Genomic DNA, 144,179 nt, shown 5'->3' on the forward strand with positions numbered 1-144,179 from the left:
GTGCATTAGATTTCCAGAACTTACTTCTCTTCTAGTTGCAAATCTGTATCCTTTAACAACATCTCCCCATTTCCCCCACCTCACAGCCCCTGGTAATTGCCACTCTGTTTCTATGTGTTTGTCTTTTTTAGATTCCGTGTGTGAGTTGTATCATAGAATATTTGTTTTCCTCTGTCTGATTTATCTCACTTAGTATAATGCCCTCAAGGTCCATCCATGTCATAAATGGCAGGATATCTTTCTCTCTCGTGGCTGAATAATATTCCATTGTATATATACACCACATCTTCTTTATTCATCAGTGGACACTTAGGTTGTTTCCATGTCTTGACTATCGTGAATAATGCTGCATCCATATATATGTTTTAATAACAGGAAATCAGTTTCTCCTTGTTCCTCTTCCCTCCGAGTAAATTTTTAGCAAATATTTAAAGACTATGGATTTGAATTCTAATTGGAAAAGGTACATGCACCCCAGTGTTCATAGCAGCACTGTTTACTATAGACAAGACGTGGAAGCAACCTAAGTGTCCATAAGTGGGTAGATAAAGAAGATGTGGTATATATACACAATGGAATATTACTCAGCCATAAGAAAGCAGGAAATATTGCCATTTGCAGCAATATGGATGGACCTAGAAAATATCTTACTAAGTGAAGTAAATCAGAGAAAGACAAATATGGTATCACTTATATGTGGAATCTAAAAAACAATACAAATGAATCTATTTACAAAACAGAAATAGACTCACAGACATAGAAAACAAACTTATGGTTACCAAAGGGGAAAAGAGGGGGAGGGATAAATTAGGAGTATGGGATGAACAAACCACTATATATTAAATAGACAAGCAACAAGGATTTACTCTATAACATAAGGAATAATATTCAATATCTTGTACTAACCTGTAATGGAAAATAAAAAGAAAATATAACTTGAATCACTTTGCTGTATACTTGAAACTAACACAATGCTGTAAATCAACTATACTTCAAAAAAAAAAAAAACAAGACTATGAGTTTGAAATGACACCAGAGTGTTAGCCTGCCAGGGTACTGCCTGTCTCAGTTTGGTCCTGAGCATAGTTTCTACACTATAATGTGAGCTAAATAAATGTAAGCTATTATTACTCAACAGCAAAAAAAACCCAAATAACCAGAATAAAAAATACGGAAAGGACTTGAATAGACATTTCTCCAGTGATGATATACAAAAGGCCAACGAGCATATGAAAAGATGCTCAACATCACTAAACATTAGGGAAATGCAAGTCAAAACCACAATGAAATATCACCTCATAACCATAAGGATGGCTGCTAATCAAAAAAAACCGGAGAATAGCAAGTGTTGGTGAGGATGTAAAGCAGCGGTCCCCAACCTTTTTGGCACCAGGGACCGGTTTTGTGGGAGACAGTTTTTCCATGGATGGGGGAGGGGGGTGGTTTCGGGATGATTCAAGCGCATTGCATTTACTGTGTACTTTATTTCTATTATTATTACATTATAATATATAATGAAATTATTATACAACTCACCATAATGCAGAATCAGTAGGAGCCCTGAGCTTGTTTTCCTGCAACTGGATGGTCCCATCTAGGGGCGATGGGAGACAGTGACACCCGACGTGTGTTGCTTAGGTCCAGTCTACTCCGTGATCTCGTTTTGGTCGCTGTCACTGCAGAAAACCCTGCTTCACAAAGACAGGATGTTGGAAATGGAAGCAGGCTTTTCAGTGCTTCTGTGGCCATCTCAGGATATTCCACCTTGACTTTAATCCAGAACATAAGAAGATTTGAAGTTGTCTCAAACATACTTTTAAGACCCACCGTCATTTGAGATCTCAAGCAGTTGATCGTCTTCTAGCACGGACAAAGTTGATTCACCTGGCTGATTCACCTGGCTTATTCACAAATGGGTCACGGATCCATTCCTCCCCAATTTGGGAGTCTTTTGTGGTTGGGAAGTGATGCTCAAGCTCTTTTGAAAGCTGAGATAGGTGATCGTGCACCAGCTGGGAGAAAGAAGGCCCTGGCTCAGTCTCTTTCAAAATCTCTGCTAATGTTTGAAACATGTCAAAAATCCCAATGTTCACTCATCGCCCCCATAATTCCAGTTTGGTTTTGAAGGCACCACATTATCTGCCGACTTGAACACAGTTGTTGTTCTCCCCTGAAGTGACAGATTGAATTCACTGAGCAGGTTGAATATGTCACACAAGTAAGCAAGTTTTGCGACCCATTCTGTGTCACTGAAATGTGCTGCCAGTGGTGACTATTTTTCTAAAAGAAATCTCTGGATGGGACTCCCTGGTGGTCCAGTGGGTAAGACTCCACTCTTCCAGTACAGGGGGTCTGTGTTCGATCCCTGGTTGGGGAACTAGATCCCGCATGCATGCCGCAACTAAGAAGCCCACATGCCACAACTAAGACCTGGCACAGTCTAAATATATAAGATCTTTAAAAAAAATAAAAGAAATCTCTGGAGTGGCTCTCATAACTCAAACTCTGGCCAGTGATCTCCCTTTAGAAAGCCATCTCACTTCTGTGTATAAGAGAAGACGTGTGTGCTCTGCACCCATCTCCTCACAGAGCTACGTGAACAGATGTGAGTTAAGGGCATGTACTTTAATGTGGTTGATGATTTTAATCACATCCTGTAAAACGTTGTTAAGTTCAGGTGACATTTTTCGGCTAGCCGGCATTTCTCTATAGATCACACAGTGCGTAGACTCCCAACTAGAAGCGACCTCTTTGACTGGAGTGGTGAAACCAGAAAGCCATCCAGTCATGGCAGCCGCTCCGTCCGTGCATATACCGACACAAAATGACCAGTTCAGTTTTCCTGATATGTAGTCATTCAAAGACTTGAATAAATCTGCAGCTGTGGTGTTGGTTGGCAACAAAAGTACACATAACATATCCTCATGCACGTCCTCCTGAAAAATATATCACACGGAAACAAGCATTGTTGCCTTGTTGTCAACATTGGTAGACTCGTCAACCTGAATCACGTGCCACAGTGACTCATTAATCCTCTCTAACAATTGTGCCTCAATATCCTCTGCTATTTCATCAATTCGTCTAGTTACGGTGCTAGAGAAAGAGGAACACGTGCCACCTTTCGGACTGCAGCCTTTCCTAAAAGTTCATGACAAATGTCCTTAGCAGCAGGTGGGTTCAGCTCTTCACCGATAGTAAAGGGCTTCTTAGCTTTAGCAATGCAGTTAGCCACTTAGAATCATGCTCTCAGTGCAGACACATTTGACGAAGTGGTGGCCTTCAATAATTGCTTCTGTTCTTTGTGTTCATGTTTTTTTTCTTTTGAAAAACTCCAAAGGCTTGTCTTTTAATTCAGGGTGCTTAGTCTCCATGTGGCAAAGCAGTTTTGAAGGTTTCATGGCTTCGTTGGATAGCCGGTCACCACATATTATACAAAGCAGGCTTGGAGAATGTGATTCACCTGTTGCAATGAACCCATAATTTAAGTAGGACTCTTGGTATTTTCTTTTAAATGAAGCTTTCTTTTTGTTGGCAGTCTTAGAGTCTTCTGCTGTCTCATACATTGGGTCTTTCCCCCTTTTCAAAGCGACATTTGTTTTTTACTCATTTTGGCTAGGGTTAGCTTGTGGACTTACCAAAACTGTGACTGAGACAAGTGTGCAGTGCGGGAAAAAGGCGCGGACAGAAGTGGTAAATAAAATAATGGGTGGGCCACACGCAGACTAAAATAAGTGTTGGATTCTGACTTAAAGCCTGCCACCAGATGCAGCTTAACTGTCCCTTGCCACTCCCTGATAGGGTTTTGATATGAGTCTGCAAGCAGTTGATTTATTATGGTCTCTGTGCAGTCAAACCTCTCTGCTAATGATAGTCTGTATTTGCAGCCGCTCCCCAGCGCTAGCATCACCGCCTCAGCTCCACCTCAGATCATCAGCCATTAGATTCTCATAAGGAGCGCGCAACCTGGATCCCTCGCATGCGCAGTTCACAGTAGGGTTCGCGCTCCTATGAGAATCTAATGCCACCGCTGATCTGACAGGAGGCGGAGCTCAGGTAGTAACGCGAGTGATGGGGAGCGGCTGTAAACACAGATGAAGCTTCACTCGCTCGCCCGCCACTCACCTCCTACTCTGCGGTCTGGTTCCTAACAGGCCACGGACCAGTAGCAGTCCGTGGCCTGAGAGTTGCAGACCCCTGATATAGAGAAATTGGAACGCTTGTTCACTGTTGGTGGGAATGTAAAATTGTCCAGCCTCCATGGAAAACACTGCGGTGGTTCTTCAAAAATTAGAATCATCCTATGATCCAGCAACCTCACTTCTGGGTCTATGTCCAAAGGAACTGAAAGAAGGATCTCAAAGAGATATTTGTACCCTTGTGTTCACAGCAGCATTACTCACAATAGCCAAAAGGTGGAAGCAACCCAAGTGTCCATCAGTGGTTGAATGGATAAACAAAATATGGTATATACATACAAAGGAATATTATTCAGCCTTAAAAAGGAAGGAAATTCTGACATAATTCTACAACATGGATGAACCTTGAGGACATTTTTCTAAGTGAAATAAACCAATCACAAAGAGACAAATACTGCATGATCCTACTTATATGAGGGAATCTACAGTAGTCAATTTTATAGAAATAGAAAGTAGGATGGTGGTTGCCAGGGGATGGGGAGGAGGGGAGAATGGGGAATTGGGTTGGTGGGTATAGAGTTGCAGTTTTGCACAATGAAGACGTTCTGGAGATTGGTTGCACAACAGTGGAAAAATGCTTAACACTGTTGAACTATACATTTAAAAATGATTAAGATGATAAGTTTTATGGGTTTTTTAAACCACAATTAAAATGTGAAAAGTTAAATAAATATTAGCTGTTTTACATGTGAGGAAACTGAAGTCTCAAGAGGGAAGAGGTGACTTGACCAAAATCACTTCCTTTCAACACAGAGCTGGACCTGATCCCACGCTCTTGCCACTTGGCCTCGGGGCTCCTCAGATTTCGAAGCCCTGACGAGGACCTTCTGGGGGAGCATCATTTTGGAGTCGGGATGGTGAAATCGCAGCACAGAGGTGTGTAGCACTGTCCACAGGAAATCTGGTCCCGGCCATCATATAGCCAACTTGGGTCGTCCCACAAAACTTGGTTCTTGAGGCCCAGATTCACAGCCTGAATGTGGCACTTGGTTTATTTGCTGTATGTTTGATAACAACTGAAGAGTGCATGCTTCACTGTAAAGTCTTATTACCATCTGCCCCTGTTAATAAGCCACAGCTGGGCTCAGAGGAAGCTTAGACACCCTTCCAGAAACTGCTGAGGAGAGAGGGGAGAGGGATTCAACAGCCCCCTCCAACAGAGCAGCGCTGTCTGCAGCGAGGCCAGGTCAGCAGCAAGGGGGTGGGTCTCCCCTCAATATTGGGAACTGACGCCCCTCTAAGAGGGGTAGTTCTTTGTTCTCCCCTTTTATGTTGTTTTTTAAAATTTTTTATTTTATATTGGAATGTAGTTGATTAACAGTGTTGTATTAGTTTCAGGTGTACAGCAAAGTGATTCAGTTATACATGTACATGTGTCTATTCTTTTCCAAATTCTTTTCCCATTTAGGTTATTACAGAATATTGAGCAGAGTTCCTTGTGCTATACAGTAGGTCCTTATTAGTTATGTATTTTAAATATAGCAGTGTGTACATCTCAATCCCAAACTCCCAGTCTATCCATCTCCCTGACCCTTCACCCTGGTAACCGTAAGTTCATTCTCTAAGTCTGTGACTCTGTTTCTGCTTTGTAAATAAGTTCATTTATATCACCTTTTTATATTCTGCATATAAGTGTATCATATGATATTTGTCTTTCTCTGTCTGACTTATTTCACTTAGTATGATAATCTCCAGGTCCACCCATGTTGCTGCAAATGGCATTATTTCATTCTTTTTAATGGCTGAGTAGTATTCCATTGTGTATGTGTACCACATCTTCTTTATCCATTCCTCTGTCAATGGACATTTAGGTTGCTTCTATGTCTTGACTATTGTAAACAGCGTTGCAATGAACATTGGAGTGCATGTATCCTTTTGAACCATGTTTTTCTCTGGATATATGCTCAGGAGTGGGATTGCTGGATCATATGGTAGCTCTATTTTTAGTTTCTTAAGGAACCTCCATACTGTTGTCCATAGTGGCTGTACCAATTTACATTCATAAGGGCAGGGGGTAGTTCTAATTAAGCATCAAACTTGTTTCTTTGAAACTCAATACTTTCTAGTAGCTTTGCAGTAAACGAGGTTAGGCATGGTGTATCCGTCCAGTTGCTTTGTTAACTAAAGGGAACTTCTGGGGATTTTGTAGCTGCAGTCTAGTGGGTGAATCACTGAAAAACAGCCCCCCGACTCCCCAGACTTCTGCCTGGAGCTACTTTAAAGAGGGAGGTACTGCTCCAAGGAGGAAATTAAGATTCTGCCACCAGGAGAAACTTACCTAGACTGGGCCCAGGGCAGGGTCTGCATCAGGGCAGGAACCTACATCAGTTGCTGTTGCAGAAGGGCCATGTGTATGTAGTGGGTCTGGACGTTGGCTGTGGAGTGGGCCCTGGCTGGGACACTGTACGAGCAGGACACTGAGGAGGCAGAGTTAGGTTTCCTGCTCTGTTCTCCAGGTTTTGTAGGTCTGAATAGCAAGCGACAGATGCTCTGCCGTGGTCCAACCATCTCCTTGCTTCCTTTCCTACTTGTCTGTGAGCTGCTCGAGCACAAGGGCCCTGTCCTTCTCTCAGGATCCCCTGCATATAGAACAGTGGTACCCAGATGGGCCATAAATGTTTGGGGGCTTGCTGGTTGCTGACTAGGAGGGTGGTCCTAGAAGTACTTCTAAGGAAAACATTCCACTTCACATTTCTTTTTTAAAATTTTTTTTTTTTTTTTGGCTGTGTTGGGTCGTCGTTGCTGCGTGCGGGCTTTCTCTAGTTGTGGCGAGCAGGGGCTACTCTTCGTTGTGGTGCGTGGGCTTCTCATTATAGTGGCTTCTCTTGTTTTGGAGCATAGGCTCTAGGCATGTGGGCTTCAATAGTAGCAGCACATGGGCTCAGTAGCTGCGGCATGCAGGCCCTAGAGTGCACGGGCTTCAGTAGTTGTGGCATGTGGGTTCAGTAGTTGCGGCATGCGGGCTCTAGGGTATGCGGGCTTCAGTAGTTGTGGTGCACGGGCTCAGTAGTTATGGCGCATGGGCTTAGTTGCTCCACGGCACACGGGATCTTGCTGGACCAGGGATCAAACCCGTGTCCCCTGCATTGGCAGGAGGATTCTTAACCACTGTGCCACCAGGGAAGTCCCACATTTCTTTTATTGTGTTAGAATACTCGTAAAATTTACCATCTTACCCATTTTAACATGTAAAGTTTAATGGTCTTAAATACATTCACATTGCTGTGCAGCCATCACTACCATCCATCCCCATAAATCTTTTCGTCTTGCGGATCTGAAACTTTATGCCCATTAACCAACATCTGCCCATTCTCTTCTCGTCCCAACCCCTGGTAACCACCATACAATTTGTATCTTTATGATTTTGACTACTCTAGATATGTCACATAAGTGGAATCAAACAGTATTTGTCTTTTTGTGACCGGCTTAGTTCATTTAGCATAATGTCCTCAAGGTTCAACCACGCAGTCATATGTGTCAGAATTTCTTTCCTTTTTAAGGCTGAATAATATTCTATTATATGGGGAATTCTCTGGTGGTCCAGTGGTTAGGACTCTGCACTTGCACTGCTGGGGGCCCGGGTTCAATCCCTAGTTTGGGAACTAAGATCCCGCCAGCTGTGCAGCACAGCCAAAAAAAAAAAATTCCTTTATATGCATATACTGCGTTTTGCCTGTCCTTTCATTTAGTGATGGACACTTGGGTGACTTCCATGTTTTAGCTATTGTGAGTAATGCTGCTGTGAACATGGGTGTAAAAATATCTCCTAAAAACCTGCTTTCAGTTCTTTTGGGTATATATGCAGTAGTGGGATTGCTAGATCATATGGTAATCCTACTTTTAATTTTTTGAGGCACTGCCACAGGGTTTTCCACAGTGGCTGTAGCTTTTACATTCCCACCAGTAGTGCACAAGGTTTCCAATTTCTCCATGTCCTTTCTGACACTTGTTTTCTGTTTATTTGATAGTAGCCATCACAGTGGATATAAGGTGATATCTCATTGTAGTTTTGATTTACATTTAATTCTGATTAGCGATGTTGAGCATATTTTCATGTGTTTCTTGGCCATTTGTGTATCATCTATGTAGAAATGTTTATTCAAGTCCTTTGTCCATTTTTGAATCAATTATATTCTTGCTGTTGAGTTTAGGAGTTCTCCATATTGTGGATATTAATTCCTTATCAGATATATGATTTACAAATACTTTCTCCCATTCTGTGGGTTGCCTTTTTACTCCATGGATAGTGTCTTTTTCTCAATTTTTCTTGAAATTTTATTTCAAGAAATAAAATTACTTATTTCTTTTATTGAAATAAATACTTTTTATTGAAAATATAATTGACAGTTTTATTGAAATGTAATCGACATACAGTTTTACTGAAATATAATCGACATAGAGCACTATGTAAGTTTAAAGTGTACAGCACTGACTGTCACATCTTGTGAAATGATTACCATAATAAGTTTAATGTCCATCATCCATACAGATTTAAAGAAAAGGAAAAAATGGTTTTTCCTTGTGATGATCTACTCTTTTAAAAATTTCCACACATACTATAAAGCAGTGTTAACTGTAGTCATCAAGTTGTACATTACATCCCCAGTACTGATTTATCTTATAACTGGGAGTTTGTACCTTTTGACCACTTTCATCCAATTCCCCCATACCCAACCTCTGGTAACCACAAATCTGATCTTTTCTCTATGAAGTTTTTTTTTTTTTAAAGATTCCACATATAAGTGAGATTATACAGTATTTGTCTTTCTCTGACTGACTTATTTCACTTAGCATAATGCCCCCTCAAGGTCCATCCATGTTGTTGCAGATCTCAAGATTTGCTTCCTTTTTTTTTTTTTTTTTTTTTGCAGTACGCGGGCCTCTCACTGTTGTGGCCTCTCCCTTTGCGAAGCACAGGCTCCGGACGCGCAGGCTCAGCGGCCATGGCTCATGGGCCCAGCCGCTCCACGGCATGTGGGATCTTCCCGGACCGGGGCACGAACCCGTGTCCCCTGCATCGGCAGGCGGACTCCCAACCACTGCGCCACCAGGGAAGCCCTGGTTTATGTATTTTTTGATGATAGCTTTTTAAAAAAATTTATTTATATATGTATTTATTTATATATTTATTTTTGTCTGCGTTGGGTCTTTGTTGCTGCATGCAGGCTTTTCTCTATTTGCGGCGAGTGGGGGCTACTCTTCGTTGCGGTGCGCAGACTTCTCATTGCAGTGGCTTCTCTTGTTGCAGAGCATGGGCTCTAGGTGCGCGGGCTTCAGTAGTTGCAGCATGCAGGCTCAGTAGTTGTGGCTCATGGGCTCTAGAGTGCAGGTTCAGTAGTTGTGTTGCATGGGCCTAGTTTCTCCGTGGCATGTGGGATCTTCCCTTACCAGGGCTAATACCTGTGTCCCCTGCATTGGCAGGCAGATTCTTAACCACTGTACCACCAGGGAAGTCCTGATGATAGCCATTTTGACTGGTGTGAGGTGATATCTCATTGTAGTTTTGATTTGCATTTCTCTAATAATTAGTGATGTTGAACATCTTTTCACGTGTCTCTTGGCCATCTGTATGTCTTCTTTGAAGAAATGTCTATATAGGTCTTCTGTTCATTTTTTGATTGGGTTGTTTGTTTTGATGATAGTAAGCCACATGTGCTCTTTGTAAATTTTGGAGACTAATCCCTTGTTGGTCACATCATTTGCAAATATTTTCTCCCATTCTCTTGGTTGTCTTTTCATTTTGTTTGTGGTTTCCTTTGCTGTGCAAAAACTTTTAAGTTTAACTAGGTCCTATTTGTTTATTTTTGTTTTTATTTCCATTACCCTGGGAGACAGATCGAAAAAGATATTGTTGCAATTTATGTCAGAGAGTGTTCTGTCTATGGTTTTCTCTAAGAGTTTTATAGTATCCAGTTGCACATTTAGGTTTTTAATCCACTTTGAGCTTATTTTTGTGTATGGTGTTAAAGAATGTTCTAATTTCATTTTTTTTTTTTACATGTAGCTGTCCAGTTTTCCCAGCACCATTTATTGAAGAGACTGTCTTTCCACCATTGTATAGTATTGACTTCTTTGTTGTAGATTAATTGATCATAGGTGCATGGAGTTATTTCTGGGCTTTCTATCCTGTTCTGTTGATCTATATTTCTGTTTTTGTGTCAGTACCATACTGTTTTGATGACTATAGCTTTGTAGTGTTGTCTGAAGCTAGGGAGCCTGATTCCTCCAGCTTTATTTTTCGTTCTCAAGATTGCTTTGACTCTTCAGGGTCTTTTGTGTCTCCATACAAATTTTAAGATGTTTTTGTTCTAATTCTGTGAAAAATGCCATTGGTAATTTGATAGGGATTGCATTGAATCTGTAGATTGCCATGGGGTAGTATAGTCATTTCCACAATATTGATTCTTCCAATCCAAGATCATGGTATATCTTTCCATCTGTTTGTGTTGTCTTCAATTTCTTTCATCAGCATCTTATACTTTTCAGAGTATAGGTCTTTTGTCTCCTTAGGTAGGTTTATTCCTTGGTATTTTATTATTTGTAATGCTATGGTAAATGGGATTGTTTCTTGAATTTCTCTTTCTGATCTTTTGTTGTTAGTGTATAGAAATGCAACAGATTTCTGCATATTAATTTTGTAACCTGCAACTTTACCAAATTCATTGATGAGCTCTAGTAGTTTTCTGGTAGTGTCTTTAGGATTTCCTATGTGTAGTATCATGTCATCTGCAAACAGTCAGTTTAACTTCTTCTTTTCCAATTTGAATTCCTTTTATTTCTTTTTCTTCTCTGATTGCCATAGCTAGGACTTCCAAAACTATGTTAAATAAAAGTGGCGAGAGTGGACATCCTTGTCTTGTTCCTGATCTTAGGAGAAATGCTTTCAGCTTTTCACCATTGAGTATGATGTTAGCTGTCGGTTTGTCGTATATGGACTTTATTATGTTGAGGTGGGTTCCCTCTTTGCCCACTTTCTGGAGAATTTTTATCATAAATGAGTATTGAATTTTGTCAAAAGCTTTTTCTGCATCTATTGAGATGATCATATGGTTTTTATTCTTCAATTTGTTGATGTGGTGTATCACACTGATTGACTTGCGGATATTGGAAAATCCTTGCATCCCTGGGATAAATCCCATTTGATCATGGTGTATGATCCTTTAAATGTATTGTTGAATTTGGCTTGCTTATATATATGTATTTTTATAAATTTTATTTATTTATTTATTTTGGCTGCGTTGGGTCTTTGTTGCTGCGTGTGGGCTTTCTCTAGTTGTGGTGAGCGGGAGCTACTGTTCATTGCAGTGTGCGGGCTTCTCATTGCAGTGGCTTCTCTTGTTGCAGAGCATGGGCTCTAGGCACATGGGCTTCAGTAGCTGTGGCACGTGGGCTCAGTAGTTGTGGCACACGGGCCCTAGAGCACAGGCTTAGTAGTTGTGGCACATGGGCTTAGTTGCTCCGCGGCATGTGGGATCTTCCTGGACCTGCACTCGAACCCACGTCCCCTGCATTGGCAGGCGGATTCTTAACCACTGTGCCACCAGGGAAGCCCTGGTTTGCTAATATTTTATCGAGGATTATTGCATTTATGTTCATCAGGGATATTGGTCTGTAATTTTCTTTCCTTGTGGTGTTTTATCTGGTTTTGGCATCAGGGAAATGTTGGCCTCATAGAATGAGTTCAGAAGCATTCCTTTCTCTGCCACTTTTGCAATAGCTTAAGAAAGATAGGTATTTGTATGCTAACACATGTATATGGAATCTAAAAAGAAAATGTTCTTCAGAACTTAGGGCAGGACAGGAATAAAGACGCAGGCATAGACAATGGACTTGAGGACATGGGGAGGGGGAAGGGTAAGCTGGGATGAAGTGGGAGAGTGGAATGGACATATATACACTACCAAATGTAAAATAGATAGCTAGTGGGAAGCAGCCACATAGCACAGGGAGATCAGCTCCGTGCTTTGTGTCCACCTAGAGGGGTGGGATAGGGAGTGTGGGAGGGAGATGCAAGAGAGAGGAGATATGGTGATGTATGTATATGTATAGCTGATTCACTTTGTTATCAAGCAGAAACTAACACAACATTGTAAAGCAATTATACTCCAATAATGATGTTAAAATATATATGTATAAATGAAACAAATAAATAAATAAAGGAAAGAAAGATAGGTATCAATTCTTCTTCAGATGTTTGATAGACTTGACCTCTGAAGTTGTCTGGTCCTGGACTTTTGTTCGTTGGGAATTTTTTATTACTGATGCAGTTTTTTACTGGTAATTGATCTGTTCATACTTTGTATTTCTTTGTCATTCAGTCTTGGGAGATTGTACGTTTCTAGGAATTTATCCACTTCTATGTTGTCCATCTTACTGGTGTATATTGTTAGTAGTAATTGCTTATGATCCTTTGTATTTCTGTGGTGTCAGTTTTAACTTCTTTTTCATTGCTGATTTTATTTCTTTGGGCCTTCTTTCTTTTTTTCTTCATGAGTCTGGCTAAAAGTTTATCAATTTTGTTTATCTTTTCGAACAACCAGCTCTAAGTTTCATTGATCTTTTCTTTCTCTCTCTCTTTCTTTTCCTTTCTTTCTTTCTTTTTGTTTCTATTTCATTCATTTCTGCTCTGATCTTTATGGTTACTTTCCTTCTACTAACATTGGGAATTTTTTTGTTTTTCTTTTTCTAGTTCCTTTAGGTGTAAAAAAGTTAGGTTGTTTATTTGAGATTTTTCTTGTTTCCTGAACTGGGCTTGTATTGTTATAAACTTCCCTCTTAGCACTGCTTTTGCTGTATCCCATAGATTTTGGATCATTGTGTTTCCATCTTATGTTTTTTTTTTTTTTTTTTTTTTTTTTGCGGTACGTGGGCCTCTCACTGTTGTGGCCTCTCCCATTGCGGAGCACAGGCTCCAGGCCCACAGGCTCTGGATGCACAGGCTCAGCAGCCATGGCTCATGGGCCCAGCCGCTCCGCGGCATGTGGGATCCTCCTGGACCAGGGCACGAACCCGTGTCCCCTGAATCGGCAGGCGGACTCTCAACCACTGCGCCACCAGGGAAGCCCCTCCATCTTATGCTTGTGTTCAGATATATTTTGATTTTCTCTTTGATTATTCCAATGACCAATTGGTTGTTTAGTGGCATATTGTTTAGCCTCCACATGTTTGTGTTTTTTTGCAGTTTTTTCTTGTAGTTGACTCCTAGTCTCTGCATTGTGGTCAGAAAAGATGGTTGATATGATTCTAGTCTTTGTAAATGTATTGAGACTTGTTTTATTGGCCTAGCATGTGATCTATCCTAGACAGTATTCCATGTGCACTTGAAAAGAATGTGTATTCTGCGGCTTTTGGATGGAATGTTTTATATATATATATACATATATATATATATATACACACTCACACACACACACACACACATATATATATACTTTACATATATGTAAATTTCATCTGATCTAATGTGTTAAGGCCAGTGTTTTCTTTTTTTTGTTTTATCATCTTTATTGGAGTATGATTGCTTTACAGTGGTGTGTTAGTTTCTGCTTTATAACAAAGTGAATCAGTTATACATATACATATGTTCCCATATCTCTTCCCTCTTTTGTCTCCCTCCCTCCCACCCTTCCTATCCCACCCCTCCAGGTGGTCACAAAGCACCGAGCTGATCTCCCTGTGCTATGCGGCTGCTTCCCACTAGCTATCTACCTTACGTTTGGTAGTGTATATATGTCCATGCCACTCTCTCACTTTGTCACAGCTTACCCTTCCCCCTCCCCATATCCTCAAGTCCATTCTCTAGTAGGTCTGTGTCTTTATTCCCATCTTGCCCCTAGGTTCTTCATGACCATTTTTTTTTCTTAGATTCCATATATATGTGTTAGCATACGGTATTTGTTTTTCTCTTTCTGACTTACTTCACTCTGTATGACAGACTCTAGGTCCATCCACCTCACTGCAAATAACTCAATTTCTTTTCTTTTTATGGCTGAGTAATATTCCATTGTATATATGAAGGCCAGTGTTTTCTATTGATTTTCTGTCTGGATGATCTGTCCTTTGATGTAAGTGGAGTGTTAGAGTCCCGTACTATTATTGTGTTACTGTCAATTTCTCTCTGTACATTTGTTGATATTTATGTATGTAGGTGCTCCTATGCTGGGTGCATATATATTTACAATTGTTATATCTTCTTGTTGGATTGATCTTTTTATCGTTATGTAATGTCCTTCTCTGTCTCCTGTTACAATCTTTGTTTTAAAGTCTATCTTGTCTTATAAGTATTGTTATTCCAGCTCTGTTTTCATTTCCATTTGCATGGAATACCTTTTTCCATCCTCTAACATTCAGTCTGTGTGTGTCTTTAGACCTGAAGTAAGTCTCTTGTAGGCATCATATATATGGGTCTTGTTTTTTTTTTTTAATCTATTCACCCATTCTATATCTTTTGATTGGAGCATTTAGTCCATTTACGTAAAGTAATTATTGATAGGCATGTATTTATTGCCATTTTATTAATTGTATTTGGGTTGTTTTTGTAGTTCCTTTTTGTTCTTTTCTTCTTCTTTTGCTCTCTTCCCTTGTAATTTGATGACTGTCTTTAGTGTTCTGCTTAGATTCCTCTTTTTTGGGGGGTTTGTGTATCTATTATAGGTCAAACACATTCTAACAACCCTGCATTTTTACTGTTCCCCCCACCTTAATGTTTTTTTTTTTTTTTTGTGGTACACGGGCCTCTCACCGTTGTGGCCCCTCCTGCTGCAGAGCACAGGCTCCAGAAGCGCAGGCTCAGCGGCCATGGCTCACGGGCCCAGCCGCTCCGCGGCACACGGGATCCTCCCAGACCGGGGCATGAACCCGCGTCCCCTGCATCGGCAGGCGGACTCTCAACCACTGCGCCACCAGGGAAGCCCCCCACCTTAATGTTTTTGACAGCATATTTTACATCTTTTAATTTTGTGTATCCCTTAACTACTTATTGTGGATATAGATTTTACTACTTTTGTCTTTTAAGTTTCCTACTAGCTTTATAACTGTTTGATCTACTACCTTTACTATACATTTTCTTTTACCAATGAGATTTTTTTCCCTCTTATAATTTTCATTTTTCTAGTTGTGGTCTTTTCTTTTCCATTTAGAAAAGTCCCTTTAACATTTCTTGTAAAGCCAGATTTGTGGTGCTGAACTCTTTTAGCTTTCATTTGTCTGTAAAACTCTTTATCTCTCCTTCAAATCTGAATGATAGCCTTGCTGGGTAGAGTATTCTTGGTTGTAGGTTTTTTTTTCTTTCATCACTTTGAATGTATTATGCCACTCCTGGCCTGCAAAGTTTCTGCTGAAAAGTCAGCTGACAGTTTTATGGGAGTTCCATTGTATGTAACTATTTGCTTTTCCCTTGCTTCTTTTAACATTCTCTCTTTATCTTTAATTTTTGCCATTTTAATTACAATATGTCTTGGTATGAACTTCTTGGGTTGATCTCATTTGGGACTCTCTCTGCTTCCTAAATGTGAATGTCTGTTTCTGTCCCCAAGTTAGGGAATTTTTTTCAGCTATTATTGCTTCGAATAAGTTTTCTGCCCCTTTCTCTTTTCTCCTTCTGGGACCCTTGTAATGCAAATGTTAGTATGCTTGATATTGTCCCAGAGGTCTCTTAAACTGTACTCATTTTTTAAATATTTATTTTCCTTATTTTTTGGCTGCATTGGGTCTTAGTTGCGGCACACAGGATCTTTGTTGAGGCATGTGGAGTCTTTCGTTATGGCATGTGGTCTCTTTGTTGTGGTGCTCGGGCTTCTCTCTAGTTGCAGCTCATGGGCTTCTCTCTAGTTGTGGTGTGTGGGTTTTCTCTCTCTAGTTGTGGTGCGTGGGCTCCAGGGCACATGGGCTCTGTAGTTGTGGCACGCAGGCTCTCTCATTGAGGCACACAAGCTCAATAGTTGTGGCATGTGGGCTTAGTTGCCCCGCAGCATGTGGGATCTTAGTTCCCCGACCAGGGATCGAACCCGCATTGCCTGCATTGTAAGGAGGACCACCAGGGAAGTCCCTAAACTGTACTCATATTTTAAAACTTCTTTTTTCTTTTCAGCTTAGATTTCCACTACTGTTTTCCTGTTCACTGATCCATTCCTCTGTATCATGCAATCTACTCTTGATTCCTTCTAGTGTATTTTTTGTTATTCTATTCTTCAACTCTTTGGTTTTTCTTTATATTTTCTAACTCCTCGTTGAACTTCTCACTCTGTTCATCCTTTCTTCTCCTAGGTTCACCGAGCATCTTTATGATCATTACTTTGAACTCTTTATTGGGTAGATTGCTTATCTCCACTTTACTTACTTGTGCTTCTGGGGTTTTGTCTTGTTTCTTCATTTGAAATATATTCCTTTGTTGTCTCATTTTGCCTAATTCTCTGTGGTCATTTGTATGTATTAGGTAGGTTGGTTACAGTTCCCAATCTTGGAGAAGTGGCCATTTGTAGGAGATGTCCTTACAGGGGTCTGGTAGTACACTACCCTCTGGATGCAAACCTGTATGATCTAGGGCTGTCCTTTATATGTGCTCCATTGGCCCTTCTGTTGTGGTGAGGCTGACTACTGTGGCTGGGCTGGTAGGTGGGGCTGGTGGTCCCTGGCCTGGTTGGCTGCCAGGCCCTGCCTTGTGCGAAGGCTGCTGGTGGGTGAGGCCAGGTCCTGGCCTGGCTGGCTGTGGGCCCCAGGGCTGGAGCCTGTGCACTGGTGGGCCTCCAAATTATCTGATGATGATCTTGTTGACACTCTCTTGTATGTGACGACTTGCTTCCCTCTTGCTGCTTTCAAGATTCAATCTTTGTCTTTTTTTTTTTTTATTTTTGGCTGTGTTGGGTCTTTTGTTGCTGCACACGGGCTTTCTCTAGTTTCAGCGAGCGGGGGCTACTCTTTGTTGCCTGCACAGGCTTCTCATTGTGGTGGCTTCTCTTGTTGCAGACCACAGCTCTAGGTGCATGGGCTTCAGTAGTTGTGGCACACGGGCTCAGTAGTTGTGGCATGCGGACTCTAGAGCGCAGGCTCAGTAGTTGTGGCACACAGGCTTAGTTGCTCCATGGCATGTGGGATCTTCCTGGACCAGGGCTTGAACTCGTGTCCCCTGCATTGGCAGGTGGATTCTTAACCACTGAACCACCAGGGAATCCCCATCTTTGTCTTTTTGAAAGTATGATTATAATGTGTCTTGGTTTGGGTCTCTTTGAATTAATCTTACTTGAAATTTGTTGAGCTTCTTGGATGTTTACATTTGTGTGTTTCACTAAACTTAGGAACTTTTCAGCCATTATGTCTTCTAATATTTTCTCTGCCCCTTTCTCTCCTTCTTCTGGAGTCTCATGATGTCCACTTGATGGTGTCCCACAGGTCCATTAGGCTCTGTTCACTTTTTTCAATCATTTTCTTTTCTGTTCTTCAGTCTCAATAATTTCACTGTCATATCCTAATGTTCATTAGTTTTTTCTTTTGCCTGCTCATATCTGCCTTTGAATATGCCTAGTGAATTTTTCATTGCAGTTATTGTGCTTTTCAGCTCCAGAGTTTTTTTGGTTTCTCTTTAGGTTTTTTAAATCTCTCATAGTTCCAGTTTGTTTACACATTGTTTATTTGACTTTCTTCATATCTACCTTTAGTTCTTTGAGTATCTTTAAGACAGTCGTTTAAAAATTTTGGTAGTATATCTGTCATGGGGTCTTTTTCAGGGAAAGATTCTATTGAATTATTTTTTCCTTTGAGTGGGCCATACTTTCCTGTTTCTTTGTATGTCTTGTGATATTTTTGTTGAACACTGGCATGTGAATCTAATAATGTGGTATTAACTCTGGAAATCAGATTCTCCCTCATCCCCAGGGTTTTCTGGGTTTTTAAAATTTGTTATTTTTGTTTTTTGATTGTTGCAGGCTGTCTCTGTGCTGAATATTGGTCTGAGGTGTAAAGTTAACATCTTCTCAGGTCTTTTCTGAGCCTTTCCCTGAACATATATTGTCACTTTCTAATTTTCCCCATATAGGCAGTTGTTTTTGAATGTCCTAGTCTTTAATGTCTGGCTCCTGAGAGAGGAAAATGCAAAAAGTGAAGGTGGGGGGAGGGCAAAAGGCCACTGGTCTTTTAAATTCCCCTGGAAGTCACTTGAGCCAGAGATGGAGGGGCTTAAAATGATGGGGGTGCGGGGGAGATGAGACAGTGGCTTCCTGCCTCTTTGCACTTCAGTAATCAAGCAGCAATCCTACTCAGCGGACAGATGCTTAATGTTCAGGGGACAGAGTCCTTTTTGCCCACCCTAGCTCCCACGAGCTGTGCCAGAAAACTTGCAGAGCTGCCTGCCACGTGGCTGGTGGTGGTGGATGGGTAGCTGCTATTGTACTAGCCGAAATTGACTAAAATTGCCTACAATATACCATCCGTGCCTGGAAGTTGCAAGGTTTCAACACACTCCAGAATTCCAAAATAGTTACATCGGACAGATTCTGCCAGTGTAATTGTTGTCTAGGTGGGAGAGAGATTCCTGGTGCTTCCTATTCTTCCATCTCCCCAGAGTCCTCCTCCACTTCACATATGATCTGTTGGGCTGATGAACTCTGAGTTAATAGTGGAAATAGATTTAAGATCAGTGTGGCCTGAAGACCACAGATCCATTTTGCAGTTATGTCCCCTGCCCCAAGTCAAGTTGTTGCTGGTTCCCAATACATCAAGGACCAAAATCAGGTTGCCGGCATTGCTAGAAAAACCATGTGGTTCTGGCCTCCACATCTCAAGGCAAGTAACAGGAATGAAGGGCCACTGAAATAGAGATGTGAGGCTGCCTTATGAGAAAGGGAGGAAGCCAATTTATTGAGCATCTACTAAGTACTAGTTTGGGCATAGTGTACGAAATGCTGAGATGGTGATGAGTAAAGGAATGCATGAGTTCCTTGATCCCTCAGTGGGGGGGGTCATATGAGTTTATTGTTTCGGCTGGTGTCAACTTTAGGAAGACTTTGGTATCTGTAAAGGGCAAGGGTATATATGTGGGTTCACGTTTTTACACTGAAAAGATCAGAAGTTCTGTGTGGAAATGTGGTTGTAAGCAGACATCAAATCAGTTACAGTAACTAGAATTAGCCATTGCCTCCCCCAATACTAGTCATTAGCTACTTATTCTGCCCACCTTATCTCCTCAGTCAGAAGCTTTTAAGGAGATAATTTCTTGCTGTAGGCAGTATGATTTGGCTTTAAAGTTATTTTATGAAAGCGTATTATCCAAAGTAGACCCAGGCCAGGAATATATTTAATGCCTCAAGAGAGGCTGAGACACTTGGGGGTATTTATAATGTGTCAACTAAGCCAGGTTTGAAATACATCTCCCAGAATTCCTTCCTTGCATAGTTTTAGGTTGGTAAGGACCACATGATCTTTTGTGAGATCCCAAAGGTAGAAACAGTGTAGAAGCCACATTCTTCTTCTATCTGGAAATTCAGTGTAAAGAGGGTTTAAGTGTCTGGCACATAGTAAGAATTCAAATAGTAATGACCAGTAAGCCTGTGGCTGCAGGACAGCTTTTTCTATGCACTGTTCTTAGCAACTGGTACCTACCCTACCCTTGTCAATGCCCGGCAGATTACTGAAGATTTCACTACTTGCCCTTGATTATGTTGAAAAGGTCTGCTCCCTCCAAACGTGGGTACTGAAGTGTTTGCTGAAAACGAGCAGGCTGCAGAGGAAAACCTTTTGCCTTTTCTTGCTCCAACCAGATTCCACGGTGGTGGGTGGTGAGGATCCAATATCTGGTTTGTTTTTTCTTTCCTCTAAACATTGAAATTCTTTAACTCAACCCACAGCATGCTTTAAAAAGCAAAACATCCCTACCCTTTACATACTGGTTAATTCCCTGCACTTACTCCAAAGTAGACCATGAGGCCTATGGCTCTGTTGCCATTTCAGTTCCACCAAATGCTTGGGGATTTTAAGGATCTATCAACATCTTATGCCATATGCCAAAAGAATCATGCTTTAGACTAGAAAAAGACCTATTTTGAAATCATAGAAGGGCATCAGGTGACCTGGATAACCACTTCACCCTTCTGGGTCCTCCTCATATCCTTCATTCTCCAGGGTCCTCAAGGAATTCCTGCTATATGGACTATGTTCCAGTCATCCCATCTGTAGGTAGCAGTTAGCTCCAACAGGTGCTGTCAGAGGTCTTCTTGGGAGCTACATTCAGTGATGTCCCCTTTCTTGCAATGTATCATTAAGGTCACACATGTAGATGATGTATGTTGAGATGAATTATATAAATAGCAGGGTCAAAATTATTGTGCCTTGTCTGTATAGTTTCCCTATCTCCCAAAGAAATGTCAGACAAGTAGGAGAGAAAAATCTGAAAGGAAGCACTGAGAGTTCCTTTTATGTACACTTCTGTCAGTCGTTGCTATTCAAACACGTAAGTAGCCAGTTGATGGAAATATACAGCTAGTTTGGGGAACTGTTTTTGGATTTTGATGAATCAGCTCAAATTAATGCTCTTTGTCACTAATGTTGGTGACAGTCCCTTGGAATACATTCTGATGCACCATGCTAAAAGAGGAGTCGAAGTGATGCCTTAAAGGCCAAATAACTATGGAGAAAACTCTTCACTGATATTCCTCATGCTCTGGAGCAGGTGCAGGCTGCCTCGAATTACCCAGACCACAAATTTATAGTTAGGAAACTCTCTTCTTATCTTCAAGATCCCTAGCTAATCATTATTTGTTTAGAAAAAACGTGCAAATAAAGGGAATTATTCCATTACCTGTAGCAGCAAAGGGGGAAGAGTATAATTCAAATCCCAAGATGAAGCAAGGAATTCAAAGGGAATAAAAGGTGGCTGGAGCCTGTGTTAAGCTGCCTGTAGGCCTTGGTGGTGCTATTGGGGTCGTAGTGCCCCCAGCCCCACAGCCCCCGTCTTTTGCACTGTGAATCAGAATTAACAAGCTACTTAAGAGGAAATACATGCTTAACGCAGAACACTGCCTGATGTATGCTTACTTATATTTTACATATTTATTAAAGGGCACAATTAAACCTCTTCATTTCCCCAAATGAACCTACCTTACACTCAGTTAAAATGGCAGAATATCCACTGGTTAATGAAAAAAACAGTCTTCTTGTTTTTACAAAGATGCATAATTCCACTGCCTTTAGCCCAATGTTGATCTCAAGCTGTGCATTAGAGCAAGGGGCAGGAGAATACTGTCTCTTGCCAAGTTTCTGAGGTCTCATTTCTTCAACTCGTCCCCCACCACAGTTTTTCAACCAAAACAACCTTTCTTGAAGACTATTTGAGCAAAACCAAGAATAATGAGAAATCACATCTGTTTTTCTTAATTTATTTAAGGAACACCATAAAAGTGCATCTGAATACATTTTTTAAAAAACCAATTTGTTTTTAATTCACCGGATGCTGCCTCACCACTCCAAATGCAGTCTAAGAGACGGTTCAGAGACATCTGCTGACTTCTAGACAAATTGTTTAAAATGATTGAATTTGACACAAGAATATGTGAAGTTTCTTTCTCTTGAGTGGTGATGGGCACCTCATAATCATTTGCTCCAAACCGCTTGCCCAGCCTTCCCCTCTCTCTCCTCGCCTGTTCACATGACTCATAACAGACGAGACGGTGGGCTAAGATAATAATCTAATTTTTGGAACAGTTTTTTGCTTGTTACCTGCAAAAATCTAACTGGACTTTTTAGGATCTAATTTTAACCTTAGCCTCACTGGAGTCATGCTCTAGTCAACAGAGCTACAAATACTAAGCAGTTAAGTGGATAAGCAAAATCAACTTTTGCTTTTATATTCCCTAGGTGAGATTTCTTTAAAAAAAAGAAATAACTCATGAAAAAAGACTAATGTGTAAATGAGAAATTAAAAGGATTTTAGTTATCATTAAGGGAGAAACAATTCCATTTGTTCCATGGAGACAAAAACTGATATAAAAGGGAATGACTTTATTTTTAGGTTTTAACATGGGACCTTACCTAACAATAAGTGTTTTGTTAAAACCACTATAAAAATAAAAATTAATCTAAAATACAATTGCCAGTGTTCTTTAGGATTTAAAAAAGTGAGATGTTCCAGGTTGAAGCGAATGTTTTCTTGGGTTGCCAAATGCATTCCCATGAGTGTTTCTTATTTCTTAGGCTGTGGGACCAGAAAGCCATGCTTAATCTCGCTTACCCGTAAGGACTAAAATTCAACTACATGTACATATTTAAGACTTGCCCTAATTCAATGCCCAAGTACTGGAGATTTTAGGCTAGATGTACCTGCATGGGAAGCTGTTTTCAACTCTTTTTCACAACTCACACCAGAACAAAGCAGCTATCAGTGCAGGAAAAGAAAGCTACTGTATGTCAAGCCTGAAAGGAAAATGCTTAACGTAGAAGAGCGATGACTTTTTTCAACCCCACAGATTTTGTTTTTAAAAATTAAGCTACTTAGTAGTAAAAAGTCAAAAAAATTTTTTTAACATGATAGAGGAGAGTAAATAAACTTCCATAAATCAGTATACATGTGTTTATGAGACAGCAATTTTAAAAAGACAACAAAAAAGGCTGCATGGATCCTAGACAGATATGTAAATAAACTCACTCACTCCAGATATTATAAGAACAAGCCTGAAATTCTTGATAGCAAGGGTTAGAATGGAAATAAGAAACTGAATGGTAGCAATGCGAGCAGGCAGTACTGGAGTCAACATTCTTTCCTAAAAGGGTAGAGGAGGGAAGAAAAAGCACAATTCTGATAGTTCTATTCACATTTCAGCATCTCAGAACTTCATCCAAAACAGGGAAAGCTAATCCAGAAATTCCCTCTGCTCATTAGCGTTGAGTATTTCAGGAATGACAGGGTTCCTCCTCTGGGGGGACAGGCTGGCGGGGCAGAAGCCTGCTCTCACAAGGAGGCTGCTTTACTAAGGAGGGGGTCTGGGAGGCAGCCAAGTCAGCAAGCGAGAGGCCTCTGAGATTCTGGCTTCCAGGTCGGTGATGCTGCTGGGGAATCTGAGGGGGGACCCGGCCCCTCTCCTTTGGGTTCTGTTGGTTAAAAATGCAACAGCATGCATTCACAGCACTTCAGTCATTTGAAAAACAAAACCTCCCCCAACTCTCCCCTGCCCGACTGTAGGAAAGAAGAAACTCATTAAGCATTTATTTCTAGGTTTCTGCAGTGCTATTAAAGTTCAGTCAAATGGAAAACCTAACAGCCAGCCCCCAATTGTTAGGATGATCTCAAGAGACCCTGAACTGGATACTGCAAGTTGACATAAACTGAAATGAGCTGGACTTAAGCTGTTGGCTCAATCTCTCCACACCAACAGTCACTGCTTTGTTCCACCTGGAGTGGTCCCATGCCACCCCCTCGATGAGAGCTCCGGGCAGCAGCAGGGTGGTGGTTTTTTGGGAAGCTACTGGTTTTGCCATTTGCTTCCAGAATCACATAGACTATAACAAACTTTACATTAAACACTGTTTAGTCCTGAGTTGGGTGAAAGCCCGTGGAGGAGGGGCCGAGTTCCTTAGGACTCTTCCCTCCTTGGCGTGGTGTCATACATGGCCTTCGGCTTTCTCCTCTTCCATCGACTGACTTGCTGTTTCTTTTTCATTGGTGACCCCTTCTAAAGTCTTCTTGCCCATTGCTTTACTGGCCTCTTCCTGAGGAAGAAGTAAATCAAGAGGATTAGAGGGAAAAAGAAATGTCCAATTACTTCCTGGCTCCTCCAGACTGTCAGGTCGAACACAAGAGGGCATTACCGTGACTTTATTTAGATTGTGCAGCTGTGTGTCATGGCTCTGCTGCCATAGTTAGAGTGAGGGCTTTCACTTTTCTTTCGTTAAAGTGACCAGCCTGCCACAGGGACAGCTGTTTAACAGTCAAGTCCACATGACAAGGGGGTTTGAGCGGACGGTCAGCGCAGGACCAGAACACAACTTTGCTGCAGGGGAGGCTGAGTGCTCCTATCCCATTCGCTAGGTTGGCTCCTGAGCCTTAAAGTAAAGGGCATGACGGCGGGGCTTCCCCATCAGAGCCCATTTCCCAGGAAAATCGAAGTCTCAACAAGCAAGTGTTTTTTTTAAAAAAATAATCAAAGCCTTAGTACATTTCTAGGGAATTAATTTCCCTCTTCTCTTGCATGCACATGCCAGGGCCTCACAACTATGTGCCTTTGGGGAACAGAACAGTGGAACAGCTCTACTCTATTTCTGGACGCAAACCAGCCTCAATCAGCTCTGAAATCATTTTCCCTATTCTTGTGCCTCTTAGGTTGTCTTCCTGTGCTCGTGTCCTATGCTGAACCTTCTTAGAACAAAAGTCAAAGGGGCAAGGTCAGTCAGTTCATGATCTACCTGAAGGCAAGTGGGTTCTGCACATACCTTTGCATCCTGCTCTGCAAACTTCTTGAACATGTTGGCGTATATCCTGCGGTCCCGCTCATTGTGCTCCTTAGCCTTTTTCTGGCACATGGAGATCTGCAGTCTCGCGGCCTTATTCTGGGGGTTTACTTCCAGCACTTTCTCAAAGTCGCCCTTGGCTGACTCAAACTCATTCATGAGCAGCTGGGCTTCACCCCTCCTGTACAAGCCCTTCTCATTGGCACTGTCCAGTCCAAGGGCCTAGGGACAGATGGTCTATGTTTTAGAAAGGATGCATGTACCTTGTGGGATTTGGAGAGAAAGGTCTCTGGACAAGGGAACTGGAAAAGGCATATTGAAAAGATCAGGCTCAAGGTAGTTATATACTACTGATCAAAATATCCAAATTAATTTCTATATTTAATGCAATTTCTATAAAGGTTCCCAGGGGACTTGGGAGGAGGACTTTTGAAAAGTTCATATAAAGTCCAGTGGAAGAAGTAAATGACTAAGAATGGCAGAGAAAATTCTGGAAAAACAAAAATAATGAGGGGACTTGACCCACCAGAGAAGAAGATATACTATTCAACTATTGAAACTATTAAAACTACTATTAAAAAAAAAAAAAAAAAAAAAAAAAAAAAAAAACTACTATTAAAAGAGTGGTAAGTACTCCACAGACAAAGAGGTCAGTGGAAGAGAACAAGGCATTCAGAAACAGACTCATGTGTATGTATACAAAAAGATTTAATAATCACGAAGATGGTAATGTAAATCGCGTAGGGAAAGGATTAACTTTGCAATAAATGGGACCAAGACAGTGACTATCCATGTAGAAAATAAGTTAGATTCTTACCTCGTATCATAAACACACAAATAAATTCTAGACCAACTAGATGCAAAAGACCCCCCCCATAAAATATAATAGGGTTATTTATTATTATTTTTTTAAGTAAAACTAATTGGAGTAGGTTTTTTTTTTTTTTTTTTGGTGATACGCGGGCCTCTCACTGTTGTGGCCTCTCCCGTTGCGGAGCACAGGCTCCAGACGCGCAGGCTCAGTGGCCATGGCTCACGGGCCCAGCCGCTCCGTGGCATGTGGGCTCTTCCCGGACCGGGGCACGAACCCGTGTCCCCTGCATCGGCAGGCGGACTCTCAAACACTGCACCACCAGGGAAGCCCTGGAGTACGTTTTTAAAGTACTGAACCGGGTTATTTTTATTATTGTAGGATGGGGAAGACTTTTCTAAAAAGACAGATTTTACTATGAAATATTAAAACTTTCTTTTCAGAAGAAGATACCATCATCAAAGACAAACAAGTGAGAACAAGGTCCCTACTGTCAGACAAAGGGTTAACAGTGATAATGTGAGGCTACCTCAATCAATAAAAAACAAATAATCTGGTGGAAAGATGTGAACAAGTAATTCACAGAAGAAACACAAATGGCTAACAAGTCATGAAAAGATGTGCAACTTCACTGGTATCCAAGAAATAAAACTAAGAATTTTTTGTTGCCAATACTACTGAGAAAAGAAACCACTGATAATATTCAATAATATATGAAGTATTAAAATTTAAATATATTAAAATAACATCTTTTGACCCAGTATTTCCACTCCTAGGAATTTTATCCTAGAGAAATAATTCCACACATATGCAGAGAAACACTACATAATTTATAATATCAAAAACCTGGAAATCTACCCAAACGGATTGGTTAAATAAATTATGATAGATGCATACAATTGATACTACATAGACTTTAAAAAGAATGAAGAAGAGTTATATGATGAACTGATAGATGCAGAAAGATATCCTTGTTTTATACATCTATACATTCTCATTAAAAAATATACATGTTACTATGTATGGAAAAACAAAAGGAAGGTGTGTGGGAAATGAATGATTGTGGTCTTGGGAGCGGGTCAATGGGAATTTTATGAATGGACTCAGTTTCTTGTATGTTTCTGTAATGTCTGAATTTTGAATGACTTTATACTACTTCTATAATAAACACAAAGTTTAAAAATGTAATTAATAATAACATTCTTTTCTCAGGCAAAAATTTAGTATAACATGATAGGGAACACACCCACAAAACTCAAACTCTTAAATCTCAAAAATAATCTTACAAAGAAGGTATGAAATAGTTGCGTGTTATTCCTCTTTCCTTTGTCTATCTTTAAGATATATCCAGTTACTAGCTTTTTCCCATAGTATAATACACACTGCTCACTCTGAGACCAAATACCTAACACAATAGTAACAGCTAGCGTAGAAAAGAACAGAATCGTACACGTGATAGTGTTACTGGTCTTTTAGTACTTAGGTGCTGCTTATTAACATGTTAACGATAGCGATGTAATAAGGGATGCTGATGCTTTGTGGGTCTTGCAAATTATTTATGTATATTCCTAGTCAGTGAATAAATATGATTATAATAAAAAGTGACTTGTATATATCCCTGCATGAGCAGCCACAGTCTGTTCTTAAAATCCTAAAAGGCTTCATTTAAATGTTCTTATTAAATTGTGTAATCTGGTACCAAATACCATTGACTTAAGGTCATGGATAAAAATTGCTTAATTTTATCAAAACGTTTACTCATAATGTATTATTATAAATAGTCTAGGCATTAGGAAAGTATGACTGTAGTAAAAAAAAAAAAAAATCTTTCTGAATTTCCCAATTCTTACTGAGAAACAAATAATCCCAAACAAAACAAAGCAAAATGAAAAATCCAAAGCTTGTCTGAGAGGAAGCAGAAGACGACTGAGTACGAGGATGGAGAAAAAAGATCCGGACTATCTAACATTCACCCCACACGAAGACACTTTACCTTGTCACAGCATTCCACGGCTTTGGTGTATTCTCTAAGCTTCAGGTAGCACATGGCCAGGTTCAGGAAGGCAGCGAGCAGAAATGATTCAGAAGCTTTCGACTCCTTTTCTGATAAGCCATATTCCATCTCTAACCAGGACACTATCTTCCCATACTGAATCACCGCCTGCATGTACTTGCCTCCCTAACAGAGAAAAGCCAGCAATTACTTGCTGTACAGGCTCTGGAGCGGGTACAAAGGATGTGTAAGCTCAGCCCTCCCTGAGAAAAGCAAATCCGCAAAAGGAGACAACCACCTCGTACCAACCAAGGTATCTGATCATTTCCTTCTGTTCTCAGGAGGTGGCTCTCCAGGCAGCTTTCCCCCTTCCTTCTCAAGTTCCAGTGACCTCTGAGCTGGTGCAGGGCCCGGCACCGTAATGCTCTTGTCCAGCATTTACCATCTCACCCTTTTCAGAGGGGGCAGTTCTTTCAGCAGGTGGGCATCAAGGCTTTTGGGTTACATTCTTTGGTGCTAAAATTTACCAGACTTTCAAAGGGCTGGTGAGTAGCTGTAGACTATCTCACTAGTTTACTTGAAGGGAAGTTACTTTTCCCTTTTCTCCTCCTGACGATCAGCACTGCACAGCACACACTATATTTTGGCAAGTGCTAGTCCCAAACCCAGCAAATCTTAGTTAAACCAGGGGTTGGCAAACGTTTCCTGTAAAGGGGCAGATAATATTTTAGGCTTTGCAGACCAAACAGTCTCTGTTGCAACTCTGTCCTTGGTAGTACAAAAGCAGCTACAGACAATATATAAATAAAGGGGCGTGGCTGCATCCCAGTAGACCCTTACCTACAAAAACAGGCTGTGGTCTGCTAACCTCTGATCTATAGACAATGGGAATATACATAGTGGAAGAGCAGCCATCCAACATAAATAACTATAAAACATAAATCACACAGGTGTTAGTCACCTAACTACATGAGAAAGCTCTTTCTCTTAACCATATTTTTGCTCTCTTACCCGATTAGAATTCTAAAAATTGTGAATAAAAATTGTGTAATTAATTCACATGAATTATATCTGCTCTATACAAGAAATAATGGGCTGAAACAACGTGTTTACTGCCATTTTAGGATGAATGAGAGGAGTGATAGCTGGTAAGTACACAAATAAGATGGGGGTACAGGTGAGGGGTCTCCTCCTGCAGGAGGTGACCATAAGCTCGAAAACATGACACATCCCGCCAGATGGCAGAATTGTAGCCATATCTCTTAGGACATTCAATTCAATGTCTGACCAATGAACAGTGTTGAGATCATGTCATTAGAATTTATCACAGTCAAAGCAGGGCATACACATCAGTGTAGAGTTATGTCTCCCCATGCACTCCAAACGTCACCCAATGACTAAGAGAAAAATCACAGACCAAGTCTACAAGAATGTTCCCGTTATAAAGGAATTCAGGTGGTTGTCATAAAAATGAGCTGCATCTCTAGAAAGGAAGCCCCGATGTCGATTTTTGGTGATAAGGATGGGGTAGACCAGTTCCAAGGAGAGGGCCTGGGTCTGAAAGTACAGATCTTCCTCAGCTTACAATGGGGTTACCTCCCAACACACCCCGGGTGAGCTGAAATGCATTTACTACCCCTCACCTACTAAACAGTGTAACTTAGCCTGGCCTACCTTAAGTGTGATCAGAACACTGGCATTAGCCTACAGTCGGGCAAAATCATCTAACACAAAGCCTGTTTTATAATAAAGTGTTGAATATCTCATGTAATTTACTGAATACTGTCCTGAAAGTGAGAAACAGAATGGCTGTGTGGGTCCAGAATGGCTCTATCGGTTATTTGCCTCCGTGATTGCAGGGCCGGGAACTGTGCTCACTGCTGCTGATTATATCGCCAGTGCAGGAAAAGTCAAACCCCAAATTCAAAGTGTGGTTTCTACTGAATGTGTATTGCTTTCACACCACTGTAAGTCGGGGGTTGTCTGTACTTATAGTTTGTCTTGGCCTTAGGCCCACTACTCAAGACTAAAGTCCACCAGTTTCAGGGTTGGGCATTTTCTGTCATTGTCTTTTCTCTTGCTGGACTGTGAGCTCTTTGGGACAGGAAGCATGTCCTATCCCTTTTGGAATATCCAGGGTTTAACATAAGGAGGCCCTTAATGAAGGTGTGCTAAGTAAGCATTAAGGTCAAAGGAATATAACTATGGAATCAAAAGTTTTTCAATCATTGGGAGCAAAATGGAGGCGTAGGTGAAAATAAAAGGTGTCACTTCATTTAGATTAGGTAAGGACAGGCATTTTCCCTGTTACGCCTAGTTTCTTCTTCCTCTCTCTCCTCCTCCATCTTTAGTGTTCCAATTACCTTTCTGACTAATATATTGTCACAGAGAAAGAAGAGTCAGGGAGGACAAAGATCCAGACCCTATCACTTCAGTAGGTTCTATCAGAATGGTAGAGGCTATGGTTTCTAAAAAAAAAAACCCCAAAAGTATTAGACTTCATAATACATAAATGTTCCTTACCTTTATAGAGCACTCTAATTTTTTGATAGCCTTTTCTTATATAGTATATATAATTTTACTTATATCTCAACTTCTAATGAACAAAGACCTCTGTGTTATTTCTGCTTCTGATGTACTAAAACAGGAGTTCTCAACTAGGGTGATTTTGCCCCCAGGGGACATCTGGCAATGTTTAGAGACGTTTTTTGTTGTCACAACTGGAGAATATATGTGTACTACCGGCATCTAGTGGGTAGGGGCCAGGGATGCTGCTAAACGCACAGAACAGCCTCCTGCCAAACAGAATTTATACAGCCCCAAATGTCGACTGTGCTGAGGTTGAGAAATCCTGCTCTAAAAGAGTGAAGGAACAAGAAAGAGGGGCAGGTTTTTAGTTTTTTAAACCTAAAATCCTAGAGTCATAGACGACTTGTTTCTAAATCATAGCACTGGTTTCCTGGTTCAGTAATGGTGGTCAAAACATAGCAAAGCCTGGTTTGTCTGCAAAGGGTTCCATGGTTGAAGGACGATCCTTAACTAGCTTGCTTTAGAAATGCTTTTTTCCCCAAGGAGCACAAGGGGGCGCAAGAACCTCTTGGTTAGAAAGTGTCCTCAGCCTTACCACTCTGCCTCCAAGTCAGAAAAGAGAAACACGTGTGATAGTTAATGCTCTTGTCCCGCAGAATGCTGTCAGCTGTGAGGGCAAAAATCATGTCTGTTTAACTGACTTGCACAATGCCTGGCGTAACGTCACATTGTTAAACGTGCTTAATAATTATTTTCAGAGCCAAATGAAGAGAGTCCTCTCCTACCTTTCTTCTCTTTAGCGTTCAGAGGTTGATAGGAGTTTACACTCTGAACGCCAAAATCACTCCCATTTAAAGGCTTATCACAATTCTGCCCTACTACGGGGAGAGACCTACCCGCTTACGTGTAAACCAAACCGAGAGGTCAATGAAAATGGAGCTCCAATGTGCGGGTGGCATGCAATGTACCCCACCTCTGCTCTGGCCCACACACCCGGGCTCTGCGCTATGCACAAGGCGCCAAGTCAAACACCCTGGAAACTCTACGGGCCGGGAAGGCAGCACGGCAGATTGAAACCTGCCCTGACATTCGAAAAGGGAATGTGTGTAGGAACCCACCTACCAACCATTTCTGAAGTCTTACAGGTAAAACTAGGATCACTGCTGGGATCTTTTACCTATAATCATGAAGGTGCCTCCAAGGAAGTTCTGAGTAGTACAAAATGTTCAGAGACATTCTGGGGGAAAGGTCTTACGTCAGTGGTTTTGAACCTTTCATTAATTTCCCCCCAATAAACTAATGTTTTGAAAGATTTTGTCTATCAAATTGCATGTTAAAAGTAATATGTTCCATATGTGTGACTGCTGATCCAGATTTTATCCAAAGATCAGTAATTTTAAGAGGGTTCATAGTATTATGAAATACACAAATCACGGTTGCAGTTATGATGCTAAGCAGCAGTGAAGTTTAGTAACTGTACAGACAATTTAACACTGCTTTCTGTTGCTGATCGTAAATTCTGGCCATCTCTCTGTATATATTCAAGACACAGCTATATGACACGTGGCTTCACAACATTATTTAAGTCATCAGCAACCAGTTAGAGCTTCTGAACAGCCAAGCTGTTTTATTACATCGAGTTAATTCTAGTCAAATGCCAAAAGTTGCAACCCCTCTACCAAATGTTAATATTCTTTTCAGAGGTTTTGGGAAATATAAAAAATACACTTAAAGACTTTTATGGACTCCAAGTAGATAGGAAAACATAGTTCAGGACCTATGGTCTTAAGTAATTTTACAGAAAATTTTCTTTTTGTTCTAGTGTATTAGGTGTTTGGGTCTACAAATAACTCATCTGGAATCTACCTATTCATAGTTACAGAGGTATCCAATACCTCAATTAGAATTTAAAAAAATCAAAGTTGTTCTTGAGAGTTCAGAAACGCACCGAATTTTAGGGCTGGAAGGAAACTTAGGAGTCTTCTAATTTAACTCCCTCACTTTTCACATGAAAAATTAATCTCTTTGGACCTTAAATGACTTTAAATCATTTGGAGCCATAAAGCCCAGTTTTCCCAATTCAGAGGTCATTCTGCCATATCCTAATGCTTTCTGGTGATCCATACATTATTTTAATATATGTAATAGTTATAAATAAATAGAAATAATTATATATTATCTACACCCACAGTAAGAAATGTTTTACATTATGACCTAGTACCCACTCACACACAACTGAACAAAGTTTTGTGAAACAAAGTGTATCCTTACTACATAAGGCACTTCCACTAAACTGATTTCATGACTCAATAATGGGGCTCCTCTCAAAGTTTAGAAAATAATAACCATACCTGTTGCCCTCTGGCTGCGTGATTCTATGTTGGTTATACAGTCTTACATAATTCTCTAGTTGTTTCATGTGGGTTAATATTGCCTCCCCTCCCTCCAGACAAGGCTGTCAACGCAAGGACACGTCTTACAGCAGGTTCTCCATGAAGACTTGTTGAAGTACACTGATGTATCATTGCTTTATAGACTGTTGAAAACATCATCTAATTGTTTTTTTTTTTTTTGCTCCTGGATCACAGCAGCAAGGAAAAAAAAGAAACCTTGACAAAACTCCCATTCTTTCTCTCATTCTCTTCTGCGCTAAGCCCTTTCTGCTTGATGTGGAGAAGGTATAATATTTGGCAATGGGGAAGCAATGGATATAGTACATTCTGATTAGAACTGAACAAAGGCGCTGTTTCTTTTTTTTCTTTTACTGTATCTGGGGTTTAAAATCTAAGTGAGGAAACAACACATTCCTAGATTATAAGAAAGTGTTTTCAAGAATCAATAAATGACAAATATCATTCAGGAATTTCTGCTTTTTTCTCACAAAAGCAAGTGTGGCAGGGATCATCTTGGCCATTAGAAGAAATTTATACTCTCCTCCTGCCAGTTCCTTTTGAAATCTGTGCATAATCTTTCCTTTTATCATGTTCCTAAGTGACTTCCCCAAGACAGTGGAAAGGAAAATGATATGAAACTTAGCCCTTTGAATTCTACTACTTGCTAACAATTATTCTATTCATTCTTTGTTTCGTCCCACAAACACTTGTTGAGTGACCACTATGTACCAAGCAAGATACTTTAGGTCTTGAGTGATACACAGTGGGTGGGCAAGCCGGACCTGGTCTGACTTTGCGGAGGCTTACAATCTAGAGTAGAATGTGTACAAGAGGCTTTTGTATTCTTTTTGTCACATAATTCATTCTGTCTCACCACTTCTTGTACTGAAAATGACAGACTTGTAAAATTTCAGGCTTATTCCTATCCAGAAGGGTATAGAATTCAGAATAGGGAATATCAGCACAATTAATTGATACTTGAATAAATTCTTTGAGATGAAAAGGATTGTACAAAGACTCACATACCTTGAAGTACACAGTTCCCTTCTCTTTGACAATGGCAGCCTGCTCCAATTTTTCTTTGGTATCCATCTCCCAGGATTCTTTGGCCTGTTGTGTAAATGTGTGACAATGGTTAGATGAACAGAGAAGGAAAAAGCATCAGCTGATGTCCGTAAGAAGAAACAATAGCTACTCCTAGAGGATACCCACACCCCAAAACACACTGGCTTTTAAAACTGCGTGCCCTTGCCAATGCACTGCTAGGCTAGAACTCACTTTCCATGAGGACAAAGCTGTAGCTTGATCCATGCTGCTCAAGAGGGAGGTGCAGGCAATAATACCGTAAGGAAGATGAACTGTTGAGCATCGTTAAAGAATGCGCCTTTAGAATTACGAGGTGAGGCCACACGATGGAAGCTGGGGCCCCTATCTCCCTCCTGCAAACTCTGCCGCTAAACTGCTATTATAATTTAGGCAAGTTTCTCTCAAGCCTCAGTTTTTCAACTCTAAAATGGTAACACTATTGTAGTCAAGTCACAGTTGTATATTCATACACACTTTAAAAATTCCAGGTCATGTAGTTGTCTCTCCACTCTGCGACAACCAGACATACTAAAGCCTCCAAACTGTAGCAACTTGCAGATGCGTACTTGGGGAATTTCAAGGAAAACATAAGTGGGAGGGTAGAGGTGATGCCAAGATGTAAACAAACGCTTTCACGATCACCTGCTAATTTATACTGTGTGTATCATTACTCCTCCCCCATTATAGATACGAACCCAGGGACAACTGCACTTTCATTATGAACAGCTGGATCATCAAGAGTCAACAGAACAATCTGCAGTCCTTTAGGGAAGATGACAACGGCTGTGTCAGTGCTATTTACTGCATAAGAATTATGAAGCTTAAGTGGGTAAATATGAAATTCTCTATTCAAAAGACAGTGGTATATATATCCCCTCCTTTTTAAAGTGACTAATGAGAGTTACTAGTCTTCCTGGCAACCCTATGTTGATTCTTAACGATTTAACTTTATTATTTAAAAATCTAATAACAAGCACTCTGCATTTTTTATATTAGGCTCAGTCTTTATTGATTATAAATCTATTCTTAGTATTACAAAACAGAAAATGAATTCATGTTGCCTCCATCACTGCCACACACTGTCACGTGGTTTCAGATATAATCTCATAGCACTCACTGTGGTCAGAAAAGATGCTCGATATGATTTCAATTTTCTTAAATTTACTGAGGCTTGCTTTGTGACCCAGCATGTGATCTATCCTGGAGAATGTTCCATGTGCACTTTTGAAAAGAATGTGTATTCTGCTGGTTTTGGATGGATTGCTCTATAAGTATCAATTAAGTCCATCTGGTCTACAGTGTCATTTAAGCATGTGTTGCCTTACTGATTTTCTGTCTGGATGATCAGTCCATTGATCTAAGGGGGGTGTTAAAATCCCCCACTATTATTGTGTTACTGTCAATTTCTCCTTTTATGTCTGTTAACATCTGCCTTACATATTGAGGTGCTCCTATGCTGGATGCATATATATTTGCAATTCTTGCCTCTTCTTCTTGGATTGATCACGTGGTTTCAAATACACCTGGCAGTGCAGCCTGGCCTATGCCCTTGCAGCCGCCGTGACTGAGCACAGGCTCGCTGTGGCGTACTACAGTGGGGAGGCTCCTGAGTGTACAAGGTCCACTGGGCTGTGATGGGAAGGGGTGGGGGTTGCTTTATTGCTAAAAATTATCTTCTCCCTCTTTAAAAATAAAAACCACTTTGTGCTATGAAGACAGCTTTGGAGGATCAGTACTGAGCTAGCAGGACTTCAGAAGACGTTACCTGACAACAAGCAATGGTTGTGACAAGAGCATACGTTTGTTTTGGGGAATGTGTTATGATTAGGAACATCACTGTTTGGGGAGGATCCCAAAGTTAGAGGCCTACAGGACAATGATTTCCTTTCTGAGTCTAATAACATAAAAACAGTCACGTTTCCAGTCCAAAGCTTGAAGTATGGAACATGGAGATAGCACTGTGGGGATGAAAAAAGTCTACAAGATGCAGTTCCTGAGGCTCTCGGGGAAGGGCTGGGCTCTGGTGGTGCAGAGGACGTAGCCGGATGGGACAGCGTACCTAGCTCAGGCACATGCTCTGCGTTTGTCCAAGGAAGCTGCTGCCGGGAGCCTCCAGAGGCGGGTTTGAGATGGAAATACACTCAAGGAGGCGTGCCATTTCTGGAACCTGAGGCAAACGCTCTCTTTTTTTCTACTTGGACAGGTACAAAAAGAAAAAGTCTAGGGTTAGCAGGTTTGTTCCTTGTGTTCCTTGCCACCGAGCCTGGTGGCCCATGAAGCCCTTGCATTTTGGATAATAACTTGGAGCCACAGTGAAGGCCTCTTCACGAGTCCTGTGAAGGGTATGATCCGTCCAGCCCTGGAAAACTGCACCCCACTCCCCCAAGGAGATGCTTGGCAAGAACATGAACCTTTTTGTCTTCAACCCAGGAAAAAAAGTACAAAAAGAACAAGTCTAGGAACAAATAAGGGAACAAGTCTTGGCTTCTACCCAAAAAAGTTAATAAAAAAAAAAAAAGGCTGACACATAGGAACAAAATAAGAACACTGAGCTCCTTGGTTGTGTATCAGCTGTGCTGTATCAGTTGTCCTGTGCTCTAGTAGCAGCGTCAGAGACAGGAGACAAACTTGGTCATGAAAAGCACAATATACAAACAAATACCATCTATCTATACCACCTGGTAATATAAGACACTAATTTACAAGAAGTGGATGGAGAAGAAATCTGTCATGATTTCAGAGAAGTTGGTATTTTCTCACCTTTTCGAAGCTCTTAAGTGTAACTTCATATATAAGCTCAGCATTAGGTTCAATGCCAAATTCAGGCTTCCCTGCCTCTCCAAAACCATATCTGAAATGGAGAGTAAAAAAATAAAACTTTAAAGAATTGGTGTATTTCCAGGCACCCCCTTCAGTATTTTGAGGCATAGAGCTATCATTTGCAAACTACACACATCAAAGGCCCTGAAGACAAACCAGATGTTGATCAGAAGATATAGTGCCAAGTATCACTGCTGTGGTTTTTTTTTAAGAAACCAGGCTACATTTAGTTTTCTTCTTCATATTCATATGTAATGCAACACCTGTACTCCTTGGGACAGCTTGCTTAATGTGATTTTAAATGTCACTGTCTCTTTTTCTGCTTGATTTTATGTCTAGTTCTATCTATACAACAGCCGTTATTTGGCTATAAGGGCTTGTCCTGGAGCTCTATCAGGGCCCGGAGAAGGCAGCCACTGTAGTCATTACAGTGCTGACTGGGGAGAGGTGTGTTTTAACAAGCTTTTAACTTTAAAGTGCTGTCCCCTTCCAGAGGTACCACTTCCACGCGGATAAATGGGGGGAAGGTGCACACATCAGGAAGGATATACGTCCTCATGGTATTTCTTCAAGACTTGCAGAAAGCATACTAGAAAACAAATGTATAATCAAAAAGAACAGCCCCAGCAAACTCTAATACCTCATCAAGAGAAATACTCTGTACTGCATTCTCATAGCTCTCTGGCTATAACACTGTAAAACACTACACTTTTTAGCCAAAACTTACTGAATAAAATTACGGGGATATATAAATTTGTTTTTTGGGATCATTTAAAATTTTAACACATCCAAGGCATTTGAAGGAGCACACATCTACTAGAATGGAAATTCTGATGGAGCTTTGTCTGTCTGGTTCAGTGGTTCCCAGCATGTAGAACAATGCCCAGCGTATTAGGAAAACGTTCACTGGAATATACTCTGCTCCATCTGTTTCAAGCAAACTACTCTTTAATATATGGAATGGCACTGCAAAAATCTTAGTAAACTCAAAATCTCAGGCTGTGGTTAGAAACCAGGCCAAAACCAAGTTGATGTATTAATACCTTCAGTTTTCTCTGGGGCAAAAAGACTAGAGTAGGAACACTCACCTCTTGCTATTTGTACCACTTCTTTACTCCCTGCCTGAATTTTTCAGGAAGAAAATGCTTACTCATTTACCTCCCCTGTTACACAACAAAATGGAAGCTGGAGGCAGAGAGAGGCATAGAGATGGAGTGAGAGCTGGTAGGAATGGGGTGTGGTAGTTTTAATATCAGGGCAAAGGGTATCTTCAGCAAAGAAATAAAAGAGGACATAATTACCAGTGGCCAACTGTAGGAAGTGGTGACTAGTTTTCTACTTTGAGCTCTTAGACCGATATATCTCCTATTTTGTTTCTGCCATCTGGTAAATAAAAGAACATTCCTTAACTGATGGGAATCAGGTAGGCAGGTGAGTCCTCACTGAGCATGTGTTTACTGACAGCATGTTCTATTTGCAGCCCTGTGCTAAACAGGTACAAACCCAACAGATGCTCTTGCCTTAGACCAGTGGCTCTCAGAAGGGGTTAATCCCCCATCCCTATCAGGGACATCTAGCAACGTCTAGAGATTTGGGATTTGTCACAACTTGGAGGCTTCTGACTTCTAGTGGGTAGAGGTCAGGGACACTACCAAACATCTTACAATGCACAGGACAGCTCCCCCAGCCAAGAAATGTCCGGCCCCAAATGTCAATAGTGCCGAGGATGCGAACAGCTGCCTTACAACGCTTAAAAATAGGAGTTCCGTGGCTGGGGGGCGAGGAGGGTGAGGGTTTGGGTCGAGGGCAGGCACCAAATTGTTCTGGTTATCATCAACGGGATTAAAGAAGACTAAGGAAGGATATGATTTCTACAGTCTTTCCTGGGTTCAAATGAAGAAACTCTGTGAAGACACATGTGGAAAACATAATCCTGGGGAGGCGTAAGCTCATACCGAACTGTTTTGGGAGCATTTAACCTGACTTCCTATTTTACAGAAAGTTGTCTGATTTATGCTGGATTAGGCTGGGCGAGGAAGGACCCAGGGCACACAAATTCATCTGACTGAAAGAACACCACAAGAGGAATTCTAGGCTTAACCAAAAGACAAGCTGGATTACAGTGACAGAAGGAATCCAGTATCAATGTTCTTAAACTGACAGGTGCCTGCAGAGAGCAGAGATACAAATAATGATTGCTAATGACCATCAAGCCTTTATGTGCATACAAGAAGCACTTGCACCTTGTATGCAACTGCTCTTACCAACTGCTTCCTTTTTACAGATGAAGAAACTGAGGCTCAGAGAGAGGTGCTTCCTGAGAATCACACAAAGAGGCAGTGGTAGAGCCAGGATTTAAATTCAGACCCTGTGTGTCCCAGAAAGTTGTTTAGTTTTTGACCCACACTGACGCATAACTGAGATACTCTGGCTCTTGGCAGCCTATGTTTTTGTTTGGGGTTGGTGCAGGACAGAAGATAAGGAAGGAAAAAGCAAAAAGCTAAAACTAGCCATACTTTACCTGAAACAAAAGAGCTTAATCAGTCACCATATTTAAAACAATATTAAAGACACTGTCCTGATGAGAAGAGAGAAAATGGCTTCTCTGGAAGTGTTTTATGAATTCCTTACTATGAAAACATCCTGCCAAGGAGTCTATCAGAATGAAAGGGAAGGTATATGCCCTGGGGTTTTTGGAGCATGAAATACAGATGACACTAAGAGTAACACAGAACACATATTTGCAACAGCCATATTTATAGCCACACTCAGATGCAATGTATCTATAAGTGGGACTCTGGTAAGACAAGCAAATTCACTGCACACGCTCACTGCATGCCCGGTGGGCAGGGATTCTCTATAGACACGGATAATCTTACGCAGCACCTGCGTAGACAGTCTCCTGGTGTAGACGCTGCACTTTAAATGACTCCTCAACATACTAAGCAACATCTTGAAGAGAAAAGAACATGTTCCTTTCTAACTATGCTAAATTATTTCCATAAAACATATGAAAAAACTTTTATATCTAGTAAGTTATGAAAACTTGTTGACAACTTTTATGCCTGAAAAATCTACCATATGTTAAAACGGGGTTTCCCTTTCCTTATGGTCTGAGAGTAAAATGGAAGAGAGAGATAATCATCACAACAGCAATAATAGCTAACATACTAAGGGTTTGGCTGTGTCAGGCACTTTGCTATACTCTTTACATGCATCATCTCATTCAGTCCTCCACAGCTTTGTATGGTAGATACCATTATCCCCATTTTACATAAAGGGAAACTAAGGCTTAGGAGAGTCGAGTACACAGCTGGTAAGCTGCATTTTTTTTTTTTTTTTTTTTAGTCACTAATCATACAACCATTTAAACTTGCAAGGAACTATTTGCATTAATAAATATAAGGATAATTCTTGTTTCCCTTTGCCATTAAACTTGAGACATCTGTTCCCACAACTGGCTTGTCAGCTAGGTTAAAATGTAATGAACCAATTCATATTATATGCTCACAATGTATAGAGAACTCATCTTCAAGGAACTTAGATCTGAAAACACATGGAGATAAATACCACTCTGTTTATATGAGTTTAGAACTACTGTAACTTTGGAATGCTGGATTAAAAATAGTTAGATATTACTTGGATATGGAAGAGATAGCCTCTCTATGCACCACCTGAATTTAAAAGTTCCTTATAGAAACAGATTCACCTAAGTGAACTACAAATACATAGTAAATGTACATAAAACACACTAAGGTGGGAATATACTAGTTGAAAAAGGAATAAGACCGAGAAAAAGAAGGTATTAAATAAAAGGTGCCTCAGTGAAAGCTCTAAAGGGTTCGAGGTGTAGAGCATTTTGCAAGGATTTTCAAGTGGGTAGTGGCATGACTAAAACATCACTTAAGAAATACGATTATGGCTCAAGTGTTAGGGCAAAGGTAAATATGCCACTGGATTACGACCGAGGCTACACAAAGGCAAGCAACTGTAAAAAAGGCACAATATTACCTATTGGTAAGTGCAGGTCATCAAGATTCTCAATAACTCAAAATCCCACTGACTGAAATCCAAGGATCCAGAGAGGGATGAGACATGAGATAAGCAGATGCACTTTCACACAAACAGAATCAAAACACCCTGGTTTCTCTCAAGGGTCCATTTCTCAAGATAGAAGGGTTGGATTCATGGTATAATTTTAGATCTAAAAATAATACCAAACATGTTTTCACCAGAGAGACAGTTAGTGTCTGATAGTTCTAAGCTTGGTAGTGCTAATGGATATCCTTATGATGGGAAAAATTTAGGCAAAAATGAGTCATCTCCGCTGCCTTTAGATCCAGGAAGAACACTCTTTTTTCAGGGAGTCTGTATAAGAACAGGTGGCACAAATTCAAGTGGTAATAAATCATCCAAATGCTTCTTCAACTTCTAACCCCCACGTTTTACTGCCTCCTGCCTAATTTAGAGAAAAGGAGAGAAGGGGCAAGAGAATCACGTGAGAAGGGCCAACAGCTTCCTGTCTTGGCAATATGGCAGGCAAAACAAACAGAAAAGCAAAACTTGCCTGTCAGTCCTACCCTGAACACACATGAATCAAGTGAATAGGCTTACAAATGTCTGTAATATTATAAGGCCCATTAACTCACTCTGTGACTAACTGTAGCCTGATTTAATTAATTGTTTCCACTGTTGGCCTTAACTTCACTGAAAATAGCAAAAGGTTGATTGAAAAAGCAAGTGTATCCCTGTTCTTTAGATAACTTCACTGTGTACTGAACTGGTATGCTGCTTACCGTGGTCCAAGATACAAAATACATTGTTCCTCACGCTGCATTTTCTCCAGGGCTTTGTCAATTCCGATTGGAATGTCGTGGTCTTCTCCTTCGCCAACTATGAACCCCACATCTCTGCAATCAAACATCCTTCCACCACAGTGGCCTTCCAGGTGGACTGAGGGAGAGGAGAAGGACAGTCAACAAAGCCGCTCTTCGTGACTAATTCAGGGACCTGATAAATGAGTAGTTCCCCTTCCTCATTTCATCTAGAGACATACGTGGTATGTCTTGTTGAAGCTTAGTCTACCCAGTCTGGAAATTTAAGAGCAATCATATTTCTTTCTGTTTTAAGTTTAAACTTATAATTACTGATAACTACATCAGTAAGATAGCTTAGAGGATAATAAAGTGGAAACACAGGTTTAACTTAAGCCTACTATATGACAGAGGTTTCCTCACCTGTAACACAAAACAAGAAATACTAGCTTATTTAATAGGTAATTATCAAAATGCCACAAACTTAATATCAAGTATACAAAGTCTTAAACATTTATAACTGCATCTTGGCTTCAGATGCTTGGGTTGAAAAACAACCGAATGGCTATTTCCCCAGTGATATTAAAGGGTTAACTGAATATAGAAGCTCTTTTTTTTTTCTTTAAGAGTTTTAATCTCATTCACAAATATGTCTGAATAAAAATGAAAAGGCCAAAGGCAACATCATCAGTAACTAACATATCTGTAATCCTTTAGTGCAGTAAAAAATGTAAAATGTGAAGGAATCAATAGTCTCCTATAACTCGACAAATCAAATTACTCAACCCCCTCCTCTGAAATGTTAAGTGAAGAGGTCAATTTCTCAGGGCCTACTTCCTCATTGCACTCAAACTCAGCTCATTCCCAGGGTAATTTCACATTTGATAAGGGGCTTTTATGTTCATATAAAATAGGAAAACACATACAGATATATATTTTTCTCTTGGTTAGTTAGACTTTTTCTTCTGGGATAAACAATTCTTTGAAACTTTCCAACTATGTTTAATATTACGGATATTCATTCCTTTCCATTTAGGTCTTTCATTCAATCAGAAAAATGGATGGCTTGTATGACAGCACAACAGTCGACAAGCAAGGTAATAATTTGTCTTTCATAAGAAAATTTTTTATTCCTACTTCTGTAATATAATGGTCTTGATTCAAATGTAAGGAATTCCTAAAATGCTTCTTTTCTGAGACTAGTTGATCTATTTTAGATCAATAACTTGCTTTAGAGATAAAAATCACTTGTTCTGTTACATTCGTTCCAGGAGACAATTATTTTCCAAATACAATTCCAACTTACTCTACTTTTGAACTACTTGATCTCAAAGGTCCTTTGAAGCTCTAAAATTCTAGGATTCTATGGCCCAGTAATATAACTCTCAATGTAGACCAGAAACCAGCTTCAAAGCTAATTCCTGTAGTTAATCATTTCATCAGGTTACCTTTAGCCCAGGCCTAGGAAATGAGAGAAACCCTGAAGAGTAAACAGCAGTGGCATAGACACTAGGGGCAGAAATGTCACATGGACATTTATGCTTTGAAGTTCTCTACCGTTTTCTAAGTCACTAGGATTAATACCATCCCGATTTGTTCCCGTTGCAAACATAGGGTGGAGTCGAAGACGCTTGGGCCAAACTAGAGAAGGCCTGACTCTCGAGTCAGACCTTCTAAACAGGGGCAAGAGCTAGACTGGCTCTCAGGGTGGAGCTGGCATACAGAAATTTTGTTCTATGTCCCATACTCATAAATGCACATGACTTTGTATTAACTCACTTTTGGAATGTTCTAGATAAAATACAGCTTAGCTTGCAGCACAGTGAACGTTCTTTTGAATTGGAAATAGTTTCAAAATAAATTCAACTTTATTATTTTCAAATATATACACACTAGAGAGGTTCTGCAAGGAATCCTAGGCTTAAGATATTTTTTACTGGTGTCTCTAAAGAATTTGAGAGTTTGAAAATTTGTGTTCTTAAATATTTTTAAATCTGCCCAAGAAATTTAATTTAGACTAATGTGATGACACTTTTCATGAGAAAAGATTTGCTGAGCAAAGTGAGTTTCGGCCCACGTATTACAGAATATCTCAAGCATTGAGATTTATTATCCTAGTAGCTCACAACTTAGCTGACAGATCTTTTTGAGTGAGGTTTATTGTTAGAAGTGTTTTCCTCCCTGATGGAGAGTACATTTAGTGGGGGAGGAAACTATCAGTACATTCGTTGTGGTTTTTGGTTGATCAAGTTTGAATGTGTTTTCAAAACAGGAAATCCAGAGACTCTGTGAAGGATTCCTGCCTGTGTGTCAGTTTCCTAGGCTGGTTTCTCAGCTTGATGCATATACTTGATATTAAAATTATATAAATAATTTCAGAAGTTCTCTACATGTGATAACCCTTCATATTAGGGAAAGAAAAGACTGGCTACTAATAAACATGTTGGGAAAGATAAGTCAAGCAAGAAAGCAAAAAAAAAAAAGTTCAAGTCAAAGTATAATTAAGAAAGCAAAAAAAAAATGTTCACTGCAGCCGGTCTCTCTAAGAGAAACAATATATGGTAGAACCAATGTTTTTGGCCACCTAATAGGGAAACATTTGCAATAACTCTTATAAATACTTACTACCTTATATAGGGACCAATCTTTTTTTTCTATTAAATCTCTTTGAAGTTGAACCTGAATAAGCACTACCTACAGTACCATAGAATCTTAAATTGATAAACTGATACGCATGCGTGCATGCACAAGTAGCAAACACTCTGGCTAGATTAACTGGTTTCTAAAATTGGAACACTGGTGTGACAAGTTCTATGACAGCTGACAAGAACTCCTCCCCACCTTGGAGTCGATTGCTGCAGCAGGGACCTCCATCATGGTGACAGATGCAGACATGCCTGGCTCCTATAGATCCAATTTTTTTTTTTAATTGTCTCGATAATTGCTACCAAAGAAAACCATGGCAGCTCTGGCTGTGGAAGACCTGTGGTTGCTTTTGACCTTGTATCGCTTAGTGCAAAAACTCATTTAATAAATATTTAATAATAACCATCATGACTCACTGGGAGCTTGGCCTCTAGGGCTCAGGAGGTCTGTTGCTAATTCCAACCAGCATGATTTACGGGAAGTAAATGATCTATGACTGACGTGCCCAAAGAGAATAAAAGTACATACAGGATGCTTCTACTTAGGGTTTTTTTGGGAAGAGAAAGAAATACACAAGTTAAAAAGGGACAACATTTTCTCTTGACTTAAAGTCTACGTAACTTAAAGGGGGGAGGTCCTCCAAACCCCACGAAGTCAAACCGAACCAAATTACCGAGCCTTGCTGCGCAATCCGAGTGTAACCACATCAAGTGAGCCCAGTCTGCTGCAAAACATCACTTAAACTGGAGCTCTGACTTATTGTTCTCTTACTGCCCTAGAGCAATTTTGTTTTGAAGAGCACAGAACACCCTGTTCTGAAAGTGGCTGGCACATGAACTCGATGTGCTGACAGCAATTTGTACTCCGATTAAAATAGGGGGGAAAAGGAAAGAGTGCACTGCAGTAAGGAAAAAAACTGGAATGCAAGAGCCCGAAAACTGTATAGTTTGTATTTTAGGAAGCAAAACTGAGAAAGAGGCTCCATAACCCCCCAAAAAAAGTGCTGTAAACGCTCCAGCCTAAAGACCTTAGCTCTGGTAAGTGTCTGTTTTTCCCTTTTCTAATTATAGTAGTTGGTGTCTGATAGCTTTGCACTCATTCCCAGAACAATTACTGGGTCATGGGGATCTGAATGGGAATGTTGTAATGGCATTACGACTAGACAAGACTGGTCATTTAGCCAGAGAAAACCAGGTTGTGACAGGTTACTCCCACTCGGCAAGGGTTTTCTCTGCTGCCTAATTCATGCCAAGGGAGTTTCTCTCTGCCTGCATCTCCTGCCTAACAGAGCAAAGCATCCAAGAGACAGTGGGATCTTAATGACCCCCTGAAAAGGCAAATCCAGAGATGGATTTCTAAAATCAGGAGAGGCATATTAATCACTGATTAGAAGAGAAACTCTTCCCCTCAGTCATGGTGGTCAAATTTCCCCCAAACTGCCTCCTGTCCTCTGTACCATTTTGTACTATGATGAACAAATACCACTGGAAGATTGCTCATGGCACTGAGGGGACAGATGCTGAGGGCAGGTGTGGAACCTGGCTACTTGAACAGAATAACATTTATGCAAATGGTTATATGCCTTAGTCTAAACAGGAAGCATGCACACAGCAATAAATTCTATACCAATACAAATCCTCACCACTCTCCTCTTTACACCAGACTGGATTCCAGTCCCATTCTGTCACTTAACAACTGTGGCTTTGGGCAAGGTCATTTCAATTATCTGAAGCTCAGTTTCTTCATCTATAGAACAGGGGAAATAATGTCAGCTAACTCCTAATTGTTGAGAGTATTAAATTAGGTATTGAATTAAAGCTTTTAGCCCAATATCTGGCATGCATTCATTTTTTTTTTTTTTTTTTTTTTTTTTTTTCGGTACGTGGGCCTCTCACTGCTGTGGCCTCTCCCGCTGCGGAGCACAGGCTCCGGACGCACAGGCCCAGCGGCCACGGCTCACGGGCCCAGCCGCTCCGCGGCACGTGGGATCCTCCCGGACCGGGGCACGAACCCGCGTCCCCCGCACCGGCAGGCGGACTCTCAACCACTGCGCCACCAGGGAAGCCCAAGGCATGCATTCATTTAATGTCAGGGTGGCTACTCTGTGAAAATACTGTGTTATGTGTGGATAGACAGAGATGAACTCAATGAATGTTAGCTATGATTATTTTCCTGCAATTAGTGGTAAATTATACCAGATTAAACATGTTTTAGAACTTGGTATAAGAAACCACTTGATCGCTCCACAGAGAGAACTGTCAAAGTATGAATAAAATTCAAAGTAGGCAAAGGCAATATCTTATTTTGTACCTCACAGTGTGTACAACTGTGTGTACAACACACAGTTCAGGGCCAGAAAGTAAATATTTATTTAATGATTAATCTGAAAACAGGGCATTAAGGAAACTGGTAGTAATTTTCACTCATTTATAGGAATTTTCCCTTTTGAATATGTTAGTACTCCTATTTTTAATAAATGCCAAGAGCTATTTAAATTCTTTACTGATATGGAGTTTTGTTTTTTAATACTATTCCAAAATAAATGGTCCACTGGCTTAATTTCTTAATAACAAAAAGATTATTTTCTACTAAGATTTTACTCTACCCGAAGCCTTGAAGATACCTTTTTAGAAGGAGCTATATAAATCCAAAATATATGAAAGAATAAACACTATCCATTTTAGACCCAAGTACCATACTACATTATTTTGTGAAAATATATAATAAAATGGTTTCAAGAATCTGCTCTCTCTTACTGGACAAAATTTGCCAGGACATTCATAAATACTTCAAAAGCATGTGAAAAACAAACAAAACCCAAAAAACCCTCATAGCTCTATCAGATTTCAACATGGTCATACATGAAATCTTTCCTCTATTTTCAATTTTGGACCATTTTGGTTTTGGGTGTTTTATTTATAAAGAACACATAGCTAGATTTTGTTGTCATCACTGTGTTAACCTTATAAGAATTTCTGCCTTTAATAGGTGACTTTATCTCATTCATATTTTTTGTAATCACTGACATGACTGATTTTATTCCTACAATCTTATTTTTGATTTCCTACATAATGTTTTATTGTTATTCTTCCTTTATTACTTTTACTAAATTGATCAACCTTTCCTCGTTCCTTTACTTCCCCACTCCATGCAGGGTCGCTTGGAAGTTCTACATCCTATTCTTACTAGTACCTAACGTTAAATTTTAAACAAATCATTCAACAGTGTGTGTGTATGTGTGTATATATATACACACATACACACATATATGTGTATATATACACACACACATACATACACACATATACATATTTATCAATGTGGACTAATCAGCATAATATCTCCTTGAATAAGAAAACCTTCTTAGACCATTTGCTTCCCCTCTTCATTTCCCATTTGCACCTCATTTTGTTAATTCCCGTAGCTCCATACTGTTAAACAATTATTATTTTAACATTATAGTTCTACCATTTCAGAGATCCAAATTCAGCTGTCATGTTATGGAAATTACTTTTATGCTCACTAATGTTTCTTATGCCTTGAGTCTTCACTTCTTGGCTTTATTTTTTGTGATGTTTTAGAATATCCTATAGTATTTTTTTCAAAAAGGGCACAAGTCTGCATACTTCAAAGTTAATTTGTTCTCATAGTTGAGTGATAACTTGGCTGAGGATAGAAATTTAGGTTTAAAATATTCAGTTACAGACAATGATCAAAGCACTGTCTTTTAGTATTTAGTGTCACAAATAAGAAGTCTGATGTCATTCTGATTCTCATTCCTTTGCACATAGCTTATTTCTCCCTGGAAGAGTTCAAAATTTTCTTTTAAGTTATGGAATTAAGAAATTTCACCAGATATATATACAATGGAATATTACTCAGCCATTAAAAAAAAAGAATGAAATCTTGCCACTTGCAAAAACACAGATGGACTTAGAGGGTATTTATGCTAAGTGAAATAAGTCAGACAAAGACAAATACCCCATGATTTCACTTACATGTAAATCTAAAAAAACAAATGAACAAATAAAACAGAAACAGAGTTAGATACAGAAACAAACAGGGGGATGAGAGAGGAGTGGAGGGATGAGTGAAATAGGTGAGGGAGATAAAGAGGTACAAATTTTGTTAGAAAATAAATGTCAGGGGATGTAATGTACAGCATAGGGAATATTGTCAGTAATACTGTAATAACTTTGTAAGGTGACAGATGGTACCTAGACTTATCATGGTGATCATTTTGTTAATGTATAAAAATACTGAATCATTATGTTGTATACCTGAAACTAATGATATCTTAAGTCTATTATACTTCAATAGGAAGGAAGGGAGGGAGGAAGGAAAGGGAAATTTCACCAGGATGTATCTAGGTGAAAAAGCACTCCTTACTCCTGTGTGCCACCATTAATTGGCCCTTTCAATCTTAAGATTCTTCTATCTTGGGGCTTCCCTGGTGGTGTAGTGGTTAGGAATCTGCCTGCCAACGTGCAGGACACTGGTCTGGGAAGATCCCACGTGCCACGGAGCAACTAAGCCCGTGCACCACAGCTACTGAACCTGTGCTCTACAGCCCGCCAGCCACAACTACTGAGCCTGCATGCCACAACTACTGAAGCCTGTGTGCCTAGAGCCGTGCTCCGCAACAAGAGTAGCCACCCCAATCAGAAGCCCACGAACCAAAATGAAGAGTAGTCCCTGCTTGCCGCAACTAGAGAAAGCCCAGGCACAGCAACGAAGACCCGATGCAGCCAAAAAAAATGAAAACAAAAAAAACTGTGTGTGAGGTAAATTCTTAAGAAAAAATTCTTCTTTCTCTAGGAAACCTTTTTCCATTACACGTTTGGTTAGATACATATCATCTATCCTTGATTATCCCAGTCTTCTAATTTTTCTTTCATTTTTCATCTCTTTGGTGTTTTTTTTTTTTTCCCCTCTGTGTTCTGAGATATTCTTCACTATCTTTTGTATCACTAATTCAAGATTCTGGGACTGTCCATTTTGCTTTTCAACCCTTCCTCAGAGTTCCAATTTTGATAATCATATTCTTAATTTCCAGATACTTTCGTTTTTTCTTTTTTTTTTTTTTGTGGTACGCGGGCCTCTCACTGTTGTGGCCTCTCCCGTTGCGGAGCACAGGCTCCGGACGCGCAGGCTCAGCGGCGATGGCTCACGGGCCTAGCCGCTCCGCGGCATGTGGGATCTTCCCAGACCGGGGCACGAACCCGTGTCCCCTGCATCGGCAGGCGGACTCTCAACCACTGCGCCACCAGGGAAGCCCCCCAGATACTTTCTTATCTTTTCCTTTTTCAGAGAAGCTGATTTTTCTGACTCATGAATTTAATATCCTGTTAAATATCTCTGAAGATACTAATTAGTATTTTGAAAGTTCATTTCTATTTCTTCTTAGTCCACCTCAGTGCTTCCATTTCATGGTATTTGCTGATGATTCTGTATTGTTTGGTCATGCTTTAAAAGGAAGGATTCAGAAAGATCAAGTGATTTTAGTTACCTGACACAGTTTTTCTAAGCCATTGGATATACTTCCATGGTAGGCCTTTTCGCAAGAGGAGTGGGCTGATCATGCAGATCTCTGGGTGAAGATCCCAAAGATATTTATTGAGCATTTACTACATGCTGAGCATCATGTGCACAGGAAGGCTGGGGACACCTTTTTCCACTGGTGTTGCAGGAAAAAGTTTTACTTCAGGAGCAAAACACTTCTGCTTATTTACTGTTGTGCAGAGCTGCTTTCACTTTTTTCCCCTTCAAATCTGTTTTAAAAGCTCAAAGATATTTATGTTCTCATTCTGTAGTCCAAGTCCTAACACACGGAGCCTTCTGAGGCAGATCCCTACTTTACTTTAGAAATTGGGCCTTACTGGCTTTAGCTTGGGAGCAAAAGTCACAGCCAGGCCCTAGAGTAGTAATTCTCGAGTAGTAATTCTCAATCCTTGGCTGCAAACTAGAATCACCAGGGTTTTTTTTGTTTTTTAAATACTTGTGCCTGGAGTTCCATCCTTTGAGATTTGCTATTCTTATTTAACTGGTCTGGGCTGAGACCTGGGCATCAGAATTTTAAAAGCTCCCCAAGTAATTCTAAATTCAGCCAAAGTTGAGAACCACTACACTACAGGCTTACTAGCCCAGCTGTTCCATATTGTTTTATAACAACCCTGATGATTACCCCATAGCCTGCCTTGGCTCCCTTGCACCAGCTGACTAAGCTTGGAGTTCTTCCCAAGCTTGTTGAGACGAACAGTATGTACCTCTGCAGAGGTCTTCTCTACACCTGTTGTGGGTTGGGTTTCCTGAATCTAGTTTCCATCAGTCCAATTTTATCTACTTTACGTATTCCAGAAATTCTCCATAATTTCTGACCCACTTCTTGTAGTCTTCCTATTTTCCACCACTAATAGGGATTTCTTCCTCTTTTTTTGAAATCATTCTCCACCCCTCCCCTCCCCATCTCTCATTTCAGTGGGATTTGCAGGGGGAAAGGAGGTGAGAGGGAAGGGTACTCCAACAACTTGAATCCCTGCAGATCACTCTGTTGAAATTTTCACATTTGAAAATACTCCCGATTGTCTGCATTCTTTGCACTGATGTGGCTGAAAGCACCGTGAGGCAAGAGAGTCACACACAGCATTTTGATGTGCCTACTCCAGGCATAGAAGTTAACTCAGAAGACGTGAGAGATGGGAGTTGGGGGAAGAGGAGCTGGTAAGCTATTCAGAGCCTTATGTCAGATTGGCTTTTCTAAGAAAGCAAAGCTTAAAAGTAACAATGTAGCCACTACAGGCAATGAAGCTAAAGTATGATGACTAAAGTATCAGTCATCATGATAATGTCAATTAGAGTACCTTAGAACACAGTGACTTTTTTTTAATGGAAAAAGGACAACACTGAATAAAAATTACAAGATGGTCATCTTAATTGACATAAAGCACACTGGAACAGAATCTAAAAATTGATTTGCAAGCATGAGGATCCTGACGGAGTAAAAATCACAATTTCTTTGAGAAAGAATAAATTCTGTCAAACTAATGTAAATTCTCTCTTCCCCAAAGAAATTATTAAAAGGAAGCAAAAGATCACAATTCAATAAAAGCCTTTTGATTCAGTCCACAACTTTGTTCTTCAGAAAACAAACCAGCAAAAATCCTGGAGAAATATGATTTAGGTAACATTACTAAGAAGATATATAATTATTTTTAAGACTGTTACTGAAGACAAATTGATCATGGGTTCTAGGTCAACCCTGGTAGAGACAAAATAATTTGCTGATGGACTGGCTATAGAATATAAGAGAAAGAGAAGTTTATTTCCTTAAATCTATTTAAAGGACGCAAAATAAATGATATAAACATTTATTTAGAGAAATAAATGTATTTATAGAAAAAAGAAACTAAGTGTCTAACATGTATTAGGTACCTTTCTTCCCTTAACTGTCACAACAATCTGTGGGGGTAAAAGATTATTATTCCCATTTTACAGATGAGAAAACTGTATGCTCAAGGTGATTAAGTAACTTGTCTAAAGTCATAAAAATATCAAGTAGTGATTCCAAGATTCGAAATTCACATCTATCACTTCCAAAGCCTGTGTGCCCCCTCCCCCGGCTATTCACTGTACCTTTACACAGAAATGACAGAAACTTGATCACTCTTGTGTATCTATAATGACATATCATAATGGATGATCACTGTCTATAGTTTTTCTTTCACTGTGGAACTGGCTTTAGTTCTAGGATTTCTACTTGGTTTTGAATCTAATAGTATATGGGTGATGGTACCAAAAAAAAGGCAAACCAGTAAAGTGAAGACTGAGTAGACTTCAAAAGGAACAAGGTGATCTTGGCTTCTGACAGAGACCACTTTTGAGTCAACCTTCTGTCCTCCTCCCACACGGAGCTAACTGGTTTCAAAGAGGGAAAGCAGGACACCTTAACCTTGATAAGTGACAATACAATAAATTTTTATAAAATTGATTTGTTCCAGAAAACCAAAAAGGGCTTTTGGGAGAAAAAGTAAGAATAAACCATTTACTCTCAAATTTCCCAGGAAAGTACAATCTAACAAGATGAGAGACAAAAAAATTAGTCATTGCCCTTTCTTAATACATTTAGAAACAGAAAAAAAAATTATATAAAGGATTATTCACATATATTAAAAATTCTATTCATAGTATATTATCCTTCACGCAAAAAGGGGACATAAAAGTACATGTATCTGCTCACTTCTGCAAAAAAGTACAATAATAAACCAGGAACTAATGAGATTGGTTACCTATAGGAGGTAGGAAGGAACAGAGTGGAAACAATGAGGAAATGGGAACAGGTTAGTAGGGATGAGGGGGGGAATAACACTTCTGAGTATATCTTTTTGTATCATCTAGAATCATGATAATGTTTCATACACCAAAAAAACAAATAATTAAAACCTACCAGAGTGTGGGGGGAACCCCAATGGAAGGTAAACATAACAAATGAACTTAACTGTATTACAAATGAATAACATAACCATACTGAAGGGAATGAGGATGAAAGAACTAACCTAAGTTGGAAAACAGTGTTTTCAATGTATGCTATAGGCTAATGACAAAAGGAAGTACACTCAGATATTTCCTACTTAGGAAAAAATATTTTTTAAAATATTTATTTATTTAGGCTGTGTGGGGTCTTAGTTGCGGCATGCAGGATCTTTGTTGCAGCATGCAGACTCTTAGTTGCAGCATGCGTGCAGGATCTAGTTCCCCGACCAGGGGTCGAACCCAGGCCCCCTGCACTGGGAGCATGGAGTCTTACCCACTGGGCCACCAGGGAAGTCCCAGGAAATTTGTTTTTCACAGGGGTATGGGTTAGCAATTCTGAAACTACTTTCTGTATATACCATGATTGAGCAAATAAATAAATATACTGTGAATAATGAGAGCCAGGTTTCTCACTGTTGGAGAAAGCAATTTCAAAGAAGCAAAGAGAGGAGGCTAAAACAAAACTGTGGTGGGCTGAAATTGAAAGTGTCAGTATGTACTCATAGTTTTTAATATATATATACAGACTAATACAGAAGTACACATAGAATGTGTATATATGCATGTCGAGATGTATGTATTTTCTAGCTCTGTTAAGAGGTTCTAGAAGCAATAACATTCCATAGCATGAGTATACCTAGCACCCAGATCTTCATTTCTAAATACATTCTCCAGTAAAAGGAATCAGCTCCTTGGAGGAATGGCTGATTCCAGACTGGGGGCAGGAAAATTACCAAATAAGCCCTAAGCATCTATTGGTGTCATAAGTAAGAAAGTGCTCAAGAAACAATGTTGGAAGGACCAAAGAGCCAAGCTGAAGGAGTTTCCAATGGCCAAATCTAGGACAATCTGAGCAACAAAGTAAATAAGAATAGTAATGAATAATAACCTACAGAATAAAATGACATCCATGGGTCAATACTGATATAAATAAACAACTGAATAAACAGGGGAGAAGAGGCAGCTCTTCCTTACAGCAGAATTCTAATTAAATGTAGAAGAAACAGTGGACATAGAAAAATCACCATTAGGCAAATACCACAGTAATAACGGTTGCATACAAAAGTCATTCATGGATGCTAAAATTAGTGTGTGAAGGTGTGATGTAAAAGAGGTTATCTGAATAGTTTCCAAGTATTTCCTTCCCAATGAGATACTTAGTAACTAGAGAGAGAAAAATAGTAACTTTACAGTGGAGAAACATGGCAGACCCCACCTTAACCAAGTGGCCCAAGTTAACATCAACAGTAATGAGACATCAATGTCATGTACTTCCTGATAATGATGAACTGAGATGGGCACATCACTTATGTATTTTTCCAAATATGCATAGCCTAAGTCTAATCAGGGGAAAACATCAAACCAACCCAAATTGAGGGATATTCTACAATAATTGGCCTTCAATTATTTAACTTTAACTTCAAAAGTGTTAAAAGTCACGAAAAACACAAAGACTGATCAGCTGTCACAGATTGGAGGAGACAAGGAGACATGACAACTAAATTACAATGTTGGATCCTGAATTTGATGGTGGACTTGAAAAAGGACATCAGCATGGCAACAGGTGAAATTCAAGTAAGATGTGTAGAATAGTTAATAGCACCGAATCAATGTTAATTTCCTGATTTTGATAAAAGTACTGTGGTCAAGTAAGATGTCAACATTAGGGGAAGCTGGGTGAAGCATATAAGGAAATTCTCTGTACTAGTTCTGCAACTTTTCCAGAAGTCAAAAATTATTTCAAAATGAAAAGTTAAAAAAATGACTCCAATTGAAAATATTACCAAAAGCAAGATTTGATTTAATTTAGCCTGCTCCAAAGTTAACTCTACAGTGGTAGTTTTGTGGTATTGCCTATAACTGGGAAGTTTTTCCTTTTAATTTAGTTGACAAAAACCTCCAATTTAGGGCTTCCCTGGTGGCGCAGTGGTTGAGAGTCTGCCTGCCGATGCAGGGGACACGGGTTCGTGCCCCAGTCCGGGAAGATCCCACATGCCGCGGAGTGGCTGGGCCTGTGAGCCATGGCCGCTGAGCCTGCGCTCCGCAACGGGAGAGGCTACAACAGTGAGAGGCCCGCGTACCACAAAAAAAAAAAAAAAAAAAAAAAAAAAAAAAAAAACCTCCAATTTAAAAATATATAACTTGTTAAATCTGGGGAGTCACTGTATCACAGGGGGAAAAAACCCTCTACTTCTGTATATGTTTGAAATTTTTCATAATAAAAATTTAAAATACATGTTATAGACAAGATTTTTAAGTTCTTGTTAATATATTGAGGAGAATTTTCTATCATTCCTATAACTTTCATAAACATTTAGAATTCTATCAGGAATTTTTTGGGCTAGTAGGACCTTAGAAATTAAGGCGTCTACCCCTGCATCACTGGACAGGAAAGAAGCTGATGCCAGAGAGGCAACGTCTAGTTAGAGTGGGCCAAAGCCTGAACCCGATCTTCCAGCTCCTGGTCCAGGTATTTCTCCAACACTATACACCTGAGCTCTTCTTCATTTATTCTAAAACTTATCAAGAGTGATAACTATCTAAACACTTTAACTACAACAGAACAGTAATACTATTTATAACTGTTTCCAATTAAAAAAAAAAAAAACTAAATTTGAACTAATTTGCCAGACTCGTGGAAATGAAACATGCATTCAAAGTAGAATGTAAGATAATGTTGTGGTTCAACATGCAACATTAAAGATGAGAAAATCAACTATTCTAGTTTACATTTTAAAAATGAACTCTTTAGGCCTTTTATATTGATAATATCAATAGTTCATGCTGCCATCCTTATTTAGTAATTTGATTTTTTTTTAATTCTTTTTATTTTATTTATTTTTATTTTTGGCTGTGTTGGGTCTTTGTTGCTGCATGCAGGCTTTCTCTAGTTGTGGTGAGCGGGGGCTACTCTTCATTGCGGTACGCAGGCTTCTCATTGTAGTGGCTTCTCTTGTTGCGGAGCACCAGCTCTACGTGCGTGGGCTTCAGTAGTTGTGGCTCGCGGGTTCTAGAGCGCAGGCTCAGTAGTTGTGGCACACTGGCTTAGTTGCTCTGCAGCATGTGGGAACTTCCTGAACCAGGGTTGGAACCCGTGTCCTCTGCACTGGCAGGCAGATTCTTAACCACTGCGCCATCAGGGAAACCCAGTGATTTTATTTTTTAAGGGAAGTATTTCTTTCTTTCTTTTTAAAATTTAAAAAGTTTTTTTGGCTGCACCACGCGGCTTACAAAATCTTAGTTCCCCAACCAGGGACTGAACCCGGGCCATAGCAGTAAAAGTGCCGAGTCCTAACCGTTGGACCACCAGGGAATTCCCTTGACTTTTTTTTTTAATAACTTAAAAAAAATTTTTTTTTAATTTATTTGTTCTATTTATTCATCTTTGGCTGCATCGGATCCCCACTGCTGCACACGGGTCCCCTCCAGCTGTGACAAGCGGGGGCCACTCCTCGCCGTGGCACACGGGCCCAGTTGCTCTCCCGGACCAGGGATTGAACCCGCGTCCCCTGCATTGGCAGGTGGACCCCAACCACTGCGCCACCAGGGAAGTTCTCCCTTGATTTTTTTAAATGGAAGTATTTGTTTTCTCACTACTGTCTTTTTTGAAGTACTTCAACTCAGTAAATGCCATCTTGCAAAAAATTTATCCATGCAGAAAGCATTTACTGAACAACAAATGTGTGTAAGGCTCTGTAGGTGATGCTGGAAACAAAAAGATGAAGAAAGATTCTGGTCCTCCAGCACTCACTGTATACTAGGGAAATGGGCAGATGCTGATTAGAATATAAAGTAACAAGTAGTGTACACACAATGTGTGTACACCTCCCTCTGGGAGGGTGGACGGGTGCTCAGTTAACCCAGTCCTCAGTCAGCCCTGTCCTTATATTCAACTTACTAGCAAATGAAGAAAATGGAATAGCTTCAGGTCACTCAATAAATGACAAAGCAGAGCTTGAACCCAGGTCTCCTGACACAGAACAGAATAAACTATTCTCCTGTTTTGATCTAACTAAAATGATGAACTGTTTTTTATCTTAATGACAGCCAGTGAAATGGGTTTGGTGCCCTGACAGGCATTACAATCTACTACTCTATTTGGTAACTCTGTAACCTTGGGTAATTTACATAACTTCTCTGAACTCACTTTTCTCACCTAGGGATAATTAATCATAGCTCAAAAGGTTATTGTGAGAAATAAATAAATAATATATAAGGCAACTAATATAACTGTTGGCACACCAAGGAATCCACAGACTAAGAATTCATTGATGGATGGGCTTACCTTTTACTCATTGTTTTGAGTTTGAAGAGGCTGGTACAGTTCTTGGCACACACAGGTTGAATGAATATTTACTAAATGAAGTCACTTTTAAATAAATGCTGAATTTAAAACTATTAAGAGATATATATTCAATATATTTATTTTCATAAACAGATTTTTTAAAACAAAATCTCCATTTCATCCACATAATTGGAACCCAACTTTTAAGGACCAGTTCCCTCTCGCAGCAGTACTTACTTTCTACTGTCGCTCCTTCATTTGGGTTTGAATACCCTTCTCCTTTCCGTTTGATTCTTCGGATAATACCTCCATCTTCAAATAAATCCTCTCCTTTGAAATCAAGAAGCTCAATCTAGAAAGGAAAAAGGGATCTGACTGAGAACGGACCAAAAAAGCCAATTTAACATACTTAAAGGCAAGGGCAACCACTCTCCTTTCATTTTACAAAATAAAACTCTGTTTTATATTTACCTGTGCTTCTTAATTATTGGAAAAGTAGGGAAAAAAGAACACTGCACTTTTCAATACCTGGAAAGAAACTTCATGTAATGATAATGTCTAGGACTACATCCTGTGGGGCTGCAGTGCAAAGACAGACAGGAAATACAAGGAAAACTGCCTTGTGGGCAAAAAGCCAGAGTGACACAGTGCTGGCCCAGACTATTTTGTCTGACTCTAGAGGCCACCACTTTTTCTCCCAATTCATGGAATCCCCTTCTTAAAATTAAGACTAAATCTTATGAATCAGGCCTACAACCAACTAAAGGTGTATTTTACCTAGTTACAATGTTTTAGGCATTTCCCCTCTTTAATTTTTTAATTAGGTATGGCCAAATATGTATAATTAAACACAATGAATACCATTTTATCACCATCTACTGCTTCTAATGAGGAAGTGAGATCTGTGACATTTATAAACCTCTGTAATATGAAAATAGCTTTACAACTTGCTTTATAGCTTTAGGTATATTTCAACATGTATCTCCCACATTTCCATCCTGTCTTCTGATCAGGTTTGAGTATGTCATAACTCACACCACTGACCAGAACCTTTATTTCTAAGCCTGTTGTCTTTTGTTTATTTGGATATGACCGTTTTCTGCCAGAGACACGTTTCTAAGAAAGCACTGGCACACATCCCTTGGGTTTGTGGGAAACAATTCAAGAAGCCAAGCTCCAAAATAAATAAGTTGGATCTGATTCTCAATAGCAAGCTCAGCTCCTTGTTCCACTGCCTGTTGCTTTGGAGCCAGCATTATAGTAGAGCAGATGCTAACAAGGCAACATCACACACATACTTGCCTCAAAAAAGAGAGTTGCATTCGAGGGAATTTTGGGGAGACTGCCAGCCGAGCCATATGCATATTCTGGTTTGCACAGTAAATGACAGATCTCTCCTTTCTTCATGGTAGCCACCCCAATGTCCCATGCCTTGATAACTTGGCCTAGGAGAAAGGAAAAAGTGGTTGAAAGCTATAAGCCATATTTTAAAAGACTTAACTGTCACGAAACAAAAGTTCAAACAAATTTCCAATTCCTTACATACTATTCAGCTAGGAAGTAGGGGCTAAAAAAACCCTCAGTAAGACCTATACACTAAGAAATAAATTGTGATTTTTTTTTTTGAGGGCTATCAGAGAAGATTCTCTGCTGAGAAGGATGAAAGTAGTATCAGTTTCTAAACTACTCAAAGACTAAGTCTTTGAAAAGTGGCAGTAACATCATCTTTGAAATGTGGCTGGGCTGCAGTTGTTGCTTAATTTATAATTTCAACCATAAGAATAAGTGCGTGTTTTCTAGGCAGAAATGGAACAAAAATAGTATAGAAAATGGAATTTGTCCTAAGAAAGCTTATAATTTAGTTGGGCAGACAAAAACAACAAACAAGAAACTGGAAAAGTATAAATTGTATAAAAAGGCCCATGAAACAGATTTCTTCTCAAAATTTAGAGTAAGAAAAAAAGTGGGTTTTGTTTTTCTAAAAAAAACAGAATGATATGTGTCCTTTTTTGCCAAATCACAAGAAGTGCAGAACTCAGAATTTTTTTTTTTTCCTACTTCCAGGGAACAAAGCTTACTGCTCAGCTATAGAACTATATTAACCCATATAATTGTATCTTACAATAAGCAGTCCCAAATCCTTTGGGAAACAATAGAAAATGTACAAAATTTCAAGGGATAATATATACATTTGAGGTGCTATGTCAAAGACTTTAGTATTCAAAGTGAGATCAGGTAATAAGCAATGAACTCCAGAGAAGGTGAATTTTGAAGAGAGCTATTATCTTGAACTGAGAACTGATGTTAGGATTAGAGTAAGGATGATTAGAATAAGGGGAACCCTATACTAAGGTATGTAAGTAGATACGGACAAAGCATTTGTGACTCATGACTTCAGCTTAGTCTTAGGCGTTACAACTTTTCAAAATATCAGATACACTTATTTTAGTTAAAAGTGTATATAAGGTATACATGCCAATTATTAAAACACACGAGAGAAAGATATAAGTGAAAGGTAAAAGGTCATCCATTCCCTCCTTAAAAGAAGCCACTGTTATGTTTTTTTTGTACCCATCCACTGTGTGCTGTCGCTTTTAAAATAATTTAAAACATAAATGACAGCATACTATACATTCAGTTCTGAACTGTTTTCTCATTACATAGATATTTTAATTATACAGAAATATGTTATAAATATAAAATGTTTAAAATTTATTCATTTATGTGTATATACATATCTTTATCCATCAGCAGATAGGATATGCGTTTTAGGGGTTAGACGTGCAGCCTGCTTTAACTTCAGACTGACTAAATTAGAATACCAGGTCGGCCCCATATTAGTTGTGTGACCTTGTGCAAGTTTCCTCATCTGCAAAATGTAGATAATAATAGTACCTGCCATATAGTTGTTACAAGAATTATTAGATAAAATATGTCAAGTGCCTGGCATATAATATGTATTTAACAAAGGACAGTTATCATCATCCTAAATACATACTGACCTACTTCATTCTCGGTGGCTTCATAATATTCCAGTCACTCTACTATTGAGATACATTGCCAACAGTACTCTAATAAGAATTTTTGTCCCTTATGTTTGCCTATTTTGTGCAAGTATATTTAGAAGGTAAATTCCTGGAAGTGCAAAGGTGATGTGCACTTTCCATTTGATAGATATTGCCCAACTGCCCTTCCAAAAGGGCTACATCAATTTATATGCCCACACACGGTTCCAATGTGAAAACAGTCTAGAATCATCAGAAGAAATGTAAAGTCTGCTGTTGACAGGCTGCTCTACTGTCACTGATGCTCTTCAAAGACTGCAATGGCTTTAGCGTGGGCCATTTAGAACAATTTTTTTTTTACTCTCAACTCCGATATTTTAAGACAAATACCTTACACCCTCTTTCAGGAAATCTTTATACTATGGGGTTACCACTGTACATTTGTTCAAGGCATTCAGCCAATTACTGAGGAGCAAAGGTCTGTCTAGGTACTAAAAATACAAAGGTGGCTGTTCTCTTCTTCCTTCCAAGAAACATGCAATGTAGTACGGCTAGTGGAGCAGAAAGATACCTGCCCTGATTTTTTTAAGCATGGTGAACACTAACATAAGAGTACAAACAGGGGCTTTTGCCTTGGGGTGGGGTTGGAACAGTCAGCAAAAGCTTACTTCACAGATGATGCCTATGCTAGGCCCTAGAAGTTGGAAACGTCAGCCTGGCTATTAAATTCACAGGAGCCTCAAGCTGAATAAATCATGCCTATGCCTTTGGCTCTTCTTCTCATTCAGGAACATTAAAGTTTCTTTTAAACACTGAGCTTTAGACACTGAAGGAAACACGCTGAGCAAAGAGCCAGACTGATATGAACACAGGTATATTTCTAAAATTGCCAATCTTGGGCCTCTTTTCTTAAAAAGCACTTCCCCCTGATTTAAAAAATAATACATACTCATTATAGAACACTTGGAAAGTATATAAAAGCACAGAGAATAAAAAACCTCTGAAATTTCAGCATCTGGGGTAAACTGTCAATTTCTTGGCTCGTTTTCTTCCAATTGTGTATGTATACTTTGTTTACATATTAAATTTTTTATATATACATTCTTAAAATTCTGATCATAGTTTATTTGGTTTTGTAGCCTACTCTGCATTTCACATTATATGAGCATTTTTCTTGTTAAAATACCTGAAAACATGACTTTTAATAACTATATGCTATTTACTATTTCATCTTTTAAATACGCCATAATTTCATTACTCCCACTAATAAATATTTAAATTGCTTTTTTTTACTCTTATTAAGTTGCAATGAACAACTCTGCACCTAAATCTTCACGATTTTTTTTTTTGCATAATGAAAGCCTCTTACCTGACACATTAGGACTATGGTTGTAGGTTAATTTAAAATGTTGCTTTAAGTGAGGAATCATAAAAGTGAACATATACAACCTCAAACTTTTTTTAAACTTAAAACCTATCAAAGTATATTAATTCACTAATCCTGTGATAGAAGTCCAACGCCTTGTCTGCGTGTGACAAGTGATAAGAGTTCTATATCATCTTTACTATATAAATCATATTTATGGCATATCATTTGCAACTTACAACATGGATTTCTTTAAAGTGAAGTAAGAAGTAGAAGACCCTTGTAAAAAGCAATCAGTATGTGGAATCCTGGTAAAAATGTGTTCTGAATGGCCTACTTATTTCACCTAGCGTTTACCCACCCCTAATGCAACTGCCATTTTTTAAAAGATATTTATTTATTTATTTATTTGACTGCCCTGGGTCTTAGTTGTGGCACGCAGGATCTTTTAGTTGCGGCATGTGAACTCTTAGTTGCAGCATGTGAGATCTAGTTCCCTGACCAGGGATCAAACCCAGGCCACCTGCATCGGGAGCTTGGAGTCTTAGCCACTGGACCACCAGGGAAGTCCCTCGATAGCTATTTAAAAAAGGCTTTTAGCAATTCACTTTAATAAGTCTTTCCAAAGATGTTCAACTTAGTTTTCAAAGAAATAAGTCCCATTTCTTATTACACTAATTTCAGAGTTTTATATACTATCTAATGAACTTATATAATTACAAAAAGGACAGTGGATATAAACAAGTTTAGACTGATTCTTAATAAGAGTCTGAGGAAGAAAAAAGCACACCCTAATGTCTGGAAACTGCCCGACACTTACAGCTAGGCCTTGGTGATTCTGAAGCTGGACTGGGGCACACAGCCAAGCCATGTTGTTCTCCTGTCGGACATAACAATCTCACAAAACATCAACATCAGACAAGGTCACTCTGAGACCATGAAAAAGTGAGACAAAACAAGAACACTTCAAAATTTTGTCTGAGCATGGACAAAAAACAAGGTCCCTGTGCAACCTACAAAATACCAAACATCCCCCTCTCCTGGTGACATGAGTGACTTCTGCTTCTCTACAGGTGTAGCTTTAGTCTCACTCCAGTCAGCCCTCCTCCTAGATAAGATTTACTAAGATACCCAAAGAATCACCTGCATCCCAACAATATCCAATCCAGAGCAAATCCCTTCTTCCTTAAACTCTTCCCCAAATCACCTAAATACAAGTCCAAATCCTATAAAAGACCTTCTGAACACTCTGAGACACCTCCAGTTTCCCATGGTGTGCAGTCTACCTCCGTACGAGTAATAAACCCAACTTGTTCACTATAGTTGTGCTCCTGGTGGTCTGTGGGTGGAGGGCATTGACAAGGCTCACTCAACTGGCTGAAGCATAGTGCAGGGCCACAGTGAAGAATATGAAACTAGCGGTGTCACTCAGTGTATTTACAAGTAGAATGGAGAGCAGCAGTTAGTCTGGAGTTGGTTAAGCAAGCTTCTACCATATTTCCTTAGATTCGATTCCTAGAAGTAGAATTACTGGGTCAAAGCATAAACATTTTTAAGATTCTTGATCTTTGGGATCTTTTGATCTTTAGGGTCTTAACTGTAGGTATAATACACCAAGAATATATAAACGCAATTTATTCTTCCACTTGTTCTGGACTTCAGTTTTACCGGCTCAAACACAATTTATCAATTTCAGTAGTCCTATTTGGAATACCATTAGTAACAAAATCTGAAATAAGAATATATATTTACAGAAATATATAATGTATCTATCTTTAAGTGTAAATGCTTCTTATATATACCTAACTATAGGGAAGTGAAACGTTAAAAGTGTACAAAGCCCAGTATAAAAGCAATGCACTGTATTTTTCTTCTCTCTGAAGAATATTATATAATTTTTTCTGATTAAGAAAATCAAAATCAAATTTTATAGGCTCATTGTAGGTTCATCAACTGTAACAAGTGCACCATCCTGGAGGGGGTGCTGATAAGAGGGGGAGGCTATGCACATGGCGGGGCAGGGGGTACACGGGAAATCTCTGTACCTTCCGCTCAATTTTTGCTGTGAACCTAAAACTGCTCTAAAAAAATAAAGTCTATTAAAATATCATGCAACACGTTTTAAAATATAACATTTTAAATTAATCACTGAATACTTTCACTTATAATAGACTATAGTGACCATTTTAGAACATTCTTTTTTATTGATTAAAAATTTTTTAAATTGTGGTAAAATACATAAAAATGACCATTTCAACTGTTAAGTGCACAGTTGAGTATGTTCACACTGTTGTGCCACCAATGTCCAGAACTTTTCATCTTGCAACACTAAAAGTCTACTTATTAAGCTACTCCTCTTTTCCTCCTGTCCCAAGCTCCGGCAAGAATTTTATCCTACTTTGTTTTTATGAATTTGATTACTCTAGATTTCTCTAGATGTAAGTGGAATCATGCAGTATTTGTCTATTTGTGACTGGTTTATTTCACTTAGTGTAATGTCTTCGAGGTTCATCAGTTTTGTCCCATGTGAATAATACTCCTTTGTAGAAATATACCATTGTATGTACATAAGACATTTTGTTTATCCATTTGTCTACAGACAAACATTTGGGTGGCTTCCACCTTTCAGCTATAATGAATAATGCTACAAATATGGGTGTACACATATCTCATTAGGACCCTGGTATATACGGAGAAGTGGAATTGCTGGATCATAGGTTAACTCTATTTTTAATTGTTTGAGGAACTACCATTCTATTTTCCATGGTGGCTACACTATTTTACATTCCCACCAACAGTGCACGGGGTTGTCAATTTCTCCACAACTTGCTAACACTTGCAAATTTCTTTTTCTTTTTTTTTAAATAGTACCTGATGGTGTGAGGCGATATTGTTAATTTTTTTTTTTTTTTTTTTTTTTTTTTGGCTGTGCCACACGGCATGCAGGATCTTAGTTCCCTGACCAGGGATCAAACCCATGGCCCCTGCACTGGGAGTGCAGAGTCTTAACCACTGGACCACCAGGGAAGTCCCTCTCACTGTGGTTTTGATTTGTATTTCCCTAATGATTTAGTGATGTAGAGCATCGTTTCATATGCTTGTAGTCCTTTTGTATATCTTCTTTAGGGAAATGTCTATTTAAATCCATTGTCCATTTTATAATCAGGTTATTTGAGGTTTTCTGGTTGTTGGATTATAGGAGTTCTTTATATATTCTGGATATTAACCCCTTGTCACATACATGATTTGCGAATATTTCCTCTCATTCTTTAGGCTGCCTTTTCACTCCATTATTGTATTCTTTGATGCAGTTTTAAATTTTGATGTAGTCCAATTTATGTAGTTTTTACTTTTGCTGCCTTGCTGTTGGTGTCATATCCGAGAAATCACTGCCAAATCTAATGTCAAGAAACTTTGCCTCCAAGTTTTCTTCTAAGAAAATACAGTTTTAAGTCTTATATATCTTTGATCCATTTCGAGTTAATTTTTGTATGTGATGTGAAGTAAGGGTCTAACTTCATTTTTTTGCATGTGACTATCTAGTTTTCCCAGCATCGTTTGTTGAAAAGACTGTCCTTTCCTCAATAAACAGTCTTGGCATCCTTGATAAAATTATTGACTATCTAACCTTTAAATGCATGTTTGCATTTGAAACCATTGATAATATTGACATTGTCTTTCTTTTTATGCTAGACAAAGCAAAGTTTTTCCTGTGTATTTTTTTCCTCTTATAAATTTTATTTAGTCTTACTTTTAAATGTCTTATAAAAGGGCTCTGATAATCATCCCTATTCCCTACCAAAAGTATCTGATTATGAATTCAACAAACTCATTTATATGTTAAGATTCTTTTAAAGTGTTCATATGTCTTATGTTACATTCTATTTTTGCCATTTCTCTATTTAGTTACTAAGAAAACTGACCACCAGATGATCTCTCCCCACCCTCATGGCTTATCATTTCAAAAACAGGGGGTGAAAATAATCTGTGCTGGGACAACCTCAATGATCAACTCTGCCAGGCTAAACTACTAGATACCTGAAGGCAGGAGTCATGTCTTGATTATTTTTTATTTCCCAAAGAACTTAAAACCACAATACTATACTCAATAAAGGAACACGGTCCATGCTGCAGTATCTAATTTTAATGGAGTTAGAAATGTGTTAGCTTCTCCCAGTCTGCTCTCACCCCTGCCTAAATTAGCTTCTCCTTAATATCCACTCGGCGATGAAACCGGAAGCATTCTTACTCTATCAGAAAGTACCAGGTAAGGCCAAAGAAAGTACTTTCTGAAAGTTTGCTGTCTTTCTGGCTCACATTTTTGGGGAGGGTTAGGAAAATTAAATATTTTGGCCTAAAAGCCTTCTTTCCGAATCCTGAGTGCTCCTAAACTGCAGGTTAAAAAAAAAAAAGTTAACAGATGTTAAGAATATATTTATGGTGGAGCAAATGTATCAATAGAAATTTAAAGGGAACACATGGTTAAACCACAACCCACAAGCAGCTGGCTGCATGGTTACCCATTACTAGTAAGTGTATTTTACTACTTGTAAAACGTTGTCAAGGCCTAAAATATGTGAAAAAAAATACACTTCAAATAAAAATTAAACTTTAAAAATAGGAATTAGGCCCACAATACCAAGCATGTAACAGCAATAATTTTGCTTTTGATAAACCTCATTAACTACATCATTCCTGTAAGAAAAATGTCTGGTGTACAGCAGGCACTCAGTAAATTCTGCTGGATCAGCACCTACTTTGTTTCTATACCTAGTGTTTAGGCTAGTTTTAAACCTTAAGATATAACATAACTTGAAAGACACTGCCTGGCTTTGAATCCTGGCTCTGCCACTTTACCATATTAACTTTGGGCTAATTACTTAATCTCCCTCTGTACCTTAGTTTCCTCATAGGTAAACAAAAAAACCAAAGCAAACCAAAACTAAAATGGTTATAGTAGGTACCTAAAACAGTTTTTAAAAATTGGTAAAGTGGACTTCATCAAAATTAAAAACTTTTGTTCTTTGAAAGATCAATTAAGAAAATGAAAAGGCAAGCTAGAGACTGGGAGAACATGCTTGCAAAATACACATCTGATTAAGTGCTTGTCTTGTTGAGTACAACTCAAAAAGATTGTTTTTTTTTTTTTAATGGGCAAAAGATTTGAACAGATACTTCACAAAAGAAAATATACAAATGTCCACTAAGCACAAGAAAAGATACCCTCAATGTGACCAGTTACCAAGGAAATGCAACTGAAAACCAAAATGAGATACCATTTCACACCCATTAAAATGGCTAAAGTTAAAAAGACTGATAGTACTAATGGTTGACAAGCATGTGTAAAACAAACTCTCAAACACTGCTGGTGAGAATGCAAAATGGCACAGCCACTTTGAAAAAACAGTATGGTATTAACTTATAAAGTTAAACATATGTTTTACCATATGATCAACAAGTCCACTCCCAGGTATTTACCCCAAAATAAATTTACCCAACATAGCCACACAAAGACAGGTATATGAATGCTCATTACATTATTCACAATAGCCCCCAAATGGAAACAACCCCAATGTCCAATTTTTTGAATGGATGAACAAATTGTGGTGTTTCCATACTTGTAAAATGCTACTTGGCAATTCAACATGCATCAGTCTCAAAATCGTTATGCTAAGTGAAAGAAGTCAAATGCCAAAGATGACATATGATTCCATTTATATGAACTTTTGGAAAAGGCAAAGCTATAGTAACAGAAGTCAGATTAGTGATTCCATGGCCCCGGGTCCATAAGAAAACTTTTTTTTTTTTTTTTGCGGTACGCGGGCCTCTCACGGTTGTGGCCTCTCCCGTCGCCGAGCACAGGCTCCGGACGCGCAGGCTCAGCGGCCATGGCACTCCATGGCATGTGGGATCTTCCCGGACCGGGGCACGAACCCGTGTCCCCTGCATCGGCAGGCGGACTCTCAACCACTGCGCCACCGGGGAAGCCCCCAAAAAACTTTTTAGGGTGAGGAAACTGTTCTATATTTTGACTGTGGTGGTGGTTACACAACTATTACCCAAATTCATCAAGCTATATACCCTTTAAAAGGGTTAAGTTTTATTATATGTAAATAGTACCTCAATAAAAAACTCAGTCTTATACACAGATGTTAATATGACTGTCACCTAAACTATACTAAGTAAATTGTACCAAAAAATCTATAAAGTAATAATAGGATTGGTGTGAGGATTAAATGAGATAATGCATTAAGCCCTTTGCCTGGCACTGTAAGTACTTAAAAGTATTAGCCATTAGTCTTTCAACATATACTTTCTCCCTTTTGCTCCAATATGCTAATGACTGCTAAATTAAAAAATGTTTTTACCAATAATCATGGGTCATCATGCATCTAATAAGGTTAGATTAACGTTAAAGGCAGATCACCGATATTTACTTCATTATGGTTTAATCTCAATAGTAAGAGAGAAGTATACGTATGTGAAAAATCCAAAATGACTGGTTTGTTTCTCTTCTCAAATCTGGAGGAAGAATATAAGAGAGAGTATTTTTATCTTCATAATTCCCAACCATGTTAGTCATATACGAAGAGCACGAAAAACCACTTCACTGAAGTAGCCTTTTATCAGAAATCACCAGGCCTTTATAGGGGTAGATGGGGAAGGGGTGAAGCTTTAGTGTCCTTGGATTTACTTATAAGAACAGAGGTAGATACAATTCTTTCAGCCCCCAAACCCATCCCTTCACAATTTTAGTGACAACGTATTTGCTGCAGGCAGGGAAAGGGAGAGAACAGAACCCCTGTTGTGGAAGTATACTTGAAAATCCTGAGTCATTCTTATTTCAACTTCTTTTAAGATGGGTTATGGACACAGTTCTAGGAATTCAGAACATGTAACAAAGATTTAGTTAAGAAAATCCAGTGAGGGAAACCATCATCATTCTAATATCTGTAACATATTCTGTAGTGGTGATAACCAATTGTCTTAGATTGATCCAGTTGTTGTTTTTCCAGACTTCCTGGGGCTAAAAAAGATGGTTAAGCATTCAAAAGGTCTGTACGCAGGCATAGTAAATAGGTGTGAGGACCCAAACTGCTGTAACACAGCTCTTGCCACTCTATTGTAAAGCCAGCCAATAATCCCAGTACTGTAACAACAACAATAACAAAAGATTTGAGTGCTTACTATGTATTAGGCTGAGTGCTAAGCAACAGTGTATACTATCTTATTTAATCCTCAACATATAATTGTATATACTATTATTATCATCACTTTATATATGAGGGAAGTGAAGCACAAAGTTTGAAAGATGGTACGAAAAGAACAACAGACACACATACAAACAATGTGTAGGTATACCTCAAATTTACACTTATGGTATGTGTATTTTTAATGCAATTTTTATAGATAAGTTCTTATGATTCTATTTTATTTTATTTTATTATTATTATTATTTTTGCAGTACGCAGGCCTCTCGCTGCTGTGGCCTCTCCCGTTGCGGAGCACAGGCTCCGGACGCGCAGGCCCAGCGGCCATGGCTCACGGGCCCAGCCGCTCCGTGGCACGTGGGATCCTCCTGGACCGGGGCACGAACCCATGTCCCCTGCATCGGCAGGCGGACTCTCAACCACTGCGCCACCAGGGAAGCCCTATGATTCTATTTTAAATACTGAAGTCACAATAGAACCCCAAAATCAGTGTGACTTTCCACTGAAATATTTCTATTTATTCCCTTGGGAGAGGTACACTATAAGGGATCAAGAGAGTTCAATGTACAATATTTGTGCTACAGTTATTTATATTATTTTTCTTCATTATGTTATGAAGTAGCTACTGCCATAACATATAGGTATAAAACTATAAACTGCCTAACCAATGTTTGTTTTATAGGCAACTGAACACATTATGTTATAGAAGTTTTACCAGAGGGATACTGCTCTAGTCTCATATTTCTAATTATCATCTTAAGGGGGCCTCTAAAGGTTCTGTAATTGTGTTGGGTTTAGTCCTTTACAGTTTTTGTTCCTGTACTCTTTGCAGAATATACAAGAATGGAATCTTAGACTCAGGATTAATCTCAAAGCTCTTCTACAGATGCTTCCTTTTTGTAAGAGCAGGGAAGGTTAGGTGGCTTACTCATGTTAACATACCACAGGAAAGAACAAAGACAGGAACCCTGGCTTCCCAACACCCAGCTGGATGTTCTCCCCATGAGACAACACTATCTCTAGATAGGTGTGCCATAGGTACCAAGTCAACTGGAAGTTGCCTCTTTTCTCTCTGCTCAAAATTCTAGGAAAGGTGAAAGACACATTCACCATTGTATGTTTTACTGAGAAAATCTGGGTAGAGAAGCAATTCTTAAGTCTACTTGCAAAGATAACTGCTGAGAGGAGACCTATTATCTTAAACCTACCAACTTCTTCTAGACAGAAATTCAAAGGCAGGGGGCAGTGGGAACAAAGAGGTCTGATGAGGCCATTTACTCTGAGGTCACCTAAATTAAATTTTGATGCCACAGCCATGCTGGTGGCCCTGGAAATTCACATCCTTACATCAACAAAAATGAAAAAAAGTTTAAGTTAACCGTCATCCTTATCTGCTATGGTAAGAAAAAAAAAATCTGTATTTGATTTTAATTGCTATCTTATTGAACACAAGATTAATCTCACATGAGCCATTAACTCCCTGAGGACCCAAAGGAGAAGGGAGCAGTGGCACAGCCAGCACTAGTTTGGAGGTAGTATAGCTGTACAGGAAGCAGAAGTCACCATGACATACAAATGCCTGTGGGTACCAGGGAAGGCAGAGAGGCAGAAAGAGTTTAACTCCTTAGCTACTTGCTGTTTCCTTTCCCACATCGTTGCTTAGCGAGCAACTCAACTAAGGTGTAGAGTCAGAAAAAGAAAGGAATTATTCAACACTGAGCCATGGTGGTGAATGAGGGGGATCGCCCCTTTTCTCCTACACTTGATCTGGGAACAAACTAGAAGTCTGCTATATCTGTGGCAGATAAGAATAAAAAGACTCTAATTCAGCCACTAACTTCCAACAAGCCACATGGTAGCTATTCAATTTGATGTATGGGCTATTATTCTTCTTCCAAGATAAAAAAAAATAAGAATACTAAATTAACTGAAGACATTTAAAAGCATTTGTAAAGAAATTAGTAAAAAATCACATTTAAGATTTTAAAACAGTGGTTCTCAACTTATTTTCCTCAGGACCCCTTTATACCTTAAAAATTGAAGACCCTAAGTCCTTTTGTTTGTATGCTGTATCTACTGATCTTTACCATATTTAAAAATTTTTTAATAGTTATTTACCAGTTCATTTAAAATAACAATAACCTCATATGTTAACATAAATTATTTTTATGGAAAATAACTATATTTCTCAAAAGAAAAAAATTAGTGAGAAGAGTGACACTGTTTTATCACTTTACAAATGTAAAATGTGTCTGACTTAATAAGACAACCAGATTCTCATACCTACTTTTGGATTCATCTGTTGCAATTTTTGGCTGAAGTATATGGAAAAAATCCAAACCCGCACATATAGATAATTAGAAAAGATAGGAGTTTTTAAATAGCCTTTTCAGATAATGATGAATATAATCTGATACTACATCAAAACTGGACAAGTGGTAGTTTCATAAAGATTAGTTGCAATGTGGAATCTGAAACTGTTATCAATGAACTTTTCATATTATGTTACGTTAAAATCCATTGGTCTAGCTTACACATCAAATGGACCTTTTACTTATGCATAATTTTATAACGTCTTGCAGTGGTCATTGGGAAAATATTGTTCACTGAGTCACACAATCTTCCAAATGTTAACACATTTCATTTCATGATATTTTAAAAATTACATTCATTAATACTCATTGATCTCAACAGAAGTCTTTTAAGTTTTGGGAAGCTGTTGAGCTCTGAGTAGCAGATACAAATTTTCTGAAACTGTAATTTTCACTTGAAAACTCAATGGCAACAAATACTGTCAGTTGCTGTCCTTGAAGTGATCACTTCATTCATTTGCGAGAAAATATCTGCCAAATAGGGAAAAATCAAGTCTGAATAATCATAGCTTGCCCTTTCAAATAAAAATGGTGCTTCGGGCTTCCCTGGTGGCACAGTGGTTGAGAGTCTGCCTGCGGATGCAGGGGACACGGGTTCATGTCCTGGTCCGGGAAGATCCCACATGCCGCGGAGCGGCTAGACCTGTGAGCCATGGCCGCTGAGCCTGCGTGTCCAGAGCCTGTGTTCCGCAACGGGAGAGGCCACAACAGTGAGAGGCCCACGTACCGCAAAAAAACAAAACAAAAAAAATGCTGCCTCATGGAAAAAATGCAGCTAGTTCAGCTCTCAACTAAAACAAGTACACAAGTGCTTTCCCTTGAGATAGCCACTGTAGTTGGGGATGCAGAAGTGCTTTCCCATCTGTCACAAAATATCAAAACAATGTGAAACTCAAGGATTAGGATTTAATAAAATTAATATGTTTTACACCTTATCAAGGACATTCTTAAGTGATACTGGCCTTCTTTTTTTTTTCTTATTTAAACAGTGAGTGAGGGCATACTAATGGTGTAGTTTGGTGCCATTGCCTAGATTTGTGATAAGGCTCCAGCAAATATTCACCATTGCAGCTTGGTACCATCGGTGCAAATGTCAACACAGTAAAATAAATAAATAAATAACATCTTAGTATTATTATGAAAATAATTTTGACACTATGGACCCCCTAAAAGTATCTCAGGGACCCCACAGGGATCCACGGACCATACTTTGAGAACTACTGCTCCAAAATATCTTTATTTTTGGCAAGGATAGGATCCATGAGAACTACTGCTCCAAAATATCTTTACTTTTGGCAAGGATAGGATCCACTAGCTCCCATATAATATAAATAGCAATAAATCTAAGCAAAACACAACTCAAAAAAAAAATACCCTCTTACCTTTGCCAAGACTAAAGACAAATGGTTCGTTTCGATCATGACTGGAATCAAACTTCTTTCCATTTGACAATTTTCCTTTGTAATGGACATAAACTTTGTCTCCAATCATCGGGGTTTCCTCACTATTCCCCACTCTTTTGACAATCTAGAAAAGACAAACGTCAAGAAAAATGAGGTTAAACATTTTATTTCTAATCAGAGAATAAAGAGGTCACACAGTCCCTTCCACATCACTCAGGCACGTTTGCAAACAACTGTCTGTCCTTTCTAAAGGCTTCCCTCCCAGTTCTCTCAATGATCCTCACTGTTACAAAATTATCCTGTACTACTCTAAATCTTTAATGCTATATTTAATTGTATTGTTAATCACACTATTCTCTCAAAATAATTAATCAATAGATCTTATTTCATTGGTTTAATGCCCCATCTTATGACACTGAAATCTTTCAAAACACAGAGTTAGTCCATGTACAAACTGAATTAGACCAAAAAGATTAGTGGACTTTCAAAAACATTCAAAAAGAAGTCTGAAGCAAAGTTTCAAAGGTGAGATTTTTATTTCTCTCCTTTGCTAAAAACATTATCTTTTGACTAGATTCCACTAGTCTGGTTTAATTTCAAAAAGCCCAATTTCCTGATATAAAGGTTATACTTCCTACTATTTGAAGAATATTCAAAGTGTAAAAAAAACAGTACCACTGCACAGTTTGATATGATACTGAGTAACTTGTGTTCTAGTAAAGGAAATGCCAAAAAGCTCCAAGTTGAAAAACATTTAACTATCATAAAATCCAGTATATTTATTTTGTTCTTGGCAGAGCAAGCCACTAATGCAGTTGGTCAGTTCTGGGAAAAGAAAATCAAATCCAGGCATGTGGTGTATAATTTATTCTGTCAATCACTTATGCCAAATTAATCATTTTTATTAGATAACAGAGGATGGTAGCTAATGTCCAATAAACATCATTTTTGGGGAAGGGTCTGAATTTTTATCTGAAGAATTCAATTATTTGCTCCTAAATTCTTTTTTGAGATGCATCCTCCTTGCCCCACCCTCATATCACCACAAAAACACTGTGAACTTAGATTCTACAACAAAAGCCTAGACATTCTAAAGGAAAAAAAATGATTACTGCAACTTCATCAAAAAAAGTGTTTGGGGGCTTCCCTGGTGGTGCAGTGGTTGAGAGTCCGCCTGCTGATGCAGGGGACACGGGTTTGTGCCCCGGTCCGGGAAGATCCCACATGCCGCAGAGCAGCTAGGCCCGTGAGCCCTGGCCACTGAGCCTGCGCGTCCAGAGCCTGTGCTCCGCAACGGGAGAGGCCACAACAGTGAGAGGCCCGCGTACCGCAAAAAAAAAAAAAAAAAAAAAAAATCTAAAAGAAATCACACGATATTCTAGAAGTGCTCGTGTTCATGAACTGCATGCAGTATTTAGGAGCCTGAGCCTCCCCTGGAGGGAATCTGCATTTCTAGGACTATAACCAAGTAACTGGGCATATGGGATGAATGGCTACCACGGAGTCAGAGCTGTTCACATCAGCAAGTGATACTCTGGTATCACTTCCGGTTTCCCCAACAAGACGAGTTTAGTGCCTAAATCTGGAGCTGTCTTAAGGATACAATCTAGTCTCAATTCAGTTTAAAAATGTAAGCTCCAAAAAGAAATTTTATCTTCCTGGGTTAGTTTCTCACTTCCCAGATCTGCCTTGGTCTTTTAAAAAATATATACAGTAACAGTTAATAAGAGAGATTATTACAATCATGGCACTGTGCTAAATGCTTTATGTAATCTCAATAATTCTATGAGGTACGCAGTATTATTACTCTAATTTTACAAATGAGGAAACTTCATCACAGATAGGTTACTAAATTGCTCTAGGTCATAGAGTTAAAAGACCTATTTAATCTTAACCAAAAGCCATGGTGAAACATGAGGCTTTAGACAGTGATAAACCACCATAAGATTTAAAGGGTTTATAATCTCTAAATGTTTCTTACAAGCCTAAAAATCTTATTAGATTTACTCCCTAGAACAAAGCAGGGCCTCAGGCAAGTTGGGGGCCATGTCCTCTGTACCAGTGCTCTGAAAAGATGAAAGAGAAGAACTTAAACAGAGGTAGGGAGATGCTGCAGAGAGCCCACAGAATTTCCACTGTCTTGAGAGGCATTATGGAGTATGGGATGAGTAATTCACAGAGCTACAAGGTTGAAAAGCCCTCTGAATGATGATATCATAATATACATCTTATGCTATAGATAGCATAAAGCCCTTATTCTACAGGTTCAAGTCTTCAAATTTTGGCTTGGCATACAGCAAGCTAATAGTAAAACATGTATATTCAGAAGAAATTCGGCACAGAAAAAAGCTTCCACATAAGCAAGATTAGCCAAAACAAACTAAAAAAATTCTCATTTGCTACTGATAACACAAGGAGATATTAAAACTCAGCTTAGTGGTAATATTTAGAATGTTTAAGATAATCTTTTCAGCAAAAACAAAAATTAATTATACAAAACTTGAACGCATAACAACAGTGTAGGAGAAAAAAGAACTTAGTATGACTAAAACCATTTAACCTCTCTTTATTATACGAAATAATAACACATACATATCTTCCATACATAAATGGAAGAATCAAAAAGAACTCTGTCTCACAAAACCACTGTGAGATTTAAAAAAATGTAAAAATGATTAATTACAGAATGAAAAAAGTGTTTTTAAGGAGGAAAGCTAATTCAAAAGTGAGATATATTCTCTGATGAAACCTCAAAAAAATACCTTCACTGCACACAGGAATTCTATTTGTATGTAAAAAACCAATCCTTTTGAACTCTGCAAGTTAGCTTTTCTTTTTCTTTTAAAAAAGTCTTTTGAATTGTCATTAGCTAGCTTTAATATACTTAAATATTATATTAAAATAATCACCCATTTATACACTCTGAGAATAGAGAGACACAGCCTTTTGGAGTCAGACGTAACTTGGACCTAAACCCCAGATCTGCATTTACTAAGATATATGATTTGGGGCAAGTTAATTTACCTAGCTGGCCCTCAGTTTTACCATCTATAATCTGGGATTAAAAATAAACCTCCTGTTATGAAGACAAAATGGGAATTTAACTGCAGTGTCTGGTACTTAGTAAGCCTCAATAAACATTATCCATCTCCACCTCCAACCAAAAAAACAAAAAAAGATTTTTATGAACAATATTTCCAGATAGCAAATTTCCCTAAATGTCATTCATCCTTGTGGCCTCACCTTTAATACTCCTCTATCTTTTTTGGAGGTAATATCCTCTCCCTGTTCAGCAACAGCTGCTGCGGGGCTTTCTCCATTGTTCTTGGCAGCTTCATCAGTAGTCATTGTCTTTTATAAGTAGACAACCTGCTGAGAAGAAACATATTTTAGCTAGGAAAAGTATCACTTCTTTATGCATCTTAAATGCCCCTAGGAACTGAGCTTTAGCTGACCCAAGATTTACTAAGGGCCAATAAGGTTAAACACTGAAAAGGAAAATAAAAACATCTGCTATGAGCATGTACTGATGTCATGAGGCATGTAAATGAAACATCATCCAACTCTTCAATTTCCCATCCAGCTCTGATCCCAGATTAGAGAGCAGAACAAGTCAGGTTTGATAGTGATTATATTCCTTAGCATGATTACACACTGAGAAGTAGTCCTTTCAGAACTTTGAAAACGTCCTTTTCCTACAGCCATATTCTTGACAGAGAATTAAGAACTTATCAGGTGATCTGATAAAAGAAATGACAATATATCACAGTGAAAAACAGGACAGGCTTTCAAAATGACAGACCCTAGTCTGAGTCCTAGCTCCAGCAATATCTGTTTGACATTTGCAAACTTAAAGTCACTGAGCCTCAGTTTCACAGCTGTAAAATGGATGGAGTTTTTGTTCATAGGGTTACTGTGAGGCATTAATGAGATAACAAATGTTAAGAGATTAGCACAAAGTCATAACTTAAAAATGTAAACATTTATCATGATTATTACTGGGTCTTTTATAGAGCCACATTTTTCATTTCCTGCTCAAAAGTTCCTTTGGAATGAGGTTCTTCCCTACCATGGCATTCCAGGCCCTCCACAACATGATCCTTACCTATCTTTCAGGTCTAGCTTCCACTACTTTCTTTCATGCACCTCATGCTCTAGCCAAACCAGACCAATTCTTCTCCCATAACAAGTCCCGTGCTTTCCCATCTCCATGCTCTTGGTCACTCTTTTTTAAAATCCCCACTCTTGGGCTTCCCTGGTGGCACAGTGGATAAGAATCCGCCTGCCAATGCAGGGGACATATGTTCAAGCGCTGGTCCGGGAAGATCCCACATGCTGCAGAGCAACTATGCCCGTGCGCCACAACTACTGAGCCTGTGCTCTAGAGCCTGCGAGCCACAACTACTGAAGTCCGCGCGCCTAGAGCCCGTGCTCCGCAACAAGAGAAGCCACCGCAGTGAGAAGCCCGTGCACCTCAATGAAGAGTAGCCCCAGTCGGCGCAACTAGAGAAAGCCTGCATGCAGCAACGAAGACCCAACACAGCCAAAAATAAATAAAAATTTAAAAAATTAAAGAAAAATAAAATCCCCATTTTTCCCACTCAAATGCTACCTCCATCTTACCAAACTCGACCTTCTATTTTATAGTTGTCTGCCCTTTCCTGTACTTCCTTAGCTCTCCCCTTGATTTGTTGTCTATAATAATTCGGTAAGACAACACACTTGTTGTATTTAAAAGATCCTTGAGAGCAGGGCCATGCTTTGTCCATATTTAGATTCCTTAGAATGCCTCTACCTTTTAGACTGGAATGACAGAAAGGTCAAGGAATCTGGAGCTCCTTACAAGCTGTTTAATGTGCTTACTTTAACTTCTCTAAGCTTTTTTCCCTACCTGTGTAATTAGAATAAAAATAATATCTACTTTCACAGAGTGATCTTCTGGATTAAATGGTATAATGTATATGTTAAAAGTATACTATTCCAATGTTAACTCTTTTTATTATCATCAGTCACCTAAATGACAGACACTTCATGCAAGGCAAATACCAACAGGCTAATCAACAAGACAAAACAAAACACACCTTGCTGGCTGCTGCCATGATGAATTCCATACTGCTCTCCTGGTTGAGCAGGGGAAGACAAGAATTAATCACTTCTACAGCTATTCAGTATTAGGCTAATAATGGACATAAGGCTCCCTAAGTCACCTGTGGGACCCTCTTGCCTACACAGTTAAAAAGTGCTATTTTACACTTGTGAAAAATGTCTGACTGATACAACTGATAATTAGACAACTAAATATAGTTGATATAGTGTTTTAAATCATTTCCAATTGACCTAAATTTGCTTCAGTGTCAACAAAGACACAAATCAAATTTTGCTGTGACCCCAAATCTTCAAAGAGAACACTAAAAACCAGGGGCTTAGCCCTTTGCTTTATTTTCTAGTACACTTTATGCCAAACACAAAAGATCCAAATGCTTGGCTCAGGATAAGGGAAAGGCCAGAACAAAGCGTCCTCAAACAAACAACAACAAAAATTAAGTACCTACTTGTTGTGTGATGCTGGGCAAGATAATTAGGGAAATTAGATGAACAGGGTTTGTTCCCAAATTCCAGTAACCTACCACTTATAAAACACTCTCTGATGCATAGAAATTTGCAGGAGCCACCTCAAAAACAGAGGGAAAAGATCTTTTAAACACTCTGGAGGTGTTGGACTGTATCCCTGGAAAAATACATACACACAGAAAAAATTTCCTGGTGCTTTACAGGTACATAGACATCCATCAGTAAACCCCTGGAGAAACCCTGGAGTAAATCAATAAACAAATTAAAACCACCAAATGAACGGTTATTAGGGAACAGGACAGCTACACAGTCTCAAAACTGGTTTGTGTTAATATAGAAGATGCAGAGTTTGGTCATAATGCAGATCACTTGTGTGAAGGGGGAGGTTTGTCAGATCACTCCACTGGAAAGCCCTTTTTCCTTTTTTAATAATAGCTTTCCAGTGGAGTGATCTGACAAACCTCCCCCTTCACACAAGTGATCTGCATTATGACCAAACTCTGCATCTTCTATATTAACACAAACCAGTATCAGTGTGCCTCCTGATGTGATGTAATGGGAAGCATACATGTAGTATTCCTACCAAAAACATTTAACCTGAAACTAATCAAGAAGAAAAGACAAAATTAGGTTGTGGAACATTCTACAACTGGCCTAGACTCCTCAAAATGTTAATGTTATGAAAGACAAAAAAAAGTTAAAAAAAAAAGAAAAGGGGCCTGTTCTGGTTTAAAAATGACTAAAGAGACACAGCCACCAAATGCAGTGTGTGATCCTTGGCTGGATCCTGGATTAGGGGGAATTAAAATTTATAAAAGCACATTTTTGTGAGAATTAGGAAAATTTGGAAAAATAGACCATATATTACCTTATTATTACTGTATAATGTTAGCTTTCTGGAGTGTGATATAGCATTGTGGTTTTATACAGAATAATATCCTCATTCTTAGGAGACACATGCTGAAGTATTTAGGGGTGAGGTGCCATGATGTCTGCCACTTACTTTCAAATCATTTGAGAGAGAGCATGTGTGAGCACAAATATCACCAAAAGCTAAAAACAGAGCATTCAGAAAGCATGACTACAACACATTCAAAGGCAATGCCTTTCTTTTGAATGTTTGTCATTTGTAGATCAGCTAAACTTTTAAATGAAAATACTGTCAATCAAAAAACATTTTCTTTTGTTCTAACCTTCCCCTTTGGAAACAATGGCTTGCTAAAATTTAAATAAATAGGGAACTTGTATAAGTTGATTTGCAAGCTTTATAAATCTCATTTGATAAAGGAATTTGCTCTTCATTTTTGGTTCTAACACTTGAAGGGATACAAATAATCTTTGTAATCTCAGAACGATTCTGACTAGTATGGAGTCCATGTGAAAAGAGGTAGCACGAATTAAATTAATTAAAACACAAAGATAAAAACAACACTAAACCTTTGTTGAACTTTCAAAGGCAGATAAATCTGGAAAAATAAAGAAATAAACTGAACATTCCAAGTACTTCCCCTTAATTCCAGTTATACCATTTGGGGTATAGATTTTTGTAAGCAAACAAAACAAAGAAAAACTTCTTCCTTGATCTAATGTTACATGAAAAAAAGGCTGTAAGAACAGATAATTCCTAAAAACCTGTAAGACACACTAAGAAAATTTCACTTTTTTCGTAAGAGAGCCTTTTCTTCATTCCCTTACCCTAGGTTTATTCTGGATTTAAAATCACTCTGTAGCTATGGATATTAATCTATGATAAAGCTCACTGTCCTGAACTGTCCAAAGGGGGAAATTGCTGCCCAGAGCCTCAGAGAGGGAACACACAGTTCGTTCTGTTATGGACATGCCAGATAAGCATGCACTCTCCAAAGTGCTGGTCAGCAAACACCTGAGACATCACAGAAAAATGAGACTAAGCTTAAAATTTCATCAACAGTGTACTGAAAACTTCAGTTAACATAACTAAATTGTCATATTCCCCCAAATGAGAAATCATTTTAAAGGTTTATCCACTAATTAACCATGTATATTACCTACTGTTGTAGTTGTTCTCTTTGTTAAAATATAGGTACCTTGTATCACAGATTATCCTACTGTCTAACAGAAGAGTTTTCAGAAAGAAGACAAGAAAGAATATAGGAACTGGCTACTTTGTTAGAAACACAGAAAATTACAAAATTACAGCAGCACTCTTTCTAAGTACCATAGATGTCTGGGCCATAAAGGCTTTCCGTCTCCTAAAACTAAAACACAAAAGAAAGAGAGAAAACACAAGGAAAGGCTTGTAACTGAATGCAGTATAAGTGCATCCTAATTTTGAAAATATTCATGTAAGGACTAACTGGAAAGCCCTCATTTACTTTCAACCCCAGGCCTCTATCAAACATTCAAGTCCAGTAACACAGGAGTGTCAGGAGTAGTTATCTATTTGTAGGCAAGACACACACAAAAGAGAGATATACATGCATGCAGAGGAAACGAGATCAAATATAAAGACAGACTATATGTCTATATGAAACTGCACACTGTATTTATTCACCTACTTTCCCCCAGTTAATTTGCTTCCTCCATACCGGGGTGCGGAATGGGGAGACGACGAACAACGCTCTTATATATGCTCATACATTTACGTTCTCTCCTTTAAAAAAGAAACCTGCAAGAAGATATACAAAGAGCCAATAAGCATGTGAAAAGATGTTCAACATCCTTATTCATAAGGGGAATGCAAGTCAAAATCACAATGAGATACCACTTCACACTCATGAGGATGGCTATTATCAAAAAAGGAAAAATGACAAGTGTTGGTGAAGATGTAGAGAAATCAGAACCCTCATGCACTGCTGGCAGTAATGTGAAATGGTGCAGCCTCTGTGAAAAGGTTTGGTGGTTCCTCAAAATATTAAACACAGAATCACCATATGATCCAGCTATTCCATTCCTAGGTATGTACCCCAAAGAAGCAAAAACAGAGACTCAAACAGATACAGTAGTAGTAGTCACAAAAGCCAAAAGGTGGAAAAACTCCAAGTGTCCATAAACAAAATATGGTATGTGTGCAATATATATTATGTTATTATTAAAATGAATATTATTCCATAAAAAGGAATGAAATTCTGATACATGCTAAACATGGATGAACTGGAAAACATTATGTTAAGTGAAATAAGCAAGACACAAAAGGACAAATATTGTATGATTCTACTTATATGAGGTACTTAGAATAGGCAAATTTATAGAGACAGGGACTTCCCTGGTGGCACAGTGGATAAGACTCCACACTCCCAATGCAGGGGGCCCGGGTTCGATCCCTGGTCAGGGAACTAGATCTCACATGCATGCCACCACTAAGAGTTTGCATGCCACAACTAAGGAGCCCGCCTGCCGCAACTAACACCCTGCACAACCAGTCAACCAACCAAATAAATAAATAAATATTTAAAAAAAATTATAGACACAGAAAGTAGAATAGAGATTACCAGGGGCTGAGGGGAGCAGAGAATAGAGTGGTTGTTTAATGGATATAGAGTGTCTTTTGGGGAAGATGAAAAAGTTCTGGAGAAGAGTGGTGATAACTGCACAACAATGTGAATGTACTTAATGCCACTGCACTGTACATTTAACCATGGTTCTCTCTTTAGCTCTCCTACCTCCCCCTTAATTGAGGATACCTTCTGTATTTCCAATGTAATCCCAAAGTGCTGAGTCGAGCCTCCAGAAGTGATTATTGTATCAGTTCTTCAGGGACCAAGGACTCTGGGATGTCCAATCATGAAGACTGGAGAGGAAAGAGAATCCTAAATGGAGCTACCCCTTGATTGCTACAAATTATTTCCTCCTTTATTATCTCTCTCTGATACATACAATGCTTTGGTAAACTCACTTTCCTTCTCAGTAATTAGTGAAGAAAAGCGAAGTTCACAGACCAAATTTACCATTACTCCTGTCACTAACCCTGTTTACTTGGATGAATTACTGTTCTTAAATAAGTAGGAGGCAAAGAGTTATATATATTAGCATTAAAACAAAACAAAAAAAGGTCTAGAAAATATTAGACCATCCAAATGCCAACGGCTGAAAGACTAAGGGATCAACTTCCCCCACGATGGCAATGGAGTGACAGAAAAATCTGCAAAGCTCTGAGCTTGAAAACAAGAAAAGGTTTATCACTGAACTAGAACACAGATGAGATCAGCCAGAAGGAGAGAACAAAGAAGAGCAAACTGCCTTCTGAACACCGACTGTAAGAACAGCTCTTCCAAAGGGAACCTGGTCAGCATCACAAAGAGCAGAGAAATTAAGTAGAGCCCCACCTGGGGGACAGAGCAGACGCTGTGTTCAGATCAGTTAGGCCAGGTAGGTTTCCCTCCCTCCCGAATGCACAAGGTGGCTCCCATTTTTTTCTATGAACATGTAAGAATTTTCTTTACTCCTGGGGTTCGGATGTATCACCAGAATATACGTGTTATTAATCTTCTTTCCTTCATTCCTGCAGGGGCCTTAACATCCCGGTCCTTAAATGCTGAAGACAAGTCTTTGAGGATCTCAGGAAAGTTCCTACTAATATTTCTTTTCCTTCACTGTCTGTCCTCTGCTTCTAGAAGTCTTATTAGACAGACTTTGGGCATCTTGGTTCTATCCTTCAGGTCTCCTAAACATGTTTCTGGGATAAATATTAGAATTACCTGAGGGAGACGCAAGAGGGAGGGGATATGGGGATATACGTATGCATATAGCTGATTCACTTTGTTATACAGCAGAAACTAACACAACATTGTAAAGCAATTATACTCTAATAAAGATGTTTAAAAAACAAAACAATAAAGTACAGCAAAGAACCAAGGGAAAAAAAAAAAAAAGAATTACCTGAGAAGCTTTAAAAAGCCACTGATGCCTGGACCCACTCCCAGAGAGTCTGGATTTAACTGGTCTGTGGTCAGGACATCAGTGTTTTTAGAAAGCATCTCAGATGATTCTAATATACACACAGGGTCCAGAAACCACCTCAATTCCATCTTTGCCTTTTTGCTCTATATTCTAAGAGATCTCCTTTGATGGAATTTCTAGATCACCATTTGGTTGTCAGCTATGCCCACTGTGTCATTTAATTTGTTCAAAGGATTTTTAAAAATATTTATTTCTATATACTCTCTTATTATCTGATTGCTCATTTTTTCTTAGCATGTCTTTACTTTATGGATGCAATTACCTTTCAAATATTTCTGAAGATTCTACTTACAATAAAATGGGACATCTCCTATGAATAAGTGTTTGGCTAAAAAGTTTTTAAGGAAAATAAAATGCTGATTTTACGTATCCCCTAGCATCTCCCAAAGGCACTGGGCAGTGGTAAAGGTTGAGAAGTTAAGAAATGGAAAGGAGAGAAAGGTAGCATATTGTGAATGTAAAGTATAAGGGGAATGTATAAGATGCAAAATGTGAGAATTTTGAGACTTTTACTAGGCTTACAAAGGGAAACAGTAAAATGCTTTGGTGGAAAGGGGAGTGGAGAGCAAAGGTTTAAGAACAAGAAAGAACTTGACAAGCTTAAATACACAGGGAAAGAGTCACAGGGAAACAAAAAAAGTAATGATTCAAGAGTAGGAAGAACAAAGGCATAGATTTGTTCATCAATTAAACATTTATAGATTGCTTTTTTTTAAATTTTATTTTACTTTTTTATACAGCAGGTTCTTATTAGTTATCCGTTTTATACATATTAGTGTATACATGTCAATCCCAATCTCCCAATTCATCCCACCACCACCACCCCCCCGCCACTTAAGTTACAGCTAAATTAATATGGCTAAATAAAAGTATTCTAAAACTTTTCCTCAAGAGGAATGTTTAAATAAAAATTATCAAATTCGTACTATAAAAATATTATGCTGTCTTTGAAAAGGATGAGGTAAATCTAAAGAGAATCACTGAGCTAAGAGTCTAAACACCAAAAACATCAAAACAACTAAACTGAGAAAGGATTTTGTAGATGTCCATCCACTAAAAAAGAATACCATTGTAATAACTGAAATGTATTGTTACAATGCATAGTGCCCAGTGATGATTTGGTTCTCCCGGCTGTAAACAAAACCAACATCACTTGAGGATGTTACAAAGGGATAATACATGTGGTACAGACGATGTGGTATATCATAATTGCTTGCAGGAACCAACCACGTTTCCCAGTTATTTATAGATTTTGGTGTGTAGAATCATTTTTTAGAGCACTGGCTTACAATTATGCAAATATTACATATTACATGCCAAAATGTCTTTTTCATCACTGTTCTTCCTTAGAGTTAAGACAACTAAACTTTGGAAATATTAATACGGAACAGGTGAGATCTTATCTATTCCAGATAAGCAAGCTTCTAATAATGACATGAAAGTTGGAACAACATCCAACATGGACTATTAAGCGAATGGCAAGCTGCAGAACAATTTGTAGTATGATCCTATTTTTAGGAAGAAAATGGTGTATATTTACTTATATATACAAGAAAAATATATTTAACCACAGTTAAAACAATGTTACCTCTGGAGAATGAGATTTAGGAGTTTCAGAAGGGATTTTCACTTATAAAATTTTTTATCATTTAAATAGTTTAACACTAAGTATATATTACCTCCATGATTTTTTTAAAAAACTTAGGACAAAAAGACGAAAACACTTCACAGCTGCACTCATCAGGACTTATTCTTTCTGTTCAATTTAACTCAAACATTTTGGAGTGCCTCCTATGCAGAGGAAGCAAAATCTGGTTGGGCAGAGTTCATGCTTGTGAGACGTCCAGAAGGCAGTCAGAGACAAGGCCTGCGCTCAGGAGAGAACTCTGGGGGACAGTACACGTTGGGGCGTGACCAGATTCTACATGGAATTAAGATAAAAGTACACTTCCAGGGCTTCCCTGGTGGCACAGTGGTTGAGAGTCTGCCTGCCGATGCAGGGGACACGGGTTCGTGCCCCGGTCTGGGAAGATCCCACATGCCACGGAACGGCTGGGTCCGTGGGCCATGGCCGCTGAGCCTGCGCGTCCGGAGCCTGTGCTCCTGCGGAGGAGAGGCCACAACAGTGAGAGGCCCGCGTACCGCAAAAAAACAAAAAAACAACAACAAAGAAACAAAAACAAACAACAAAAAAAGTACACTTCCAGTTACTTTTAAGAAAGTACAACAGTGGTTCTCAAACTTTTAACGTCCCAGCCTCACTTCTGATTACTAGGTCTTGTGGCAGTACAGATGAAATAATTTCCATCTCCCTGGAACTTACATTCTGGGAAGGGTAAACACAGTAGGAGTGAGCCTCCATTCATGTTTTAATAGAAAAATTAAATTTCTACCTGTGCTACAGTGGTAGATTATTAACTTGAGTTGATTCATTAGGGTCAAACAGTTTGATTCCAAGTCGGCTGGTGATTTCTAAGAACAGGCCAGCAAGGTAACATATGGCAAAGGTCTGTAAACATGGTATAGGCAGAGAATGTGTCCTATTCTTTTTTTTTTTTTTTAAAGAAGATGTTGCGGGTAGGAGTTTACTAATTAATTAATTTATTTTTGCCGTGTTGGGTCTTCATTTCTGTGCGAGGGCTTTCTCTAGTTGTGGCAAGCAGGGGCCACTCTTCATCGCGGTGCGCAGGCCTCTCACTGTCGTGGCCTCTCTCTTGTTGCGGAGCACAGGCTTCAGACGCGCAGGCTCAGTAGTTGTGGCTCACGGGCCCAGCTGCTACGCGGCATGTGGGATCCTCCCAGACCAGGGCTCGAACCCGTGTCCCCTGCATTGGCAGGCAGATTCTCAACCACTGCACCACCAGGGAAGCCCATGTCCTATTCATTTTTGAACCCCCAACACCTAGTGTAAATGGATGGCATATAAGAGGCAGTTGATAAACGCAAATGAATTGTGATTTTCAAAAGCAACTGATATAAAGACGGTAAAATAGCAGACACTACAAGGAATTAGCACTGAAATATCATTACCAGTTGACTGTATTTCTTCTCTAATCTACTCTGAAAAATCTAATCTGGAGAATTACACCGTACCTAAGTGCTCAACTATGAAAGTAAAAATAATATTCTGTTCTAATCAGGGGTGGTAATCAAGAAAACCCTAGCATAATTAATACATCCCTGAAGTGCACTGTAAGTGTATGTCTATGCATACATACACATAACAGGTTTATCTTATTAATTATATCAGTTTGACTTAAACATGGGCAGTCAAAAACAGAGCACCACACCTAGCTGTCAATCTCTGAGTATACACTAAATAGCAACTGGAGGAAGAGATGGCTCAGAAAGCTGGACTGCAGAAGAAACCTAGGATAAAATTTTTGTATAGTACTGCATTCCTCTTATAGTTTCATTAAAGCACTATAACATAAATTAAGCAGGTTTAAAACATGGCTTCACTCTGTTTCCCAAGGTCCATTATATGTCCAAGAGTAAAACTGCACAAGAATAAACTGCATTTTGTGTCTGTGATCAAATCCTTAAATACAGAAGGAAAAAACCCTTGGCCACCTTAAATCCCTCCACAAAAGTATGGAAGGAGGACAGGGACTGAGGAGAGAGAAGGGAAAGAGTGCTGCTCTCAAGTTTGACGACCAGAGCCTCTGCCTTGGCAGTGGGTTTTGAGAATAAGGGGATGTTCCATAACAGGAGAGACTCCTGTTTGGGGAGAAGTCTGGGGGGAAACTGAATCTATAAGGCTGTAACACATCCTAGGCAGGAAGAAATAAGGAAAATTTATTTTTGATGTGACCCTGCCATCTCCCAAACCCCTCCATTCTGAGTTGGTACCTCCTCTGCATGCAGATCTAGTTATTGAACAGTGAAGTTTGTTAATATGACTTATTCCTTCTCCTCAGGGTCAGGGTTAGGGTTAGGACCTTCCAAAGTGACAAATTAATCTCATAAATTAATCCTGTCAACTAGATAAAGATTTGTCTACCTGCCTAAGTAAACAACCCTTTTTGGAATGACTCATATATTCCATATTTCCAGAACAAATTTCTAATTAAAGGGTATATATGAGAGAGGATTGAACCATGCCTAAATTTAAACTCAAATCCACTGGTAACTAGCTCTGGAATCTTTGGCCCTCACTCAGTTTCTCCATCTGTAAATTTCAGGGGGGTTAAGGTTTATTCCAACTCCAATATTTAGAATTACTTTTTAATGAATAAGTACATATTTTACCTTATAGGACAATGAAGTTTGATATGTGGAAGGGAAAACAATTCCCAAGGAATGGAAAAAGCTATTCTGGTATCACAGAGTTCACTTTCTACTGTAACCCTGTGGCAAAACATTATTCTGAGGTTTATTCCCTTAGATATTTTCTACAGCTGCCACAACAATTGTCACCAACATAATGGCTTAAACAATACACACTTATTATGTTACAGCTCTGGAGGGCAGAAGTCAGAAATGGGTCTCACTGGGCTAAAATCAAGGTGTTAGCAGGGCTGCATTCCTTCTGGAGGCTCTAGGAGAGAATTTCCTTTTTTCCAGACTCTAGAGGCTGTCCACGTTCCTTGGCTCATGGCCCCCCTTCCTCCATTTTCAAAGCCAGCAATATTGTATCTCTCTCATCATTCTTCTATTAGTCACATCTCCCTCTGGCCACAGCTGGGAAAGTTTCCCTGCTTTCTTAAATTTCTTAAGAATCCATATGATTATGCTGGGCTCACCTGGATAATCCAGGATAATTTCCCCACCTCAAAGTCTTTAACCTTGATCATATCTGCAAAGTCCCTTCTACTCTGTAAGGTAACGTATCAACAAATTTCAGGGATTAGGATGTGGGCGTCTTTGAGGGGTCCATTATTCAATACTATCTACCATAGATACCTAGTCATCCAAACAATATCATAAGAATTTCTCCCAAGCCTAGAATTCTGTTGACTTCCTCCATTTTATACTTAGGGCTCTTTCAACATTCTTTCCCCTCTCTCCCTTTATTTATCATCCAGTTGGATTACAGTGTTCTAATATGACAATACAATTAAATCTAACATTTGATCATTATTATTCTAAAAAATTCTTCAGAATTTCAGAAAGCCCAAATTGGAACATTTATTCAGTTTCTCGATTTTGTAATAAGTTAAAATTATAAGTAAACTTGATATATACAATGCAGGTTTTCCCCCCTCATCAAACTTAATCACTGACAAATTATTTTTTTTTTTTTGACAAATTATTTTTAAAATTATTCTGAGTCCCTTATGTGCTTCTGAAATTTAAACAGCTTGCTATAAATGTTGAAGAACACACAAGTACATTTTTTAAACAGATTTGGTGACAATACAATAAACTTCATATATTTAAAGTATACAAGTTGTAAGTTTGTATGTTTTGACATATGTATATATTATCCATAAAGCCATCACTACAATCAAGATAATGAATATATTTGTCACCCACAAAAGTTTCCTTGTGTCTCTTTAAAATTCATTCCTCTCTGGCTCACGTCAGAGCAATCTCTGATTTGCTTTCTGAAGAGTCTGTATTTTATAGAATTTCATATAAATGGAATAATGTCTTTTTTCCCTGACTTCTTTCTCCTACTGTAATAGAGAATAAAATACATTGCTGCGTGTATCAATAGTTCATTCCTTTTTATTGCTGAGTAGTATTCCATTGTACAGAGACAGTGCTAAATGTTTGCCTGTTGATGCACATTTGGGTGATTTGCCTTTTAATGCACATTTGGATTGTTTTCCATTTCTGTCTATTACAAATAAAGCTGCTATGAATATTTGGGTACAAATCTTCATGTAGTCATATGCATTCATTTCTCTTAGATAAATGCCTAGGAGTGGAATGGCTAAATCACAGAGTAGGTGTACATTTTAGGTCTTTAAGAAAGTAGCAAACTGTTTTCCAAAGTGGATGTACCATTTTGTGTTCCCACCAGAAGTGTGTAAGAGTTTCAGTTGTTCCACATCCTCATTAACACTTGGTACCATAAGCCTTTTTAACTGAAGACATTCTAACATGTATGTAATGGTATCTGTGATTTTAATCTGCATTTTCCTAATGACTAGTGGTGTTCATCATCTTTTCATGGGCTGATTTGCCATCCATGTATCTTTGGTGAGCTGTTCAAATCTTTTGCCTATTTTTGACTGAGTTTTCTTATTATTAAGTTTTGAGAGCTCCTTATATAATGTGAATACAAGCTTTTAATCAGATAATGTGATTTGCGAATATTTTCTCCCAGTCTGTGACTTGTCCTTTTATTCTCTTATAAAGGTGGCTTTCAAAGAGATGTTCTTAATTGATACAGTCCAATTTATCTTTTTTCCTTTATAAATCATGCTTTTGGTGTTGTACCTTAAAAATCTTTACCAAACCCAAAGGCAAACACATTTTCTTCTAAAAATTTTATTGACTTGGGCTTTACATTTTAGGTCTATGATCAATTTTGAATTAACTTTTATATATGATATACGGTGTGGATTTAGTTTTTTGTATATGAATCTCAAATTGTTCCTCACCATTTGTTGAAAAGACTAAAATTTTTTCCATTTAATTGACTTGGCACCATACTCAAAAATTAATTGATATTTTCCATTCTATGGGTCTATTTGCTTATCTTTTTTTTAATTTATTTTTTTGCAGTACACGGGCCTCTCACTGTTGTGGCCTCTCCCGTTGTGGAGCACAGGCTCCGGACATGCAGGCTCAGCGGCCATGGCTCACGGGCCTAGCCGCTCCGTGGCATGTGGGATCTTCCCAGAACGGGGCATGAACCCATGTGCCCTGCATCGGCAGGCGGGCTCTCAACCACTGCGCCACCAGGGAAGCCCCCAACCTTTTATTTTTAATCTATTTGTATCTTACTACGTATCAGAGGTTTCTTGTAGGCAACATGCAGTTGAGTCTTGCTTTTTTACCAAATCTATTAAGCTCTGCCGTTTAACTGGATTGTTTAGATGGTTTATAGCTAATATAAGTATTGATACAGTTTGGTGTAAACCTAACATTTTGCTATTTGTTTTCTATTTGTCATCTGTTCTTTGTTCCATTTTTCCTCTTTTTTTTTTTTAAGATTTCTAGTTTTTATCAAATTTGTAAATTTTTGACCATTATTTCTTCAAAAAAATTTTCTGCACCCCCTCCTCTCCTTGAGACTACAATTATGCATATATTAGGCCACCTAAAGTTGTCTCACAGCTCACTGATGCTCTATTCATTTTTTCCTAGTCTTATTTCCTTTCTGAGTGTTATTCTGGATAGTTTGTATTGCTATGGCTTTAAGTTTACTAATCTTTTCTCTTGCACTAATTTGTTGTAAATCCCACGTAGTTTATTTTTCATCTTGCACATTGTAGTTTTGATCTCTAGATGTTCAATTTACGTCTCAAATGTATTTTATATCTGCATTTAACATTCTCAATCTTCCCTCTACTTTCTTGAATATATGGCATATAGCCAAAACTGTTTTAATGTTTTTGTCCACTAATTCTATCACTTGTGTCATTTCTGGGTCGGTTTCTATTTTTTAATTTTCCTCCTCATGGATTGCTTCATTACAAGTCTGATGCTTTTGACTGGAGGCCAAATGTAAATTTTACCTTGGTGAGAGCTAGATATTTTTTTCCTCCAGTTTTATTGAGATATAATTGACATATAGCACTGTATAAGTTGAAGGTATACAGCATAATGGTTTGACTTACATATATCATGAAATAATTTATCACAATAGGTTTAGTGAACACCCATCATCTCATATAGATACAAAATTAAAGAAATAGAAAATTCCTTGTGATGAGAACTCTCAGGATTTACTCTCTTAACAAGTTTCCTATATAAAATACAGTAGTGTTAATTATATTCATCATGTTGTACATTACATCCCTAGTACTCATTTATCCTATAACTGGGAGTTTATACCTTTTGACTGCCTGCATCCAATTCCCCTCCTCCTGCCCCTGCCTCTGGTAACCACAAAGCTGGTCTCTTTTTCTATGAGTTTGTTTTTGAAGTACAATTGACCTAAAACACTATGTTAGTTCCTGTTACACAACACAGTGATTCGGTATTTCTATATGTTTCAAAATGATCATCACAATAAGTCTAATGATCACCACAATAAGTCTAGTTACAATAGGTCACCATACAAAGATATTAGTTATTGACTATGTTCCCCACACTGTACATTTCATACTCTTGACTCATTTTTTTCTGCAACCAGAAGTCTGTATCTCTTAATTTCTCTCACCTATTTCTTTCTTCCCCCTATTCCCCTCCTCTCTGGCAACTCCCCATTTGTTCTCTGTATCTATAACACTGTCTCTGTTTTGTTATGTTTGTTCATTTGTTTTGTTTTCAGATTCCACATGTAAGTGAAATCATGTAGTATTTATCTCTCTCTGATTTATTTCCCACAGAATACCCTCTACATCCATGTTGTCCAAATGGTATAAAGATCACATCTTCTTTAACCTTTCATCTACTGATGGGTAACTAGGTTGCTTCCATATCTTGGCTATTGTAAATAATGCTGCAATGAACATATGGGTACACGTAACTTTTCTAATTAGTATTTTCTTTTCTTTGGAAAAATACACAGGAGTGGAATTGCTGGATCATACAGTAGTTCTATTTTTAATTTTCTGAAGAATCTCCATACTGTTTTCCATAGTGGCTGTACTAATCTATATTCCCACCAACAGTGCACAAGGGTTCCCTTTTCTCCACATCCTCACCAACACTTGTTATTTGATAATACAGTGCTAGATATTTTTGCATAACTATACACATTGAGCTTTGTTCTGGGATGCAGTTAAATTACTTGGAAACAGTTTGATCCTTTTGAGACCTATTTTTAAGCTTTGTTAGAAAGGATCACAGCAGTCTATAGTTTAGGTCTACATTTGCACCACTGCTGGGGCAATACCCTCTGAGTACTCTATCCAATGTTCTGTGACTTATGAGGTTTTTTTCCTATGGCTGGTGGGAACACAAACTATTTTTAACCCTGAAAAAGAATCAGGGATTATCCCCTCTACTCCTTTTGGGTGGTTCCTGGCTTCAGGTAGCTTCCATACAACATAAGTACTAATTGTTACTCATATGAAGACTTAAGGGAGACTCTCTGCAGACCTTTGGAGTTTCCTCCTTGTGCAGCTCTCTCTTCTCCAAACTACAGCCTCCTTGGCCTCCAGCTCTGTCTCCTCAACTAGGGAGACTGATGGGCTCCGTCTGGGATTCCCCTCCTTATGCTGCAGCCTAGAAACTCTCTCCAGGCAGTAAGCTAGGATAATTGTAGGGTTCATTGTTTGTTTCTGCTTTCTTGGGAATCATTGTCCTGTGCTTCCAGTTGGTCAGTATTTGAAACTTTATATAGTATTTCTGGGGTTTTTGTTTGTTTTTTTGTTAGTTATGTGATTACAGCCAAGAGAGTAAATCCAATCTCTGTTATTCCAACTTGGCCAGAAGCACAAGCCCACAAGTATATTTTTAAGCCAGAAAAAGGGAGACACAGTAAAAAGACACAAGTACTATGAATGGAATTTCAAGTGGCAAGAAAATATCTTAGAAAATAAACATTATCTAGAACTAATTTTGACAGTCTGAAATTTGAAGGATATAGTTTTTCCACGACAATAGCCTGTAACTGACAGTAAATATCTCTCTCCTAAAATGGCAGGTACTTGATCTTAAGACAGCAATCAAAACTATGATTTTGTGCATATTTCTGGAAATTTGGATAATTGTGGTATCTCATTTTTTCTTTTATCTATGTAAGAAAATGATAAGTTTAAGCCTTATAAGAATAAAAACATTATGATTTTACATTTCTAAATGCCATTAATAAATATACCACAATTTTTAAAAATCTGAGTTAAAAACTGTTTTCCCCTTCCTTTGATTAATTCAACTAAAAAAATACATTGTTAATCATCTTAATACTTCAAAGTCACAATGCTACAAAAAAGTTGGCTTGTGGTTGACACTGGTATTAGTCTTTAGCAGGTCTATAAAACTTGCTTTTGTTTTGGAACAAACCTCAAATGGACACCTATTATATGCAAAAAAATATTAATAAACTGAGATTTTAATACTGCTTCAACTGGAAAGAAAGCCCCCAAACTTTAGAACATGCAAACTCTGTAGCGGTACTTACAAACAACATAGGAAGAGCAGGCTGTCACCAAGTTACAGGGCTTGTTTCTCTGTGTGTCTATTTAAACTTTTAACTAGCCTAGCAACACCTGCAGATCTCTGCCCTCAGCATATGATTTCATAAGAAAACAACATATACAGATGCAAAGAAATTGACAGAACACAACAAGGGAAGAGAAGGCCATAAAGAGCTCTACTTGGATGACTCCCCCCGCCCCAAATCACCTTCCATCAAAGTGACTTCTGTGGCTCAGACTGCATTATCTGGCTCCTTGCCCCCATGCTACTCAATCACAATTCTTTCCATTTCTCAATGGCCATTATACAGACTAGCCAGATTCCAAAAATTTCACCTAAATGTTCTGAGGAAAGTCTTAGTGTGTGAGGGAGGGCTTTTAATGGAGAGTGAGAAGACGAAAAAGAAACTGAAGGAAACTGGCGACAGAAAGGAGCATTCATGGAGCTGAGTGTTAAATCTGAGACTGGCTCATTCTAACCATAACGTTATGCCCCAGCTCTTCACTTTCATACATTCTTCCTGGAAAGTTAGGTAACTCTGGTTTTTAGCTACAGAGCTAAGAGTTGTCTCTTGAGTTAAAAAAAAAGTATTCTATTGGCCAAAACTTAAACTTTTAAAATTATAAATATTATATAGTTATATATTACAGAAAGTTTGAGAAATAAAGAAAGGAGAAAAGAATTCACCATAATCCCAACATTACAATTCAGGAGGCCTTTTTTAAAAAACAGACTTTATTTTTAAGAGCAGTTATAGGTTCACAGCAAACAGAATAAAATAACCAAAACAACCTTGAAAAGAACAAAGTTGGGAGGACTCACGTCATGGTTCTAAAACTTACTACAAAGTGACAGTAATCAAGACAGTGTGGCACTAGGATGAGGACAGACACATAGATCAATGGAATAGAATTGACAGCTGATAAATAAACTCTTACACTTATGGACAATTGATATTTGAAAAAGGTGCCAAGACAATTCAATGGGAGAAAGAACAGACTTTTCAACAAATGGTGCTGGATCTCCATATGCAAAGGATTACAAAGTTGGACACCCTACCTCACACAATATACAAAAAGGAACTCAAAATGGACCAAAGACCTCAGTGTAAGAGCGAAAACTATCAAACTCTTAGAAGAAAACACAGGGGTAAATCTTCACTGACCTTGGATTAGGCAATGTCTTCTTATGTGAAACTGAAAGCAATAAAAAAAAATTTGATAAATTAGACTTCATGAAAATTAAAAACTTTTGTGCTACAAAGGACACCATCAAGAAAGTGAAAACACAACACAATAGGATGGGAGAAAAATTTTGCAAATCATGTATCTGATAATGAGACTGTATCTAGAATATACTAAGAACTCTTTTAACTCAATAACAGAAAATAACTCAGTTAAAAAAGGGGCAAAGGATTCAAACAGACATTTCTCCAAATAAGATTTACAAATGGCCAATAAGCACATGAAAAGATGCTCAACATCATTAGTCATCAGGGAAATACAAATCAAAACCACAATGCAGTACTACTCCATATCCACTAGGATGGCTATTAGCAAAGAGATAATAACAAGTATTGACAAAGATGTGGAGAAGGTGAAACCCTTATGCATTGCTAGTGGAAAGGTAAAATGATGCAGCTGCTTTGGAAAACAGTCTGGCAGTTCCTCTAAAAGTTAAAGTTATCATTTGATCAACAATTCCAAGAAAAATGAAAACATGTCCACACAAAAACTTGTACATGAATATTTGTAACAGCATTATTCATAATAGCTAAGGAGTAGAAACAACCCAAATGTTCATTAGTTAATGATGGATAAACAAAATGTGGTATATCCATACAGTGGAATATTATTCAGCAATGAAAAGCAATGAAGTACTGATAACATGCTACAACATGGATGAACCAAGAAATATTATGCTAAATGAAAGCCAGACACAAAATGCCATATTTTGTACAATTCCATTTATATGAAATGTCCAGAACAGGCAAATCTATAGTGACAGAAAAGAGACTGGTGATCTTCTAGGGTAATGGGGAAATAGGGAGTGACTGATAACGGGTATGAGATTTCTTTGGGGGTGATAAAGTGTTCTGAAGTAGAATAATGGTAATAGTTGTATAACTCTGTGAATATACTGGAAACCACTGACTTGTACACTTTAAAAGGGGTGAATATTATGCTATGTGAATTTTATTTCAATAAATCTATTCTATTATCCAGCTTTCTATTATTCTATTAAATGGATGGACCATAATTAATGATATACATTGCTTCCAACTTATCTATTCTACATAACACTGCTGTGAACAGTTTTGTGCCTAGGCTTTTACCATATCATATAATTAAGGGTATGAATTCTGTTAGTAGGAATCTTGACTTACAACATAGCAGCTGTGTGATCTCGGGCAAGTCAATTAATTTCTTTGTGCCTCAATTTCCCCATATATGACATGAGGTTAACAGTATTCACACCTCTTGGAATTCTGAGAATTAAATTAAGTAACGCATGTAAAGGGCTCTGCATGGTGCCTGTCACATAGTAAACTATCAACATTAGTGGTAGAGGTAGCTAATAATTGTTATTCTAGTTTGTGCTATTTTCTGAAGATGACTTCCAGAAGTGATATCACCACCTCAAAAAACATGGACATTTATATGCCTGAATACATTCTGCCAAACTACATTTCAAAAGGGGTGCACTAGTTTTTGGCACTAGTAGTAAATATATGAGAGAACCAGAGTAATCATGCCATCATCAACATTATGTTATAATAAATTTGTTTTGTTAATTTAATAGGCAACTCACTTTAACTGTTCATATTTGCTGCTTTTGGTCCTTAGCAGCTTGAAACCCAAGTTTTCTAATTATCATATGAATCCTGCATACCTGGAGCATCTACTGAATGTGAAATCTGTACAAGACCCTATACTGGGGGCTACAATGGAAACTGAAAATGAATAAGGCCAAGGATTTTGTGTGAGGTAAGGGAAAGAAACATTTTTATTCAAAGTAACTATGATTAAGTATAACCGAGCTATGAAGTATTTATGAGGGTAGGGAAAAGATAGCAGTTTATAAAGGTTTATAAAGTAGAGAAAAGACGGCAGTGTTTGAGCTCGTTCTTGAAGGGTGGGCATAATTTCAGCCGGCAAGGGTGTGGCAAGAGTAAAATCAAGGCTGGTAAAAGAACACAGTACATTCCAGGACTACGCAGCTTGAGTACAAAGTGGCTAGGGGAGGGAATGGTGACAGAACAAGGTACAGGGTGCTCTGGGAACACAAAGAGGACCCTCTAAAACAGAGCCAATGACCATGGGAGCTGAGGAGGACAGTTTCTCCCAGGGCAAACAGCATGCAGAAAAACACAAAGACACAAATCATCGTGACCCATGCAGGGAACTGCACGTAATCCAATTTAGCTGAAGTGAAGTGTACATGTGGGAAGGAGGCCGATGATGCTAAATAAATAGGCAGAGGCCCGACTGTGAAGGACCCTGTGTGCCAGAATAAGGCATTTGAACTTTATTCCAAAGGAAATAGAGAACTGAAGCATTTTAAAGAAAAGAAGTGACAATCAAACTGACTTCAAAAAAATTTTTCTCTGGCAATCCTCCAAGAGCTTCCCATCTCACACAGAATAAAATCCAGTCCTTCTTATGCTTAAAACCCTACGTGCCGGTCAGTGGCTATCTCTGAAATTATTTCCTATTGCTACTCCTCTCACTCACTCTGCTTTTATGACACTGGCCTTCTTGCTGTACCCTTCAATATACCCCTACTCAGGGCTTCTGCACTTGCTGTCCCCTCTGCCCGGAACTCTTGCCCCAAACAGCTGCACAGTTTGCTCCCTCACTTCCGTCAGGTCTCTGTTCAAACACTTTCTTATCAGAAAGGCCCTCCCTATTACCCAATATAAAAGAGCAAGAAACAATGGCAATCAATCCTACCATTTGTTTCCCTCCACTTACCACCTGGCACATGTATTTATCTGTAAGTTTCCCATCTCTCTTTACTAGAATATAAGTTCCAGGATGGATCCTCTCAATTACCCTGATATAGGAACTGTTATTAGCATTTCCAGATGGTGAAATTCAGGTGCATAATATTGCTACTGCACCGTGGAGCAAGGCAGAATGACTCCTGAGCCTACACTCGAACCATTTCACACACTGACTCAAGTGAAGTTGCAGGGTCCTGGCTTTGATTCTAGATTATTTCCAGTGACTAGGCTCCATCCAGACAAGCACCAAGATAGTGTACTCTAAATTCACACTATGTTCTTCTAAAAAGATATGCATTCTTATCATTTGTTATTAAGCCAAGTTTCAATCGCTAGGAAACTTTTTTTTTTTTGCGGTACGCGGGCCTCTCACTGTTGTGGCCTCTCCCACTGCGGAGCATAGGCTCCGGACGTGCAGGCTCAGCGGCCATGGCTCACGGGCCCCGCCACTCCAGAGTATGTGGGACCTTCCCGGACCAGGGCACGAACCCGTGTCCCCTACATAGGCAGGCGGACTCTCAACCACTGTGTCACCAGGGAAGCCCGCCAGGAAACATTTTTAAAATGAGCAGTTAAAATGCACGAGGTATCTGGACTTTTATCTATTCAACTATAAGCTGTACTTTTTCTTGCTTTAGGTCCACAGATATTAAAACAAGATGAAAAGATTTTATGAAACCAGAAGGAACATAGCACATGACACCAAAACTACTTTTCCAAGAGCTTTTTTCAAGTATAATAGTCAACTTCAGGAATAAAACTAACTCCATCTTTAAAATATTCACACCAAAATTTTCTGAGGTATTACACAAAAGAAAGGACATGGTGGCTACCTCGAAAACATCCAGTAAACACAGTATCATATGTAGAGAAAAAGAATGAAGGTGAGATCCCAGTAACATTGCTCCTGATTCTTTTCCTACCCCTCAGATTACCTGCTGCTTCTTTCCTTGATTATTCTTTCATCCCATCTCCTATTATTGCAAGTATCTCTTTTCAAAATGCAGTTTTCAATCAACAGCTTTTCCCCTGTCAACCACTTCATACCAGAACTCATCCACTCTTAATTTCAAATATGGCCTCTATTAAGATAACCTCCAGATCTAGTTATAATTTCTCCCTCTTCCCTTCTCCTGTTTTTAATCTCTCCCAAATTGCCTGGCTATAGATACTCAATACTTCAGGACCCTTTTATATCCCTATTTTTTAAAGAAAATCCACTTTTTCAAAATTGGCTCCTTCTCCATTTACTTTGTCATCTGTATTGTCTGGCTATTCTCCTATAACTTTAATTTTTCTCCATTTAATCAACAGGACCTGCCAACTGTTCATTGTGTTTCCTACTATCTTACTTTCCAATTCCATAGCTATCACCACATTCTGGGTTTTCTTCCTTTCCTTCCTGAGTCACCACAGCCCTCCAGCTGACCTGCCTACCTCCAGCCTACTCCCTTCTATTCATTCTGTACATACTGCCAGTAAACCTCTCTCACACGGTACACACCCCAATTCAAGGACTTAAAAGAGTTCCCCAGCATAATAAAACTAAACTTCTCAAATCAGCACTCAGGTCCTTCCACCCCTCCAGACTGTCACTCATGAACGTTTAGCTTAAACATACTAAGGAGACAAAACCCTAGAAAACCAACAACTTGATCTTCCACATCTGGATCAGTGCAATGCACACTACAGGTCTGTAGAGTACAGTCCACCATCTTTCACTTGACTTCAACTACTTATGTCAGGCAGTGGGAATATATGACTTAATCCATCATCTTCTGACAACTCAAATTACCATGAGGATTCATCTTCAAAAGCTGAACGCTTCTAATCCACAGAATGGAAGTATGTAGTTATCAAAAAATAACACCTCATACCCTTAAATGAGAGTGCAAAGTAGTATACTATCTTTAAGGGTGAATTTTCCAACATCTATAAAAAGTGTAAGTGCAAATATCCTTTAGCCCAGCAATAGCACTTCTGGGAAATTACCTATAGATATTCTCACAGAAGAAAACAAATTATATGTGGAAGGAATAGTAAACACTGTTGTAATGGTTAAAAAAAAAAGGGGGGGGAACAACTGAAATTTCCTTAATTGACTATTATTATATATCTCCACAATGGAATATTATACAGCAATTAAAAATAAAGAAGCAGGACTTCCCTGGGGGCACAGTGGTTAAGAATACACCTACCAATGCAGGGGACACGGGTTTCAGCCCTGGTCCAGGAAGATCCCACATGCCGCGGAGCAACTAAGCCCACGTGCCACAACTACTGAGCCTGCGCTCCGGAGCCTGCGAGCCACAATTACTGTAGCCTGCGCACCTAGAGCTCATGCTCCGTAACAAGAGAAGCCACTGCAATGAGAAGCCCACGCACCGCAACAAAGAGTAACCCCCACTCACCGCAACTAGAGAAAGCACGTACGCAGCAACAAAGACCCAATGCAGCCAAAAATAAATAAATAAAAATTTTAAAAATAAAAAAATAAAGAAGCAGTTATATATGAATTGATAGGGAAAGATGTTTAAGAATGGCATGAAGAGGGGAAAAAGCAAGTTATACAACAGTGTAAATTACTATTCTACTTGTATGAAAAAATGCATATACATTTGTAAATGCAAGAAAATATCTAGAAAAAATATACCAACCATTAATAGTAGCAAATTCTGGAGAATGGGATTCAGGGGAAGAAACAAGGGATTTTTACTTTTGTACTGTGTGTGTGTGCATGTACATACACACATATGTATCTTTTAAAACAATCGATTTATTCAATTTTCATTTTTAAAAAAGGGCAGAGCACAGCAAAGACTCTTAACTTTGGATGAATATAATTGATCTTGATTATCCATAGTGCAGGAAATATGAGCTACTCAAAGTGCTTAATGAGAAACTCATCCATTCATTCAGCAACTATTTATGGAACACTTACTATATGCCAGGCATTGTGCCTGATGATACTGCCATAACCGTGAACAAGACAGACCTAGTCTTTGCTCCATTTTTCCTGTTTCTCCTGTAAGAACCACTGACTTCCAGGTCTGTGTTCTCATTATGCCCATTATGCCTACGGTTTCCCATAAAATAGAAACAAATTAATAGAATAATTATATCAAACAAAAACAAAGGCTTTAAATGTTATTAACTCCTATTTCCTTCATAATTAATTTTAAAAGTTAACAGAAACAGAATTTGTGAAAGAACAATTGAACAAGCACCATTTCAAATAAACAAAATTTAGAAAGTAATTTAGATGTTAAATAAAATTTAAGGGAAATTAGCTAAGAAAATTCAAAAGAAAAAACATTATAGGAAATTTTTATTTTCTTCATTGATTTATATTTACTTACTAAATTCTTCTACAATAACCATGTACTACACAATAAGAAGGAAGTAAAAGTTGTTCTTGAAAAGAACCTTCTGTTGCAACAACAGATCAGCTACTGCCTCAAGTCCAAGCCCCTAACCCATTATACCAGGCCGTTTATGGTCTGGCCTTGTCGAGACTCCTTGTTTTGTCAGCCCAGAGCCCATTCCACCCTCTGCTGCAAACAGCATTCTGGGACTTTCCACTGGGGAATCACTGCTCCTCACCTCCTGGGGTGGGCCCAATCCCCAGTCTTTGCCAGTCAGAGCTTCTTATCCCCTTGGCCACCCCAACAGTTCAGAGGTGAACACATGACCCTAACAGATCCAAATCCAAATCAATCCTGAAAAGAGGCTAATTTTAATGAGGCTATTCAAATGATTATAAGTGCTGACATATAATACAGCTAAATTTCCTAAAAGAACTTTGTAATAAATAGAATTCTCATTTAATGTGGTCCCTGAATATTTTGTGTGACTATAACTTCAAATCACAAAACTGGCAGTGAAAACAGTCATAATTGATCACTTTTGTTGAAACAGAACAGCAACAAAAATACAATATTAGAAAATTCCCATTTCTAAAAAGCTATTAAAACTTGATGCTGTCTCAAAGAATGTTGAAACCATATAAATCACATCCTGTTAAAATAGTTAAGTACAAAAACAGTAATACAGGTTACGCAGCATATATGTTAATCACTTATGATCTGACAGAAATCTTTTAAACAACTTCAAAAATAAAGCTCCTACAGGTAGTATTTCATGAGGCACCTAAAATGCCACAATCCTAAAACAAACAAACAAAACCCCAAACCCAAGCATTTGAAATATATTTAACTTTTAAAATAATTTTTATCGGGACTTCCCTGGCGGTCCAGTGGGTAGGACTCCACGCTCGCAATGCAGGGGGGCCCAGGTTCGATCCCTGGTAGGAGAACTAGATCCCACGTGCCACGACTAAGACCCGGAGCAGCCAAAATAAATATAAATAAATAAATTTTTAAAATCACCTTTATTAAAAATAATAATTTTTATCAGTTAACCATTTTCCTTTCAACACTAAGAAAACTATAGAGTATATTAATAAATTACAGGGGAACAAACTTCAATGCAATATGAGAAAATAAAACTTAACCATTAGAATTTCCTAAGAGTGAAATGGACTGTCTTGTAAAACAGGGACCTCTCCTTCCCTGGAACTAAAACTAAAACCAAAGCTCTGTAATTCTCTGAAAATAAGATATCCTTGAAGAATTCAACTGCTGTGCCAGCTGTTTTATTTCTTGAGAGTATAGCTGAACACATATTATAATCCATTGCATTTTTTCTAGCATTGCACAATTTTCCTGGCACACAATGTGCATACTGTATTTATTATCATATTTAAGCATCTGACAGCATTGTTATAAGAATCCATAATATTATTCTCTAACTAAATGCACACATAAATTTTTCAGTCTTCAAACAGCCATGGATTTCAGTAGTTAAGTATCATATATATTTTTTCCACAAAGTCTAAATACAATACATTTCCTGAACTTTTAGCTTTCAGTTTCCTGTTCGTCAATGGTTACAATTCTAGAGGCAATACATAAACACACCCTAGCCATGGTATTTCCACTCCTGACAACAGTGGATGTGAACTTAATATGACCAAATATAACTACAGTGCATATAAATGGTATATCACAGCTAACACAGCAATAGCAGGAATTAAGCTATAAAATGGAAATATAAATTATATTCCTTATTAAGAATTCACATAACCTCTTTTTATAACTTAGAACTCAGAAAAAGTTTCTCTCCCATGAAAAACTGATAAGCTTTCTTTATCAGACAATAACTGTGAAACCCATCCTGTTTCCTTTTTTCTCCTGCTTGCCAGGAAGCTCAGAGCTAAATTTAATGTTCAAATACAGAAAATATTTTGCCTCAGATTATTGCTGTAAAGATTTCTTTCCACTCCCTCATCCTGCTCATTATTTCTCAAGTGATTTATGCTGAATTTCTGACTTTGTTTTTAATGTTTCTTGCCTTTTTAGTTTTAATTACAAGCTATCAAATCTTTTCAATGAATACAGAGTATACAGAAACAATTTAAAAGATATCTTTACATCACTGAATAATCTGTTAATCCAATTTATATAAAATGGGGCTTCCCTGGTGGCGCAGTGGTTGAGAGTCCGCCTACCAATGCAGGGGACATGGGTTCGTGCCCCGGTCTGCGAGGATCCCACATGCCGTGGAGCGGCTGGGCCCGTGAGCCATGGCCGCTGAGCCTGCGCGTCCGGAGCCTGTGCTCCGCAACGGGAGAGGCCACAACAGTGAGAGGCCTGCGTACCGCAGGAAAAAAAAAAACAAAACCCAATTTATATAAAATGTAGGTCCTAAAATGTATAGTTATTTTCCCCTTTCAAAGTTAATTGTTTCACATAATTCATGATTCACTTTTAGAAGTCACTGGCAAGTCTTCCAAATAAAAGACTCATAAAATGACACAAGGATCAAAACAAATTACTAAATGAGGGACACTAGATTAGGAGGATTAGTAATTTTTAAATGTTTTTAATTTACTAACAAAATTGGTCTGGCAAAGCTAGATTGTCATAAAAAATTAACTCACATAAAGTGTACTGAAATCTTATTTACTGTTATCAGCATTTTAGATGCAAAATAGACAACAGGTATAAAAATATTTAAATAGCCTAGGAATCTTAAGAAAAGAGGGAAACTCGGTCACACTTGTTTAGAAACTACAGACACACACACATATTAAAATATTCAGTATATGGTAATACCAAAAAGTTTGTTAAGTGGAGATAAAATGAGATATTAAGAAAATGAACAAAAACAACACGAAGGTGAAAAGAAACTACAACCCAAACTGACAAATCCAGCCAAAAACTAAACAAAAATACACCATGAATTAAACAGAAAACCTAAGCATAGTCATATTAAACATGGAAAAGAGAAATGAGCACATTTTGTAACAAAGACTACGGTCTACAAGAATGCATAATATTAAAGCTCTTCACTTTTAGAAGCCATAAATTAAAAAAAAGAAAATGATAATAAATGGAAGACAGCCAAGTAATTTATATAAGAGTTACAAAAACCAATTGTTCCTTCCTCTCTCAACATATGAGAATTGCAAGACATACCCAAATAAGTTAAATTACAAAAAACTTAATATTCTAAGGATGAAGTTAACAGCAAAATGTATTACTATATAAATTACTATATAATTTATATAGTATTATTATATACTATATACAGCATAGTATTAATATATATTTATGCTATATATATAACATATATAATACAGTATTATATATAACATATAGTTATATAGAGTAGAATTTATAGTACTATTACTATATAAATTTACAAGGAAAGGCTAGTAACCACTCATAAAATATAGCTTAAAAGACTTCTTTCAAACAATAAAACAGTTCAACATAAAAAAGATTTAAAAACAGAAACAAATTCCTATATATTATCTGAAGGGGCTGAGAGAAACACACACACACACACACACACACACACACACACACAGCCCTCAAAAAAGAAATCTAAAATTTAATTTTGAAGCATTTCTCTTCCCCCCAATAGCACAAATAGAAGTTAAAATTTGTTATAAAGAGTAATCATCTAAATACAAAACAAGTCACAGATCATAAGAGAGAAAAAAATCCCTTCTCCCTTCAGAAAAATGAAGACAGGAAAAAGAAACCAAACCATGGGAAATACAACTAAGTGATCTGATACAAAGCACTGAGGACACGGAAAAAATTCTTTTGTATATATATTTGTGTATTATACAATCCAACTTCACAGTGTTTGAAAATGATAAAGAAAAATTAGTATTTCAGTAAAAATGAATCCAGTTAGAAGTCTTTTTTTTTTTTTTTTTTTTAAGGAATATGGCAGGATGAGCAGAGAGGTCTAGGGTATTTTTATGTAACCCATGCCACTTTTTCTTTCTTTAATCATGGGAAAGAATATAGAACCTGAAAAGATTACTAGCTGTGAAATAATTTTATGACAAAATTATGCTTAAAGTGACTAAAACGTATTTGTACGTCACACAAATTTTCAAAATGCAAGGACAGCATCTTGTCAAATTTAAAACAAGACATTTCAAGGGAAGAAAAGTAGTGTGACAGTGATTTGGAGATGAGGAACTGACATTAATGAGAAAAAATTACGTGCTCTGTAAAAAGGGAAGGGAGTATTTATTGAGTAACTAGAGTGTCCAGACACTAAGCTTAGGGCTTTATAAAAGACATTCTATCACATTGCATTTAGGTAGGAAAACAATATAGAAGAAAACAATGCTTAAATAGGTTTCTCACCATTATGTGTGGCATATGGTAAAATGTAAGAGACGAAAGAAGATGTAAACTTAGAGACTACTGTACTAGTAGAAGTACACGGCTGGGGGCTGTGAGGTGAAAGTACAATAGTTCCCAACTTTTCATGCTAATCTTACTGGACTATCAATCACTCTAAAAGAACCTGTGTTCCACCATGACAGAAACAGAAGTCCACTTTTTTTTGAGAATGATATTTATGTTTACAACACTATTATAGTTATAATTTCCAACTCCAAAAATAAAAGAAAGGAACCCTTTTGTTCCTAAAGAAGATTTTGGAGCCTTGATTTTATTTTTTTAAATAAATTTATTTTATTTATTTTTGGCTGCCTTGAGTCTTCGCTGCTGCGCGTGGGTTTCCTTTAGTTGCAGTGAGCAGGGGCTACTCTTCCTTGCAGCGCGCAGGCTTCTCATTGCGGTGGCTTCTCTTGTTGCAGAACACGGGCTGTAGGTGCACAGGCTTCAGTAATTGTGGCTCACAGCTCTAAAGCGCAGGCTCATTAGTTGTGGCACACAGACTTAGCTGCTCCGTGGCATGTGGGATCTTCCCAAACCAGGGATCGAACCCATGTCCCCTGCATTGGCAGACAGATTCTTAACTACTGCACCACCAGGGAAGCCCTGGAGCCTTGGTTTTAAATATTACTTTAAGAATAGTAATGCCTGTCCAAGAAGTGTGATCATGGGCTTCTCATTAAGAATAGAGTGAATTATTACCACATTATTCCTGGCAGTAAAATTATTTCTTACCTTGGTGTTTGATAGCTGTTAGTAGAAAGATTATTGGTAATACTACTGTAATTCCCACCCAGATGGTTAAGAGTCATACTAGGACGACAGTAAAAAAGCAGCCCTAGTTTAGCTCTGAAAGGTACAGGCCACTAATTAATTAGCTGTGGATCCTGACTTTACTTCCTCTGGACCTCAACGTCCTCATCTGTACAATAAGACTGCTGGACTAGAGCATACTTCCCTACCTTCCTCCCCCTTTTTCCCTCTCCCTGGCCCTTTCTACTTTATGACTTCGGTGATTTAGGATCTAGACTGGGATTTTTGAGGACAGAGAGGTAAATAGCAGAAACCCACTAAACTCTGGAGAAAAGGAATAAGAATTATGTAAACAACTAGAATATGGAGAGAAAAAGAGAAAGCCCAAAATACATGTTTACAAAAACAAATGGACAAATTAAAGAGGCATAATGGTTCAGAATAGAGGATCATGAGCTTCATCGTCAAAATTAGTATGATAGTAGTTTCAGTTATATGACATCAGGAAAGATAGTGAGAAGTGCTAGAGATACAGACTTAGAAATGTTACTTGTAACACACAAGAATGTTTTACAAATAACCCAAGAAATCTTCCCAAGTTCCCCCAGTACATATGGAAAAGATGCCATACTCCCTGGCTTAATCATTCATAATTCTGCCCTAACATAATCACTCACTATTTTCCAACAGGTTATTCCCTCCAGTCCATTTGGCTTCATCATTTCAGACAAACCTATGAAATCTCCCCTTCACTGTCACTCAGTGTTCTGTCAAATGCTTTCTCCCTTCTCCAATTTATAATAACAATTTTTCATGCTCTAACCATGTTTGAGGCACCATTCTAAGCACTTGACATATATAAACTCATTTAATTCTCTCAACAATCCTAGGAAGAAGGTCAAGTAACTTGCTAAAGATTACACAGTAGCAGAGTCAGGATTCCAACACAGGCAAACTGGCTCCAAGGAGCCTGTCCTCCTAACTTGCTAACTAGTCCTACAAGGCTTAGGTGGAGCTCTGTCACCTTCCTGAAGTTCTCACCTGCTTAGCAATTATTCCTGCCTCTTGAGACCTTAAGTAAACCACTCCTTTGTCACTTACCACAAGACCTAGGTTGTTATTTATATTTTGTGCACATGTTCTATCTTTTCTAAGGACAGGATCTTGTCTTATTCTGTAACAACGCTACTTAGAACCTAACAGAACTTATTATCTGGAATACAAAAGTGCTTATTAATGAAACTATAATAGCATTTAATATTTATTGAAGACATATGCCAGGTTCTGGGCTAAGGACTTTATTTGTATTGTCTCATTTATTCCTCACAACCCTTAGGTAGGTATTAATACTGCCTGCACCTCCTATTATTATAGATGAGGAAACTGAGCTTAGAGAGAAGCTACATATCTTGTCCCATATCACAAAGTGGTGGTGACAGTCTTACTTAAGGGTCTAACCAGAATCTTAATCTCCAGCCAACCACAGAACACCCTGAAGAAAGAAGCAGTCCTAACAACAACTCAGTTCAACTTTCGCTTACTCTGCAGCACTATGCTGAACACCAAGGATTCAGAATTAGAGGCACAGCTGCTGCCCTGATGAAACTCACAGTGCACTAAGACTTCAGGACCAAACTTTGATATCACAGGCAGAGCCACCATCATCAAAACTTAAGGAAGATTTTAACTTATATTTTAAATCAAAATATCTAAATAATCCTTGGAAACTCTTCCATCCCCTTCCTTCTCCCTTCAGGCTTCCCCCACTCCCTCTACCCTAGGACTAATCTCTCTAGTTTCTGTATTATCGAGTAGAAGGATCCCACTAATCCTGACAACTATTAGGATGTCTAAATTTATCAGTAGCTCAGACTCAAGGGTCTATTTGGCGAATTCCATGTCCATAATGAAATATGGGCAATGGACAGCTAGAAAAAACCAGTAGCAAGGAGAAGCAGCAAAAAGAGGGAGATGAAAGTCACACTGTATAGCAAAGAAAAAGCAAGAAAAGCAGGAAAGTGGACACAAATAGAAGGTGAAAATGAGTCCAGAATAAATCCAGTAGAGAGATGTAGATAGATGAAAACACTAAAATCTAATTCATTTTGCAAATGCTGACTCCTTTAATTATTTTCCTAACTTCTAATGGAAACAGAAAAATACGTAGGTGAAACAATTACTGAAAAAATCATTAACCAGGAACAGTATATAAATCAGGAGTTTTTCCCCTGAAAAACCACTCATTTTAGAATTTCAGAGCTGCAAAAAGACCTTAAAACACTATCTAATCCAACCCATTCATTTTACAATTAATATAAGGCTCGGTAAGGTTAAGTAGATCATGTAAGATCATGTAGCAACACTCCTGAATCTCATCCCTGTCTATGCCTACTATACTAGGCTTCCTAGAAACGGTGTAATTTTCTCTTCCATTTTCCACTCGTAATAACTATTAAATTAATTTCTGCATAAGCATCTCAGAATCCCCATATTATTCCTACTTCTCATAGAAGAAAATAATCAGGTATTCTGGATTATCTAAAACAATATCAAATTTTATTCTCTTATCCCCAAAGTCAGTAATCTTAAATTGGGTCTTGATTTCTACAAGGAAGAAATTCAAACATTTCCCAGAAGAGCGGAAAGAAGAAAGAGCTCCATAAGCTGACCAAAAGCAAGCCAAGCTGATAAGCTACAATCCATCTGTAAAGGACTCAGGCCCAAGACCACTGGAGGGTGGACAACTGCTAGTGGGAAGCAGAATGGATATCACTTATTTTCCCATTTCTATTTTATATCTTTCCAACTAACCTCAGGTTCCTATCTTTCTGACAACCGTCAATTCTAGGAGCCTGTAAAAAGAAGGGAAAGTAATGAGGTAAGAGTATCATGTCACTTTCAGCACAATGGCTTTTTGATAAGAACTATCTTGGTCAGGAAATATGCCACAAGGAATAGAAGGGTTTTTGGGTAAACCCACAGATCTTCATTTTTACCATAAAAACACAAGAAGTCCTGAAAGTTTGTTATATACACTCAGTATTTCCCCCACTGCAAAGCACCTGCAGATATTCTGCTGGAAGGAACTCATTCTGGGCTATTTCTGTGGTCCAAGAAAGTCTGCTGCCTATATCCCTTGATAAACTGTGGGCCCTGCTGGCCATCGTTCACGAGGTTATTAGAGCTGAGTGATTTGGAAATTGTCTCTATCACCCTGGTTTAAATATAATGATTTCCTAGCCCTTAAAAATTACGTGTTTGCTTATAAGACTGACTGAAGCCTTCTCTGAAAGGGAAGAAAATGCCCTATTTTACTTTAGGAACATATCTTAATTTTGATATGTATGAAGTTCATTACAGATTAGGGATAACTTCCTGCTAACATGTTACCCAAATTAGGACAACTGGAGTGGAAATGAAAAAGGACGAAAAGATAAAAAGACATTTAAAAACAAAGTGATTTAGTGGCTCACTGAGCTTAAGAAGCAAAGGAAGAGTAAAAAATGACCAGTAAGAATAATGGTGTCACAAACAGCTAAAGAGGAAAGTCAGGAAGAGAAGCGTTTTGACTGGGGGTGGAGAGAGGGGGTGTTGGTGTGCAGTTGCTACAGAGATGGTATTTAAACATATTTAGTTTCAAGACATAAGTGAAAATTTGGGCCTCAGTTTTGCAAGGCCTGGAGTTTAGACATAAGATATACATTTGGAGCCTAAAAAAGCACAGCAATGACTGAGTTTTTAGAGAAAGAGAAAGTAACAGCAAAACATTTAGACAACAGCATTCCTCAGACACTACACTTTGAAGATAATCTAACTTACCAGATGAACAGTACTACCTTATTCTATAGATTAGAATATTTGGACTAATTTATTATAAATAAAAGGCTAAAAAATTAATCTTTCTTTTCCAGGCTATGAATTGACAGAAAGGAACTTAGAATAAAAATAGTTTCATAATTACTGATTGTCCAAAGTTAAGTCTCTGAGTTAAATAAAACACACTGCTTTTCAGATTTCTCTATTTACAACGAAACTTTTGAAAAAAATTGAGAGAAAAAACTGGTACACTAATACCACTACTATTTTACAATATTTGTGAGAATGTATCAATTTTTAAAAGCACACTAACCAAAATGTTGATAATTAATAAATCTGAAGAATGGGTATATGGCGGTTCATTATTATTCTCTCCAGTTCTGGATATGTTTAAAACTTTTATAATAAAAAAGTCTAAAAAAAAAAGGCTACCTACAGATATTTTAAAAGTTCTATCTGCAGTTAGGGTTTGACAACTCAAAACAAAATTCTAAAAACTTTTCAAATAATGTTTTATTCATGCTCAATAGACCAATGAAATTTACTGTGTATGAAAGGGAGATAAGGCCCTGTCATTTCAAAGGAAAATGAATATGTTCATTAAATGGAGAAAGTCCTCCTTTTATCCATGTTGGATGAGTTGGACATTTGTCATTTTTCTCTTCAAAGAACTTATATTTGTTAAAGAAAAATATATAGACCATATAAATGTATGGTTTTTGTTAGTAAAGGCAACATAAATGTTCATCCCCAGTTATCAATGATTAATTTGCTGAAACTGCTGGCTAGTCATTCTGTTACGTCAAATCATATTCCACTCTAGTAAATAACCAAATAAACAAATTTCTTATGTGGATGCAAAAAACTGATTAAAAAATGAATATCCATAAATAATGCCCAATCCTAAATTGTGAAGAACACATATTTAAGATTATATAAAATAGTAAGTCGAGAAAAAAAGCTAACGTTTTAAACAACTGACATAGTTTTAGGGCTGCTGTAGAGTGATTTGCTTTAAATTAAACCTATTTAAATTACAGTTTAAACTAACAGTGAGCGTCAAATTCACCACCTTAGATTTACCACTTAACCTACGATCAAGATTAGTTTATATGGTTTACAAGCACCAATCCTTCCCCCTACTATAAATACCACCCACAAATGACAACCAGCTTTGTTTGCCTCTTCTTTGTCTGGTGAGTTCCAGGACAGTAAAGACTGCACGTTTGTGCAAAACGTAGCACACTGGTGTGCAACTCTCTTAACAGGAATTATCAATTCCCAGGAAGCTATCGCTAGGTATCAGTCTCATTCCCTAGGTGACTTACACAGGATAACAAAATAAAGCACAGTTTCCTAGCTGGCAGTTTGCCTTGAATTATTTACAGGATCTTGTCTCTTCTAACAGAAATATGTTGCCATGAAACTTCAAAGAGAAGCAGCATAGATACATATATGTAGAGACAAAAGACTGTCAGTAATTCTCTTCTCCTACATCATTATTAAAGCACTGCTTAATTTCAAATTGAGGTATTTCACTTTTTTCAGATAACAGGGTCATTCTCCTCATCTTCAACAAATTTTTATAGTTTTTTTTCCTTATGAAAGTAAAAGTTACATACCATAAAATGCACGGATCTTAAGTATTCAGCTGGGTAAATGTGAACAAATGTATACACCAACAGTTGGTGAATCTGGAAGTTCCTCGTACTGGTCTTGCAGCTGTTCTGTAAGTTAAAAATTACATGAAAATGAAAACTTACCCCAAAGGTGTACACTTGAATTCCATAGCTTGATTCCCAAATCAAGTTATAGAATATTTCCATTACCCTAAAAAGTTCCTTTTTGCCCCTTTCCAGTCATCCACAGCCCTTACCCAAAAACCATTGTTCTGATTTCTATCACCATACCTAAATTTGGCCTGTTCCTGTATTTTTTATAAATGGCATCTTATAGTACATACTTGTTTGGCTTCTCTTGCTCTGAACAATATTTCTGAGATTCATCTATGTCACTGTATGAACCATTAGTTCATTACTATTGTGAAAAAGCTGCTATGAACATTTTTATCAGTCTTTCTGTGTACATGTACTTTATTCCTCTTGGTGTAGCACGATTTCATTTTTATAAAAAAGGTTTCACATATAAATAAGCCTGTGAAGTCACACAGTATAGATAGATGGATTGATTTATATGTATACATATAGCAAACATACAGTTACATATATAATGCAAATATATACAGCATAGATACTTTATCTACCTGTGTGTATATATTTATGTGTTTGTGTATATATATATGTGTGTGTGTCTCTCTACAAATGGATTCTGAGAGGTCCACCTAGGACCAACAAAGATATTTTAAAAGACCTTATAGGGCTTCCCTGGTGGCACAGTGGTTAAGAATCCACCTGCCAATGCCAGGGACATGGGTTCGAGCCCTGGTCCAGGAAGATCCCACATGCCACGGAGCAACTAAGCCCGTGCGCCACAACTACTGAGCCTATGCTTAAGAGCCTGCGAGCCACAATTACTGAAGCCCGTGGTGCCTAGAGCCTGTGCTCTGCAACAAGAGAAGCCACAGCAATGAGAAGCCCTTGGCGTGCCGCAATGAAGAGTAGCCCCGGCTCGCCGCAACTAAAGAAAGCCCGTGCACAGCAACAAAGACCCAGCTCAGACAAAAATAAATAAATAAATTCATTTTTTAAAAAAAGACCATATAAAGTTCATAGTGCAAGTAAATTTAAGATAGGAAAGATGACATTTCAATTTTTCTTAATAAGTATTATGTTTTAACCTAAGACTAATTCAAAAGAAATTTCTTTCCATGTAAATTACCGTTTTGCTTCAATGAAATACCCTTCTTCTCATAACAAATCCCCTTCTCAAACTAGAATTTCAAAAAAAAAAAAAAAAAACTAGAATTTCAAAACATTAAATATTACCATCCACCATGTAATAATTTTTTATGCTAGGGGCCAAATCCAAAATCTGTCAATATTCTATTTTACTGTCTTGCTTTTTTAAAAAGTTAAAAACATGGAAATAATTCCATTGGCTAATGTTTAACATGGGTAAAGACCATTTCATCCTCATTCAGAACACTGTATATTCTGAAAAAGGCTAGGATGTTTTCTGTTCCAAAAAGTATCTTACTAGAGCATTAAGTCTGTGATAGAGACATTCTAACCTTCAAATTCTGTGTGTAATTTTCGGCAGACAGTAGAGGAGGATCTTTAATTTCCAGAGATAGAACACTGAGAAACATACACACAAATCTGATTTTTGATGAGATCAATTTGAAATTTCCAGCCCTGTTTTTGATAATCAGATGATCATTTTCAGGGGACTAGGAATGGCTCCTTATTTAACATCATACATAAATTGCCAAGACTGAGGCTGAACACTACAAACGGTTCCAGAAATTTACCATCATCTGCTTCAGGAAGGGTTTGCAACTACAAAAGGGAAAAAAAAAACCTCTTCTAGCCTTTGATTTTTTCTCCATCTTTTATTCTTCCTTCCAAACAATGAACAATTTCAAGACCATACAATTCAAATGTACCATATATATATATATTTTTTAAATAAATTTATTTATTTTTGGCTGCGTTGGGTCTTCGTTGCTGGGCGTGGGCTCTCTCTAGCTGCGGTGTGCGGGCTTCTCACTGCGGTGGCTTCTCTTGTTGTGAAGCACGGGCTCTAGGTGTGCGGGCTTCAGTAGTTGTGGCTCGTGGGCTCTAGAGTGCAGCTCAGTAGTTGTGGCGCACAGGCATAGTTGCTCCCCAGCATGTGGGATATTCCCGGACCAGGGCTCGAACCCGTGTGCCCTGCATTGGCAGGCAGATTCTTTTTTTTTTAAGGCAGATTCTTAACCACTGCACCACCAAGGTAAGTCCCGTGGCTACTGTTTTTAAATCAATAGTTACGTGATTTACGTACCAACGTCCACCTAATCTCTGGTGAGTGTAGATTTAATTTTCCTTACACTTTTGGGGACATAATGTCAGAAGTTAAAAATGCTCTGTAAAAAAATTCAGAATGTAAAACAAAATCTAATTACTAATCAGCTAGGTTAGAAAGTTCACACAGTCTCAGAATTATAAAATGTATAAAATATTTAATTGTTCAGCATAAAATAATTACAGAATTTAGTGTGCCAAAATATATACAATATAGATTCTTTGTTAGGAATTGTGGGAAATTATATTAAAGGCCTACAGAAAATATTCTTAATGACAGATACAGCATGCATACTACTGTTAAATAAAGCAGTATTAATGTCTAACAGTATCATGTGATCTACCCTCAAATTTAGCTGGTTTAATGTGTCCCTGTTCTTTTGTAGCTTTATTCATTCAAAAATATTTGCCCACCCCCAAACTAAAAAGGAGCCACACCTGAGGGTCAGTGACTTAAAAACACTCCCAACATTTATTGTGTACATGCAAGAATTCAACTTATGCTTAATTTTGAAGCTGTAATGTGGTTGATAATTTTATGATATGGTCTACCGCAAGTTAAAGTGGACAACAATCAGTAATTAAAATATGTAAAAACTGAATTTGAAAATAGTCTTTTAATTAAAGGGCACTTCCATAGTTAAAGTTCCCCAAATTTGCTTTACGTAAATAAAACTAAGGAATATAGCTTTAATTTATGATATGTGGTATATTTAAGCATCATTATAGGATAATGACTATAAAATTTCTAATTACACATAGTAGTTAAACTAATATATTCCTATACACTTTAAAGGACAATTATATACATCACCCATAACCCCAGTCTCATAAGATTCCTTAGAACTACTTATACATAATAAAACCCACTCTGCACGAGTCACTGTTCAAACAATCTACCTTCACTAAACATCAAAAAGCCAACTCAGCTTTCAACAGTAATAACTTCTTCTACAGCTAGAGAAAGAGGATGCTCTTCCTTCTCTAGACTGGTTCTAAGGTAAGAAGCCTTTAGGAAACAAAACAACCTAAAATATGTATCCTTTTCCAATCCAAGGATAAACGGAAAATTGAAGATTTCACTAGTTGCCTAATCCAATATTTTAAAATGTTCATGTTGAACTGGCTAAAATCATGTTTTTAAAAAAGAAATTCACCCAAAATTCCCATCACTAAAAAAATTGAAGATTCAGAAACACACTTGTTTTGTTAAATATTGTAAAGACAAAGACCTCACAGCATATAAGCCTGTTGTTTTAGAGAAATAAAACATTTTATAAAGTCCATCTTTGATTTTTTTTAAATCCCAAGTAGTCACAACTAGACTACTGGTTAAAGAGTTCACCTTTAAAAGGTGTTACTAATTAGCTACGTAAGTAACTAAAATTACTATTCAATGAAACACTAATAAAGTACCATAATTAAAATAACTGTCCTTACGAAGTTAAACTTACATCTCTTAAGTACACATCATACCCAGCATAGATATAAAAAAGACATATTAGAAGAAAATAACTGAGTAATCTAAATCAACTGCTCCTCACAAATGAATGTTATTAATAACCTTCATAATATATTTTAAAGTAATTATACATTATTTAAAAACTTTTTTTTCTATAGATGCCCTAAATTGGTCAGGGCCATAACTGTATTGTTAAGTGAGGTCAGATGGGAGAGAGAGAAACAGAAAATAAGTGAAACGTATAACAAATAAAAATTTCCCGCAAGAATAAGAAGTTTTTCAACTGTATCCTTGGGGAAAAAAAAAAAACTCTTATGCGGGGCGGGGGGTGTGGTGCGGGAGAATTCCCACAGACTACTCAAAATACTGAACCAAAATATGCCTTAACTTTTCCCTTGTCTAAAATCTAACAAAACAGTAAGACAACGAAAATAAACACTCCTGTGAGCCCTCAGAGAGGCAAAGAAAGCTCCCATTCAACGCTAAGCCTTATTCCACTCCTGTAAAGTAAATCCAAAACCACGAGCTCAAACTGCTTCATGAAGAATTTACTGAATGGCGGCCAAACGTTGTACACGCTACCCTGAACCACAGTGAAGGATATCTAGAGTTCTGCATTCTCCATTTACAACCTGTACCTTACTATGCATGCTTTCGCCACCACTACAAAAACCGATTTTTACAAAGATGCTCCTCCCGGCAAGTCAATGGAAAGAAGGCAATCTACACGCTGACAACACCCGCCCCCCACCTTTTTTTTTCCCCAATCAATACTAGTTTTGACTACTATACTGCGGCCAGCACACCTTTTTAGAAATCATTAAGGGAGAAGGCGTTATAACGTCCCAGAGTGAACTGAATACTGAGCTCTGAAACAACTTTTCACTGGCTTTCACCTGGCACTAGGATTATCACCTGTTAGAACGCCGCCGCACCCGCACCCTCTACGAGCGGCCGAGAGCGGGGATGCTGTTCCCAGTCACTGGTCCCTGGGCGGCAGGTGAAAACGGTGAACGCGCATCCACACCCACCGCCCGGGGAGCGCAAACCGAAAGCCAGGACGGCGGCGACGGGGCGCTCCGTTATCCTCACTCTCGGCTGGCCCGCCAGGTGAGCGCGGCTCCATCGCGCCCACGGCGTCCCGGTGCACGGCTCACCCCGGCTCCACTTCTCCCGCCGCCCAGGCCCCGGAAAGCGAAGTTTCTCTCCCGCCCGCGGCAGCTGCTGTTCACGCGCCTGCCGGCTCTCCGCCGGTCCCGCCGTCTGCTCCGGGCTGCCGCGGTCACGGGCGCCGGGCCTCGGGCGAGTCGGGGGCCGCGGACGGGAGCCGTGACCTGTCCCCCCGGGAGGGAAACAAAAGCCGGGTGAGGACCAGCGGGCGCGACCGGCCTCGCCTCCGAGAGAGAAAGCGCGGCGGGGGGCGGGGAGCCGCTCCAGCAGCCGCCGGCTCCGCGCCTCCAGGAGGGAGCCCCTGCCCCGCGGCCCGGCGGGACGTACAGGAGCCCCGCAGCGGAGCTAGGGGCCTCCAGCGCGCCCGTCTGGGGGCTCCCCAGGCCCCCCTGGCCCCGACGCGCCGCTCCCGGGCTGGGGAACCGCGTGAGGGGGCGAGGAGGCGGCGCAGCGGCGGCCGGACCGCGAAGCAGGGAATTCGGCTCCCTGGGCTTAGCGACCACACTCCCCATCCCTGCGGCCATGGAGCCAGTACCTATCGCCGCGGTTGTTCGTCTGCTCTGTCTCTCTCCGCCTAGCCCGCGAGCCACTGCCCCTCAGCCCGCCCAGCAGGCCACCCGCGCGCCGGACGCCGCCGCCCGAGACTGGCAGCGCCCGCGAACCGGCCCGAATCCCCCGGGCAGCGCCCGGCGCCGTCCCACCCCCGCCGGCCGCAGGACCCGCCTCCCATAGGGCCCCGGGGCTGTCAGTCCGCCCCCAAAAGGCGCGCGGGCTGTCGCTCCGCCTGTCCGGATTGGCGGCCGCGCGCCGTCCATGCAAATAAGGCCCCGCCCCCGACCATTTGCACCTCCGCCTTGGTGTAACCTCCGCCTCTCCCCGTCAGCCCACGTGTCTGGCCCTTGCCCTTTGTGGGGGCTGGAGGGAAGGGATGGAGGAAACTGACCGACACCCCTCCCACCATCCCTTATCTCCGGGAAAACTAATGCCTAAAGAAGCATACGGATCTCTCTCTCTGAAAGCTCTGCCCTCCTGTCTGCCCACTAGACCTGCCCTGAGGATGGAGAGTGACAGACCAGGCTTGTTTGTGTGAGGTTAGCCCCAGGAAACAATACCAGGAACTCAAAGTTGTCCATTTGGAACTGGGGAAAATCCCACCTGGAGAACCATAGCACATAGCACATAGCACTTCCCTCTGGACACTCGGGGACTGTGAAGACTACGCTTTCCTGTGGCTTTCTACCTTTCAAACATGAGAGATCCCAGGTGACTGAGAGAGCAAAGGGCCTTAAAAGATGTCTGTGTTCTCTGACACCTGCGAAAGGGTAGACCTGCTGAGCAACTCAGCTTCAGGAGGTGCTCAGTCCCCTCCAATGAAATGGCCACCCAGAGATTCAGATAAGGGGACTGAGCTAGCCACCTGGGCCTTAGGGAGTAGCTAGCTCAATCTCATTTTTGAGAAAACAGAAACCTGAAGTCCCATAGCTATGGAGCTTATTAATTACCTATGGAAACCTAACATCTCCTAGCTCCACAACTGCTGTCTAAGCTATATCACCTGCGTCATTTAGGTATTGATGACGAGCTTCTACAAATCACCATCCCTGCCTTCAAGAGGTGCTGCCTGCAGAAATAACCGCTAGAGCTGACACTGAAACCTCGTCAAGGGCAAAGGCCCTGTCTCAGTGCCTAGAAGCTTCCCTTCTTACCAGATGCCAGGGAGAGTCACTGAAACAATTTATTTGTGCACTAATTCAGTAAGACAATGGTGATTAAAACTACTCTGCATACTAACACCAGTTGATTAAGCATCTACTACTATACTTTTTAACAGCAAGTATTAAGCATTGTGCTGTGTGCAGGGTATACAGAGGTGAGAGGACACTGTCCCAATCCTTAAGGGCTTCAGCCTAAAAGACAGTGACATCCACATTGCATATCAGTGCTCCTTATGTTTCAGAGACTGTGACAGATGTCTGCATAGGGAGTGGCTATGCATAGGCCAGTGGATGACTCCAAGGAGAGGGGAATTTGCTCTTCCTGGGAGAGTCAGGAAAGGCCTGGAAGAGGTGACTCTAGAGCTGAGTCTTAAAAGATAAGTATTAAAAGATGGTGTTTTTGCCAGACTGACAGATGTGGAAGAGGAAGGAAAGGAACTCCCCTGGGCGGGGGCCGGGGAGGGGTGCGGAGGAGGGAATAGCAGGAGCAAAAGAATGCAGACCTGGAAAAGCCTAGTAACTGAGGGAACAGCAAGGAACAGTGTGGGCAAATCTGCAGGGCTGTGTGGCCATGTCACATGGTCTGGGACCAGGCTCTTCCAGGAGGAAGACAGAAAGAACCGGGAGGCTGCCAGGCTGTGTTGTAACACACCGCAGCAAAAAACAACAGGCCCTGTAGATACAGCTGCAGACTTTTTTTTTTTTTTTTTCCTAGGCCAGAGTCTGTGGGGAACGGTCAGTTCCACAGTTCCGATGGCAGCCTGGCTGGCCACACCCACTCTCTCAGAAAACCACTCCGGTCACTGCACTTGCCTGCCTCAGCATTTGGAAACACGCATGCTTGCAATTTCCCTAAGCACTGCTGCCCTTCAGAACGCAAAGATAACGTGGGCTATGGCTGCAGACACCTGGGTGTGAGATGAGCAACCCTTTCCTCGTGCGCACATGAGTCCTCTGCAAGGCCTGTCACCACAGCTGGCTTCATGGGAGTGTAACCTGTGCTCGGATTAATGCTCTGCTGTTACTGTCCTGAAATTCTTAATGTTTTAACAAGGGGCCCACATTTTTATTTTGTGATGGGACCAGCAAATTATTTGCCCATCCTACCTGTCACTGTTAATGCCCCTAGGAATGCTTGTGATACTGCTCAAACCATATCTCATTTAAAATACTTAGCATGGGGAATTCCCTGGTGGTCCAGTGGTTAGGACTCTGCACTTTCACTGCCCAGGGCACGGGCTCAATCCCTGGTCAGGGAACTAAGATCCCAGAAGCTGCACGGCACAACCAAAAAAATTAAAAATAAAATAACTTGGTTTGTTCATATGCATTGTATCACCTGATTCTCACAGTGACAACGTGGAGTGGGCCTATATTACCGGTCCCATCTATCAGTTGAGAAAACCGAAGTTTGGCAACCTTCTCCAGGTGGCACAGCTAGGAGGTGGCAGAGTTCATATTTGAACTCAGCCCACCCAAGCACTATTCCATCCACTTCAGAGCTACCTCCATGTCAGTTTCAGAATCCTTTCAAACGTAGATTTGTACATGAAGGATTTTAAGAGTCAGAACACCTGATGGAATGGATATCTGTCATTTCATGGCTATCACCTTTTAAATAGTTTTTCATCAATTTTGAAAAACTCTCAGCAATTGTATGTTCAAATACTCTTTCTGTACATTTTCCTCTTTCCTTCTGGGAACCCAGTTGAAATATATATTAGACCTTCTCACTACATCCCTTTCTTCTGTATTTTCTATCTTTTGTCCTTCCATGCTTTGTTCTAAAAATTTCCTCTCTTTCAGTTCACTAATTTTCTCTTCAGCTTTTTAAAAAAATTCTCTTCTTAAACCCATCCACTGAGCTCTTAAATTTGGTTATTCTATTTTTTTAGTTCTAGAATTTCTATCTGGTTCTTTTTCAGATCTGCTATGTCACTTCTTATATCCCTTAGTGCCCTATTTAATTTTCAAGCTCGGCTTTTCTCTCCTTAAACATAGTAAGTATAGTTGTTTTAGGGTCTGTGTCCCTGGTGGGGGGAGGAGCACAATCTGGAGTCCCGGGGGGGTCCACTTCCATTGTCAGTTTTTCCTACTGGTTCTTCCTCATGTTGTTTTATCTCCTCATGTACCTGGTTATGTTTTGGACATTGTATTTGAAAAATCATTTGAGACGTTGATGATAGTATCTTCCTCCAGAAAGGATTTCCATTTGTTTCTGCAGGCATCCTGGGATACTAGCAAGCTAGGATCACCTTAACCCAATTTCAGGGGCTTCTGATTTTCTGAACCTCTCTGATAACTAGAAGCTAGACTAGAGTCTGTGGGAGGGCTTGTTCATTTATGGTTTCCCCTTACTCAGTGCTACAGTTCTTTGAGGTCCCAGTTGAAGATGGGGAGTTTTTTTTTTCAGTTATATATTGTTTCATAGCAAACTGTCCCCAAATTTAGCAGTTTAAAACAGATGTCAGTAGATTTTTTCTTAAAGGGCCAGATGGTAAATATTTTAGGCTTGCAGGCCATATGGTCCCTATCATAACTACTCAACTCTGTCATTATAGTACAAAACAGACATAGACAACACATCAGTGAATGGCCTGGCTATTTAACAATAAGATTTTATTTGTAAAGATAAGCAGCCACCCTCAACCTGATAAAGGACATCTACAAAAAACCACAACTAATATCGTGCCTAACAGTGAGAAACTGATACTTTTCCCAGAAAACAAAACAAGGAACAAGACAAGGATGTCCACTCTTGCCACCTCTATTTAATATTGTACTGAAGGTCCTAGCCAGGGCAATTAGTTAAGAAATAGAAATAAAAAGGCGTCCATGGTGGAGCCACTATGGAAAACAGTATGGAGTTTCCTCAAAAAACTAAAACTAGAACTACTGTATGATCCAGCAGTTCCACTCCTGGGTATACATCTGAAGAAAATGAAAACACTAATTCAAAAAGATACATGCACCCAATGATCATAGCAGCATTGTTTACAATAGCCAACATATGGAAACAACCTGCGTCCATCAACAGCTGAATGGAAAAAGAAAATGTGGTTGGTAGATAGATAGATACACACAATGGGATATTACTCAGCCATAAAAAAAGAATGAAATTCCGCCATTTGTAACAAATGTGGATGGACCGAGAGAGCATCATGCTTAGTGAAATGTCAGATGGAGAAAGACAAATACTCTGTTATCATTTGTATGTGGAATCTAAAAAATAAAATAAGCACATGTATATAACAAAACAGAAACAGACTTACAGATGTAGAGAACAAACTAGTGGTTACCCCAGAGGAGAGGGAAGGGGAGAGGGGCAAGATAGGGGTATGAGATTAAGATGCAAACCACTACATATAAAATAGATAAGCAAGGGCTTCCTTGGTGGTCCAGTGGTCAAGACTCTGTGCTTCCACTGCAGGGGACATGGGTTCCATTCCCTGGTTGGGGAACTAAGATCCTGCATGCCGTACAGTGCGGCCAAAAAAAAAAAAAGAAGATAAGCAACAAGGATCTATTGTACAGCACAGGGAAACATAGCTATTAGTTTGCAATAATTTCAAATGGAGTAAAATCTATAACAATATTGAATCACTATGTTGTATGTCTAAAACTAATATAATACTGTAAATCAACTATACTTCAATAAAAGACACATCCATACACACACAAAGGCATCTAGATTGGACAGGAAAAGGTAAAACTATCTCTATTCACAGATTACATGATCTTGTGTATAGAATATCCTAAGGAATCCACCAAAAACCTGTTAGAACTAATAAATGAATTCAGCATGGTTGCAGGATACAAGATCAATTATAAATAGCAATTGTGTTTCTATACACTTTCAATGGACAATCAAAAATAAAATTAAGGAAGAAATCCCATTTATAATAGCATCAAAAAGAATAAAATACTTAGGAACAAATTTAACAAAAGAGGTGCCAAACTTTACTCTGAAAACTATAAAACATTGTTGTAAGAAGTTAAGGACTTAACTAATTGGAAAAACATCCTATGCATCAAAAGTCTTAACATTGTTATGATGGCAATACTCCCCAAATTGATCTACAAATTTAGTGCAATCCCATCAGAGTCCCAGTTGACTTCTTTATAGAAATTGGCAAGCTGATTCTAAAATCCATATGGAATTGCAAGGGACTCAGAATAGCCAAAACAATATTTAAAAAGAAAAACAATGTAGGAAGATTTACATTTCCTGATTTCAAAATTTACTACAGACAACAGTAATCAACACCTGGTATTAGAACGGGGTAGACATATCCTTGACAATGAAATATACAAGATCAATGAAATAGAATTGAGAGTCCAGAAGTAAACCCATACATTTGTGGTCAACTGATTTTCCACAAGGGTACTAGTGTTGGTAAGTATGTGGAGAAATTGAAAGCCCTGGGCATTGCTGGTGGGAATGTAAAATAGTTTGGCACTTCCTAAAATGTTAAACAAAGAATTACCATATGACCCAGCAATTCCACTCCTAAGTATATACCCAAAAGAATTGAAAACAAAGACTCAAACAGATACTTGTACACCAATGTATATATCAGCATAAATTCATAAAAGCCAAAAGGTGAAAACAACCCAAATGTCTATCAGCTGATGAATAGATAAACAAAATGTGGTATATCCATACAGTGGAACATTATTTGGCCGTAAAAAAGAATGAAGTACTGATAGATGCTACAATGTGGATGAACCTTGAAAACATTATGCTAAGTAAAAGAAGCCAGTCACAAAAGACTGCATATTATATGATTCCATTCATTTGAAATGTCCAGAAAAGGGAAGACAGAAGACAGGAAGCAGGTTAGAGATTGCTTAGAACTGGGAGTGTAGAGGAAGGAAGGATAGGAAGATAATAGGTAAAGGGTACAGGGTTTCTTTTTGAGGTGATGAAAATGTTCTAAAGTTGACTGTGGTGAAGGTTGCACATTTCTGTGAATGCATTAAAACCACTGAGTTGCATAACTGGATTTCCAAACGTGGCGGCTGGCTTCCTCCAAAGGGCAAATGTGGAAGCTGCCAAGCCTTCTTAAGGTTTAGGCCTGGAACTGACAGCATCATTTCCACCATGTTCTGTCGGTTAAAGCAGGTCATGGGCCAGTCCCGATTCAAGGGGAGAGAACTAATAATGATGTGAATACCACAGTGCATGGTTCACTGGGGCCCACTGAAGTAACAATCTATTACAATCTGCCCTCTGTCCCCTAATGATATACCTCCTCCCACAAGCAAAATACACTCACCACCTCTTAAGACCCTCAGATCTCACCCCATTACCAAGATTGAGCTTGAAGTCCATAATTTCATCATCTAAATCAGGTCCACATGTGAATGAGGTTTCTCAAGGGATTCTTCTCTGAATCTGATGACTTTTGAATTAGAGAGACAAGTTATCTGCTCCCCACAGGTAATGGTGAGGCAGAGGAAGGAAAATCCCAATAAATATTCCTATTCAGAAAGGAGGAAATGGCAGGCACATGGCAGCCACAGGTCCATGGTAATTCTGAAATCTAGTTGGGCACATGTCACCGATTCCTTGGCTAGGTCCCAGTTCTTAGGGTAGTAGGAGTTCTTACATGGCGGCTGGCTTCCCAAAACCAAAATATGGAAGCTGCCCTCTTGAGGCTTGAACCAGGCCCAGCACAACATCACTTGCACCACGTTCTATTGGGTAAAGTGGATCACAGGGCATGAAGACCAATAGTCACGGTTCATTGGGGGTCATCAAAGTAATAGCTTACCACAGAGGTAGTTTATCAGCGTTTACAACCTTGTTAGGCCCTGAACTCCAATTTTGTGCCTGTAGTCCTAAGAAGCTTTCAAAAGCACAGCTCAGGCTCTCTGATGACTCAGATTGGCAAATGCCCTTGGGTAAAAGCAGCCCCAAATGCTGGACTCACTTCTCCGTTAGGGTTGCCAGATTTAACAAATAAAAATATGGGGATGGGGCTTCCCTGGTGGCACAGTGGTTGAAAGTCTGCCTGCCCATGCAGGGGACGCGGGTTCGTGCCCCGGTCTGGGAGGATCCCACATGCCGTGGAGCGGCTGTGCCCGTGAGCCATGGCCGCTGAGCCTGTGCGTCCGCAGCCTGTGCTCCGCAACGGGAGAGGCCACAGCGGTGAGAGGCCCACGTACTGCAAAAAAAAAAAAAAAAAAAAAAAAAAAAATACAGGGACATCAAGTTAAATTTGAATTTCAAATAAACAACAAATTATTTTTCAGTATCACTATGTCCCAAATATTGCATGGGCGTACTTATGCTAAAAAAATATTTTGCTGTTTATCTGAAATTCAGATTTAACTGGGAGTCCTATATTTTATCTGGCAACTCTAAGCCCTCTGGATTCTTATCATTTCATGTATCTTGGTCCAGTAATTCCTCACTACCTTGTTAGATTTTTGATGCTTTTAAGATTCGAAAATATTTGTCTAATGTATATAGTTGTCTTTGATGAGAGGAATGATCCAAATTCTAAATGGCATTTCTACATTTGGGGAAATCCTCCTATCATGAATTTTGCCTCTCAACCTGGAAGTCAGAACTCAAATTCCCAGCCTCCCTTGCAGCTAGATCATAGCTCTACCAATCACACACCTAAGGGAGACTTCAATTTGGAAATGCAGGACAGGAGGTCTGGTGAGTGGCCCCTGCTTTCCAGTGGACAGGGGGCTATTAACAAATTCCATTTTTTAAAATGAGGTAAATCTGTGTATACCGTAGCAGAGATTGTTAGTCATCCCCCAATATCCATTCTCCTCTTTTTTTGTTTTTGTGGTACGTGGGCCTCTCACCGTTGTGGCCTCTCCCATTGTGGCCTAGATATAGATATCAGATAGATATAGATATCAGATAGATATAGCTATGTTTGTATATGAGTAGCTTTTTCCAGAAGGATATACTGTTTGAATTTTTTTCCATGTTGAAATATTGTTTAATTAAGTTAATATTAACTTTAAAAAATCAAAATTTTAAGCCTAGTTAAAAATTTTAAATGATTTACATTTTAAAGCCGCAGTCATTTGGTGGAACTATGGTTGATTTTCCTCCTCTTTCTATTTTCCTGTATTTTTAGGTTTCTAAGCATATTTACATGCAAAATCAAATTGCTCCAGGCAATAAAAATAATTTATGCTTTAAATATTTTTCCTTTGTGTTTTTTTGTTTTGTTTTGTTTTGGCCACGCCACCCAGTATGCAGGATCTTAGTTCCCCAGCCTGGGATGGAACCAGAGCCCCCTGCAGTGGAAGCGCTGAGTCCTAACCACTGGACTGCCAGGGAAGTCCCTAAATATTTTTGTTGTTGTTGATATGCATACCCTTTAGTTCCCAGGACCTCAAAGACCAATATATTGAACATCCACTTTGGACTGCAAATCCATTCAACAATATATATTGAACACCTACTATCTATCAGATTCTAGGCAAACAGAACAGACAAAATGCCGTTGGTGGAGCTAATGTTCTTACGGGGCAGACAGTCAACAAGTAGACAAACATATAAGATTCTTTCAGATAGGACTCACTGCTACAAAGAAAACAGACAGAGTAATATGATCAAAAGTGTTGAGGACACCAACAGAGAGGGTGGTGAGGAAAGGCCTCTGAGGAGGTGACACTTGTTCTGAGACCTGAATCATGAGAAGGAACCAGTTATGGAAATTTTGAGAGAGGATGAGAATTCCAGGAAAGAAGCTCAGTACATGGGAGAAACAGAGAGATGGTCAGAGTGGCTAAGGAGGAGTGTGGGGCAGGGGCACTGGTCCCAGAAGAGTTGGAGAGGTGGGCATACGTGTGCTTCAGTGAGAGACCACTACACACCTAACCAGTACTGCTAAAATGAAAAAGACCAACAATACCAAGAGTGGCAAGGCTGTGGAAACAACTGGAGCTCTCACCCTTTCCTGGTGGGAACATATAGCCACTTTAGAATACTATTCGGCAGCCTCTTTGAAGTTAAACATACACTTGCCGTATAACTCAGCAATTCTGCTCCCAAGAGAAACAAAAACGTGTGTTCACAGAAAGAGTTGTACAGGAGTGTTCATAGCAACTTTTTCAGACTAGCCTCCAACTACGATCGATGATCATCTCCATCCACAGGAGAAGGGATAACAAATAGTGGTACAGCCGTGTGATGGAATACAATACGGCAATCAAAGGGAAAAGACTACTGATCCATGCAAAAGCAGGGACAAATCTCAAAATCCTTATGTTGAGCAAGAAGAAGCCAGATGCAAAAGAGTGTGATTCCATGTATTTGAAATTCTAGGAAATACCAATCTAATGCAAAGTAACAGAAAGCAGATTAGGGGCTGCTCAGGCCAGGGGGAGACTGATTGCAAAGAGGAACAAGGAAACTCTTAAGAGTGAAGGAGATGACCTAGGCTGTGATAGAGGTTACACAGGCAAACACATCTGTCAAAACTCATCAAACCGTGCACTTAAATGGGTGTGTTGTATTGTTATGTAAATTATGCCTCAGTAAAGTTGATGGAAAACACACACAACGTGTGTGCTTGTTTACTAGTCTGGTACATTATCTGTCTGTTTCTCTGTATACTTTCTAGGAAGTAGCTTGCAAATGATCATTTCTAACCTGCTCACTTGTTTTTCTCCCTCTACTCCTAACCCCAAAGGGAATTAAGTCTGTCACCCAGAATTTCTAACTTTTGGCTGACTCCCTCACCCAGCCCTCCACACAGAAATGTTTACCTGCATTTTACAGAGAACAGAGGTCCCGCATGGTAAAGTCAGCAGGAGTGCTTTCCCCGGAGGCCTCCTTGGTGGACTTGGGGGAGCCCCTTAAAGCCCCCAAAGAGTCCCTTTCCTCTGCTGACTGGTACCTGAAATTCATGAGTCCAGTGGACATCCTTTTAGCTTTGGGCTTCAGTAACGTGGGAAGGCAGGTGGCACCAATCTTGCTGACTCAGTGAACGAAGAGAAACCCTTGCAGTTGAGTGTTCCATTCAACAATCAGGCCCTGCAGGGACTGGGGACACAGAGAGGAGTGACACCCAGGCCCTGCAGCTGGAGTACTCACAGTCTCTTTGAAGTGGTCTCCCTTCAGTAGACCTAAGACTCAGCCAGCAGCTTGTTCAAACACAGACTCCTAGGCTCCCAGGGGATTCTTATTTGGCGGGGGCGTGTTTAACTCCCAGGTGGTCCCCTGCAAACCATCTTTGAGACACAGTTGTTGGGATAGAAGGAATACTGAAACCACTTAGAATAAGTATTGGTTGAAATTGTTCCAGAGTTGATGAATGAACCCCAAGCAGGATGAACACAAGGGAAATCTCACCAAAGCACATCATTATCAAACCACTAAAAAAACAAAAAACAAAAAATGAACAGCGATAGAGAGAAACTCTTGACTTAGGGGGTTTAAGAGAAAGCTTTTGCAGGATGGTGTTAGGAGAAAGCCCCAGAAGTGGGTAAGAAGAGCAGGATGGGGCTTCCCTGGTGGCACAGTGGTTGAGAGTCCGCCTACCGATGCAGGGGACACGGGTTCGTGCCCCGGTCCGGGAGGATCCCACAGGCCGCGGAGCGGCTGGGCCCGTGAGCCATGGCCGCTGAGCCTGTGCGTCCGGAGCCTGTGCTCCGCAACAGGAAAGGCCACAACAGTGGCCTGCGTATGGCAAAAAAATAAAGAAAGAAGGGCAGGATGGTGGGAAGGTGAACCTGATAGTTCAAAGAGAATCGTCAAGACCCTCAGGGATTGCTCAGGAGCATCCCACTGACCTGGCCCCAGGAAAGGGTCCAGGCTCTGTTTTGTAAGCTCATCCCCTTGCCACCTGCCCCGACGCTGTGAGGAGCCAGATTTATAGCCCATCCCAGCCAGGTTCTCAGGATCTTTGGGCTGTCATTGCATAGCTGGATGCTGCTCTTACCCTGCTGTGCAAAGGACCAACAGGTATTTCCCAAGCCTGGCTCCCTGCAGGGCTGTGAGGTAGCCGAAACACACCACCCCCACCCCGGGAGACACTGAGGCACCAGTGCCTACTCTCTGGGGACTTAGCTCTGGTGTCTAGAACCTGGCTGACTCTCGAACTGAAATTGGCCACGTGCCCTGTGCACTCCCAGAAAGTATTTACTCAGGTTTCTTCCCAGCTTTGCTCTCCCGCCCAGGCACTATGGGCACAAAGCAAAATTAATCTCATCCCAAGAAGCCAGTGTATCAGCACAGTAGGCATAAGTGGGCAGGGGCAAAAAGAGGGGGGAACTGACTCGGGGCATTTGGTGGGTAAGGAGGTCAACAGGAACCATACCTGTGGGGAGAACCCTGGGACTGGAAAGAGGTGGCAGCAAAGGCCCAATCCTGTGGCCTAGAAGAGGGATAACCCAATGAGATTTTGCATCATTACGAAGACCTCTGGCTACAGTGACCGTATTAGCTAATGTCTACTGGACACTTGTTAGAAGCTGGATGCTTCCAATGATCTAGATGATTGAAGTGCTTTAACTAATTTAATCTTCAACAACAACCTAAGGAAACTGTAGCACAGAGGAGTTGAATGACCCTCCAAGCTAGCAAGTGGCAGAGTCATGGCTTACCCTCTAAGCCACACCACCTTTCAGAAGTTGAGTGTAGGGGGACTGAAGCTGTTGGCTGGTTGGGTGGTGAACCAAGTATGTTAGATTGGAGAATCAGCGATCTCTCCTGCCCTGGGGATGCTCATCTGAGCTTTTCCCTAGGCTTAAATGCTCAATTTGCACATAGGATAGCAAAAAATTTAATTAAAAAACAAAAAAAAATTTTTTTTAGCTGTGTGACACGTCTTGCAACACGCCTCGTGGCATCCTAGTTCCCTGACCAGGGATTGAACTTGGGACCCGGCAGTGAAAGCACCGAGTCCTAACCACTGGACCACCCAGGAATTCCCACAGAAAATTTTAAAATCAGCCACCTGTTCAAAACTGTACAGACACCCAGGGTGGAAGTGAAGGTGATTTCACACCTGCCACTCCACAATGAGCTGTTACCTGCCTGGTCTCACCTTCCATCACATCCTGTCTCCCTCTCCTGTCTTCCTGCCCTACTCTTCCTACCACTAACCTAGAGTCCAAACGTTCTCTGGATTTCCCTGCCCTTCTCCCTTCTCTCCAATTATCAAAATCCTTCATGACTCAGCCCAAATCTCACCTCTTCTAGAAAGCCCTCACTGACATCCGTGGTTGGGATGACTGTGTCCCAGGCCTGTGCGATGAGATGGGATGCTCTTTCAGCATCAGGCACAATTCACTTTGCATTGGGTCACTTCTCAGTGGGTCTGTCTCCCTGGGGGCAGCAGGCCATGGTAATCAGGTCATTAGAGGGTCCTGAGGACATTTCTCTTCATCAGCTTGAAACAAACTTAGGCTTGGAGATCCATGTAAATTTTATATAAAAAGCAAGAAGATGAAAAAATGATGTATGGGATTTTATTCTCAAAATCCCTTTTCTTTAAAATTTTCTATGTTCATAAAAATCAAATAGCTTTAGCATGGCAGAATCTTATAAATGAGGAGGGGCCCTACTTCTTCATTCCATTCAATTTTAATGAGTCACTCATTCATTTATTCATCAGACATTAACTGACTCTGATTGTTCAAAAGCTATATAAATTAGCAAACACAGTAATGAGTGAGGCAGTATAGTGCAGGGATTAACTACATAGACTCTAGCTAACTGGCTGTGTGTAAATCCCACTCTACCACTTATTAGGCATATCACCTTAGGTAAATAAGTCATTTACATTCTCTGTGTATCAATTTCCCATCTATAAAATGGAGATGATAATGGTAGCACCTATCAAGGTTGTTATGAGGATTAAATGAGCTAATATATATATATAAAATACATATAAAGTGACGAGTCAGAAGATTGTCTGGTAGGGACTTCCCTGGTGGTGCAGTGGTTAAGAATCTGCCTGCCAATGCAGGGGACATGGGATCGAGCCCTGGTCCGGGAAGATCCCACATGCCTCGGAGCAACCTTGACTACTGAAGCCCACGCGCCTAGAGCCTGTGCTCTGCAACGAGAGAAGCCACCGCGATGAGAAGCCCGCGCACCTCAAAGAAGAGTAGCCCCCGCTTGCCGCAACTAGACAAAGCCTGCACACAGCAACAAAGACCCAACACAGCTAAAAATAAATTAATTAATTAAAAAAAAAAAAGAGTGCCTGGTATGTGGCTTTTAAGTCACTTTTGTCAGCACTCTTATAAAATTGGTTTAAATAGAGACCAAGAAGGACCCCCTCAGTCTGGAAAGATGAGGAGGTCCTTGCTAGGTCAAGGAGGGATGGGCATTCCAGGCAACAGGAACAGCACATATGAAGGCTCAGAAGTGTCCACCAGCAAAGCCAGTTGGGGGAACTGGGAATTGGGGGCAGGCTGAGAGGTGCAGGGGTGCTGCGAGCTGTATACAGATGGATGGCTGTGCCATGTCAGGCACTTGGGACTTTAATGGTAATAGGGAGCCAGTGAAGGGCTCTAAGTGACAGAGCAGCTGTGTGTTTGACACAGATGGTTCCGGCAACAGTGTGGAGGGTGGAATAAGCCTGGAGGTGGGACTCCCCCCACCCATTAGAAGTCCAGGAGGGAGGTGGTGAGAGATGCCCAGACAGTGAGCCCTGAAAGGAGAGAGTGGATGGAAGAGATGGAACAAGAAAACCCACAGGATGGGGGGCAGATTGGATATGGTAAGAGGGAAGATCTGGAGCAGCCCCCAGGTGTTGCCCTGGGCCACCATGTGGCCTTAGTAAATCAAAATAGGAAATATAGCAGGAGGATCAGGCAGATGTTGTGTTTGTGATGCTCTGGGGAGGGGTGGGCAGAGGTGATGGCTTCAGTGTAGAGCACATTGTGTTTAAGTTCCCCTCCCAGGGGTTGTTCTGCCTGTGTGGCGTTTCCTGGGCCCCGACCCGACACACATACACACACACACTCTCTCTCTCTCTCTCTCTAAGAAGACAGTTACTGTGTCTTACTCATTTCTGTATCCACCCCCCATCCTCCCCACCCACCCCAACACCACGCCAGGCACACACTGTGTGCTCCGTGACTGCAGCTAAATTGGGTTTAATGGAATCCAAGCTTGCTCCCTACCCAACCCTCTAGATTGGGTAACGATGTTACAAACACAACCATTCCACCTCCCATTCTCTGGATTACTGCTGTGCTGCCCTGGAGGAGTCCAAGAGAAGCTCCCCTTCCATTTGAGGGGGCAGCCTGCCTGGGACACTGCTGTCAGCCCCAGAGCTGCACACATCAACCTTGCGACTGGACCCTCTTCAAAGCCTTCCCCCCACCCCCCCCACAGGAAGTGAACAAGGACCTGAGGCCCATGAATGGATGGAATGGAGTAAAGAGAGTGACAGTGAAAGCAAAACGACAATGATGGCTCCTTGGAGACATTGCTCCCAGGAGTGACAGAATCCTCCCCCCAACCCTGCCCTGGGGTCCCACGCAAGGTGAGGCCCTGGAGTGAGCCCACAGCTCTTGGGGCTTTCCCTGCTTCCCATAGGGCCATCAGGAAGGAAAATGAAGACAAAAGAGCCTAGTTTGATACAAATCCAGAGACAGCCAGACCCCAACCATGGAGCACTCTCGTCATTCCAAGTGTGAGCTGGGCCCCCTCATCTGAGAGCTGAGGGTGGAGAGGAGAGTGTGTGTATATGTGTACCCTTGTGTGCCCACGTGTGCATGCGTGTGAGAGTGTGTGCCCCCAAGGTGCACGTGGGCATGACTGTTGCCCATCATGCACCCATGCATATGCACTTGTGTCCGTGTGTACGTTGCCCATGTGTGTGTCTGTGTGTGCCCGTGTGTATATGTGCGATGATTGCGTATGTGTGTGTAATGCCTGTCTGGGGGAGGGGCGGGGGGAGCAGTGGGGTGTTTGTTTACAAAGTTGCTAGTCTGTTTGTGGGCAGGTAGGTAGGCGTGGGTGTGTTTATGGGAGTAGGAGCCCTATGTTTATTGTAAGGGAAGATTTCTGCCAAGGTGTTTGTGGATAAGGAGGGACAGGTGAGGCGGGGCAGCCATCCTTCTGCCTGAGACTCTGCCTGTCCTTCTACCCTTCCAGGGCTCACCTCCCAGGGCAACCACCTTTGCCAGAACGGCCCCAGTTTGATGCCCCAGTTTCAGCTGGCCTGCCCAGCAGAAAGGCGCAAGCTCTTGCAGGCCCTGAGGAAGGATGAGCTCATTCTCTGCAAGTTGAAAGGGGCACACAGAAGTGTGGGATGGGAGCAAAAATTCATTTCAACTCCTCCAGTGTGGCTGACAAAACAAATACCTTTCCCACTGGAGGACCTGCCCCGGGATGGGAGGGGTGCAAAGTGAGGGAGGCTCTGTCGGTTCTGGTGGTGGAGACCTAGGGGACACCCCTCAACAGATCCCCCAGATTGTGGGGGCCTCGGTGGGTAGCACTGGAATTAGATAGCAGATGATTGGGAGGCTGTCAGAGGAAGGAAATGGGAGGGAAAGGGGGCTTTCAGTAAGAGAAAAACCTGAGCAAAGGCCCTGAGGCAGGAAAATGCCCAGTACGCTTGAAAGAGTTAGAGCAGAGGGAACCTTAAAGCTCCTCTGGAGGCGGCCTCCTTCACGTACATGGGAGAAAACCTGGGAGGAAACTGAAGCCCAGAGAGAGGATGTTTTTCTGAGACCTAGCAGCAAAAGCGAGGGCTCCTGCCCTCCAGGTCAGGGCTCTTTCTGCTGCTGGGGTGTCAGACTGTTTGGTTTTGCCTCCTTTGCTTTCTTATCCCCAGCTAGGCAGGCTGCGTCAAGGTCCCTGTTCTCGGCCTCCCTCTGCCAGCAGCCAGCTGTGTGATACCGACCAAGTCACTTTACCTCTCTGAGCCCCTCATCTCCATTATGAAGGTAGTATAAGGCCTTGCCTCACCTGGGAATGCTACCTTTGACTCCCTAGGGAGATAAAATTTCTCTTAGTCGTCCTATCCCCAGCACTAGCAGAAGCTACAACACAATGTAGGTGCTCAAGTAAGTGTTTTTATTTTTATTTATTAAAATACATGTTTTAAAAATCTTTTGGCCATGCCACATGGGACCTTAGTTCCCCGAACAGGTATAGAACCCACGCCCCCTGCAATGGCAACACAGAGTCTTAACCACTAGACCACCAGGGAAGTCCCTTAAGTAAGTGTTTTTAAATGAGAGAAATAAGGAATGATGAGCTCCTTGACTCTTCCTCTACCACCCTCCTTTGAGAGCCTCAGCCTCTCCCCCACCCCCACCCCCCCACCCCGTGAGGCGGGACATAGAGTGAAGGAGGCCCAGAATCAAAAAGACCTTGAAAGGGAAGGCAGGAAAGATAAATAACCTAACCGCACAGAGGCCCTGACTTCTCCCTGTCTCTGGGCAGATGCCCTTGAGAGCGCCCTTCCTGGCAGCCTTGGCCTTGCTGAAAACTGCTTTGGTGAGGGGGCTGGAGGAAGGGCCTAGATCTCTAGCAGAACATGGGGGCAACTGGACCCAGGAGGAGCCCTGGCAGGACTCACCTCACTCACTGCCACTCGGCTCATAGAAGTATCCCAAGCGTCCTGTCCCAGTCCTGAGGGGTTGGCTCTGGAACCTTCCGTTTCCCATTGCAATGATTCCTTAGCTTTTTCAAACTCCAATTACCCTCCTTTTTTGAGGCCCCCTTCTCACGTTAAATTTTTTATTGCCTATTTCATTCTTCATGATAGCAGCTGTAATCTTTTAACCTTGTAACACACATACACACAGGAAACTAATCTATGGTGAGAGAAATCAGATCTTGGTTACCTCTGGGCTGGGGACTGACTGGGAGGGGGCACGAGGGAACTTAGGCATGCTGAAGATGTTCCAAGTCTCTATCTAGGTGATAGTTACGTGTGTATACATATTTGTCAAAATTCATTGAGCTGTGCCCTTAAGATTTATGCAATTTACTGTATGTAGAGTAAACCTCAGTAAAGTACGGCTAGCATAAGAGACACACATACAGAGAAACACATAGAACAGACATGATCAGTTTAATGAATTATAAAGCAAGTACCTGCATAAACACCACCCAGAATGCCTGGTGCCCCCATGCGGTCCACAGTGCTGGCTCCCCTTGGACCCCAACACCCACACACTGGGCATCACAGGCCCCAGGCACCTCCTGCTCCCCAGATTTACAAGGACTCGGAGACCAGGGATGAGGGCAGCACACTGGCTTAGGAACCTCACATTTCCCATCAGTGTAACCCCAGGCTTGACTGCAACTCCTGTTCTGATGAGTTGAAGGAACAGAAAACACAGGCGTTTCCCCTTTCTGAGACGGGGGTTTCCGTACCAGACTCCCCCGGCCAAGTCTTGGCTGGGGGGTGAGGGGTGTCCCCAGCGAAAGTCCAGGAGAAATGTGCCTTCCCTGCATCCCTGCTAAAAATAACCTCAAGCAGCACTGCTGCCACTGAGCAGCAGGAAGGACGGAATCGTGTTTTGCTTTAAACCTCGAAGCAGCTCAGCAGTTGGGGGCGAGGGAGGGGTGGGAGAGAGAGGCTAGGGATCTGAGATCCCTGGCAGCACTCTCCCCACCCCCACCCTCAGCTGCAACTGGTCCTCTCAGGGGTGCCTGGGAGGAGTGTTGGTCGGGGGGAGGGATGACAGCGCTTCCCAGCAGAGCAGAAAGCCCGGGAACGTTGGGGATGGGTGGGGAGGGGTCTCTGTCCTGCTAACTGGAGCGTGCAGGCTGGAGGGGCAGGAGTCACGTACTCCACGGGGTCCCCACCTCCTCTGAGGAGGGCTCTGTCCCAGCAGCCCACGCCAGGCTCTCTCTGCCGCCCCTGCCCTCCTGCAGCGTGGCCGCCTGCCCCCGGGGGCTCGTGGCACACACAGGGCTGAGGATTGTCATTTCACGTTCCCGGCTCTGCCTGGCTTCCGCTCTGCCCAAAGAGATCGGGAGGTCCTCAAGGGCGGGTGCGGTCCAGCGCGAGGAATTTCCCTGGAAACGGGAAGTACAAGATGTGTCAGTGTGGGATCCCAGCGCGAGGAGCTGAGGAGTGGCTGAGTAAAGGGAAGAGGCCCTCCTGGCCGCCCGCTCCTGCTCTCTCCTCCCACAGCTACCCTGCCCGGCTCCTCCATCAGAGGCGTCACGTGGTGGCAGGACCGTTCTGCAGTCGACCCCAGTTTTAAGAACTACCATGGGTTGAATGTGTGCCACGTTCCAGGCACTGTACTGACCTTACATGGATTACCTCATTTAATCCTCTCTGCAAACCTATGACATTGGAATTCTTACTCTCCCTATTTACAGATGATGAAACTGAGGCTTAGGGTGATGAAATACTCATCCTAGGCTGCCGCTAGTAGAATATGACAGAGACAGGGCTTGAAGTCATGATTTGGGACACAGAGAACCTCCAGGATGAATCTCCAGAGAACAGTGAGACGGAATTTTGGAAACTGGACCTTCCTAAATAATTTAGGACACTGGTTGCTGTACGTGATACTCTGGTAGAAAAAAGAGCTGTGGATTTAGGCCAAAATTTGTACTACCAGTTAGGATATTGGCCAAGGAACTTAATCATTCTGAGCCTCAGTTTCCACCTCTACAAAAGGGATACAATAATCCTTACGTAGAGTCGCTGGGGAGTAATGAATTTGAACCCAACATTTTTTCTAAACCTGAAAAACACCAAGCTCCATCCTGCCTCAGGGCCTTTGCATGTGATTTTTCCTTGGTCTAGAACCCTAAGTCCCCAGATGTTCACATACTGGTTTGTTCTTGTCATCTAGGTCTCAGCTCATACATAACTGTCCTTAGAGCAGTCCACCCCATTACTTACGACTGCATCACTGTGTTTTATTTTCCTTTGCACTTAGCACCATCTGAAATTATCTTTTTGATTTATTTATTTTGTTTTGTTTGTTTGTTTATGGCCTATCCTCCCTCCGCAACTGCCAAGGAGGTAAAGTTTCTTGAGAGCTGGGACCTCCATGGGGTTCAATGACCCATTCCCAATGCTCAGAACAGCACCTGGCAAACATCAGAGCTTGCTAAACATTTATGAATGAATGAATGATTATGCTTTAGAAACAGCATTACATTGAAGTGTCTAACTCTCCCTCTGGCCTTGCTGAGCCAAAGGACAGTAAATGTGGGTTAATGGGGACTCGAGAGAGTGTTTCAGTCCTGGCCCAGGCCCAGCCCTGGGGCTCCTAGGCTGTAGGGAGCCATAAGGCTGCTTGGGTTTCTGGCTGCTCCAGGACAAAGGTCAACTCTTTTGCTGGAACAGGAGGTTCTGTACCATCTGGGGCTGCCTGCCTCTGGCCACATCTGCCCAGGTTCCCCAACCTGCACTCCAGGTCCAGGCCAGACCAAACAACTCGAAGTGCCCGCCAGAGAACCCAGGGCTGCTTCATGCCTGTGTGCCTTTATACACACTGTTCCTTTTACCTGGCACGCCCTGCCCCCTTGCTCTGCTTGGCTAGCTCCTCTCAGACTTGAAGACTGGCCTCCTCAGAGGAGCCCTCCCGGAGCCCTCTGGCCACACCAAGTCCCTGACTTCCCAGGGCATTATAGTGATCTGTTTTTGTGAGTCTTCCCAAGTAGCCAGGAGGTCTCTCTTTTTTCTTTAATTTAAAAAAATAATTTTTGTTTATTTTTTGGCCACGCCGCGTGGCTCTTGGGATGTTAGTTCCCCAACCAGGGGTCGAACCCAGGCCCTCGGCAGTGTAAGCCTGGAGTCCTAACCACTGGACCACCAGGGAATTCCCAGCCCAGAGACCTCTTGAGGACAATGACTAGCTTTTGTGCCCCCAAGTTGAAGCACAATGCCTGGTGCACACAGTAGGTACTTAATAGATGCTCCAGCACAGCTTTTGGACTTTGGATTCCCCAGGCATTAACACAGTTCCTGAGGCACACAGTAGGCACTCATGAAGAGCACACTGAACGCATGGACCAGAGCAATGTGACCTGTCTTCTAAAGTTGGAGGTGAGTTAAGGAGTGGGGGTGGGGGTAGGAGTGGAAGATGCTTCCTCGCAAACAAGATGGTGTGAGAGGGCAGAAGGCAGAGGGGACCTTAGGAAACGTCCCAGGAGAAGGGACATACAAAAAGCAAAGGTGAAAAGCAAACACAGATGGATGGAGGCATATAAACAGGGCTCTCAGTGAGCAAGGAGAGAAAAAGAGAGAAGGAAGGATAAAAGAGGAAGAAAGAACTGGGCTCAGAGGGGACAAAATGTGCCTGTGAGAGCCACAAAGGAAAGGAAGCCAGAGACTTGGCCAGGCCAACTAACTACAGGATGTCTGGTGCCCTTGCTTCAGCCCTGGGAGTAGATAAGGGTGGCATGGGCAGTGTGGTGCTGTGGTCACTTCCTAGGGTGATAGGGCTGGATGAAAGTTCACATGTCACCATGTTTGGGAACATCTTGGGAAACTCTTCCTCTCTTAGCTCAGGAGAGGCCCTATGTTATGAAACAAAGCACCCCAGATATCACAGTCACAAATTTAGTTTCTTGCCCTTGGGTGAGCAACTTAGCGTCTCTTGCCTCAGTTTGCCCATCAAGAAAGTGGGTACTGTTCTCCTTACTTTAGATCTCCTTACATTAAGATTGTACTGAGTTGGGACATATAAGTGAAATGTATACGCCCTGATATGGCCAGGGATTGACGTAATGGTGGTGATTTCTGCCAAAACCCTGCTGTGAATGGGTCCTAAGAGAGGCCATGCCACCGTGTCACTGGGTGCCACAGACAGTCCTGAGTTTAGAGACCCGGAACCCAGGTTCAGCCCCTGGTTTTTAGTTCCCAGTGCTGGAGCAGTACAGTGAGGCAAAGTTTACTCCCAGGTGAGGGGCTGAGTGGCAGCAGGCATGCCAGTCAACCGAGAGACGACTGAGGCCACACACAGCCAGCAGGCCTGACCACCCACCGCCCTCACTGAGTGTCCTCTGGGGCCTCTGCATTTCAGCCCGTCAAATGGGCTGAAAATGGTTTTCTGGCTGTCATATTATACCTCAAGGCATGCATGGGATCTAAGGAGGCAGAGTTCCTGGAATCATTTGAAGAGAGGTGGGAATAAGACTCTGAGGCTTGAGAAATGGAAGGTTTGTGATTTAGGTACATGATCTAAGCCATCTAGCAGGACACTTCGAAGTGCTGGCTTTGTTGTCAGACAGACCTAAATGTGAATCCCAGCTCTGTCACTTCTCTGAGCCTCAGTTACCTTAACTGTCAAAGGGGGCTCACGGTAGCATCCACCTCCTAGAGTCACTGTGAAGAGTAAATGAGCTTGTATATATCAAGCCCTGAGCCCAATGCTTGGTCCCTAGGAGGCAACTGATATGAGCTATTATTGTGAATAATAATATCACATGCTCCTGGGGGAGGAAAGCCAGATCACAAATGTATCGATCTCTGGATATCAAAGCCACTTTGAGGAGATTAAAGTGGTCACCACTCAAAAATCATTATGTCACCAAGTGTCAAATTCCATTTTGCAGCTTCTGTTAGTAATGTGTGACTCCTGGGGTGGCGGGTGGTAGGATACCCCTCTCCCACCTCCCACCTCCTCCGTGTTCTCTGTGACCAGTGGGGGAGGATCAAGGATTAACAGGTCTGCCAAGCTTTTGGGGTGGGTGTGGGGGGCAACTTCAAACGAGTCTTCAGCTCACTTCTCTAGCTGGGCTCAGGTATAACTGCTGAAGTGCTCGGGAAAACAGGGTGGCAAGGAGCCTCAGAGGCCCAGAGAATCTTCAGACCCAACTTGGAGTGTCCATGGCCTTGGAGGCTGTTTCGGGCTGGCTGATGGGAGAGAGAGAAGGGGACTGGGGGCTTCGACCTTCCCGAGTCCAACTTCTCTCCTCCAGGGCTCATTCCGCCCCCCACCCTCACCTCCCAGAAGAGTATAGATCCCAAGGTCTGACCCATGGTGGGTGCGGGAGCCCAGGTGGGAGGTAGGCAGATGAGAGCAGGGGTGACAGGCAGCAGGATGCCACGGCTGAAGAAGGAAGTATAAATATAAAGCAGCCAGTGTAGGACTGGACAGAGGCCATATGAAACACACGGTACATTCCGGCCCCAGCGTAACAAACTGTACCAGCCTTTTTCAGAGCTGGGAGCACTGAGGGGAGGGAAGAGAGCAGAGGTTCCTTCGAGGTTGGCCCTGCCTCCTCCTCCCCCACTTCTCCCACAGCAGGGAAAGTCCCGATGTTCCTTTTGCAACCACAGGAAACCTACTATCCCTGCTCACACTCTGTACCCAGTGTTCCTCTCAGCAGCTCCAGACTGGGAGGGAGCAAGGGGGTGGGGAGGGGGAGGGGAGGTATCGGGGAGGGGAGAGGCACAGCAGCCCAGGTCACATCAGGGAAGGTGGCAAGCATCACTTGGACACTGACTTAGAATCACAGGCTGTAAGTGCTGTAACGGAGGTACAGATGACAGGGAGGTGTAGGAAAGGAAGTGCCTTGCCCAAGGTCACACAGCCAGTTGTTCACCAGGGTGGGACCAGAGTGCATCCAGAGCTGGGCAGTGCTGAGCAGCTGTCTTGGGTGTAGTATGTAGGAGTGGCAGGCCAGGGAACAGGCAGTGCCCGGGGAGTGAGGGTGGGGTGCTGCCAGACCCAAGGCTGCCTCTACACTCTGATTGGCTCTGGGCAGGTCTGGCTTGGGTACTGTCCCCTCCAGTCTTCCCAAACCTAGCCCCTTCCCTTAAATATTAGAGACAATGTATGTGAAGTGCCTGACATGGAGGCTGGTTTGTGGTGATGTCAACCAGACTGAGTCACCTCCACGCCTTTTCTCTCCTCCTCCACACACAGAGCTCAAGGCCTAGAACCTCCTGGGATCTTTCTCCCATAACACCACCTCCTTCCTATTGAGTCCCTATAGCTCTTAACACATTTGGTACTCACCACCTGCTGGCTTGGGTTATTATTTAACCTCACATGCCATGTGTTTGTCTCTTCAACTGGTCTGCAAACTGCCCAAGGGCAGGAAATCATTTCAATACACCCAACATTTATTGAACATCAACTCCAGTGCCAAGCTTGGCCTGTGGGGAATGAGCTCAAGCCATGGGGGGAGGCCTCAAAGAAGCAGACTTTGTTTCTACCTCAAGGACTTTCTAATCTGGTTAAAAGAACAGTATTAGTAAACAGATCACTAGAATATGAGACAGGCCACATCCTGTGTCCTGAGAAAGGTACAGACTGAGTGTGCTGGGCTTTCAGAGGAGAGAGGAATCAGATTGGGCTGGCGCTGTTCCAAGCAGGCTTTATGAGCTAGAGCTTGAGAGATGGGTAGACATGGAGGACGGGCCCTCCTGGCATGGGAAGTGGCAAAGGAAAATGTGGAGTTTGGAAGGAGGGAGAAGAAACGACTTTAGGAACTGTGTCATAAACTTCTTGATAACATCCTTAGCATGACCTAACAGAGCCTTCCCTATGGCAGGGTCTCAGTATGTAAGTCCTTTGTCCCCTCCTTGGTTCAGAGATGGTGGAACCTTCAGGACCAGCGTTCAGGGACGTCTTTCTGCAGAAGGATGGGTAAGGAGAAGACGTGGCCCTGAATAAATCCGGGTTTGGGCTGGACAAAGGGAGGGGTCAGGCTCGGGTTTGGGGTCGTCTTCCTCCACCCTGCCGCCCCCTCCCACTCGCTAGTGTCCAGGCTCTTCCTACCCCTGGCATCCTGCCAGGGGGTTCCCAAGCTATCCAAAAGAGCTGGGCTTCGTTTGCCAGCCCCTGGGGATCCCTGGAGTCTCCAGGCTTGTGTGAAGAAAGGATCAATCAGGGAAGGGGTCGGAGGAACAGGGAAGGCTCCTCGGGGATATGGCTTGAATTGGCCCCCTCTAGCGGGCTTCCGTTGTCACGTGACTGCATCCCAGGTCTCCCAAGTCTGGGGCTGACGCACTCCCTGCTATCCTCCTCCAGACTCCTGGACTGAGCGCTGGTGGGGCTTGGGCGGCAGTCTGGGCGGCTCCTTCTCTTGCATGGAGCTACCAACCAACACCTGCCCCCACCCCTTCCCGACTGTGCTGCCCCGGGCCCCCTACACGACTGGGGATCCAAGTCGGGGCTCAGGTGGGAGATGGAGTGGTCTGGTTGCGCCAAGGCCGGTGACCGGTCAGGGCCGCGCGTCCGAGGGGTTGCGCACCAGCCCCTGGCCGTCCCGGGTGCTCGCGCCTGGCCCGGCCCCAGCGCGCGCTCGCAGGGCTGCAGCGGCGGCAGGGAAGCTGCGCGCCGAGCGCAAGCCGCGAGTACAAACAGGGTGAGGAGGCTGGTGTGAGTGCCTGGGCCCGGTGCCAGCGCGCCGGGGCTGGAACACAATGTCCCGAGCGGGCGGGCGGGCGAGCGAGCGGGGAGTGAGAACAGCCTGACTCAGCAGCTGGGTAAGTGGGTGTGCTCGCTCACCAGATCAACCGCTCTTGCAGCCTGCGGTCAGCGACGACCCGACTCTCGGAGGCTCCCTCGAGCGGGAGGGGCGAGCGCACCGCCCGCTTCCCGGCTCCCGCCCTGCCTGTCGCTCGGGACCTCCACGTGGCTGGTTTGCGCATCCCTCTGCCTTCTCGCCCCTCCATTAAAGCGTTTCGCCGCCCCCAGCCCGAGCAGAGCGGGCTCTGCCCACTTGGGAGGGGCACTCTCCTCACCCCAACCGGCAGGTGTGACCCACCAGACAGCTGCTGGGTACGCGTTGTCGCATTCCCCCACCACTCTGGGATGCTTCTCTAGGTCTTGGCGTGGGGGATGTAACCCTTAGTTGCAGATGGAGGTAGAAATTTGGTCTAGGGTGGTGGGGAGCAGAGGAAGAGGATGCTGGGAGAAATAGGATTATAGGGCAAGAAGATCTTCCCCATCTCTGTGCTCAGTTGACCCAGAGTTCAGAGTCTCTTCCTGTCCCCTCCCCTCAAAACCGCTAGGCCCCTGAAGATTTCCTCAGAGGGAAGGAGAAGCAGGTGGGGAGGTGCTTTGAAGCCTGAGACCCTGCTTTTCTGCCTTACCCACCCTCCCACCCAAAGCCACAACAAAGATCCACGAAGCCTGCCACCCAGCCACAAAGCTTCTCCTTCCTTCACTGCGCCTTATGTCTCCTGCCGTCTGGCGGGGCCATTGTGAGGATGACAGCCCCAGGGCGGGGAGCTCAGATGTCAGCCCACAGCAGGACTCTTCCTGCGAGGGTGGGGACCTGTCCCATGCCCCAGTCTCCTGGGGTGTCTGCAAGGTGCCCCTGGGGACACCGTGTGCCTGGAGTGTGCCAGGGCAGGCAGGGAGGGGCTCCCTCCTCTGCCAAGTTCCAGGAAAGGCCTGGCAGGCAGCACAGTCCTGGGCTCCAGGGCCTCCCAAGGTGGAGCTGGGGGAGGGATCCCAGGCTGCTGAAGTGCCTTACCTGGGCCTCAGCCCCCGCTTCCCAGGCATCACTGGCCCCTTCTTTAGCCAAAATTGAGGAGACAGTTGCCAACCTTCTTCCCACACATACAGGCATACTTCCCACACATGTGCTCACTCAGCCAACGCTCACCAAATCCCTCAGGCAGAAGCCACTTTCACTGTTGTTGACTCCAGCTTTCTACCTGATGTATGAAATCTGCCCACAATATCCCAGGCCAGTGTTCTGAAGCTGTTTGCATACCCATAGTGACAGGGACACTTTTATGCAAGGTGGCCACTACCCTTCAGGTCTTCCCTGTCTCCAAGTCCAGTCACCTACAGGATACCTGCCCTCACATGGCCTAGGAGTGACTGATCTCACCCTCAGGTCCCTCATACCAGCTCCACCCCCTTTCTCACGGTGATCCTCCCACCCCTCAAACTCACCACGAAGGAGGATTAATTCTTAACTATTTTCCCTCCTTCACCATCCTATATCTGATCTATTACCAAATTCTTCCCTTTCTTGCTTTTATTACAACGTGTATTTTTTGTTACTTTCTTCACTTACCCTTCCTTTCCAACCCCTAGATTCCACCTTTGGCCCAAATTCCCACAGTCACTGCCACACTGTCCTTTCTGACCCAGGTTTTTCCTTCCTCTTACACACCCTGCTGGAATTATCTTTCTCAAACACTGTTTATTGTGTGTGTTATCAACTTCAGACTCCTCAACCAAGCACACTGGGTACACCAGCTGCTAACCTGTGTGTTCCATATGAAGGGGCCCACACTCATTCATGGTGTACCCAGAGTCCAGCACAGGGCCTGATGCATAGCAGGAGGGGAGCCAATGTTCATCAAGTGTCCGATCCATTTGGTTGTGCTCCTTGCTCTCCGCCCAGTTCTCTTTCCTGGCTTGGTGTCCCCATTCTCATGAAGCCTATTGGCTTCCTGATACTTACGCAGGCCCTTTTGTTTTGAACAGCCCCAGTTTTTGTTTTTGGCCACACCGCGCAGCATGCGGGATCTTAGTTTCCCGACCGGGATCGGATGGAACTTGCGCCCCCTGCAGTGGAAGCACTGAGTCTTAACCACTGGACCACCAGGGAAGTCCCAGCCCTGGTTTTAAAATTTCCCATAATCTTCAGAGAGGGGTGGGGAAGAGAGAAGCTGACGTCCAAATTAACATCGGAGTTTGTGCCAAATACTAACTGCAAAGACCTTGAGTGTCAAGTGGAATGAGGGTAGCTGCCTGCTGGGAAACAGCAAGAAACAGAACACCACCGAGGAGGGTGGAGGGCAGAGAAGAGTGGGTGCAACCAGGGGCTTTGGGGTTTACAGAGGGATCTTGTTACTGGAGATTCCAGCCTGCCTAGCTCTGGGTCGCTACTCTGATGCCCTTAGGTTGTTCTTTTTTGGCACCACATCTCACACACTCACACACACACACACACATACACACACACACGCGCGCGCCCAGTGATCCTGGCCCCATCACACCTTATAACCCAGCTCAAAGTCTGATAATCTCCACCCCACTTGGATCGTGTTGTCATCAACTTCCCTCTGAGCCTCATGAGCTGCCTTCATTCTTTCCTATATTTTATTGCTTCATTATGTCCTGTAGTATTTTCCTCCCCAAAGATTATAAGCTCCTTCATGGCAGGGACAGTGTTATTTATTTACTTACTTAATATCATCTGTTTTGAGAAGGAAGAATAAGATAGGGCACTTGGATTTTGGAAGCCACATAGACTTGGGTCTGGATCCTGGTTCCAGCACTTAGCTGTCTCAACTTTTTGGAGCCAGTTTCCCCACCTGTAAAAGGTGCTAGAGATACTTACCTTGCGGAATGAGAGGCAAAGATTACAGAGACTACAAAAGTGCTCGTTGCAAAGTGAGCAGACAATAGCTTGTCTTCCTTACCTGCGCCGTGGGAGCTTTCCTTGAATTGGGGGACAGGGTTCCTTAACTTCCGCCCCCACCACTAAGACATTTCTAAGCGAGTAAAAGGACACTATTAACACTTACACCAGTTCCACGGACGTAACCCGGAATGCATGGCCACCCTACACTAACTCACAATAACCGGTGAGTGCAGGGTTCGGATCCAGCGCCGCCAGAACCCAGTGCCTAAGCATGGCGCCAAGCATAGTTCAAGCTGAATGAACGTCTGTCGAATGAACGAGTGAACGGAACCTGTCCTGCCCTTAGCTTCTTGGTGCATCAGCGAGTGAAGAAGCAAAGATTGACAAGGCCGCCCACGCCGCCTCCCCACCCGTACGCCTGTCACAAAGTCTCTAGCAGCCTCCTTTCGCTAAGGTCTCGCCTTCTCCAGCCCGCGTTCCCGCCCCTGGTTGCCTTGGAAACAGTGACGTATACGTGAGGGGTGTGACCTCTCTCCATCCTCTCGCGGAGACCCGGGCCCCTTCTTATCCCAACCCGGGAGGAGAATGAGGTTGGGGTCCTCGACCCTGCTGATCCACTCCGGGCCTGGAACTAACCCTGTCCATCTGGTGCCCCTCTCGGGCGCGGGACTCGCCGGATTGCGGGCACCCAATCCCCAGCCCACCCG

At 40.6% G+C, this 144,179-nt stretch overlaps 2 protein-coding genes and 1 long non-coding RNA gene across 20 annotated transcripts in view; 2 read left to right on the forward strand and 1 right to left on the reverse strand.

Annotated features, from left to right (window-relative positions):
* Positions 1-21,543: 21,543 nt before the first annotated feature.
* On the reverse strand, positions 21,544-116,226 carry FKBP5 (FKBP prolyl isomerase 5). 16 transcript variants are annotated; one of them, XM_032649859.1, is made up of 13 exons: positions 116,075-116,226; positions 110,568-110,672; positions 93,767-93,797; positions 75,130-75,255; positions 71,866-72,010; positions 57,832-57,974; positions 56,767-56,881; positions 41,052-41,208; positions 36,196-36,286; positions 33,376-33,459; positions 27,428-27,613; positions 24,606-24,845; positions 21,544-23,885 (listed from the first exon to the last, which is right to left on the reverse strand). In XM_032649859.1, the coding sequence occupies exons 4-13, from the start codon at positions 75,232-75,234 to the stop codon at positions 23,778-23,780; spliced, it is 1,374 nt and encodes a 457-aa protein (XP_032505750.1). In that variant the 5' UTR covers positions 75,235-75,255; positions 93,767-93,797; positions 110,568-110,672; positions 116,075-116,226; the 3' UTR covers positions 21,544-23,777. The 16 variants fall into 16 exon arrangements, with proteins under 16 accessions (XP_032505750.1, XP_032505753.1, XP_032505742.1 ...); XM_032649862.1 differs by lacking the exon at positions 116,075-116,226 and adding an exon at positions 115,527-115,664; XM_032649851.1 differs by lacking the exon at positions 116,075-116,226 and adding an exon at positions 115,285-115,422.
* On the forward strand, positions 41,202-82,712 carry LOC116762639. The gene is made up of 2 exons (XR_004352306.1): positions 41,202-44,752; positions 81,944-82,712. It is a non-coding gene; the product is annotated as an uncharacterized LOC116762639 (long non-coding RNA).
* Positions 116,227-139,712: 23,486 nt separating the features above from the next.
* ARMC12 (armadillo repeat containing 12) overlaps positions 139,713-144,179 on the forward strand; it is a 19,866-nt gene continuing 15,399 nt past the window's right edge. For 2 of the 3 annotated variants that reach the window (XM_032649176.1, XM_032649178.1), the window contains exon 1: positions 144,003-144,179. This exon is cut by the window's right edge and continues 6 nt beyond it. The gene's annotated coding sequence lies outside the window, so the exon portion shown is untranslated. Of the gene's footprint in view, positions 139,785-144,002 lie in introns of those variants that run through there. The other variant, XM_032649177.1, reaches the window with a different exon arrangement.

The sequence above is a fragment of the Phocoena sinus genome, chromosome 11, assembly GCF_008692025.1.
Source record: "Phocoena sinus isolate mPhoSin1 chromosome 11, mPhoSin1.pri, whole genome shotgun sequence".
In the NCBI taxonomy this organism is placed as follows: Eukaryota; Metazoa; Chordata; class Mammalia; order Artiodactyla; family Phocoenidae; genus Phocoena; species Phocoena sinus.

Excerpts from the sequence above, each read along its gene's own strand:
- FKBP5 (XM_032649858.1), bottom strand. The coding sequence starts at position 75,234 with ATGACTACTGATGAAGCTGCCAAGAACAATGGAGAAAGCCCCGCAGCA. Across the intron at positions 56,882-57,831 it reads ATGCAACTCTCTTTTTTGAG|ATTGAGCTTCTTGATTTCAA; the intron begins GCAAGTATGTGT and ends TTTCCTTTCTAG. Across the intron at positions 24,846-27,427 it reads CCGTGGAATGCTGTGACAAG|GCCCTTGGACTGGACAGTGC; the intron begins GTAAAGTGTCTT and ends ATCTGTCCCTAG.